Source organism: Planococcus citri, chromosome 1, assembly GCF_950023065.1.
Source record: "Planococcus citri chromosome 1, ihPlaCitr1.1, whole genome shotgun sequence".
Classification (NCBI taxonomy): Eukaryota; Metazoa; Arthropoda; class Insecta; order Hemiptera; family Pseudococcidae; genus Planococcus; species Planococcus citri.
In genome coordinates, this window is record NC_088677.1 from 16914888 (window position 1) to 17059066 (window position 144179).

General features: G+C 35.4%; 7 protein-coding genes and 3 long non-coding RNA genes across 15 annotated transcripts in view; 5 read left to right on the top strand and 5 right to left on the bottom strand.

The window, feature by feature from the left end:
- Positions 1-1669: 1669 nt before the first annotated feature.
- LOC135849253 (uncharacterized) lies at positions 1670-3616 on the top strand. Its single transcript, XR_010559508.1, has 2 exons — positions 1670-3004; positions 3095-3616. It is a non-coding gene; the product is annotated as an uncharacterized LOC135849253 (long non-coding RNA).
- A 5108-nt stretch (positions 3617-8724) lies between these two features.
- On the top strand, positions 8725-29842 carry LOC135849288 (uncharacterized). The gene is made up of 6 exons (XM_065369657.1): positions 8725-8921; positions 15477-16372; positions 28494-28683; positions 29128-29378; positions 29472-29559; positions 29648-29842. Exons 2-6 carry the CDS (start codon positions 15486-15488, stop codon positions 29735-29737), a joined length of 1506 nt encoding a protein of 501 aa, XP_065225729.1. The 5' UTR covers positions 8725-8921; positions 15477-15485; the 3' UTR covers positions 29738-29842.
- A 7750-nt stretch (positions 29843-37592) lies between these two features.
- Positions 37593-38323, top strand: LOC135849305 (UPAR/Ly6 domain-containing protein rtv-like). Its single transcript, XM_065369679.1, has one exon. It carries the CDS (start codon positions 37854-37856, stop codon positions 38319-38321), a length of 468 nt encoding a protein of 155 aa, XP_065225751.1. The 5' UTR covers positions 37593-37853; the 3' UTR covers positions 38322-38323.
- A 225-nt stretch (positions 38324-38548) lies between these two features.
- LOC135849298 (uncharacterized) lies at positions 38549-46279 on the bottom strand. The gene is made up of 7 exons (XM_065369668.1): positions 46141-46279; positions 45817-45998; positions 45647-45723; positions 45392-45551; positions 42990-43223; positions 42596-42906; positions 38549-42491 (listed from the first exon to the last, which is right to left on the bottom strand). The coding sequence occupies exons 1-7, from the start codon at positions 46166-46168 to the stop codon at positions 42014-42016; spliced, it is 1470 nt and encodes a 489-aa protein (XP_065225740.1). The 5' UTR covers positions 46169-46279; the 3' UTR covers positions 38549-42013.
- Positions 46153-58818, bottom strand: LOC135849269 (zinc finger protein 391-like). 3 transcript variants are annotated; one of them, XM_065369646.1, is made up of 11 exons: positions 58688-58818; positions 58525-58602; positions 58360-58431; positions 57969-58286; positions 57789-57880; positions 57421-57561; positions 56336-56476; positions 56171-56230; positions 55656-55885; positions 47154-47318; positions 46153-46294 (listed from the first exon to the last, which is right to left on the bottom strand). In XM_065369646.1, exons 3-11 carry the CDS (start codon positions 58428-58430, stop codon positions 46289-46291), a joined length of 1224 nt encoding a protein of 407 aa, XP_065225718.1. In that variant the 5' UTR covers position 58431; positions 58525-58602; positions 58688-58818; the 3' UTR covers positions 46153-46288. The 3 variants fall into 3 exon arrangements, with proteins under 3 accessions (XP_065225718.1, XP_065225705.1, XP_065225712.1); XM_065369633.1 differs by lacking the exons at positions 46153-46294; positions 47154-47318 and adding an exon at positions 49048-50599; XM_065369640.1 differs by lacking the exons at positions 46153-46294; positions 47154-47318 and adding an exon at positions 49048-50599 and having other exon boundaries at positions 58360-58444.
- A 10-nt stretch (positions 58819-58828) lies between these two features.
- On the top strand, positions 58829-85236 carry LOC135849256 (zinc finger protein 850-like). Of its 2 annotated transcripts, none has more exons than XM_065369612.1 (14): positions 58829-58957; positions 59060-59356; positions 59441-59692; positions 59816-59956; positions 60181-60312; positions 63664-63801; positions 63886-64014; positions 64122-64354; positions 71482-72616; positions 78713-78850; positions 79709-79828; positions 79916-80041; positions 80149-80378; positions 84151-85236. In XM_065369612.1, the coding sequence occupies exons 2-14, from the start codon at positions 59233-59235 to the stop codon at positions 85024-85026; spliced, it is 3774 nt and encodes a 1257-aa protein (XP_065225684.1). In that variant the 5' UTR covers positions 58829-58957; positions 59060-59232; the 3' UTR covers positions 85027-85236. The 2 variants fall into 2 exon arrangements, with proteins under 2 accessions (XP_065225684.1, XP_065225692.1); XM_065369620.1 differs by having other exon boundaries at positions 63889-64014.
- LOC135849310 (uncharacterized) lies at positions 73389-77309 on the bottom strand. The gene is made up of 2 exons (XR_010559518.1): positions 75263-77309; positions 73389-73480 (listed from the first exon to the last, which is right to left on the bottom strand). It is a non-coding gene; the product is annotated as an uncharacterized LOC135849310 (long non-coding RNA).
- A 3889-nt stretch (positions 85237-89125) lies between the features above and the next one.
- Positions 89126-101610, bottom strand: LOC135849316 (uncharacterized). The gene is made up of 12 exons (XM_065369700.1): positions 101057-101610; positions 99579-99717; positions 98600-98742; positions 98164-98490; positions 97966-98057; positions 97220-97415; positions 96766-96976; positions 92273-92440; positions 91990-92147; positions 91256-91488; positions 90483-90771; positions 89126-89318 (listed from the first exon to the last, which is right to left on the bottom strand). The coding sequence occupies exons 1-12, from the start codon at positions 101136-101138 to the stop codon at positions 89191-89193; spliced, it is 2166 nt and encodes a 721-aa protein (XP_065225772.1). The 5' UTR covers positions 101139-101610; the 3' UTR covers positions 89126-89190.
- Positions 101611-105799: 4189 nt separating this feature from the next.
- hlk (hulk) overlaps positions 105800-144179 on the bottom strand; it is a 48269-nt gene continuing 9889 nt past the window's right edge. The window contains exons 2-35 of one of the 3 annotated variants that reach the window (XM_065369717.1): positions 138300-138482; positions 137762-137902; positions 137533-137568; positions 135902-136084; positions 135647-135790; positions 135376-135558; positions 135118-135249; positions 129953-130135; positions 129703-129834; positions 129429-129611; positions 129196-129327; positions 128928-129110; positions 128703-128834; positions 128352-128540; positions 128122-128262; positions 127825-128007; positions 126174-126311; positions 125870-126052; positions 119642-119773; positions 114836-115018; positions 114589-114729; positions 114319-114507; positions 114102-114239; positions 113521-113646; positions 113136-113236; positions 112923-113007; positions 112704-112835; positions 112419-112601; positions 108430-108570; positions 108215-108289; positions 107991-108098; positions 107761-107901; positions 107401-107583; positions 105800-107131 (exon numbers count right to left, since the gene is read on the bottom strand). In XM_065369717.1, coding sequence (XP_065225789.1) covers positions 106965-107131; positions 107401-107583; positions 107761-107901; positions 107991-108098; positions 108215-108289; positions 108430-108570; positions 112419-112601; positions 112704-112835; positions 112923-113007; positions 113136-113236; positions 113521-113646; positions 114102-114239; positions 114319-114507; positions 114589-114729; positions 114836-115018; positions 119642-119773; positions 125870-126052; positions 126174-126311; positions 127825-128007; positions 128122-128262; positions 128352-128540; positions 128703-128834; positions 128928-129110; positions 129196-129327; positions 129429-129611; positions 129703-129834; positions 129953-130135; positions 135118-135249; positions 135376-135558; positions 135647-135790; positions 135902-136084; positions 137533-137568; positions 137762-137902; positions 138300-138482 — 5006 coding nt within the window. In that variant the 3' untranslated portion in view covers positions 105800-106964. The remainder of the gene's footprint in view (positions 107132-107400; positions 107584-107760; positions 107902-107990; positions 108099-108214; positions 108290-108429; positions 108571-112418; positions 112602-112703; positions 112836-112922; positions 113008-113135; positions 113237-113520; positions 113647-114101; positions 114240-114318; positions 114508-114588; positions 114730-114835; positions 115019-119641; positions 119774-125869; positions 126053-126173; positions 126312-127824; positions 128008-128121; positions 128263-128351; positions 128541-128702; positions 128835-128927; positions 129111-129195; positions 129328-129428; positions 129612-129702; positions 129835-129952; positions 130136-135117; positions 135250-135375; positions 135559-135646; positions 135791-135901; positions 136085-137532; positions 137569-137761; positions 137903-138299; positions 138483-144179) is intronic. The other 2 variants (XM_065369726.1, XM_065369735.1) reach the window with 2 other exon arrangements.
- On the top strand, positions 140320-142003 carry LOC135849326 (uncharacterized). Its single transcript, XR_010559520.1, has 3 exons — positions 140320-141377; positions 141522-141665; positions 141754-142003. It is a non-coding gene; the product is annotated as an uncharacterized LOC135849326 (long non-coding RNA).

Consider the following 144179-nt stretch of genomic DNA (forward strand, 5'->3'; position numbering starts at 1 on the left):
CGGTACCTTACAACGATTACATTGGTGAAACGAATCTGTGTATTAATTATTTCGGGAATTCATGAGCCTAAACAGTAAACACCTATGTCGTATAAGCTGAGCTAGCAAGGGGTAAGTAAATAGTTTCTTCTTGATATTGGAAATATTTGCATAAGGATATTTCTAATCTTTCACTCATTAGGGAATTACTCTCATCCTTCCACCATATTGTATTAATTTTGTGCTTGTATACAGTCTAACACTTTGGTAACCAAAACTGTAGAAAAAGTACCTAAAGTACTTAACTTTTAATAACTTTAGTAGGTAACTTGGTTTACTTAAAAAGTGACCAAGTAGGAGCTCTGAGAAAGGTCATAACCTTGTTTCAAGAAATAAAGTTTTTTCAGGTTGGTATGCTCCAGCCATTGTTTTATAATTATATTCTGGCACCTTTGAATTCCCAAAATATTTGATTTTGAGGCACAGCCCCAAAGAGCTATACTGAAAGGCCAGATTGGTGTGTTTATTCTCAAGATTTAGCCTCGATTTCAGCCCCATGAGCCAGTATAAATCCCGCAACTTCTGTAGTTTTTTTTGAGCGAATGTGTTGGCTCCAATTCAGTCTTGAATCTCAGTGTATATACCAAGGTACTTTGTAGAGTTGGAGTAGGGCACAATTGCATCATTAATACTGATTGGCAAGTAAGGGTGAGTATGTACCCAACAAACCACCTAGACACAATCTTGGAAAAAAAATACAGTTGAGTTGGCTCAAATTTTAAGTTGAGTTTAAGTCAATAAATTTCCTTTTCATCATTTTTTTTTCAATGTAAAATCTACCTACCTATTCTCGTACATAATTGGTATAAAATTGATCAGAATTTACCTTCAAGTATATTTCATGTCGAGACATCGTCACATATTTTCTGCCTATAATTATTTCAAGAGTATGAGTGCCTACCATGATTTGATGGGAAAATCCCTGCACTTCGACTCCACCTCAACGCTCCCACTAGGCCACGACTCACAAATTAGAGTGAGATGACCCCTTAGAAATGAAGCCAAATGTTGCAACACTTCTTTTCACCAACATTAAAATTTTTTGTAAAACTACTTATACAGTTTGATGCACACTTTATCGTATATCTGCAAATAATAAATGGATGTCAATGCTGAATAATCAATGTCTATTTTTTTTAAAATCAATTTTTGGTTTACTTTTACTACTTCTGTGCTGTAAATCAACCAAAAAATTTTGAAGCGATTTTCATACCATTTTCATATTTTCTCATCAAAAATGAGTCAAAATCAACTTCAACTTCAATGTGCAGAAAAAATTTTATATTTTTGAGAAAAAAATTGATGAATATAATTTTTCCATTTGGGTAAGTATTTGGATAGGTAGATACTTACATGATAACTCACTGGGCTGAAATAAATGATGAAAAGTTACCAGCAAATTTCATCATAAAAATGTGATACCTATACCTAATTATTTTGAGAGAACTAATAAATAAGTCCATCAAATATTCAAGCGATATCTTGTGAATGCTATAGATAGGTAGGTATTGAAAGATAGATGAATGTAAAATTAAAGATTTCTAGATTACCATAGGTACCTACTTTTTTTGTGATACGTTTTGATTTGATTTGAATTCCATCGGAATCATTTCATATTCCTTCAGTTTTCTACTACATACGTTGTGTATCGCTGTAGCATTAAGCCTTACAAATATTTTTTTGTGCAGGCACCATTTAGTTTTTTTTTAATAGAACGGTTTTCATTTTTTTTTCATTTTTTTTTAGTTTTCAGCTGATGAGGATACTGTACAATGTTTCACATAATAACGTCAATTGTTATCGTTCTGTTAACATCATATTTGCAGACTGTGGAAAACAAAATATGGACACGTCGACCAAATGTTACATATGAGATACCATTCGTCATCCCCACTACAATTCCTGACTATTATGATGATGTGCTGGGTCATATTAATGACAGTCACTATTACGTTGATACCCATGAGGATATTACAAAAAAATATGAAGATGCTAAAACACGTATAGTTGGATGGAAACGTGTGTATGCGAGTTTAAGAATGCATTATCAAAATTTCAGCACCCATCATCAAAATTTAAGTGTCCATCATCAAAATTTAAGCGCCCATTATAAAAATCTAAGCGCACATCATTATAAACATGCTCATAACGCTTACATAAGGATGTTGCGGGATAAGGGATGTTTCGATCTTCTTCGGGATTATATTCCTTCGATAGAACGTGATTTTATTCAACACAAACAAGGCTTTGAATCCGACTTTGAGAAGAGCAACCCAACTTTTACCAATGAATACATCCATTTACATAATAATTTGCACAAAATTTTTATTGTCCACGATGTACTTCGATCGACTGGATTGAAATTTGATAATCGTAGCATCTGTTCATTCAAATATATGTCCGCGAAGGAGTACTATGGTCCATTACCGAAATACATTAAGAACTGGCCAACAGACGACAGGAATAATTTAAATAAATGCGAGCAATGGATTTTCTTCCTGAATGCAGTAAGAAAGGAGCAATCGCCAAGTAAAAGCACTGAAATACTAATCTGGCAGACCATTATTGAGAAATTTGAAAAATTAACGAGAAAACCGTACCCATTACTGGTACAAAATATATTTAATGCATTGTACTGGTCGCACCAGCATCATCATGTTCATCATGCGGTACAATCTGCGAGTGAAGATACAACGGATAAGGAAACGTGCGCTGGCGGCAGAAAAAAATATGAACGATGCGAAAAGATGTATTGTTTGTACTATGGGTTGCTTACTTGGCAGTTCGGGAAAAAAACAACTTTTACACCCACAACATCTCCATTGACAACTCCGATTTTCCAACAATACTTGGAAGGAGGAAAGCCAACCACAACAGTTAATCCTGATGACACGACACCCGATGACATTTCTATTGATTGGTTTGGTTTAGGTACACGAACAAAAAAAAACATCACAAACTAAAAGTTAGTTCTTTTTTAGTGGAAATTAAGGTTATTTTCAATTTCCTTTTATTTATCATTTCTTTTCAAAAATGTTTTTTTTTTTTTTTGCAGATCGCAATCATTACCGAGTACAGCAGTCTCAACATTGAAGTAGGTACCTTGACAGAGGCTCCAGGAGGATTAAAAATCATCAGTAATCAAATCTGGAGGTCAAAAATAGGATGCAATCCAGAGTTCAGCTTTCTAGGCCAATATAGTGAAATTTAAATTCTTCCCTTGTTTTATGCAAAAATTTCAATGTTTGAAAATTCACCAAAAAATTGAGAAATAAATTTCAGATTTTGAAATTTTGACTACATAGAAGTGAATTTTGAGAACACATACGAGTAAGACGTATCCACAACTGCGATGAAAAGTGCGATTATTTCCTCAGGCTATCAAAAATACTTACTTTATCGAGTTCACTGGTTTTGGCAGTGAAGTCGAATCATTATACTAAACGAACTGGAACGTTACCAAAAGAACATAAAACGAATTACGAGTGCTAATTGTAAGTACAATTCAAATAAATAAATATAACACACATTTAAAACAATTGTCATTCTTTGTTCCAATTAAATGAACTAATGTTAATTTCGTGATATTTATTTATTTTTTTCTACCGACACTTGAACTATTTTAACCGCTTTTCCTTTTTCAAATCAACATCTACTAACGAAGAAAATAGAGCATGAGGATGAGGCCTTGCGGAAGATAGACGATTCACCACCTGCATAGAACAGTCGCATTTTTCACTTGCAGCAGACAATGCAGATAATCAAACTAGAGTAGGTTTTCTCGGATAATTATTCTCGAACGTCTGCCAACTTCAAATAGCTTTGTAACAGATGGCAAATATTTCCAAGATGAGACTTTTGCATTGTCAGACCTTATAAGGACTCTAAAATATCTCACTAATATTAGCTAAAATTCCAGACGTTGAAATTAGTTTTGTGATTTTTGACAAAATTTAAAATAATTATTTAGATTTGGGATTTGGGCCAAAAAAAAGTCACCAAATTGACATAAAATTTTAAATTAGGTTTGTACTCTATTCTAGACACCCCAAGTCGATTGGTGATGGTTTCCAGCTGTTCTGGAGGTTTCGACAAATTTTTGAATTTCCCAGTTGAAAAAAAAACACTGTGAGCACTGAGCAGGGTGAAAATTGAATCCAGATTCATTATCTTTGTGGTCTATTTGATCAATTTAGCGACATGTTTTTGAAATCTTTTCGTGCCCGTTCAAATGCCTACATTTTTCTCTAATATAATTTACCAATTTTTGAAAAAAAAAAAAATGAAATCTCTGAATGCTTTAGAATGGTTTGAAACCATCATCAATCAATTTGGGATGTCGAAAATAGAGTACAAGGGTAGTTCTATCAATTTTACACAATTTTGCAGTATGTTTCCTCGCAAAAAAAAAATTGTTCTGAGAATTTTTTTTGGTTGGAATAGTTAATATATACACTTGAGACTTCATTGATAGTGTTGTGCCCAATTCATATCTCTCAGGGGAGGGGGGAGAGCCATTTGAAAATGTGGGACTTTTCTGCAAATTTCGCATCAAAACTGATCTTTTTTGAGAGAACTGATCACCTACAAAATTAAGAAAAGTGTTTCAGTAATTCAAATAATTTTTAAATTGAGAATATACCACGAATTTTAAGGATTTCTAGGTGAAAATTTCTCCGGCTTAGTCAAAAAAGTATAAATTCCATGGCGAAGGAAAAAACGCCATTCCCCATGACGGTGGAAAAACCTTTATTAAATAGGGATAATATAAATGTAAAATTGTTTAAATTCGTGTTTTTTAGTGTAAGTAGTATCAGTACTCACCACATAATAATTTTTCAGCATTTCCCAGTTTTTCTCTGTTTGTGTATGGCGGAGCTGAGAAACCATGACGAAAGAAGCGGCAAAAGATAAATAACCATATTTTCATGGAATCACGTTTACATACTGCATAGCGGTGTTCGGATTCAGTATTTTATCAGTGGACAAGATTTGGTGAACTGCCTAAACAGTTTTTCCATTTTCAAACACCAAAATTTGTAAATAGTGAGCCATTGGGAATGCATTGAAAATTAACCACGCCGAGGGAACAAAAACTCAAAGACAGAGGTTTGAGGTCACTCCACAGCATATAGGTGTCACTGAAGTGAATTGTGTTCATACTATAATTTGCGTGTAGTTTTCAGGAATAAAAAAACGAATGTCAAAATTGCAGAACATCACCACTCTTTGCTAACTAGCTATGTAACTATTTAAAAACGAGATGTGAGACAGCCATGACGATGGAACTTTTGATCATATAAGGGGGTCTGTAGCCCGGGGGAGGGGGGTAAATTCATTGTAGTGCCTGAAAATGTTAGATGGGGACAACTTTTATTGACAAAGCCATTCACCATTAGTTTTCATGTGCATACTGTAAGTGAAATTTTACACGGACGCAAATAGTGTAAAATTGGTAGAACTACCCACAAACCAAATTTCAGCTTTCTAGGTCAATTTGGTAAAATTTCAATTTTTCTTTTCAGCCCAAATTTGAATTTTCAAAAATTCACTGAAAATCGAAAAATGAATTTCAGTGCCTAAAATTTTGGCTGGTGGTGTATTTTAGAGTCCTCTATCGATTACCCGGAGTCTGATTCGAAATTTGCGCTGGATAGAACACTTTCCTTGTACGGAGAACGTATAGGCAATATAGACCACAATCCATACACAAAAAAGTGCTCTAGAAGTTGATTTTTATTTTTTTTTCGGGAACCAAACAAAAGCGTAAAATGAAGGTACTATGTGCCTTATTCAGAAAAGTGCAATTTTGAAATTTTTCTCTTGCACAAATGGGGGGTGGACCCTCAAAAAGGTGATTTTGGGGACATGGTGGTCGGAACCACAAAAACTCGACGGGGTTGTGTTGGGGGACTTCTCCCGATACCAAATATGTGATTTTTTCCGTGACACCGTGCACAACTGCATATTATGGAACTTTGAATGCGATTTTTATGCATTTTTGGCCAATTTCGACGGTAAAACGGCTCTTATGACCAGAGTATGGCCTGGAACCAATGGATTCTTGGACGTGTGTTAAACGGGGACATTTGAAGCCAAACTGCGCAAAAACGGTGAAAAAATACCTGCACAACACGATTTTATGCGCACTTATGGGTTTGTCAGCTACCCCCCACCACCGGAATTCAACAATGCATTATCTATCCGATAATTTCGATGCGACCTATCAAAATGGTATAAAATTTCGCGCTGAACTCTAAAATCGCAGACATTTTTCATTTCCACCCCCACATGATGGCGTTTTGCCCCCCCCCCCAAACTGAATCCAACTATGATATTGAACACATTTTGCACATTTCGCGTTGATGGTGAGGATTTATGTCTACGCAATCAGAATGAATCTTATATTCGTTATTTGGGAATATTTTTGCTTCAAAATTTTTCATTCAATCTCCACCCCCTCCCCTCCCCTTTCAAGGCTATGTTAGAACATACATTTTAAAACTTAGACATGACCAATCGAAATGGTATACAATTTTGAGCTGAGCTCGAAAATTGCCATCATTGTTCATTTGCACCCTCTCGGTGGAGTTTTGCCCCCTCCCACCATAAAGCTAACTATGAAATTGAATACTACAAGATGAAATGAGAAAAAAACATAAAAATAAGAACAATGAGAAAAAATACAAACAAATAAGAAAATTGGAACAAATCAAAAAATGGAACAACAGTGAAAGATACGAAAAATGTAAATAATGAAAAAAAAATGATGTGAAATGAGTGAACACAAAATAAGAAAAAATATTTAAAAATACAAACAAAAAAATGGAACATGAATAAAATTTCCAAAAAAAAAGCGAAAAAACAAAATGAAAAATGAGAAAAAAACACGAACAAATAAGGAAATTGGAACAAAAATGAAAGATGAAAAAAGTATAAATGAAAAGGAATGATATAAAATCAGAAAAAATAGAAAAATAAAAAATGAATACAAATCAAAAAATGGAACAACAGTGAAAGATACAAAAAATATAAATTAAAAAAAATGATGTGAAATGAGTAAAAACAAAAGTAGAAAAATGATTTAAAAAATACAAACAAAAAAATGGAACATAAATAAAAAATTCCAAAAACACAAACGGAAAAAACGAAATGAAATGAGAAAAAAAGAGAAAATTAAGAACGAGAGAAAAATACGAAAAAATAAGAAAATTGGAACAAAAATGAAAGATGAAAAAATAACAGAAACATGCTCAGATAACGAATGTGAGAAAAAACTCCACCGAGGGGGTGCAAATGAAAAATGATTGCAATTTTCGAGCTCATCGCAAAATTGTATACTATTTCGATTGGTCATGTCTAAGTTTTAAAATGTATGTTCTAACATAGCCTTGAAATGAAAAATTTTGAAGCAAAAATATTCCCAAATAACGAATATAAGATTCATTCTGATTGCGTAGACATAAATCCTCACCATCAACGCGAAATGTGCAAAATGTGTTCAATATCATAGTTGGATTCAGTTTGGGGGGCAAAACGCCATCATGCGGGGGTGGAAATGAAAAATGTCTGCGATTTTAGAGTTCAGCGCGAAATTCTATACCATTTTGATAGGTCGCATCGATATTATCGGATAGATAATGCATTGTTGAATTCTGGTGGGGAGGGGGGGGTAGCTGACAAACCCATTAGTGCGCATAAAATCGTGTTGTGCTGGTATTTTTTCACCGTTTTTGCGCAGTTCGGCTTCAAATGTCCCCGCTTAACACACGTCCAAGAAACCGTTGGTTCCAGGCCATACTCTGGTCATAAGAGCCGTTTTATCGTCGAAATTGGCCAAAAATGCATTAAAATCGCATTCAAAGTTCCATAATATGCAGTTGTGCACGGTGTCACGGAAAAAATCACATATTTGGTATCGGGAGAAGTCCCCCAACACAACCCCGTCGAGTTTTTGTGGTTCCGACCATGTCCCCAAAATCACCTTTTTGAGGGTCCACCCCCCATTTGTGCAAGAGAAAAATTTCAAGTCTGATTTGAAAATTTTAGTGCTGGTTAGAACATTTTCCTTGTAAGGAGAACGTAAGTATAAGCAATACTCGTACTTAATATTAAATATTCGATGACGGATGACAGATAGTAGGTATCCTTGAAATTGAACTTCATAAATCCAAACTTTGCTTATCTACAGTTCAATAAACTTCACGCATGTTATAGATTTTATCACATAGAAAACCTAAGACATGTCAAAAGCAATGCGCGTTACTAATTGATTATAAGTAGGTAGGTACCTATCAAATATCTTTCAATCTTCTGCGTATTTTCTTTTAATCCAATACAAAAAATCTAATTATAGTTCACATATTGTTACCTATATTTTCTCATAAATTGAGGTACCTAATTGATACCTAGACCTACTATAAGGTTATTAAAAGAGTCAGATCGAAAAACCAAGTTCATATTTGAACTCAGCATTCCCAAGAACCGAGCAAACTGGGCATTTATTTACGAGTAGATCGTAAACAGTCCTTAAATTCATCAATTCGGTACCTAATACTTTCTTTTTGAAGTAGTTTTCAGCGCACTTCGTTATCACCATAAAACCATATGTAGCAATTACCAAGAAATTTAATGTCAACATGATGTGTTCAAGTGGTGTTGGCAATTCAGTCGAGTATTTTGTAGGTTTCCAAAAAAAAATTACGTAGGTTAGTTATAGGTGTGTTATTATCAACATTAGTAACTCTTTCATGGCTTAAAAACTGACGTGTAGGTATACGAGCAGTTATTGGCAATTTGGTGTTGGTTTCAAGCGTACCTATCTATACAAATCTTTAACATGAAATAAAACTTTAATTTACTCTGATAAAATCAATCAACAGGTAAGAAAACAGTGTTTTGTACATTTTAGTCTCAGAATATTTATTATATTTTTAAATCCAATATTAATGCAAACCATCAACCCTCAGCCTCAATGGCTACCTATATTCTTCTTCGTTTTTGAAACCTGTTTTTAAGTACGATCCCGTTACGAGATTATTTATCTACTGGAATTCCAAGTCTACGTTTAAGTAGGTACCTATCTGCAAATACTTAGATCTACCTGCAAGAATCAAAATCACAGATGATAATAAATGGTTCAAAATAAAGGAAAGTGTATTTTTACAATAGAAACTTTTCCTTGTTAAAAATAAACTGTTGTACTTACTGGAGGTACTCGCATCGCAAGTGTAGCAACAACGTAATTCCAGTGGCTAAATAAATAATTGCGTTGACCTAGAAATAGTTTGCTTAGTAGCGCAGTTATAATTAAATCGAACAATGTGTCTCAAGGTTGAATCGCGAAGCTCTTTTTAAACGAATGGAATTTCAGTCAATTTAACAGACGTAGACTTCCAGAATTCAACTCACATTTTTATAATGATAAAAATTAAAAAGTGAATTATCCAAAATTAAGTTGGAGTATAAATTTAAACTAATGAGGAAAAGTGTAGCGATGATGAGAAGAGTGAGATGATGTTCAAATTTTGGCCACGTTTGCTCGGCTGGTTATTTAAAAATGATCTAATAAGCTGACAAAAAAAGAGTCAGAAGTGATAATCGTCAATCAAAAAAAAAAAAAAATGCCTGTGCACTGTGCTTACAAGGGAACAATTTGAACTAGTACTCTCCAATTTGAATGAAACCAAGGTATGTAGATCAAGAGAGCACGCCTTAAAAACTTCGTAACCAAAATTTCCGGTCCAAAAATTTATTATTGGATTTTTTGCGAATTTTTGAACATTTTTAAAAATTAAAAAAAAAAGTTGTAAGGATGATATTTTATGAAATATAATTTTTTTTGAGCGAATAGTGGAGTGGCAACTGAAAAAAAATGGCATTTGATGAAAAAAGCGTGAATTTTGATATGATGCATTTTAGGGCCAAAATGAAGTTTTTAAGACCGGGAGCCATTCGGGCTCCCCCCTCCTTCGAGGTGGTGGACGCAACAATTTTGAAATAATTCCTATCGATCGAGTTATGGTCAGAAATCAATTATTATGGTGCCCGCTATTTGGTATTGATCAGCACTTTCTATTTTCACCATTGAAGCCATCGTCCCCCCTCTCCCCTTGGCGTGGGGCTCAGCCCCCTAAATTGTGGATCTGGAAGACGTTGAGATTCGGAAATGTAATTTTGTGAAAATATCCTTCAAAAAGTGTACAAATAATTTTGGTTGTTCATTTTTTGGTTTCCTCCCCTCCTCTGCCCCCTGTGGCACCTCAAAACTTGAAAAACGCGCAAAATTGCCGCTTTAAATACGTGGAAATGGCGAGTTAAATGCCAATTCTTCTAGGCACTGATGAGAAACATTTTTTGAAAGCAGTAAATAACGCAAAAAATCATGAATCCCCCTTTTACGCGCCCCCATCAACCCCTAATTGCAAAAACTACCCTACTGGTAAAAATTCCACCAGAATTGAAATATTGAGCCGGTTACGGTTCAATATTGATTGATGTGTTTCTCTAAACGTGTCGGAGTCGTCGCATACCTCCCACTCATTCAAGGGGGCAGACCCCTAAAATGTGGAGGCAATGAAAACTCCACCTATGGAACTGAAATTCGGTAAATGTGTACTTCTCTGGTCATGGAAATATATTTAATGGTCCATTTCATCGATTACATTCCTCCCCCGCTCCCTCCCCTCCCCCTTTATCTACCATTATACAAAATTTCATCAAAAAGTAGCCCCTCCAGCTTTGTAGCGCGCTCCATAGGAAGGTAACAGAAGTCGTTTTACACTCAATGGATAGAGAATTTCATCAGCTCTCCAACGGTATGTTTGTAATCATTGTGTGATGAAAACAAGCAAATCTGTGTCCAATAAAGTGAATGAAGGTTGGGCGCTCGGTTCAGACGAAAGCAATGATAAAGGGGGAGGGGAGGGAGCGGGGGAGGAATGTAATCGATGAAATGGACCATTAAATATATTTCCATGACCAGAGAAGTACACATTTACCGAATTTCAGTTCCATAGGTGGAGTTTTCATTGCCTCCACATTTTAGGGGTCTGCCCCCTTGAATGAGTGGGAGGTATGCGACGACTCCGACACGTTTAGAGAAACACATCAATCAATATTGAACCGTAACCGGCTCAATATTTCAATTCTGGTGGAATTTTTACCAGTAGGGTAGTTTTTGCAATTAGGGGTTGATGGGGGCGCGTAAAAGGGGGATTCATGATTTTTTGCGTTATTTACTGCTTTCAAAAAATGTTTCTCATCAGTGCCTAGAAGAATTGGCATTTAACTCGCCATTTCCACGTATTTAAAGCGGCAATTTTGCGCGTTTTTCAAGTTTTGAGGTGCCACAGGGGGCAGAGGAGGGGAGGAAACCAAAAAATGAACAACCAAAATTATTTGTACACTTTTTGAAGGATATTTTCACAAAATTACATTTCCGAATCTCAACGTCTTCCAGATCCACAATTTAGGGGGCTGAGCCCCACGCCAAGGGGAGAGGGGGGACGATGGCTTCAATGGTGAAAATAGAAAGTGCTGATCAATACCAAATAGCGGGCACCATAATAATTGATTTCTGACCATAACTCGATCGATAGGAATTATTTCAAAATTGTAGGGTCCACCCCCTCGAAGGAGGGGGGAGCCCGAATGGCTCCCGGTCTTAAAAACTTCATTTTGGCCCTAAAATGCATCATACCAAAATTCACGCTTCTTTCATCAAATGCCATTTTCTCCAGTATTTCAGCTGTTTGCCACTCCACTAGAAGTAAACCATGTGTGAATAGTTCCTTCAATCACTTCTGGTAAAATTTGCTTTAAAGACTAATTTTCTTGTTTTTTTTTCATTTTTGGGTAAATACGATATATTTTTTTAAAAAAAGTAGAAACATAAATACCTACCTAAATAAAAATGGCCAATTTTAGGTTCTTAAAAATCAGCCAAAAATTCGTTGAACAGAATTTTACCATTTCTAGTCATTCTGGAACCTCCAGTGCGATTTCCGATTCCTCCAGAGTTTTAAAACTTATCCAGAAAGCATGGAAATTGATAATTTCTGTCGCTGAAAATCGAGTTGTGGCTCATTTTCAACTTGTTTGAAGCGTTTATCCACATTTGAACCGATTTCCAAGCGGACACCTTGTAGAAGCTTTTTGGCCAGCATTCTCCGGTCAAATATTATAAAACTTTTTTGGTAAAAAAAAACACTGACAGCACTGTTCACTTTGCAATTGAACCCCAGGTTAATAAACTTGTTAAATAGGTCCGGAATGAATAACTATTAAAGCTGCTCAAATCACTTTTCATGTACTTTGGGAGAAATTTGAATTTTTTTGAAATAAAGCTGCTCAGTGCTCAAATCACTTTTCGTGTACTTTTGGAGAAATTTGAATTTTTTTTAAAAATCGAAAATCGCATTGTAGGCTCTGGAATGACTCGAGATGGTGAAATTTGGATTTGGGAGGTTGGTCATAATCAAGACAAGGCTATTATTCGTACAGATTTCAAACACTTCCCCATGAACTGACAAGGGAACCTCTTGAGGTATCACACTCCGATTTGAACGGGGCCGCGATTTTTGGAAAGAGCATAGTCTAAAACCCCCAAAACTAAATTTTCAGCGGCCCAAGTTCATTTTTCAATTTTTGGCGAATTTTTGAAAATCCAAAATTGACTGTTTTTGGCGATTTATGTTTTTTAAAAAAAAGTACGTACTTGATCAATAAAAATGGTCAAAATAAGTCCCAAAAGTAATATTAATTACCCAAATTCAAATTTCACCATTTCCAACCATTCTGGAGCCTCCATCGCGATTTTTCAATTTCTCCAGAATTTTGAATTTGCTCCAGAAGGCGTGAGTATGAAGTTGGGCAGCTAAAAATCGAGTTGTATATTACACTCGACCTGTTTAACGAGTTTATCCACATTTGAGCCGATTTTGAGAGTGACACCTCAAAAGTGGCTTTTTGACCAGCTTTTTTCAAAATTAATAAATCCAAAAAATCATGATTTTCCTGTTTATGTGGAAATTTTCAAAATTCACGCGAATCGCTGTATTTTGTCCAAAACTAACCCCCCCAATCCAAATTTCACAGTTTCCAGCCATTCTGGAGCCTCCAGCGCGATTTTTAAATTTCTCCAGAATTTTGAATTTCCTTCAGAAGGCGTAAATACCTACATATGCAGTTGGGCAGCTAAAAATCGAGTTGTGTATTATAACTCGACCTGTTTAACGAGTTTATCTACATTTGAGCCAATTTTGGGAGTGACACCTCAAGAGTGGTTTTTTGACCAGCTTTTTTCAAAATTACTTTTTTTAAAAAATCCAAAAAATCAAAAGTTCGTTTGTAAGGAAATTTTTGAAGTACTTTTTTAAAAAAAAGCATAAATCGCCAAAAACAGTCAATTTTGAATTTTCAAAAATTCGCCAAAAATTGAAAAATGAACTTGGGCAGCTGAATAAGTAAATTTATCAAAAAGGTCGAGAATAAGTCACAGATCCATATTCAGCTACCCAAATTGATTTGATTTCCACACCTTCTAAAAAAACATTAAAAATTCTGGGGAAATGAAAATCGCGCTGGAGGCTCCAGAATGGCTCAAAGTAACGAAATTCGGATTTGGGAGGTTTTGGGAGGTTGGTTTCAGACAAAACACAGTCATTCGTGCAAATTTCAAAAATTTTCCCTATGAATTGTAAATTTTTGATTTTTAAAATTTTTTTCTTAATGGTCAAAAAACTCATACTCGTGATGTCCGCCTGGAAATCGTACCAAATGGAGTTATATTCATTAAATAAGTCGATAATAAGCCTTAACATTATTTTTAGCTGTTCAACTTGATTATCACGCCATCCAGAGAAATTAAATATCGCGCTGGAGCCTCCAGAATGGTCAAGAAATAGTAAAATTTGATCCAGGGAAGCTGAAAAGGGGTTTCATAACTCATTTCCATCTATTTTTTTTTCAGTTCCTATATCAGTATGTATTTTCAAATAAAGTATATCTAAGTTGCTGAAACTGGTCAATTTTGAATTTTCAAAAATTCACCAAAAATCAAAAAATCAATTTGGGCAGCTATAATTTTGAGTATTGGGGTTTCAAGCTCTTTCCAAGAATCGTGGTCTTGATCAAATTACAGATGGTCGTTTTCGAAAGATTACTTTGGGAGATTAACAAAAAAAGTTTTTTAAAAAAAAAAAAAAGCAAAATAGACTTTCTCTTAAAAATAAAGAAATTATTCAGCAATTATTTTGAAAAAAAAAACATTTTTTATTCAGAAAAGTATTCTCCAAAATTTCCAAAAGTTGAACTTCTATCAATTTTGAAGATAAATTTTTGTGTTGAGTACATATTTCTCAAAACAATGGAAAAAATAGTTTTTTGTGAAATTCCCTCTCTTTAGAAATAATTAAAGAAGCTATGAACAATAATTCGTCTATTTTTGAGACATCAGTAGAAATAAATTTTTCCATAACGACTTCAATTTCAGAGATAGAATATTTTGTAAAAGAACCTTTTTTTCTCTTGAATATGTAGTTTTGCCAGAAACCATGGTCAAAAAATGAAATTTTCCAAAATTTTTATACTTTTGACAGTCTTGACCCTTCAATTTTTGGATTGGTCTCGTGTCAGAAAAATCAAATTTGCTTTCCAAGTACAATACACAGACCCGACCAAAGCTTCGTTCAGTGGCAAAAAGAAGTAGAAAAAAACATTGAAAATAATTTGCAAAAATACAGTTTTTTTAATTCCTCTGGTAAGAACCTACAAAAAAAAAGATTTCAAAAATTGAAAAAAATTCCAGTCATTCATTTCTTTGATTTATCGATCTGATTTATACTAATTCCGAAATTTTTCATCAATGAGCACCTATACTACAAGTTGAAAAAATTCAACTTTAATAAATTTGGCGAAAAAAATTCCGCAAAATAAAAACAATGTGTGTAATATGTAAGTATATATTGTATACCTCCTAGAAAAGGTACCTATCCGTAGATTGAGAACAATGCTTTGTGGATAGGGATACTGACCCAGAGTACACGTCATTTCCTCTTTCTTACCTCTTCTACCTGCTATGATGTTCCTAACGGCTCGCTCGATGATGCTCCAGTACATGACGCGAACGAAACCAGTTCTGTGCTGGTGTCTCAGGTCTCTAAACTTCCAACAGTATACCTTGAACCCTATCATAATATAATTTTGACGTGTTCTATTTACCTATGTTTTTATTTTTCGAACGCGTTTCTGATTTGTCTCTATCTCTCTCTCTGAAAAAAAAATAATGTAAATTTTTACTCAACTACTAACGCCTTTAGTGTGACGTGTGACTCACAATGTGACAAAGAAGTGTTAAAATATAGTTTTTTTAAAATTAAATTGTGATATTAGTTTACGTTTTTTTTTTTTTTCATTATAAATTTTTCATATTTTAGAAAAAAAAAATGTACAAATCAACCAAGTTATTCGTCTTGTTTCTATTCGTATCGCCAATTCGGTTCTCGTTCCAACAATCGAATCCTCACTCTGAAAACGAAGTCGATCACGAAGAAGAAAAAAATGTATTCTTGGACGCAGCCCAGGACATGCTCGGCAACCTAATGGAAAAAAATCCGGACATGAGTAAAAACGCAGCAATGGCAGCTCTCAGTGGAATTTTCCAATCAGTAAAGGGCGGTCAAGCAATCGGCGATTTGTTATCAGGTATGAATGCACCCGGAGGCAAAAACATAGCCAGCGATATCCTCGGTGGTATAGCTGGTATGTTGGAGAAAAATCCTCAAGGATTTGATCCAAAAATGCTAGGCCAAGTAGCCCAAGTATTCTCTTCGCTGGCCGAAAGCAAAAACGAAATACCAGGACAGCAAAGCAGCCCTGATTGGGGATCAATTTTAGGCTTAGCTGGTAACCTGATCTCATCTATGTCGAGTGATAAGAATTCAGAAAGTGGTGGATTAGAAGGGTTATTGAACTTGTTACCAATGTTGACCGGTAATGTACCCAGTGGACACGTGCATTTCGCTGATAACGAGCTGGAAGATCAATCCGAGCATGATAAGTATGAAAAAGGATCGTATACGCCACCTTTTATGAATATTTTTTACGAATATTGGGAGCATTTCAAACAATCGGAGTTTGGTGAAGCTGTGTGGAAGAAGAGTGGTCTAGAAGCTATATTCGAGCTGTTTGTTGATAAAGATGGGTATTTCCAAGTAGATAGGATTTTCGAGTCGATGGAGAACGCTTCGTTTAGACGTAAATGGATCAAGAGTCTTTCGAGTTTTGTTGGAGAATGGATAAGGCATTTGTCTGATCCGAGTACTCAAGCTAGGTGAGTTATTTCATCATCTTTGATAAAAAAAAATTAGCCATAATCGTGATAATTTATTTGAGTGTACCTACCTACGAGTAATGTTACAATCTAGGTACTTTTAGCCTTTACCCAAGTTATAATGGCTCAAAATTTATAAATCTCATTTTTTAATAGAATTCCGGTTCATATTCGTCATTTATTTACCTATAAATTATATGACGAAATTTTACCAGGAACTTAAATCATCCATCACTTCGTAAGTGTTCCACAAATTCAAGCTAGACTGATTTCTTATTTAGTAATTCAAATATTTCCATGAATAAATTTTATCGAGCACTCGAATAATATATTAAAAAAATTCAAGTCAATGTTTTCTTCTAAAATTTACCAATTAGGTACCCATTTCAAGAACATTCGTTCCCTAGACTATTTTACGTACTTTAAATGAATTTCTACATATTACGTGTAAGGGCTGCTGTCAATGAGTCCAATAGAATGACTAATTATATTTGCAATACCTAAGAAATCAAGTTAACTCGTCATCGTCCTCATCTTCAGACATCCGCAAAGTTGATCCGGTGAAATAACCACATGATGTTATCATAGGTACCTACTCGTAAAATGTGAACGAAAAAAATATTTCACCGTTACCAAAATCGAGGTCACTGAACGTATGGAAATCCACTCCCACGTTATGTATCAGCAATACACGTTCTATTCTATGACTTGTAATTGAGATTATAAATATTACGATGTCTGATGCCATCTCGGGTTATTTTGATTGAAAAACTGAAATGGAATATCATTTATCAATTATCACTCCGTCAATAAAGGAAACATCTCGAGATATTGTCTTCGAATTTAAATAGGATCGCACAATTTTTATTGGAAAGGGCATGGTTATGGTCTAAAGCCTCCACGTTCAAAATTTCAGCTGCTCGGAAATGTTTTTCGATTTTTGGAAAATTTTTTAAAATTCAAAATTTATCATTTTTGTTGGCAAAATTGGAATCGTAACCGTAACGAACTATGTTCGGTAACTTTTAAGTTTTTATTTTTTATTAAAAATGAATTTCAGTTTCGCGATATATATATTGTTGGTTACGTATAAAATGGTTTTTTGTTCTTTTCGTAAAATCGCGTAAACTGTTGGCTGTTAAATTATCGTTGTTTTTTCGTTGTTTTCGTTAGTTACTAAGTTAGTTCGCGTTAATATTATTCTTGTCGTCGTAAAGTAAAGTCATCGAGCTTTTTGCTCAGTCTCATTTGTCTGGTTTATTGATCGTTAAGGTCAATGACCGTAAATAATAAATATTTATTTATTTTGTTGAAAGTTTGTTTTCGATTTGTCGAATGTTAGGCAAGTTTAATATTGTTGTGAGTCAGATTTATCGATTGAGTATCGATTTATCGTTCAATTTTTGGCAATTTGTGTTCTTAAAAAAAAAAAAAAAAAAAAAAATACATAGGTATTATTTTACGAAGTAAAAATGATGAAAGAAGTCCTGAAGTTGAAATCCCAATTTCAACATTTCCAGTCATTTTGGAGCTAGTAGCAGGATTTTAAATTTCTCCAGAAAGGAGGGAAATAAATTATTTGGGAAACTAAAAATCGAGTTATGACTCAGTATTGATCTGTATTTAAGGTGGATATCTCTCCAAATAAGGGAATAACCTTTCGAAACTCCTGGATTTATATTAAACAAACTACATGGATCGAAAAAGAAGGCCCAAAAACCCCCTAAATCAAAATTTCAGCAGCTTGAGTTCGTTTTTGGATTTTTAGTAAATTTTTGAATGCTCGAAAAATTCAAAACAGCCATTTCAAGTCCGATTTTAAGACTATTTCATGGGTAAACATGCATTTTTTTGAATAAATTGGACCAATAGGCACGAATAATTCCTTCAATTAAATTCTCAGACATCTGCAACTACTTGTTTTGGAGTATTTTGAAGCCTCAATTCATTTTACAATCTTTTCCAGAAATTTCAAATCGTTCTGAATGGACCAAAAAAGTTCAAAAGTAAATTTTTAATCATTATAACAGAAAAAGTGAAGAAATCGTATTTTTAAAGAAAGTGTTTTAGCAAAAATTTTAGTCGAACCTCGGAAAAATTGGGGGGAAAGCTGAATTTCACATTATTTGTTCAGATTGATCTCTAAAACAACCCATCATAAGTTGCACCCCGCAACTTGCCGGCTACCCCCGCAAGAAGTCATTAACCTTTGCCAATACAGGTTTTTCGGTTGTATTGGCGAAATGAAGGGTCCGAGAGGGAAAATGTTCGAACAAAAATTGTTCTACGCTAAATTTCCTATCAGCATGACCAGTTCCGCTTTTCCCGAAATGGCGATTTAACCCTTACTGAGAAGGGGGGGGGGGGTAAAGTTGTCAATTTTATGAAAATTGTTTTAAAAAATGAAAATCGAGACTCGAAAATATTTTGACCATAAATTCTATTTTCGACCTGCTAAATCGATTAGAAACTGTTTCAAACCATTTTCAGCAGTTCTGGAGCCTCCAGCACATTTTTGAAACTTGAAATTTCTACAAAATTTCATCAAAAGCAGCCGGAAAGCTAAAATTTATTCTGTAAACCAATTTCAATACGCTAGGGAGTTGACTGCAACTAGATTTCAAGTCGTGTTCGAGCCTCCAGCGACTTTTTGGAAATTACTGGAGCCTCCAGCAGATATTTCAATGCTCGAAATTTCCATAAAAATTTACCAAACAGAGTTGGAAATCCGAAAGCAGATTTTTAGAAACTTATGTTTTTCAAAAAATTCCACAAAACTTATCCGAATCAACTTTCGGCTTTCCAACTCCATTTGATAAAATTTTGTAGAAATTGCAAGTTTCAAAAATTTACTGGAGGCTCTACTAATTTTCAGAAACTCGCTGAAGGCTACAAAACGACTTGAAATATACTTGCAGTTGACTTCATGGCATTTTAAAATTAGTTTAAAGAATGAACTTTGGCTTAGCAATACACGTTCTATTCTATGACTTGTAATTGAGATTATAAATATTACGATGTCTGATGCCATCTCGGGTTATTTTGATTGAAAAACTGAAATGGAATATCATTTATCAATTATCACTCCGTCAATAAAGGAAACATCTCGAGATATTGTCTTCGAATTTAAATAGGATCGCACAATTTTTATTGGAAAGGGCATGGTTATGGTCTAAAGCCTCCACGTTCAAAATTTCAGCTGCTCGGAAATGTTTTTCGATTTTTGGAAAATTTTTTAAAATTCAAAATTTATCATTTTTGTTGGCAAAATTGGAATCGTAACCGTAACGAACTATGTTCGGTAACTTTTAAGTTTTTATTTTTTATTAAAAATGAATTTCAGTTTCGCGATATATATATTGTTGGTTACGTATAAAATGGTTTTTTGTTCTTTTCGTAAAATCGCGTAAACTGTTGGCTGTTAAATTATCGTTGTTTTTTCGTTGTTTTCGTTAGTTACTAAGTTAGTTCGCGTTAATATTATTCTTGTCGTCGTAAAGTAAAGTCATCGAGCTTTTTGCTCAGTCTCATTTGTCTGGTTTATTGATCGTTAAGGTCAATGACCGTAAATAATAAATATTTATTTATTTTGTTGAAAGTTTGTTTTCGATTTGTCGAATGTTAGGCAAGTTTAATATTGTTGTGAGTCAGATTTATCGATTGAGTATCGATTTATCGTTCATGGTAGCGTGAGCGTAGTTGGTGAAACGCTCTGTAGTTCGACGACGTATTTGGTATCCTGTGTGGATTCGTTCGTCAAAGTATCCGGCTTGTGTAGCTGTTTGTTTTTGGTTCGTGGTGTTCGACGAAGTAAATGTCGACAGTCCTGTCCTATTTGCAGTCAGGAAAATCGGTCAACGTAGACGACGACGACAGTAGTGTAGATAAGCGTAAATCGAGCGCCGAGTTTCGTGGTTTTTCTGAAAAGGAAAAACCTGAACAAAGTATACCGAAGTCGAAAGGTAAAAGTAAAGTAACGTTACAGCACGTATCTGAGTCATCCGGCGATTCGGAAGCTGGTCCAAGTTCAGCAGGTTTTGGTGATTCGACATCCGACGATCCGACGATCCCTGTTGATCCCGTTCCTCCTCCGTCTAATCCGTCATCCGGTCCTCCACCTCCTCCACCTCCTGGTCCATCCGACGACGAGTCCGAAGGTAGTGAAAGTAGCGACGACGAGTCCGACGACGTAGCTGTAGAATCCGATTCGAGTAGTTCGTCTGGTAGTATGTTCGGTGCCGGTGATAATCGTGTAATGGAGTCGATGGTCTTTCGCGGTACGGGCTTCGTGTCCTGGAAAAGAAAAATCAAAGTTATTTTGGCAGCCAAAGGACTTCAGACCGCGATTCTTGAAGTAAATACGTTATCGCCGCGTAAAAAAGCGAAAGCTTTAGAAATTTTAATTAGGCACGTAGCTGAGAACGTTTTCCGGTTGGTCAAGGAGACAGAGGATCCGTACGTATTCTGGACGGAGCTCAACTCCTTGTACCAGGCGGAAAACCAAGCAGCAATTATCGACTGTCGAACTCGTATTTCGAAGATTGTCATCGATATGTACAAAGGTCCGAAAGAGTTCTTGGAGGCATTTTATACGTTAATCAACGATATGGAGAGTTTGGACGTGAAGTTGACTCCATCAGAGATCTATACGTATCTGATCAATGCGTTAGGCAATTCGCCGAAGTATGAATCAGTGCGTATGACTGCTCGAGGACTGGTTCACGTCACAGCTGGAGACCCAAATCCAAAGTTAATTTCATCGTTGCTTTTGAGTTTGGAAGATGCCTCAAAGAACTCCTCGACTTCGAAGAGTTCGACAAGTACCGGTTCAGCGATGGCCGCATCTGATCAATCCGGTAATAAAAATAATCGTAATCGTAATCGTAATAAGTCGCGTAATCGTAGTTCGAACTCGTCCGGTAATTCGTCGAACGGTAACGGTGATCGTAGTAGTAATAATGGCTTCGTACAAGCCAAAGATCGTACCTGCTATAAGTGTCATAAACGGGGCCACATGGCCAAGTCTTGTCGATCCGCCGGAGGGAATTATAGAAACGATACCAACCCTCGGGGAAGTATCGTTTGCTATCGATGCAATCTAACCGGGCATATAGGTCGTAATTGTCCGCAGAACGGTGATTCGTCGCGTAATAACGGTGGTAACGGTTCGTCGAGTGGTACGTCGGGTACGTCTGGTACTGCAGGTTCGTCCGGTTCGTCAGGTCCTCGTCCGTCTATCGCGTTAGGTCTTTTTCCGTCGACATCTGGAAAAAAAGAAAATTTCTCGTTAGATGAAGGTCGTAGTCGTAATATCGTAGATGAATTCGTTAAAAATAGTGTCGGTCATAGTAGTTTCGGTGACAGTGTTGCGATTTCTAATTTCGGAAATTCGCGTAACGTAAATATCGGGTCGAACTATTTTTTAGGTGACTCGACTGCTTTAAATCTCGGTGAAGAAAATGCGTATGTCGAGACAAACGACGACGACGGCGTCGATTTTATCACGTTTGTCGTCGACAGTGGTGTGACTTCGCATTTTCTAAAACATCGAGGAGTCTTACACGATGAGAGGAAAATAAATGAGAGTTTACAATCCGCTCATTGTGAGGTCTCTTTAATTAAAGAAGGAGTAGGCCGATTGAGAGTTCTAGCCGATGACGGAAACGTCTATTGGTTGAACGAGGTATATTACGTACCTAGTCTTTCTTTTAGTCTTCTGTCCGTGTCGAAAATTGTAGCGAATGGTTATCGTTTCTTCTTTGATGAAGATCCTCGTTTGGTCGATCCTGCGGGAAATTTAGTGTCAAAATTAGTACTTAATGATAATGGATTGTATACGATTCAATTTATGATAAATATACCTCCTATGTTGTACTCATGTTCCAATTATTCATCTGCGTTGGTTTCTAGTGATGTTAGCGACTCGAAAAATGTAGGTAATGGTTCGACGACGATAGGTAATACTTCTAGTAGTGTAAACTCGAATGTTTCAAGTGTAGGTATAGGAAATACCAGTACGTGCAGTGACAGTGATGTAAATCTGAAAAATAAAAAGAAAGTAAATAGGTTAAAAGGTGAAGGTGACATCTGGCATCGTAGGTTGGCTCATACGAGCAAAACGGTACTAGATAAGATTCCTGAGTTACGTGGATGTGATTGCCCACCTTTCAATCAGTGTCAAATTTGCTGTAAAGCAAAACAAAAGAAACATACCTACGATTCAAGTAGGTATAGGTATCCAAATCCGCTCGATCTCGTTCATATTGACGTAATGGGTCCTATTACAGAAGGACTAGAAGGCGAGCGATATTTGATTGGCTTCGTAGATGACTGTACGAGATGGGGAGTAACGTTTGGAATGAGAAGTAAAGCCGAAGTAGGTACCTACCTAAAAAAATTTGTAAATATTAGTGAAACGTTATGGAGTACGAAAGTGAAGCGTATCAGGTGCGATAACGCTAGTGAATTTATCGGAGGTACCTTTAAAGAGTTTGTCGACGAAAAAGGCATATCTATGCAGAACAGTGAGCCGTATGAGAAGCAGCATAATGGCACCGTCGAGTGTTTTTTCCGAACCATCCAAGAAAAAATGCGAGCTCTGTTATACGAAGGCGGTTTAACGAATAAATTCTGGCTTTACGCTGCATACACGGCGAACTACGTGTACAATCGTTTACCGCATTCTGCCTTGAACGATCTGTCACCGTACGAGCTGTGGAATCGCCGAAAGCCGGATTTATCGAGAGTGAGATTGTTTGGAAGCGTTGCACGAGTTCTGGTACCGCCTGAAAAGAGAAAGAAAACTGATGAGAAGTCGATCGATATGGTTCTACTTGGTTTTACAGAGACAGGTTATGTATTGTACGATGTTTTACGAAATAAATTTACGAATTCGAGTTGCGTAGAAGTAGACGAAACGCGTAAGATACACGATGTTATTAACGATCATTTGTTAAAAACATCGGTATCAGTGAGTGTAAGCGATGTGAATATCGTACCTACGGTTACACCAGTAAGTAACGTTGATTCAGCTCCTGGTTGCTCCAATTGGATAAACCCAGATGAGCTGACTGAAGCCGAACGTAGCGGTGATAATTTAGTAGATCGTAGTTTAATCGATACATCATCTTCGGATGAACGTAGCGTCGATTTTGCTTGCTTTGCACTCGCTGGGGTCGATGACCTTACGTATGAAGAAGCGTTAAACGGTCCTGAGTCGAAATTTTGGCGTGTAGCGATAGATGAAGAGTTAAAGGCGATGGAGATCAAAGACGTTTGGTATTCAGCATCTGAAAAAAGCGTAAATAAAGAGAATTATTCGAAAGTAGATAGTAAGTGGGTTCTAAAGAAAAAAATCAACTCGAATGGTGGGGTGAAATTTAAGGCTAGATTGGTGTTGCGTGGTTTCAAAGACAACCATTTTTATGAGTTGGATGAAATATACGCTCCAACACCTAATCAACCGATAATACGCTCGATGCTCAATCTAGCTATGGTCAACAAGTGGCAGTTGAGACAGCTAGATGTGAGTACTGCATTTCTCAATGGAGATATAAACCGAGGTATTATGTTCAACCCACCGAAAGGGACTAACGAAGAAAAAGGTGTCGTATATATTCTCAAACGTTCGTTATATGGGTTAAAAACGAGTCCCAAGTCGTGGAACGCAAAATTGAATGAGTATTTACTTTCGCTCGGTTTCGTAAGGAGCAAAGTTGATCCGTGTGTCTACTTCGATGCCAAAAATCCTCTACGTTGTGTGTTTGTCATTTACGTAGACGATTTTCTAATTACAGGTTGCGATGATCGTCTAATTGAGTGGTTGGTCAAGCGATTGAATGAGCGTTTTGGAATCAGAGACCTGGAACAATGCAAGAAGTTCATCGGAATGGAAATTAATCGTAGTAAAGAAAAGTTAGAAATACATCAAAATTCATATATCGAGCAGTTAGTTAATGATTACGGTTTATCTAATTCGAATAGTATCTCAACTCCAATCGAACCGGGCTTGAAGATTACCAATCTCAAGCTCGATAAAAGTTATGAAACCAAAGTGCGTGGTCTCTTAGGAAGTTTAAGTTACATAGCAAGGGGAACACGTCCCGATATCGCTTTTGCTGTAAACTTTCTAAGCAGATACCAGCACTTGGCAAACAAGGAGCTATTCGAATATAGTAAGCGTATTCTCAGGTATTTACGTAGTACGTTGAACGTGAGACTTACCTACGTAATACCTGAAGTCGTTGATAAATACTCTGTTAGAGTATACGTAGATTCGGACTTCGCTGGTGATTGTTTGGACAGAAAATCAACGTCTGGAATTTTTGTATTGCACTATGGCAACGTAATTGACTGGGTAGTCAAGAAACAAAATTGTGTAAGTCTTTCGTCGTGTGAAGCTGAATACGTTGCGTTAAGTACGTCTGGAAAGGAAGTCTTGGCTTGGCGAAATCTGTTTGTCGAATTAGAAGTTCGTATTGACACCGTACCGGTGTATTGCGATTCTAATGCAGCGATTGCCGTTGCGAATACGGTCGAATCGAAACGTACCAGACATATAGATGTCTGTTATCATCATATACGCGATTTAGTCACAAAACAGATCATTTACTTGCAAAAGATATCTTCGGCGGATCAACTTGCCGATATTTTAACCAAAGCCACGACACGTACCGTTTTCGATAGACTCTGTGAGTCATTGTTTAATGCTTAAATTAAGTTTTCGAGTTGTTTTTTATGTAATTTTAATATAATTTAACTGAAATTTTGCTGTAAAAATATTTTGTTTCAAAGTGTTTACTAACACCGGTATTGATAAGAAGCAACAAGTTTTACGTTTATTTAAGTGGTACGCGTGTTAGGGAAAATATTTTTATGGTGGGGTGTTGGCAAAATTGGAATCGTAACCGTAACGAACTATGTTCGGTAACTTTTAAGTTTTTATTTTTTATTAAAAATGAATTTCAGTTTCGCGATATATATATTGTTGGTTACGTATAAAATGGTTTTTTGTTCTTTTCGTAAAATCGCGTAAACTGTTGGCTGTTAAATTATCGTTGTTTTTTCGTTGTTTTCGTTAGTTACTAAGTTAGTTCGCGTTAATATTATTCTTGTCGTCGTAAAGTAAAGTCATCGAGCTTTTTGCTCAGTCTCATTTGTCTGGTTTATTGATCGTTAAGGTCAATGACCGTAAATAATAAATATTTATTTATTTTGTTGAAAGTTTGTTTTCGATTTGTCGAATGTTAGGCAAGTTTAATATTGTTGTGAGTCAGATTTATCGATTGAGTATCGATTTATCGTTCAATTTTTGGCAATTTGTGTTCTTAAAAAAAAAAAAAAAAAAAAAAATACATAGGTATTATTTTACGAAGTAAAAATGATGAAAGAAGTCCTGAAGTTGAAATCCCAATTTCAACATTTCCAGTCATTTTGGAGCTAGTAGCAGGATTTTAAATTTCTCCAGAAAGGAGGGAAATAAATTATTTGGGAAACTAAAAATCGAGTTATGACTCAGTATTGATCTGTATTTAAGGTGGATATCTCTCCAAATAAGGGAATAACCTTTCGAAACTCCTGGATTTATATTAAACAAACTACATGGATCGAAAAAGAAGGCCCAAAAACCCCCTAAATCAAAATTTCAGCAGCTTGAGTTCGATTTGGATTTTTAGTAAATTTTTGAATGCTCGAAAAATTCAAAACAGCCATTTCAAGTCCGATTTTAAGACTATTTCATGGGTAAACATGCATTTTTTTGAATAAATTGGACCAATAGGCACGAATAATTCCTTCAATTAAATTCTCAGACATCTGCAACTACTTGTTTTGGAGTATTTTGAAGCCTCAATTCATTTTACAATCTTTTCCAGAAATTTCAAATCGTTCTGAATGGACCAAAAAAGTTCAAAAGTAAATTTTTAATCATTATAACAGAAAAAGTGAAGAAATCGTATTTTTAAAGAAAGTGTTTTAGCAAAAATTTTAGTCGAACCTCGGAAAAATTGGGGGGAAAGCTGAATTTCACATTATTTGTTCAGATTGATCTCTAAAACAACCCATCATAAGTTGCACCCCGCAACTTGCCGGCTACCCCCGCAAGAAGTCATTAACCTTTGCCAATACAGGTTTTTCGGTTGTATTGGCGAAATGAAGGGTCCGAGAGGGAAAATGTTCGAACAAAAATTGTTCTACGCTAAATTTCCTATCAGCATGACCAGTTCCGCTTTTCCCGAAATGGCGATTTAACCCTTACTGAGAAGGGGGGGGGGGTAAAGTTGTCAATTTTATGAAAATTGTTTTAAAAAATGAAAATCGAGACTCGAAAATATTTTGACCATAAATTCTATTTTCGACCTGCTAAATCGATTAGAAACTGTTTCAAACCATTTTCAGCAGTTCTGGAGCCTCCAGCACATTTTTGAAACTTGAAATTTCTACAAAATTTCATCAAAAGCAGCCGGAAAGCTAAAATTTATTCTGTAAACCAATTTCAATACGCTAGGGAGTTGACTGCAACTAGATTTCAAGTCGTGTTCGAGCCTCCAGCGACTTTTTGGAAATTACTGGAGCCTCCAGCAGATATTTCAATGCTCGAAATTTCCATAAAAATTTACCAAACAGAGTTGGAAATCCGAAAGCAGATTTTTAGAAACTTATGTTTTTCAAAAAATTCCACAAAACTTATCCGAATCAACTTTCGGCTTTCCAACTCCATTTGATAAAATTTTGTAGAAATTGCAAGTTTCAAAAATTTACTGGAGGTTCTACTAATTTTCAGAAACTCGCTGAAGGCTACAAAACGACTTGAAATATACTTGCAGTTGACTTCATGGCATTTTAAAATTAGTTTAAAGAATGAACTTTGGCTTTTCAACTCCATTTGATGAAATTTTGTAGAAATTTCAAGTTTCAAAAATGTGCTAGAGGCTCCAGAACTGTTCAAAACGACTTGAAATCGTTTCCAATCGATTCGGCAGGTCGAAAATAGGGTATATCCCGAATTTCAGCTTTATAGCTCCATTTGGTAAAATTTTTGAACTGGTCTTGCTCATAGGAAATTTGACGTAGAATAATTTTAGCTCAATTGTTTTTTTTCCTCCGACCCTTCATTTCGCCGATATAGCCGAAAAACGTAGATTGACAAAGGTTAATGACCTCTTGCCCCTCTGGAGAAATTTGAAACCTCTGGAGATTGAAAAATCGCTGGAGACTCCAGAATGCTCCAAAACGAATAGTTATTGCTAATAATGCTTGGGAGTCGAATTGAAGGAATCAATCACATTAGTTCATTTTGATTAAAAAATTCGTTTTTCAAGAAAAAAAATTCCCCAAAAATCAAAAAATATACTTCAGAACTTGAAAGTTTTGTTTGAGCTGGTTTAAATATGTGTAGATTTTCTCGTAATGTAAAATAGATTTTTTGAATTTTTAAAATTTTCAAAAATTGCCCGAAGTCCAAGAATAAAATGTATGACGTGAAATTTTGGTCGCGGTGGTTTTAAGATGCTCTTTTTGATGCAGCTTTTGGTCTAGTTCAATCTATGGAGTGTCAGTTCAAAAGGTCTTCTCATACGAGTAAGGCGAAAAAATTTCAAGAAATCAAAAGTTTCTTATTCGGAGGAAAATTTTTGAAATTTTTTAGAAATGATATAAAACCTGCCTAAAACCAACTCCCTGAATCCATGTTTGACCATTATTAGCGATTCTGGAACCTTCGGCGTGTTTTTCGACTGCTTTAGAATTATGAAAATTCCTTCAAGAAAGTGTGGGAAAAAATTTGGGCATAAAGATCGAGTTGTGAAATAGCCTCGACCTACAACTACCATTTCAATTTCACACACATTTGAACTGATTTACAGACAGACACTTCGAGTGATATTTTTTTTACCAGTATAAATTTATTCAGGAAGGAAAAAATTCAAATAGAAAGTTTTCCGTTCTTTGGAAAATTTTTAAAATTTGCATGATTGACTGGATCACGGATGTAGCCTACCCACTCAATTTTCTAGATTTATAATGCCATTTTGATACAATTAGGTAATAATATGTAGTACTAGTGCTAATGGAATGCAATCACAAAATGGAAGTTAAAACATTGCCAATTTTTCCATTTCCTCAGATACATCGGCAACATCAAGTTTCTTGGAAACAGCTTTCTAAGATCTCAAGGGTACTCAGATTCGGTATACTTTGATCCAACCAAACCAACTGATTCAGCAATATCGATAATTGATGCCATAACAAGGAAACAATTTGGTTTGAAAATAGATTCGGGCAAATACATCAGACCGGCTGTGATATATTTGAAGGTAACCATTATTACTTACAGTACATTAGAGTAGATTACAAATAAAAAAAGTGGTAGGATTGCGACCAAATTCAGAGGAGACCTTCAGTGACTCAGAAAAAATGCAATCTACGGAGGTGCCCTTGGAGGGGAGATATGGGTTCTCAAAGAGAAAACATTTTCGTGAAAAAATTGTGTTTTTGTACTCTAGGGGCAACCCAGCTTGTTTCAGGAAAAATGACCCCGTTCCAAAAGACAGTATTATGAGAACTATTTTCCAAAAATTATTCATCTTTGAGGAGTGAGGACCCACACCTCCCCCTCCACAGAGCTAAAAAATTTCTGAGTGATTTTCAACTTGAATGAAAGCCTTCACTGAATTTAAGTTAAACTCCTCCAAACATTTTTTTTACCTATTTCTGAGCAATCACTATTATATTCACTAATGATTAATTATTTTTCTCAGGAAGTATTCAAAATAGGCGAAGGAAAGAATTTACTCAGCATGAGCCAACTGAGCTCCAAAGACATTAGTGATAGACTTGGAGACGTATTAAACGGTGAATTAATAGAACCAGTTCTCAGAGTATGGCGAGCGTATAAATTTTCCATTCTAAATCCTCAATGTGATAAACAACTATTATGCTATTTAAATAAGAAAGATAACAGTTCACCTGCTCAAATAGGCCTCAAGCCAGGAGTAATGAAACTATCTAGGTAAATTATTCATTTTTATTCCTCTATAAAATATCTAGAACTCAAGGAGTGTCATAAATTGTTCATTTTCATAAAATTGTGTTTTTTTTTTAGCTTATCCGCTGCATGGTATTTATCAGGCAGGACAGGAACGCCATTCTGGAAATTATATAATGCTGTGACTGAAGATATCGTATGTGAAGTAAGTGTATTAAAATTTACCATTGTGTTAGGATAAAATCTGGACTGAATTAATACGAGTACTTATAATTTTATACATTTGTCTTTAGGCACATTACCCGGCTGATTGTCATAACTTCTACACAGCAGACCATGCATTTACAACTGAAAGTAATAATCTTCATGGAGAGGAATTGTGAGATTTCTTTATAGGAATCAAAAACCCTTTCAACTTTACCAATTAATTTTAAGCATTTTACTACGTGTGTGTGATTTTATTATTGAAATTGAAGTTTTTAATTTTATTTATTTATTTATTTTTTCAAAAACGTCCATAGGTATAGTCACAAATTTTACATAATCCTTTACACCATTTGACCATTAGAAGATTTTTGTACAAAAAAATAAGTGTCTTGGTACTGTAAGCGTGGGTAACTTGGAACACTGAGATATTCAAACTTGAATTATTTTAAAACCAATCGGTGGAAAAATTTTTTTTTTGGCTCAAAAGTTGGGACCCCTCCTTCTCTTTGATATTTAGTAAATATCCAGTGCCCCAAAAATTTTTTTACCCCCTTTTTTTAAAAAAAATAGGTGTTCCAAGTTTTTTTCAAAAAATAAATACTTGGAACACTCAAAAAAATTGGCCATTTTCCCCCTGTTAGATGGCTTTGGCAAGCACCTGGAACCCTTGAAATTGAAGAAAAACATCAACAAATAATATTCCCCAACACCCCAACTCATACCAACGCTTCGTTCACTCACAATGACAAAAAAACGCGAAAATCTTGTTTTTTTCAATAAAAAAAAAATTATAGAAACACAATTTTTTCAAATTGACATAACTCGCTCAAATATTAAGATAATTTAAAAAATAAAAAACCTATCATGTTGCAAATTAAATTTCCTACAAGATGGTTTTTTCATTTTTCAAATTATCTCAAAATTGAGAATTATAAAAAATATTGGAACAGATAAAAAACTTGGAACAAAACTGATTTTTTTTTTTAAATGGCTGTCACTTTGAAACTATTACAGGTACAGATTTTAATTCAACGCCATTGAGTAGCTCTTAACACATACTGTAATTATTTTGAAAAATTATTTCACTCGCCTTTATCCGAACAGCTGGGTAAAAGAAGTTTCAACACTATTGAATTTTGACGATTTTCAAAGCATGTTTTCTTCATTTTTTAATAAGACCAAGATATAAAAAATAATAAGGTATGATTGCTGCATAAAATCGACGCCAATCATACGAAAAATATGAGACCACGTAGAGCACGCTAGCCAACATACATCCAGTGTGACCACTACTAGACCATAAAAAGTCACAAGTGTTCCAAGTTACACCCCCGTTTCAAGTTACCCACGCTTACAGTACTCAATTATAAGATCTATGGTTGTTTTTCAAAAAAAAAAAAAAAAAAAAAGTAGCTTTGCTTTTGAATTTGAATCTTTTAATTTGAATAATGCTGAGAATTTATAGACATTTTTTCCAAGTTCTTAAAATAAGCCAAGCAAAATACTGCGAAATCAGTTTGAAATTGATGCACATTTTTTTCATATTTTTTATAAAGTAAGGCATAGTATTATGACATCAACAATTGGCTTTCATGCAATTATTTTTTTAAAAGTCAGGTACCTCAGTATAGAAATGTCAGAAATTGATCATTTCTTCCGGAGCTTTTATTTGAAAATTATTCATTCTAGATTTTTTTGGGAAAAATCAATTGAGATTCCTTATCAATGAGATTTAATTTTCAAGTTTAAAGCAAAAAAAAAACATATCCATGACTTGAAACTATCTTTGCAGAGGAGACTTCACCTCCATTCAAAAAAAAAATTCAACTTTGTGGATCTCTATCATCTATGTAGGTGGTGAGCATTGTAGAGGGGGCTGAGAAAACGTTTTTCTGGAAAAAAGAATTATCTAGAAGCATTCTGCACAGAGATGAGAAATTTTCACCTAATTACGAGTACCTACCTATAGACATCAATTTTCATCTTTCTCAATAATCTTCAATTTTGGGGGTCCCATAAAAATGGACCACCATCATTTGGAGGACAAAAGGGTGCATTTCTTGAAAAAGTGGTTATCCAAAAGTACTCTGCTCAGGAATGAAACATTATCAAAAAATTTGTATACGAGGTCTGGCAATTAAGTTCTGGGAAGTGCTTCTGAGAGGTAGAGATCCAACACTGGTGTGCTTGCAAACACATTGTGTGTAGATTAGACCTTCCTTTAATACTTACTGTTATAAGTTTCAAGTCGATCGGGTGAATTTTGTGGGATCTATAGCTGTTTAAAGTGAACAACTTTTGAGGTAACGTCGCAAAACTTTAAGGGGTGACTTGAGGAGGATGCTTGAGTCAGGGAGATCAGATTTTGAGTTGGGGGAGAGGTAAATGTCTTGAAAGGTCAAACATGATGTTGAAAAAAATTAAGGAAATGTTTGAGAAAGACCAGGTGATCAAAACCTCACAAAAAGTAGGCCATGTGATTCTTGTTGCCAAGTGGCTGTGAGGAAATGTCCTCTGAGGTGAGTAAAAAATAATTTTCAAAGGAGATTGACCTCATAAGTCGTTATTGTGGTCTTCCTTCAACTCAAAGCATTGTATTTTTTTACTCAATGCTCCCATTTAGAAACCTGTTTTGTGTCCCTCAGAGGTGAATTTTTCAAAATTTGAGTGGATGTTTTTGAGTCCTCCTCAAAAATGCAATGGGTGTTGATTCTCAGGTAAAAACCAACTGAGAATGAAGTAGAGGTCCCTAGGAATCAAATCTGGGGTGTAGAAATAGTGAGGAGACACTAAGATGTCTTGAGGAGGTGACCATTCCTCCAAGAAGTAATTTGCAACCCTCCTTTTCACGACGTCCTACCAAAAGTTACGTTCGAAAAATACGCACCAAAAAAAAACGGAACAACCTACGGCATTGAAACTTTGAACATTACTAAAGGAAGGTCCAATCTACTGGACAACGTGTTCGCGAACACTCCAGTGTTGCATCTTCTTCCTCTCAGAATGGCTTCCCGGAACTTAGTTGCCAGACCTTATGAATTTTTCATTTTTTTGTTGATTTCTTTCAACTTTGAGGGGCCTTAAAGGTAACCAACATGATTTGGGAGACCGGGAAGGGGGGGAGAAGGTTTTTCTTGAAAAAGTGCTTACTCAGAAAGATTCTGCACATAAATAAACAATTTTCAAAAAATCTCTACAGACATGAATTTATAATATAGGTATATTTTATTTTTCCAAATTTGAGGGGCTCGATGCAAGAGAACCAAAATCATTTGGGGGTCCAACAATGATTTTTTCTTGAAAAGTGGGTTATGTAGAACAATTCCAATGTGGAAATGAGATATTTTCATCAAATTTCCCATAACTTTGATTTATGTAGATATCATTTTTTGTGATTTTTTCAACTTTGAGCCTGGGCTCCTTACTAGGGGGCCAATACGGTTCGAAGATCCGGGGAAATTTTTTTCTTAAAAAGGGGATTATTTAGAAACATTCTGGCGCAGAAATATAAAATTTTCATGAATAGAACTTTTTTTTGATTTTTTCCCCACTTAAGGGGGCTACCGGCACCACTTTTTTTTACAAATAAGGGAAAAATAAAAAATAGGGAATTATTTTCTCACCTGAGGTCATGTTTGGGGGGGGGGTGAGAGCTACAAAATTCCAACTTTTCAAGATAAGGAGCACCCTAGTAGGTCTAGGTACCTTGCGCGTACAATACAATGAACCAAATTTGAGATTTTCATCGCCGACTAAATAATGTAAAGGCAAGCAAAACTACAAGCAGCGAAGTCAAGCTACTTAGAGAATAATTTACCCAGTGTTTCCTGGGACAAGTAACGTACCTATTAATTGAAAAAAATCAGCGTAAAATTACTTCATACCTGTCAACACCTGCTTCAGTAGGCAATGATCAACATAATTTATATAAATTCTTATTGTACCAAATATTCTGAAAAAATCGTAAATTATTATTTAATATCAATTATTTTGAATACCTATAGGTATAATGTACCTTTTGCAATTTCAGTATTTTATAGTACAAATCGTGCAGCTTATGATGACGTGAATAATGTTTACTTACGCACACTTTCCCATGGTAAATTCGAATTGAAATTCTCTTGACAGATTAAACATTTGTATGCTTCATCGTTGTGATGTGCTGATGGTGATCTCGAAGTTAACTTATGGTACATATTGAAAATAACTATACCCGGACAATATATCCACAACATTTACTGTAGAATTCATAAATATATCGATTAAGTATTTCATTATATCGTTGCAAAATTCATGAAATCATTTTTATTACACAACACACTTACGTTTCATTTTCTGACTTTTTTCGATTTTGTTGTACTTTTTTGATCTTTTTCAAATATGGTTTTGTAAAATTTTTCTGACGCCGCTTTTTACTGTTACTCATTGTAAAAATTACAAGATATGCTCACGATTTAGAAACGAAATTCAGAAATTGATTAGTCGCCGAATACAATACCTTTAAACCTTACTAATAAACACCAAACCGTTTCATTCCACTTCTCGCAGATAAAGTCTTGAGCGGTTCAGTGTGGTATATATACGAACACCAATGCATTTTTCGACGGACATATCAGTAGGCACCCGGCACCCCTCTCCTACCCCTCCTTATTGTATAAGTTATTTATAAGAAAAGTTGGAATGCGAATTAACCCCCGGTGTGTCTACTGATATGTCTTTTTGTTTTACAATTTTATAATGTAATGAATAATGATGTTGCTGGTTGTGTAAAAAATGTTTAGGGTTCCTCGAGTCCCGACTCGGGAAACCCAATTATTATAATATTACATTGTGTAGGAAAGACAAATATATATATTTGTACTGAATATTAGTCCCCCTCCCCGTGATAAAAATTTAGAATTATTTTGTTTTTTGTATGACATTATTTGTAAATATTATTATCACTAGTGATTTTAGCTTTAATTCGCAAATTATTTTAATTAATTTAAGCTTTTAGAGTTCCATCAATAGTAGATTCTCGTAACAAAATGTCAGCCGATATCACACTGGTAAGAATATTCAATCTGAGCGTTCATTTCCAATACTCGGTAATATGCTATTCAATATTCAAGTCCAGAACAGGTTTTAAAAAAAAATTTAGACTCAAACACAAAAATTTTTCGGATACTTATTATGTAGTTGAAATTTTAAATTTTAAATTATTTCTCTTGTAACTTTTGAGCTTCCTTTATTTCACGTTGATGAAATAGGTAATATTTTCGAGGATTCATTTTTCAAAAAAACAACAACAACAACAACTTTAGGAAAGGTTGAGGCAAAAAAATTGGAAAAAAAAGTCGTAGCAGTCTGCCGGTACGTAAGAGCCAAATTTTTGTGCCAGAAACAAGGGCTCTTGAACTACTCGCACCCTCGCTTCGCTCCTGTGCTTCACCTGTGTTTAGGGGAACTTCGTCCCCCTTGCACCCCCCTTGGGCTTCGCCCAACAACCCCCTGCGCATGTTTTTTTCATGTCCCGCGCTTCGATTGAACTACTCACACCCTCGCTTCGCTCATGTGCTCCGTCTGTGTTTGGGGGGACTTTGTCCCCCCTACACCCCCCTTGGGCTTTGCCCAATTACCTCCTGCGAATGTCTTTTTTCGTGTTCTGCGCTTCGCTTGAACTACTCACACCCTCGCTTCGCTCATGTGCTTCACCTGTATTGGGGGGACTTTGTCCCCCTCGGGACCCCCCTTGGGCTTCTCCCAACTCTCTCCCCTGTACCACCCTCGCGCTTCGCCCAACTCTCTCCTTCCGCTACTTCCTTCTTATGTTTGCGGGGGGACTCCCCCAACTCTCTTCTTCCTTCTTCCAAAAATATGGTAACAAACCTGTCTTGACCTCTTGACCCTGAAACAGGTCAAATGGGGTTGGAAGGTTGAAACCGGCAAAAGGCACCACGGGTACATCCTCCTATTGTACTGTGAAAATTTGAATTTGGAGGGGCTACAGGCTGTCTGAAAAATTGGAAAACGCGTAAAATAGCAAAAAAATCCACTTTTTTGACCCTGGAGAAAGGTCAAATAGGGTTGGAAGGTTGAAACATGCAAAAGGCACTTCGGATACATCCTCCCATTGTACTGTGAAAATTTGAACCCTCAAGGTCAATTTGGAGGGGCTACAGGCTGTCTGAAAAATTGGAAAATGTGTAAAATAGCAAAAAATCCACTTTTTTGACCTTGGAGAGAGGTCAAATAGGGTTGGAAGGTTAAAACCTGCAATAAGTACTCATGGGGCACCCTCCTATTGTATGCTGAAAATTTGGACCCCCTAGATCAATTTTAGGGGTGAGGGGGTCAAAAATTGGGGTCAAATGTGGTTTTTCCCACCTTAAACAGGGTGGGGATGACCTAGGAAGCTGAAATTTGAATATGTTGATCACAATAGAGGTACTGACCAATGGTATGATTTTGGATCCTTTTCGTCCATTCGGGATGATATTATGACCCTCCAAATAAATGACCTTTCTGTAAAAACGGGGTTGGAAGATTGAAACATGCAAAAGGCACTTTGGGTACACCCTCCCGTTGTACTGTGAGAATTTGGACCCTCTAGGTCAATTTGGAGGGGCTGTAGGCTGTCTGAAAAATTGAAAAACACGTAAAATAGACCAAGAATCCACCTTTTGACCCTGGAGAGAGGTCAAAGTGGGGCACCCTCCCATTGTATTCTGAAAATGTGGACCTTCTAGATCAATTTTAGGGGTGAGGGGGTCAATGAAATTTGGGTATGCTGATCACAGTAGGGGTACTGACCAATGGTATGATTTTGGACCATTTTCAACTATTTGGGTCACATTATGCCTCTCCAAAAAAATTACCTTTCTGTAATTTTCAACTTTGACCCTCCCCACTCCAGAGGTCAACTGTAGCTCCCAAAAGAACCCTATTCCCCAAGTTAGACTTCATTTGAATAATTAGAACAGGTTCCTGGTCATAAAATGTAAAAATTGCCATTGTGCTGAAACTTATAAATATCTATAGTTATAAATATGAATACACGTACCTAGTACCTTGTGGTGCCCGGGTCTTTTATGGTAATTGTGGTGCCCGCGTACATAGAGGACCACATATATATGTATGATTTGGATTTTTCATCATAGTTAGTCATAGTGGTGCCCGATATATAAACTTGGTACTTGTGGTGCCCACCTCAAAAAATTTTTGTTCACCTTAGAGTGCATTTCACTTGATTCTGCATCGTTTTATATAGAAAGACCTTGTGGTGCCCGATTTGGGCACCACAAGCCCAAAACCAGGCACCACAATGACACGTATACTTAAAACGGGCACCACAATGACTAAGTTTAAATCTATAAATATATAAAAACTGACACACCGGGAATAGTCTAGTTTGAGCTCAAAACGTCGAGAACTATCAAAATTTTTGACCCCTGACCTTTGTATTCAAAGTTGGGCCTACCGCAATAGCCATCATTTTTTACAAAAATTTGGCTAAAAATTGTAATAAGTGTTCATAATTATTAATTTAGCATTTGATTCATTTTCAATAATTTGGAAAACCCTTGATAAGTTGAAAAAATGCAGTTTGTGACAAATTTGTGGCTAAAGTAGGTACATTAACACTATTTATAGGTTCAAGAACTGGTTTTCATCCTTTTTTTGGATCAACATTTTTTTTTTTTTGACAGGAGAGGTAGATCTAAGGTAGGTACATGATTTTGCCGAATGAAACCTCTCATCATTTTGGACTTCAAAATTGAAAAATATTTTGAATTCCTTCCTCTGGATCTTATTAAAATTTGGTGCGAATCAATTCAATCAGATTGGCGAATATCAGTGATTCAAAACATTCCTACAACTTCTACAATAGGTACTTATGATAGGTACTCCTACCTTATTATTCAAACTGGATGAAGGCTAAGCATTCATCTTCTGAATGAAAGTAAATAAGGTTAAAAGTAAAAGTTGGCCATATTTCCTGCATAAGTAGGTACTTACTTCTTACGATTATAAGTATTTTAGAAAAAAATGAGATACTCCTGAACAACGCAGGTAAGTAGGTATATTTCACAGAAACGTGATTTGAAAAAAATATTTAAAACTGCACACGATCAGCGATATTTTATACCAATTGACAAACAACCTAAGCATTGAATTTTGGCAACCACTGGATGCATCTCGCAATATCCCTCTCCGATTATAATTATTAACATTCTCCACACTACGTGTACCTATGTTCAGCCACGCGTCGAGACGCGGTGAAACTCTAGAATGAGAAACCAGTTTTAAGAAATGATTCCTCGCACTCTGTTCATTTCGCTGATCGGTTTTTGTATCGTGATCCGAGTAAACGCTTCGATAAAACGATGTTTTTCATGCAGATCTCGCGGCGAATTGGGAAGCTGCAAAGATAAATTCAAATTTTACAATGCTAGTCAATTAGAAACGGAAACCGGAGTCGAAGCTGTACCCTGCGCTTCAGGATGGTGTGGAAAAGTCATCGAAACCAGAGATCACGACTTGAAGGCAGAAGAATACGGAGTTGCTACTCAAAGAATGTGCTTGCAAAGATCACCTTCTGATAATGAAGAAAGATGCGATGATACAATATGGAGTCATAAGAAAGTATTCATGTGTTTTTGTCAAGGCGATCTGTGTAATCATGGTATGGCTATTAGATCATCGTTAAAATTCATTGCCATTTTACCTGTTTTGTACTGGGTTTGTAATCATTTAGCTCAATTACAGTTCCTTTTATGAAATGTGTTTCTTTTTTGTCTAATTGTATTAAAATTTAAGCTGAATATATTCAGGATTTTTTTTTATTTTTTTATTCGAATCAACACGGCTCCTTTAGTTTTGAAGATAGGTACTTTAAATTTGCAGAGGATCTTTTTTATAGAGAATTAAATTTTCTTTCATTTTTTTCAATTATTTCAAAATTAGGTACATTTCACAATCACCCAAACAAAAAAATAAACAATAGGTATAGAAAAAAATGTGCAAATCTATTTTATTTTTCGAGTGATTACAAATTCAGAAATATTACATAGGAAGACAATATACATACAGAGTGGGCCAAAAGTCAGTACCCCGATTTTCACGTTTTAGTTTTTCTTAAAAAAATCAAAAACTAAGCATCCTCGAAAAAAACTAACGGCATCAAGTCGATTCGAAATTTAATTCTCTACAACTTTGTTTCAATGAATTTTTTTTGGACGCTTCCTTTCGCCTCCAGATTGATTTTTGTGACTTGATGATTTTTATGAAAAATTTTTCAGAAGTTCATTTCTAAGAGTTTTAGTTTTTCTTAAAAAAATCAAAAACTAAGCATCCTAGAAAAAAACTAACGACATTATGTCGATTGGAAATTTAATTCTCTACTACTTTGTTTCAATGAATTTTTTTTTGGACGCTTCCTTTCGCCTCCAGATCAATTTTTATGAAGCTCAGTTGGCAAATTTTTCGAAAATTTTAGTTTTTTGTAAAAAAAATCAAAAACTAAGCATCTTAGAAAAAAAATAACGACATTATGTCGATTCGAAATTTAATTCTCTTCAAATTTGTCATCATGAAATTTTTTTCGGACGCTTCCCCTAGTTTTTGATTTTTTTTACGAAAAAAATAAAATTTTCGAAAAATTTGCCAACTGAGCTTCATAAAAATTGATCTGGAGGCGAAGGGAAGCGTCCAAAAAAGATTTCGTGAAAACAATGTTGTAGAGAATTAAATTTCCAATCGACATAATGTCGTTAGTTTTTTTCTAGGATGCTTAGTTCTCAATTTTTTTACAAAAAACTAAAATTTTCGAAAAATTTGCCAACTGAGCTTCATAAAAATTGATCTGGAGGCAAAAGGAAGCGTCCAAAAAAATTTTCAGTAGGACAAAGTTGTAGAGAATTAAATTTCGAATCGACTTGATGTCATTAGTTTTTTTCTAGGATGCTTAGTTTTTGATTTTTTTAAAGAAAAACTAAAACGTGAAAATCGGGGTACTGACTTTTGACCCACTCTGTATTTAAAAATAACAAAAATTTATCAACGTAAAAATTTTCCCTTAGGCCAGTATAAATATAAAAAGATACATATACTTGGAAAATCTCCAATTAAGCTAAAATTTTGCCATCAATTCAACAATTTAAATATTTTGGTAATGATGAACACATTAACCATAGGCCCTTGATAAAATACATTCAAATAAGGCACTTTCTAAATGATTCCAGTTTCATGTAAAATTTCCATTATCTAAAGCAACAATCCATATCTTAAAAAGACATGAAATTAAAATTTCACTATGTTGAAAAAAAATTAAAATAGAAAATAAAATACAATAACTTATATCGTTCATAATAAATGTTTTATAAAAAAAAATTGCCCGCTAAATTTTTTTTGGTAAATATTCGAGTTGATAGACTACTTTTAACTTGATTTCATTTCACAAGAAGTACTAGGAAAGGAACACTTAAAATAAAAATAACACAACCTTGTATTTCAAAAAAAAAAAAAAAAATTATTTAATTTGGAACATTCAAGTTAAACCCAGATCTAAATTTTAAAATCGTGGAACCAAATCAAACTTAATCTTTGAATCGTTATCTTACCTTACCTACTAATCAAATATTTTATGCAGGTATTTTTTCAATATACTGATTCAAAATTTTGAGCAAAACAATCCCCTGCAATTTTATCAACACAAAACATTTCACACGCAGTTTTACGTTGTAATTTGGCTTGTTCAATCGAAATTCACATTTTTTCATGTCGTTTCCGATTAATTTGAGCTACTGAGGCCAAACCTGATGGGTCGAGACTCAATTTGGACGTAATTTTTGTGTTCAACGATCTCCAATTCGTAAAAAAAAAAAAAACATAATTAATACAGTTTATAATAATTATTCTTTAGACCTCATTTTGGGCCTTAAAAGCTATTTCTCAGAGAAGGGCGCACTCTAGCGAAATTTCGACACCGGAAATGGATTCGACGTGCCCAAAACGCTTCAACTAATTTTTCAAAAAAATCCCCTTTCGTATTTACGGCAAACTGATTATGCAATTTTATCAACACGAAGCATTCGCATCCAATTCTACGTTAATTTTTTACTAGTTCGGTCGAAAGTAACATTTTTATGGAGGTTTCCGAATAATTTGAGATCACTGAGTCCAAATCTAGCGTTACTTTCGAGCCCAGTTATTTTTTCATTGAAAGAAAAATGTGATTCTTGATTAAAAAATTACAATATTTTCTAAAAAAAAAACAAGTTTTTCAAGTTTTTAAATTCCTTTTGAAACTTTTTGGCAATTTTTAGAAAGAAATTGAAATTTTTTGGGGAAAAAAATGAGACTTTGAAATTTTTATTAAAAGACAGAGCTTTTTATTTTTTGGCAAAAAAACAATATTGCAGGGCAATTCTTGAAGTTGGACGTTTTTGTAATTTTTTGAAAAAGTGATTTTTTGACAAAAAAGATCTAAATCTTCAACAACGAAAAAATACGAGACCTTTTGTCAATTTTGACTAAAAACGAGATTATTTGGAATTTTTGTCAGAAAACAAGACTTTGACAATTTCAGCAAAACTGAGAGATTTTGGAAATTTCTGGTAAAAAATAAATTTTTGAATATATTTTTGGAAAATCAAAGTTTTTGGAAGAAAACACCAATTAGCAATTTTTGACATAAAATGTGACTTTTTTTGGCAATTTTAATAAAAGACTAGATTTTACGTTGTTTTTGGCAGAAAGAAACACTCCAAAAATTCCATCAAAATGGATGTTTTTTTTTGACAATTTCTGACAAAAAAATTATTTTTTAGACAATTTTTGTCAAAAAACAAGACTTTTACTATTTGGACAACAATATAAAATTTTTTCTAAATTTTTCAGAAAGCAAGGCGTTGACAATTTCAGCAAAAGGTATTTCTTTTTGGAAATTTCTGCCAAAAAAAGAGGACTTTAGCAACTTTTAGCACAAAAGTGAGGCTAATTAAAAATTTCAAGTTTATTGGAAACTTCTGTTCAAAAAGTAAATATTTTTGAGAGTTTTTGACAAAATAAAATTCTGGACGAAAAATTTTCATAAAAAAAGAGGATATTGGAAAATTATTGGCAAAAATGAGACTTTTCTGTTTCTTTTTTTTTTTTTTTTTTTTTTTTTGCAAAAAACCAATTTTTTAGTAATTTTAAATTTTAGTAAAAAAGTGAAGCATATTGGAAATTTTAGTCTCATAGAAAATTTTTGATTACAAAGTAGTGAACGAAAAGCCAAACTGAAAATTTTAGCAAAAAGCGAGGTTTTTTTTGGCAATTTTCAACTAAAAGAGAAACCTTTTCACAATTTTTAGAGAATCTTTCGCAATTCTAGTAAAAGATGACTTTTTCGCAATCTATAACAAAAAAGGCAGACTTTTTAGCACTTTGAATATTTTTGGAAAAAAAAATCTCGAAACAATTTTTCATCACTTTTCGCAAATTTTCTCATAATTAAAATTCTCGAGTTTCGGTAAACCACACCGATCATTTAATCGGAGCCATTTCTCGGCAATTTTACACGTTAAATTACGTCTGTACGAATGCAACGTGCGATCCACTACAGAAGGTAAATGAACACAGCCATCTCCGCCAAATTCGCACACACGATAATGGTGCAAAAGAGCCACTTTCGGAGGCACATTCAGAACATTTTGAAGTGGTAAAAATTGCCATACAAAATGATTACCAACTTCGAAGACGTTTTTAACTTTGGCTATGTATTTTGATCGTTGCGTGTGAGGACTGAGCTTCAGACATCGTCTTGTTTTTCTTATCGATATCAAATGTTTTTCAATTTCGTTAGAGTGGTCTAAACTCGAGTCGTCGTTCCACTGCGTGTAAAAAAATGCATTTTGGAACGAATACGCTGATACTTGATTGGTATTGTAACGGATACTGAGCCATCTGCAAATGGTAACAATTATGAGTTCAATTTTTGAAACGATGCTCGTTGAAAATAGGTATCATTTCATGCTTTTTATGTATTTTCAAAAATATTAGATACTTACTTCAAGAGATCATTCAAAGTCTTATTAAATTGAGGTGTGATTATTTCATCCAAATCGATGAACGCCACGTAAGGGTAAGTATACATATTCCTGTACAAACAATCGTTCAGTGCTGCGAACATGCCTTCGGTTCGGATTTCAACTTGTGATCGAATATCTTGCAAATGCCACGAATGCACAGATACCGTTCCTTCTTTCAAGTAGTGGTGTAAAATGCAATTTGTACTGGACGACAATGACGAATTATAAAATGTAAAATGGCTAACTCCTAATAGGCGATTGAGTTCGATAAATTCGAGCAGTTGAACAGTCTGTGAAAATACAAGGTATTAGCTAAAAGTACATAATATTGCTCATTTGTTGACACAGTGAGTACCTACTTAAAACTACTCACCTTATCGTAGTTATAATGAATAGGTTTCACACAGACGGCAATCTTGTCTTTGTTTTGATCAAGAGTCAAGTCCGGATGATTCTGAACCAGTAAATTATTGCCTGCGTCTTTATTCGTAGAATACTGATTATTATAAGTGGATATTGAAACTGAAGACGGTATATGAGAACTATTTTTTATATTGCATATTATGAAGACGGCGCTGTAGGGTAGATTCCAGTTCTCTCGAATCGCCTTTGAAAAAAACAAACAAATCAACAGTAAATATCATTAGAATACGTCTAAAATCCAACAGACAGAAAGTGCTTCGTTGGCTGGAATTTCTGCAGTCCAAAAAATTCAGCTGCCTTTTTATTTGAGGGCACAAAAATAATTTTATTAATTTGTGAATTTGGTATTGTGAACTGTATCATTTCACTTCTCGCAGATAAAGTCTTGAGCGGTTCAGTGTAGTATATAATATATACGAACACCAATGCATTTCTCGACGGGCATATCAGTAGGCACCCGACACCCCTCTCCTCCCCCATTAATGTATAAGTTATTTATTTATTATTAAGATTAAGAAAAGGTAGCGAGATGGCATTGATGGATATTCCTTGTACTGCCGGTGTGTCTACTGGTATGTCTTTTTACCATTTTATAACGTAATGAAGTTGCTGATTGCGTAATTTTTTTAAATAATATAATATTACATTGTGTAGGAAAGACAAATATAATATAATTACAAGGTGCCCAGAAATATCGAGTACCTCTAAGAAAGTTTTTCATTAAAAATGTAGGTTGGCAACGTGAAATAGATGCATATGATTGGTGGAATGTTATCTCTCCAGTCCAACAACCAATCATGTGCTATCATTATTATCATTCACTGTGACCGCAACCAAAGTATTTTAGTAGAAAACTTTTTTAGGGGTACTCGATATTTCTGGGCACCCTGTAAACTGAATTTCCGGTGATAGAAATTTAGAATTATTTTGTTTTTTGTATTAGTGATTTTAGCTTTAATTCGCGAATTACTTTAATTAATTTAAGCTTTCAGAGTTCCATCAAGAGTAGATTCTCGTAACAAAATGTCAGCCGATATCACACTGGTAAGAATATTCAATCTGAGCGTTCATTTCCAATACCTACTCGGTAATATGCTATTCATTATAATTCATTCCTCAAGTGTTTCGTTGACTGACATTTTTACAGTCCAAAAAACTTGTCTGGCTTTTTGTTGAGAGCACAAAGGTATAATTTTATCAATTTGTAAATTTGGTGTTGTGACATCTAATTAAAAAAAAATATATTTCACATTTATTTATGGAATTGTTTCAAACATTTCATTTTTTTTTCAAATACTCTTTCATGGCTCTTTATTTATACCTATTTTTAAAAATCCAGCTCAAAATAGGTTAAAATGACGACATGTAAGTTCAAAAAAAGATTTTGATAGAATTTTTTGATTTTCTTATGAAATTTTGACCCATTATGTTCAGTCACATGACATTTTCTTCAGAGATTCAGAAAATCATGACCCAATTTCATACTCAAAATTCTTCGAAACAGCTCAAAAAACATTTTTGTTGAAATACCTATTTGATTTTTTGCACCAATTTCAAACATGACACCTTTTCAAAAAATCCAAAAACTCATGACTCAATTTTGGGCTCAGTATTCTCCGAAAATGCTAAAAAAAAAACATTTTCATGAGAATATTTGAATTTTTGATGAAATTTAAACCCAATTTTGCGGATCACATGACACCATTTTTCAAAAATCTCAAAAATCATGGTCCAATTTTCAGCTCTAAATTCTTCAAAAATGCTCAAAAAAGTGTTGATAAATGTTTTTGATTTCTTGCCAGGATTCCAGCATATTTTAACAGGTCTGAGGTCACTTCACACCCTTTTCAAAAACTCCGAAAATCACAATTTCCTGAAATCCTGATCCAATTTTTTAAGAGTTCCAAAAACAGGTTTGTTAAAATATTTTCATTTTCTCGTGAAATTTCAATTCACCTTTGATAAGTTATCTGATATCTTTTTCAGAAATTCTGAAAAACATGACTCAATTTTGTGCTTAAAGTTCTTCAAAAGTACTCAAGAATAATTTTAAAGGGTTAAGTATGATGCAATTTTTTCATAAACCTCAAAAATCACGATCCAGTATTCAAAAAAACATTTTCATTGTTGAAATATTTGAATTTTTTGCGAAATTACGACCTTCTCTTTCGAATTTATTTTTACTCAAAATGGGGAGGGGGGAGGAGACTTTAAAATTCAACTGTGCCTTATTATGCATGCCATTTTTAGTAAAACTCCGGTTCAATTTTGGACCAGAAAAATTTCAGCTAAATTGAAATTTCTAAAGCATTTTTCGTCTGTTGAACTACAAACTAATTTCGTAAATCTCACCGCGACTTTTGCACGTATTCGTTCACCCGGCCTGTCTTTGAAATGAAAAATACAGATGGCTTTATCGTAGAATTTCGTCTTCGTCGCTCCTATCACCTTGATCACCCACTGTTTTCTACTCCTCTTATCCAAAAACGCAGAATACACGTAAAATTTATACCTGTAATGATAGTAAAAAAATCATCGATTAAGGATTTCTTTTTTTTTTTCAGAAAATTAACAAAAGAGGTAATGAAGTAATAGGTGGGCATTTACGTGGTTCCTGTGACTGGTTGCCAGACTGCATCTCGTGGAAGTAATGTATTTGTATTCTTGTACGAATATTCTTCAAACTATAAAGCAGACAGAAAATATAACGACTTATTGAAAATTATTATCAGCGAACGAGATCTGTTTCATTGTCACAATAGATCAACTTAACTCACTTTTTGTGTTCTTTCTGAGCTTATTGTGTAGGTTGGTTTGTGTAAAGCGTGGCTTTTATAGTAAGTTGTCAACGTTACTTCGATAATCAGTAGTATTACAAATGTTATCAGAAACATCAACACGAAAATGAAATTTATATTTCCATTACTCAGAGTGATGGTTCTCATTTCGGCAATGTTACCTGCAAAAAAAAAAATCATTAAAAGATAGGCCAGAATGAAATTTATCAAGTATTTTTATTCCTTATTATTATTACTATTTTTTTTGTTCGATTTCACAAATTTTTAAACAAAAATCAGATAATTTAATCATACGTTACATACCTCGAACTCCACGTAGTCTTTTCAGCATGACAATTGGCCAACATATAACCCCATCTTCGTATCGTCAACTTCATCGATTCCTCTTATAGGTATTTTCGATGATAATTCGTTATGTGGAGCATAATACAGCTCGACACATGATTCATATTTACAACTGAAAATGAATTCATGACTTAACTTTCGTGATAGCGGTGCTTTTGTGCATACCCATGGAGCTTTACGTTTCAGATCAATGAAGTGAAAAGTGTACGCAAAGATCCGCCCTATTTTATGGCGCAGCCGTTTTAAAAGGGGTTGCAAAAACGAAAGATGTACCATATTTGAGTGGATGGAGAAAATTTGTAGAATTAACATTTCGATATGTTTTTGGAGGGAATAGTTCATAATTTTTCAATGTTATTCGTGTACTTATTAATTTTTTTTTGTTTAGGACAGAGATTGTTGGTATCAGATTTTTTTTCAAAAAAAGTAACATTATAACCAAAAAGTAACCAAAAAAGTGACTAAATAATGTTTAATGCAAAAAAAGAGGTAGATAGCCAAAAAAAATTATCCATAAAAAAACATTAAGTAGATACATTTTATTTTAGAAGAAAACCTTAGTCTTTGATTTTTTCATATAATTTTGAAAATCTATCCCAGCATTCTTCGTCTTGGGCAGCTCATGAAAGGGTTAGAGACTTCATTGAACGATTGATCGGCAAAAAAAAAAAAAAAAAAAGTACCTGGGTAATGATAAAAGTGGAAATAACACAACAGAAAAGATAACACGAAGGAAACATGACATGAAAAATTAATAATGCAAAACACCAACTCAAAAATCACGTATTTGGAACAAAAACCATCGAATTTTTATACATTACTGAATAATGTAATACGTAAGATGTCGAAAATGTTGCATTATTTGACTCAGCTTTAGGGCTGCAGAAATTTAGCCCTAGACAAAATTGTTCAACATACTCTCAATGCTTGGTTCGGTTGTATCATTGAGCACTATCAAGAGTACTACTCACACGAGCATTTCTTCGTTTAAGCTGTTGCTGAAGAAGTTTCTTCTCACGGCGTAAATTACTTAAAGTATTCATCAAATCAGTTCCAGTTAAATCTGTTTGAACAGCTACGCTCTTGTGAAATGGCTCTTCTACGAATTCTACGGCAGGAAAAATTGCATCGTTTACCTGAATTAAAAACGAATTTTATTCATTATTAATACATTAAATAATTTGATTACCTACTTCAAGTTTTTTATCTTAAATGATTTGAATTATTTGAATAAACTAGAAAATAGAAAGAGTAAGTAGGTATGCAAACCCATGATAATGTAGGGGTATATGTGAACGCATCGGACAACGCGAGATGCCTTTGTATGTATTACATTCGACTCTACCTAATGGCATTCCAGGTATCTAAAAGCGGTCCTCGGGAGTCCGATGCATTCACAAACCACCCTCTACATACTACAGTGATACATATACGCTTAAAATCGCTCTTTTTAGTATATGTATCATGAAGTAGTACCCTAGTGAAGAATACTGGCCAGTATACCTAAAATGAACCTTTTTTCTTATACAGTTTTCTGTAATGTGACTGGTTGAACAATCTACATTACAAAACAACGTTATCGAAAAAAGGTTACAGGCTAGCTTCTTTTCTATTGGTTAATAGAATTAAGGGTTTCTGTATAAATATAAGCTGTATTCAGCTTAGAAACTAGTCTTGTAAATATTTACAACCAAATAACATCTCTCTTGTTAACTTGGTGTTCCTTTCTTGACTCTCATTCTTTCTCTCTTCGCTCTCACACCCATTCAACTACTCGCAGGCCTCCTGGTATGTGTGTAGTTGTACAGGCGCATTGCTTTTATTCCTTCTCTCTCCGGACTTTGCTTACCTATACCTGGGCCTGCTGGTCCAGGTATAGTTGCTGCTGAGTTCTCCTTTTTCTCAGTTACATACTAAATGGGCCACATGGTATGGACGGATATTTTCCTCACTCTCTTGTGATTTGAATGGGCCCTGTGGTACGGACTTATCACACTCATTCCAATATCTGAATGGGCCTAGTGGTACGTACAGATATTACGCTCTCTCTTTGCAATTCGAACGGGCCTAGTGGTACGGACAAATTGCCTAATCCTAAGTATCCAAACCAGGCCTAAAGGTACAGACGGGTCTCCTTACAACTTAGGGAAATTGTAGGCATTATTTTCAGTGGCTAAGTACGCGATAGGTCACAATGAATTTGTGAACCAACAACGGACGCTCTCCCACATTACAACTTACAACCTCATAGGTCAACCAGGGCCTTGGTAGACCTACCATTACCGAGAATATTAAACTTATTTCAGGTTCAATTAAGAAACACCACGGCTTCGAATGTTTTGGCTGGTGTCTTGTCCAGTCACGTTGGCAGGAAAACATTGTATCACAAACATCGCATCAGTAGGGGAATGAATTCCGTAACACTACCTTTACCTACAGGATGAAAGGTGATATCGCAAATTATACATCGTCTTAATCCACCAGGCACTACTTTTGTGTCACACTGTATAAATGTACCACCTTGTTTGAAACATTGCTTGGAGTTCCGCGTTGACCTTTTTGCGCTTGAGAGATGTTTTCCCTTTTTTGCAGATCCAGTAATCGGACCTTGGCCAGAATTTTCTTGATGTTTTGACCATCCTGCGCGCACCACTGCGTTATAATGACCCTCATACGACTTTTCTGAGGAAGAAATGTTCGAATTTGGAGATCGGCTAAATATCTTCGTCAGAACATGGACAGTTCTGAAGCCTCCGCCTCCAGCAAATTTTGGATGAGCAGTTTTTTAATTAACTCTGATTAGATTTTGATAACTTCATCAATCGATATTTATACATTTTGAAAAAGAAAACAAAACGCCAAACATAAAGTACCATCGTCTATTTTTTCCCATATGTAAGTTGTAACACAAGTCTGGTGTCAATAAGGCATTTATGTGCCAATCACTAAGAATAAACTGAACTTGGGAAATCGGTCAAGTTCTAAGTCAAGTTTTTTTCACATTGAAAAAAAGAACAAAACACATTTGAATCTGAACACAATATTTAGTTAGGTACGCAATTATTGATATTTAAATAGGTACATTTAGATGATATCGTCTCTCCCTTGCAGAAACCTCGTAAGTCCAAATTTTTCAAAAAACACTTTTTTTACTTTCCTCATAGGAAAAAACACGAGGGATCGAATGGAAGAAACCTCGTAAGTCTTAAAAAATTAGCTAACACTCCTACCGGGCAATTCAAAAACATCAAACAAACAAAACCTCGTATGTCCAAATTTTTCAGGATGAAAACCTTGTAAGTCCTCCGACTTACGAGGTTTCTGCCTTGGACTACCATGCACTAACCATGGACATACGAGGTTTTTGATACGAGAAAACCTCTAAAATCTAATTACTTGATGTTGAACTGATGTTGAAGTAATGATATGTTTGAAAATACCATCCAGGTATTGTCCTAAAACATAAAATCAAAAAGTTGGTGGAATCTTTTACAAAATGAACTTTTTAAACAGTTTTTCGTACCTCCTGTAAAATTTTCAAATTTGGACTTACGAGGTTTCTGCACGGGAGCGACGATATGTGATTGGCTAGCACGAACTTATGGCGGAATTTTTTGCCGCAATGCGCACACTCAAAACGAGGGCCCTCCACATGGAAACGTTCGTGCTCGGTCCTCATATAATTATACATGAATTGTTGGTTGCATATGCGGCATTTGAAGGGTTTCTCTTTACTATGCACCCGTTGGTGCTTATTAAAATTAGTTTTTTGAGTAAAACTTTTGCTACACATTTGACAAGAAAACGGTTTCACACTGGAATGTAGTCTCCGGTGTTCATTGAGAGATTGTTTATAGGAAAACGTTTTTCCGCAATCAGCACACTCAAAAGCACGTCTGTCCACATGCACGCGTTCGTGCTCCGATTTATGCGCACTGTACTTGAATCCTTTGTTGCATATGCGGCATTTGAAGGGTTTCTCTTCACTATGCTTCCGTTGGTGCTTGGTGAGATATCCTTTTCGAGCAAAGCTTTTGCTACACGTTGGGCAAGAAAATGGTTTCACACCGGAATGTAGCCTCAGGTGTTCAATGAGATGGAATTTTTGGGATACCTTTTTTCCGCATTCAGCGCACTCAAAACAAGCTCCATCCTCATGCCTGCGTTCGTGCGCCACTTTACTGTCATTGTGCTTGAATCGTGCGTCACAAATGCCGCATTTGAAGCGTTTCTTTTCACTATGTGTCAATCCATGTTTAATGAATTGGCTGTTATAAGTAAACCGTTTGTCACAGATTCCGCAGCAAAACGGCTTCGAATGATCTTGTTGATGTCTTGCCCGATCACGTTCGTTGGAAAACTTTTTATCACAAATATCGCAGCAGTAAGGGAATGAATCCCGCATCTGTACCTTTACCTACAGGAAAAAAAGATCATATTGCAAATGACACCTCGTTTTCTGTTGAATAATTGTGTTGCCAATTAGTTATGCCCCATATATACCAAAAATAATGAAGTATACAGTGTGGCACAAAAGTAGTGCCCGATGCCCAATTTCTGTGGAGAGAGTTCGCGAGATGAATGCAGCGGCGTTGATTAGCGAAAAATGAAGGCTTTCAAAAGCAAATTTGAAAATTTCAGGCTCATTGCTCAAGAATAACCAGTTTGGTCGAAAAATTCAGACTGGTTTTTATTGGTGCAATGTATTCTTTGAAACCGGTTCGTTAATTTGCAACCAGTTATCAAAAAGTACCCAAAAATGGTATGTAGATAGAGAAAAAACCTTGAAACAAAATTGTACAGCATGAAAAATTGAACTATTTTCGCCAGTGATGGAAAACTGAAACTGGTTAAAAACTTGAACTGAAATGGAGAAACTGAAACTAAAACTGAAATTAGAACTGAAATGAGAAAAACTTAGACTGAAAACTGAAAACTTGAACTGAAAAAAATGAAACTGAAACTAAAAACTAAAAACTTGAACTGAAATGTAAAAGTTTTGCCATTCACTGAATTTTGTCGTCAAAATCATCAATCTATTCTCAAAATTCTTATTTTTTTCAAAAATTTTTGCCCTCGCTTCGCTTGGGCCAATTTGAATCTTTTCTTTCCAAAAAAAACATTGATGAAAATGAAATTTAGAAAAAGTTGAAATCAGAAAAACAGAATGGCGAATTATCTCATTAAAATTGATATTGTTCTACTTTTTGAACTACAAATTATCCAATCTTTTGCCCTCGCTTTGCATGGGTCAATTTGATACTCTTCTCAGAAGTCAGAGTTACAATTTCAAGAAACCTATTGAATTTGAAAAATGTTGAGATCAGAAAAACCAAAAAGAAAAACCTATTTTTTTTTCATTAAAATCGATTGATGTCGTTCTACTTTTTAAATCACAAATTTTCCAAAGCTGAAAAACTTTTGCCCTCGCTTCGCTGGGGCCATTCAAGATGCTACTTGGGTCATTCCATGTCAACTCAACCAACGTTTTTGGGTCATGTCCTTGATGTCTTTCGATTTCGCTCAAATTTTTTTTACAATATCTACCCACCCAGTAAGTAAGAAAGCCGCAATCAGTTTGGTCCCAGCCCCCTCAGGGGGCGGATGGAGGGGCTTCTATTATTTTCAATACTTTGATCAAAAATGATTTCACAGTTCGAAAAAACATTGAATTTAGAACTTTTTAAGTATGTTGAAATTTTCAAAAGTTGAAAGTTGAACTTTCAAGTTCAAAATGGCGCTGTAAGTGGGAGCTACCATTTAAAATTTTGAAAAAATTTCCATAGATGTACATTTTGATACTTTTTCGAAATATTTAGGTTTCGAGATGGCACTCGTTGACGGAGGGGGCGCATCCCCACCCCCAATTTTGGGTGAAACGTTCGAAAGAAAATCTGGAGCATGTGATATATCGAATTGTATGTTTTCGGCGACGCTGAACACGATTATGACGTCAGATTTTTGATAGAACCCCATCCACGGCCCCCAGCAACTCCTCAAAGGGGGTGAAAGTTTAAAAATGCGTTTTGTTCGTGTGACACGTGGAATAATATGTTTTTGGTGACTCTGAACACGAATATGACGTCAGATTTTTGATTTGACCCGCCCACGGCCCCCTGCACCTCCCCAAAGCGGGTAACCCAAAAAAAAATGGTAACATTCGTGTGACACATGAAATAGTATGTTTTCGATATCGCTGAACACGAATATAGCCATAGTTTTTTAAATAGACCTCACCTCCAATAGGTAAAAGTCCAAAAAAATTGTTGGGGGCCGTGGATGAGGCCCAATCAAAAATCTGACGTCATATTCGTGTTCAGCGTCACCAAAAACATAATATTATTCCATGTGTCGCATGAACAAAACACTTTTTTTAACTTTTACCGCCTTTGGGGAGGTGCTGGGGGCCGTGGATGGGGTCCTATAAAAAATCTAACGTCATATTCGTGTTCAGCGTCGCCAAAAACATAGAATTCGATATATCACATGCCCCAGATTTTCTTTCGAACGTTTTACCCAAAATTGGGGGTGGGGTGCTCCCCCTCCGTCAACGAGTGCCATCTCGAAACTTAAATTTTTCGAAAAAGTATCAAAATGTACATCTATGGAAATTTTTTCAAAATTTTAAATGGTAGCTCCCACTTACAGCAACATTTTGAAATTTGAACTTTCAAATTCAAAGTTCAACTCTCAACTTTTGAAAATTTCAAAATACTTAAAAAGTTCAAAATTCAATGCCCTTTCGAACTATGAAATCAGTTTTGATCAAAGTATCATAGTTTTGGAGGAATGGGCTGCTGAAGTTGGGTACCTCGAGACAATGTGAAAATAATGGAAGCCCTCCCCCCACCCGCCCCCTGAGGGGGCTGGGGCCAAACTGATTGCGGCTTTCTTACTTACTGGGTGGGTAGATATTGTAAAAAAAATTGAGCGAAATCGAAAGACATGACCCAAAAACGTTGGTTGAGTTGACATGGAATGACCCTAACCACTTTTTCAAGAAAAGCACCCTTTTGTCCTCCAAATGATGGTGGTCCATTTTTATGGGACCTCCAATCGAGAGACATGACTTTCAAAATCGCCTTTTTTTGGTTGAGTTGACATGGAATGACCCACTTGTAAGTAGGTGTACAAAAAATGCAAATTTTTCACTTTTTCTGAACAGAACAGAACTACTGGATTTTCAAAGTTTTTTGATACTATACAGTGCTCACTGCTCAGCATGTTAATTAAAATTTTGATTATTGTGGCAAAAGGACGATGCGATCTTCCTTCCAAGTATAGCATAACTTGTCTTTTCTTCGGCCCCCTCAGGCCCGGATTTTCTCTGCACAGCCCTGCATATTTATTCATAATTTTTGAGTTTGAAATGTTTGAATTTGAAATTTGAAGTTTTTGTTGCCAAGTAGCAAATTAGATTAATGTATGAAAAAATTCATGAAAGAAAATAATTTTTTTTTTTCATTTCCTTTTGAACTTTAAGAAAAATTTTGAAAACTGAAACTGAAATAGAAAACTGAAATGAAAACTTGAACTGAAAAAAGCAAAACTGAAAACTGAAACTAAAAACTTGAACTGAAAAAAGTAAAACTGAAACTTAAAACTGAAAACTTGAACTGAAAAAAATAAAACTGAAACTAAAAACTAAAAACTTGAACTGAAATGAAAAAGTTTTGCCATCACTGATTTTCGCAGATCGGATTTTAAAACCGGTTCATTGATTTGCAAACAGTAACATTGGAAAAATAGAAAAAAGCTTGAAACAAAAGTTGTAGGGCGTGAATAATTACATAATTCTACCTAATCAGATCAGTAAGTATAGATACATTGCGCCAATAAAAACCCGTTTAAATTTTTTGACCGAACCAGTTTATCAACTTGTGGACATCGTGGGCATGGTGGGCCTGGAATCCACAAGGTCGATTTTGAAAGCCCTTATTTTTCGCTACTCAACGCCGCCTCATTCATTTCACTAGCTCTTTCCACTTGAAAATTAAAGCCACCAGGCACTACTTTTGTGTCATACTGTATACAGATGAGTGTGCAAAAATACTGAGTGTACATAAGTACCATACCCCCTTAAAAAGTTTCTTGTTTAATATGTATTTAGGTTGGTCACAGCGAATAACAATAAAGATAGCACATGATTGATTGTTGGATTGGAGTAAAAACATTCCACCAATCGTATGCATTTATTTCATATTGTCCAGTTCAAAAACTTTAGTGGGAGTCCTATTTATGGGAAAACGAAATTTGCGATTTCGGCAAGTTTTTTTTTTGCAATTTTGCATTAAATTGTTCATCAGGATGATCCTCTTCAAAAAAAAGTTATTCCAATGGTTCTGGGGGGAGGGGGGAGGTGCAATTATTCCTACTGTCATATGCCGGACTACTATAGGTATAGGGTTCTACTGACAAGGGAACCTCTTGATGTGTCACACTCCGATTTGAACGGGACCGCGATTTTTGGAAAGAGCATAGTCTAAAACCCCCAAAACCAAATTTTCAGCTGCCCAAGTTCATTTTTCGATTTTTGGCGAATTTTTGAAAATTTAAAATTGACTGGTTTTGGCAATTTATATATTTTTTTAAAGTACATACGTATAATGGTCAAAATAAAGTCCCAAAACTAATATTAATTACTCAAATCCAAATTTTACCATTTCCAGCCATTCTGGAACCTCCAGCGCGATTTATTAATTTCTCCAGAATTTTGAATTTGCTCCAGAAGGCGTGAATATGAAGTTGGGCAGCTAAAAATCGAGTTGTATGTTACACTCGACCTGTTTAACGAGTTTATCTACATTTGAGCCGATTTTGAGAGTGAGACCTCAAAAGTGGCTTTTTGACCAGCTTTTTTCCAAATTAAAAAATCCAAAAAATCAAAAGTTTCCCCGTTTGTGTGGAAATTTTTGAAATTCACGCGAATCGCTGTATTTTGTCCAAAACTAACCCCCCAAATTCAAATTTCACAATTTCCAGCCATTCTGAAGCCTCCAGCGCGATTTATTCATTTCTCCAGAATTTTGAATTTGCTCCAGAAGGCGTGAATATGCAGTTAGGCAGCTAAAAATCGAGTTGGGTATTAACTCGACCTGTTTAACGAGTTTATCTACATTTGAGCCGGATTTCGGGAGTGACACCTCAAGAATGGTTTTTTAACCAACTTTTTTCAAAATTAAAAAATCCCAAAAATCAAAAGATAACCGTTTGTGAACATACGTAATTAACGTAAGCTATCCTTACACTTTTATAACTGGGCTTTGGGCCATTCTTCTTTTTAAAAAAGGGTTGGTAGGAGCTAGGGCGAAAAAAATTATGGAAACGTCCCCTTTTCGAGGATCCATATACTAAAATTTTTTCCGAGCAACTTTCAAACTCAAATACACGTTTTCACTAATTTTAACCGAAATCCTCTTACATTTTTTTTTTCATCATCTATACTAATTTAGTATACTGACATAGGTACTAACCTCGTTTGAAACATTGCCGGAGTGTTGCGTTGATTTTTTTACGCTTGGGAGATGTTTTCCCTTTTTTGCAGAGGGAGTAATCGGACCTTGGCTGGAATTTTCTTGATGTTTTGAGCATCCTGGTCGCACCTCTGCGTTATTACGACTCTCATATGACTTTTCTAAGGAAGGAATGGTCAAATTTGGAGGTTGACTATCTTCGTCAGAGTATTCCGGTTTTGGAAGTGTTACTGAAAAATAAAAATTGGAATTAAAAAGGAGGTAGGTAACTAATGGTAGGTACATCTTCTTTGGAGAAATGAAAAAGTAATTTATTTTTTATAGAATTTTGTTTACCCCTCAATTAGAAAATATTCGTACTATCGTACTCTTATACTCAGCAGTTGAGTAGTCAAATTCAAAAAATAAAAAAGATATGGTACCGAAAAATTAAATTAAAAAAAAAAATCGAATCACGCGATGTACTCTTACTTCACACTCATGTTCAGTATTTGTATCTCTATCTACCTACTAACCTTCTTCCAAATGTTGCTCAAGTGGTTCCTCTGTACTGCAAGGATCGGTATTCGAATTTTCTAGAAAAGACGTAGTCAAAGGGTTAAAAAAAATACATGTAAAAGACAACCAGCGTGTTTCTTCTCATGAGATCATGATAATTCTGAGTAAAATTTCTTACTCACCTTCTTCGGAAAATTGTTCAAGTTTTACCTCTGCATTATGAAGACCATTCGTAGATACAAATATTACTTCTGGAGGATAAATCGTCGAATGTACAGAGTAATTATATTCAGCAACCTTTTCGGCAGGTTCATCGAGCTCAACTAAAAATACAGAAATACTGACATTTATCAACGCAGAATTGTCCATTCTTCTGTTATACATAATACATATACACTACAGGTAGTATGGCATATGACTATAGGAATAATTGCCCCCCCCCCGTCCTCTGGGCAGAGGTGTTCGTCTTTATTATTTTGATCAAGGTTACGGTTTACTCCAATTTTTTTGTTGACATTTCTCGGGGTTTGTTTCGGTTTTTGGTTACAGTTTTGGTTTCACTCATAAAAGTTTGGGTTTCGTTTTCGGTTATGGTTTTTAACGGTTTCACAAATTTAACAAACACAAAATACAATTAATCATTAAGAATCATAAATGACTAAAGAGTGGTTGATCTTACAGTTGAATCTTAGGCTGGTATCCTAAAACCATTGCTTAAAGTTAGGCAATGGCTAAGCAATGAATGATGCTAGCTACTTGGCTAAGCAACCAACAATCCGGTGCTTAGTTGTTGCTTAAGCGATCATTTTCGTTTTAGGATACCAGCTTTAGTAATAAAATATCAGAAATTATTTTACAATGATCAAAATTAAAAATAAACTTGTAGATTTTCCTCGATTTTGAGTCTTGAAAGTCTAAAAAATACCAAAAATATTAATGATCAAACAATGTTATTGAAAAATTGAAAACCCATAACCAAACTAAATGATATCGGTGTTCGGTTTCGCTCTCACTGCATTCGTTATGGTTATGCTCTGTTTTGGTATTGGTCTTATTAACAAAACCAAAGCTATTCAGATTGACAGGACAAAGCTACCTCGAAAGGGCATGCGAAAAATAAAAATTAACACTAGCCAAAATATCACGTGTTGAAGTGCATTTTTCGATTTTTGGTCTTCGAAAATTTTGCATTTCTCACTGCACCTAAAGTACTTTTTTTTTTTGAAACAAAAAGGAATATTTTCCACATACTAACGTAATTACTAACTTTCTTCAGTAAATAGTTCAGGTTTTGTTTCTACTTTATAAGGGTCGTTGCTCGATGTTTTTAGGGAAGGCATACTCGAATTAGTAGTGTAAACATCTTCGACCTTAACCTGGTCATGTTCGGCAGATTGTACGAGCGCATCTGAAAAACAGAGTTCTAAGCTGTTCAATTCTCCACTACGAAAGTACATATTCACTGAACCTTATCCCGATCAGATGAAAACAACTGATTCAAAGAACAACTGAGCTATTGCTCTCCTCTTTTCATTGTTCAACAATTGAAAAAAAAATTGCAAGGATTAGGTTATGTTGAACACTACAAAAGTTGAATAAAATGAAGGAGAACTTCCATAATGCTTAGTTGCTTACCCCTTAAATTGCTAGTTTTTGGAACATAATTTATTCCAAGTACATGATTTTTCTCATCAGTTTCACTTTGAATTTCGTAAAGCTCGCCGTTTCTAAAACAAAATAATAAGGTAAATTTTATCACCAATAGATTAGAAAAACATGTAATAGAGCAATGGTTTTTTAAACAAGTTCGCTTACTTTTTTTGATCAGACGGATAAGCATCATTTTCGATCTTACAGGAGATATTATTTTGGAATTGGTTCGAAGTAACATGATGTATTAAACGTAGTCCCTCAGAAACTTTCTTAGGTTGCAAATGGACAGGATAATCAAAGACCGAAGGTATGGCACTTTTTTTTAAATGGTACTTTCCACATACCACAGGTGGATCATAATCTTCTGGAAGGAAATGTGCACTACACAGCTTCGTGTTCTTTCCTGGCTGCCAATTCTTTCGTTTAATCGCATGGATCCATTTTTGTCGCCGTTCGTTGTCCTTTTCAGCATTCGGAAAGCTGTAGAGTTAGCTTTGATTACAATTTGTAATGTGAGCATTATGAATAAGACATGTATTAAAACTATACTTACGAATGGAAAATAAACTCACGATTCACATCACTGGAATTGGTACAGTTGACTGCACAACAATACTGCACCATTCTAGATATAAAATCTGCACAACAGATTCATCGAGTATAATGCAAAGTTAATAAAGATGAAATATTTCATCGCACTTACTGAAAAGTAACTTACTCTTGAATTAATTAGTCTTGAATTTCAATCAACCAACGTTCATGATTCAAGAAAACGAAGTCGAAGAATGAAACAAACCTGTAACAACCATATTCTTAAAATGAAATACATAATTGTATAATTTGCAAAAAAGAATGTTGGTAGTAGAATTTTTACAACTTACTTTTTATTACTTATACATATGTACTTAATATTATTCGGACATCAATTTTAATGAATTTTAGAGAATAAATATCATTCAATTCTTACTTTCGCGTATACTTTCGCGCCATAATGATAACAACTCGACTTGAGTCTGAGTGTGATAACACAGCTTGTATCACAGACGAACGTCTCTTTTGTTACAGATGGCCGGTTGGGGTGGAATGGAATTTTTACTATCTGAACCGGCAGAATGTGGTTATGTTTCAAATTCAACGTACGAATTTTTTAGGTAAGTAAAAGTATTAAGTAAACAGTAATTTGTGTACCCATGTACAGTGCACATGTAACTATTGATTCGTCATTCTTATCAGCTTCAATTTTTATATTCTAGTTTCCCGATTAATGCTGATATTCGACAGCAATGGGCGAAGTTTTGTGATATCAATTTAGATAAAATAAAACCAAATTTTCGCCTTTGTGATGGACATTTCAAACCCGAAGACTACCAAATCTCGATGCAACGTGAAGTATTGATGCCGACAAGTGTTCCAACGTCCACTAAAAATGAAACTCAACTTCACATCTTCGATTAGTCCGAGCCTTCAATCTGGTACAGATGTGAATAGTTCAAAGGCAACGTCGAACAAAAACACATCGCAAAATGCAATTTGCAGCTCGGACTTTGAAAGTAAAATACATTATTTATTATCATACTTGTTATTCTCCGATAACCGCGATATAATTTGATAATTTAATTTTGATTTTGGTTTAGAAAACTCCGCCGATTCTTCAAATAAACAATTGTGCAGGAATTTTAGAGATATTACGAATAATCACGACAACGTCCTCCCTCCTAAGGCAGCGAAATTGACATCGAAGAAAAACTTGAAACTTGGAAAGTATCAACTATTAAGAAAAAATTTACGATCCGATATCTTCAGATTGAAAGTACGATGTTCCCGTCTCGAAGATACTGTTGCTAACTTTAAAAATGAAATCAAGCAACAGGTTGAAGAGTGCTTCGGTTAGTATCATCGTAGTTCTTATTACATTTATATTTTTCTTTAATATGTCTCGTTATTTTCTGTAAAAAATATATATTCGATTATTTTTACTTTAATTTTCTGTTCCTTTGTTTATTTTTCAGTTACACGAGCAAATAATACTGCCGGAAATGTTGAGAGAGATATTCAAAACTCGACTTCATCGATTAACGCTTCCCCGACCGAAAATTCGAGGCACAATCTTTGTAATACGGATGTACGAACTGATCAACGTTCTGTAAAAGGTCAGTAGATATTTAGTATGTATTAGTTCAGAACAATCATGTATATATGTACTTGTAATAAGTTTTGTTCCAAAAACTAGCAACTTAACTATGGGGCAAGCATTATATGTAGAAGTTTTCCCACATTTTCATATTCAACTTTTGTAGTGTTCAACAATACAAGATTCAGTAAAAATACATTCTTATTTATTCGAGAAATGAACACCTTTGAGCTATGTTTTCAGGTGCGATAGTGAGATCTGCCGAACAAGTTACCGAAGATGGTTACTCTACAGATGAGAGTATGGCTTCCCTAGCAATATCGATCGAAGATCCTCAGAAAATAGAAGTAAAACCAGAACTATTTACCGAAGAAGGTTAGTAATTACGTTAGGTACTTTGTGGAAAATGTGGGTACGTCCTCATAAGGAACATTTTAATGCAAAAAAAAGATGGATGGCCAAGTATTAACAAAATTGCGACCTTTTTCGAATTTTTTGAGCTGGACAAAGATACACATAGGTTAAAAGAGCATGGAAAAAATTATCACCAGCCAAAAATTCCGAGTGCTAAAGTTCATTTTTCGACTTCTGGTGAGTTTTAAAAAATCAGATTTAAGCCAAAGCTGAGAAAAAAAAATTAAAATTTCACCAAATTGACCTACAAAGCTGAAATTTGGCAAATACCCAATTTTCAAAATACCGAATTGATTAGAAACGAGTTCAAACTACTTTGAGCAGTTCTGGAGCCTCCAGCGGATTTTTGAAACTTGAAATTTAGAGCTGGAAATCCTTTTTTCGACCTGCCGAATCGACAAGAAACGGTTTCAAATTGTTTGTAGAAGTTCTGGAGCCTCCAGCGGATTTTTGAAAATCGAAATTTCTATTGAATTTCATCAGGTGGAGTTGTGAAGCTGAAATTTACTCTGTAAACTAATTTCCATCCCCTCTGGAGTCGACTGCTAGTGGATTTCAAGTCGTTTTGGAGCCTCCAGAAAATTTTTAAATCTTGAAATTTCTACAAAATTCCATCAAATGGAGTTGGAAATTCAAAATTAACTCTGCGCAGTACGTGCTAAAGTTAATTCGGACAGATTTTGTGGCATTTTTTGAAAATAGAAGCCGTTTAAAAGCCGCTGGAGGCTCCAGAATGGATTGAAACTACCTGCAATCCATCTCGGAGTTGATGTCAAAAAAAGAGTGAAAACTGAATTTCATCTTTCTACCTCAAACGGAGGCCGAAGGTATATTTTTCACATGTTCAAAGAAGCTTTAAATCGATGCAGAATAATATATTCCAGACTGGAATAGCTGGAAGCTTCAAAACGACTTGAAACAATCTGCAGTCGACTTAGGAGCTTATTGAAATAGTTTGCGGAGTAAATTTCGGCCTTCCAACTTCATTTGATGAAATTTTGAAAATTGAAAAATTTGATGGAGGCTCTAGTAGTTTCCAAAAGGTCGCCGGGGACTCCAAAACGGCGGGAAATCTACCAGAAGCAGACTTCATACCATATTGAAATTAGTCTACAGAATGAATTTCGGCTGTCAATTGCATTTGATGAAAGGCTATATGTGACGTGCTCTACGAGAATCGACCTTAGGTAAAAAAATGTGTTTTGAGAAACATGCATTTAAAGTTTTGAAGTGTGTTTTCGCCTTATTTTCGGGTAGGTATGCAACAGAAACGTCTCCAGTAGTTTCGTCTAGGTCCCCTTTAGCTCTGTGACTGTTCGTGTAAACCAGTCATAACCGCGTGTTCCTATGCTGCCACGCTAGCCGCGTGGCGCAGCTGATGGACTTTCAGGCAGGAGGTACTGAGTTCAAATCCTACCTATGCCAACAATTTTTTTTTTATTTTTTTCAGTCGTTTTTTTTATTTTAATATTTTTTCAAGCAGATTTTTCACTGAAAATGAAATTTATTCTACTTTTTCTTCTTTTAAAAAATTAATGAATTAACGAGTTTTTATGAAGTAGAATACACGAATGGGGCTTGATAAGTGTTTGTATGCAAATTAGGTTATTTTTTACTGCCAAAATCATAAAAAATAAAAAAAATGAATTTTGAGTTGATTTTGGCCCTACCCCTCAACTTTGAGGTCGATTTCCGAGGAAAGTAAAAGAGATAAGAAGTTGCGGTTTGCGCCATTGGAAAGAGCGTCTTTTTTTCTATAAGAATCGCTCATTAACTTGAAAACCCTTTATTTGACCTATAAGGTCGATTCTCGTAGAGCACGTCACATATGTAGAGGTGGATAAGTATGGCGAATTTGCCCACGAGAGCTTCAGGGTTGATATTTACATGGAAGGTGGGTACCCTTGAGCACCTTCCGTCAGGAAAGTTTCAGACCCCCAGACCCCCCTCCCCCCGCTTTTGAGGTACCCTCCTTTTCTGAAATTACAATAACCATTTTTTTCTCAGCCCCATGTGAACCGATTTTTTCAATTTTTTAGTATGTTGTAAACATCTATATTTCTATAAGAGGTAGCTCCACAAAAATGTTCACCCCCCCTCCCCCAATATTTTCCCCTCAGAATGGAGTTTTTTAACATTGTTTACCAGTTTTAGCGATGACCATGATTCGGCACAAAAATGGGAATAGCATTTTTAAGCGTGTTTTTGACCCCTAAAAAACATACCTATATTTTTTTCAAAAAAAAATTTGAGGTGGGCCCTGCCCTGGTCAAAAAATTGAAAAAACTTACAGAGGGGGTAAAAATGGATCCTGGTGTATAAATTATTGTTTTTGGTGAACGAGGTGTCGTTTTCGTACTAATCGAACCCCCCAAACACGAATATGAAGTCCAATTCAATATTACCCTCATCCACACCCCTCCAGTGCCTCTGCCCCACCTCAATTTTTACTATTTTGAAAGTTGAGCTATTTTCATAATATTGGTGTCATTTCCATATGACTCGAACACCCCGATTACGAATATGAAGTCCAATTTTATGCTACCCTCATCCACACCCCTCCAGTGCCTCTGCCTCACACCTCAATTTTACTATTTTGAAAGTTGAGCTATTTTCATAATGTTGGTGTCATTTCCATATGAGTCGAACACCCCGAACACGAATATTACGTCCAATTTAATATTACCCCCTCCACACCCTTTCAGTGCCTCTGCCCCCTCGCCTCAATTTTTACTATTTTAAAAGTTGAGCTATTTTCATAATGTTGGTGTCGTTTCCGTATGAATCGAACACACCGAACACGAATATGACGTCCAATGTAATATTACCCCCTCCACACCCCTCCAGTGCATCTGCCCTCTCACCTCAATTTTTACTATTTTGAAAGTGGAGCTATTTTCATAATGTTGGTGTCATTTCCATATGAGTCGAACACCCCGAACACGAATATGACGTCCAATGTAATATTACCCCCTCCACACCCCTCCAGTGCATCTGCCCTCTCACCTCAATTTTTACTATTTTGAAAGTGGAGCTATTTTCATAATGTTGGTGTCATTTCCATATGACTCGAACACCCTGAACACGAATATGACGTCCAATTTAATATTACCCCCTCCACACCCCTCCAGTGCATCTGCCCCCTCAACTCAATTTTTACTATTTTGAAAGTTGATCATGCTCCAAAAAAGAGAAAAGTTATCCCAGAGGACTGGATGGTGGGGGGAGCAATTATTCCTATTATGTCAAATACCGTACTACATATAAGAGAAGATTTAATAAATGTGGGTACTTCTGGATTTTCATTTTCAGTTATGCTCGAATTCGATGAACCTGCCGAAAGGATTTCCGAAGATCATCACTCTGTAAATTCAACAATTTCTCCCCCAGAAATACCTATCGACTGTCATCATAATGCAGTTGCAAAAGTTGAACAATTTTCCAACGAAGGTGAGTAAAAAAATTTAATTTAGAATTATTATCATCTCAAGAGAAGTAACACACTTTTGGACTTGAACGCGTATTTTTTGTCAGTAGCGAACGCAGAAACTTCCAGAAATGTAATTGAAAATAATCGCTGCCCTTTGACTACGTCTTCTGCAGAAAATTCGAGTAGCAGACGTTGCCGTACAGAGGATCCACCTGCGCAACATTTCGAAGAAGGTGAGTGTAAAATAAAGAGTACATCGCGTGATTTCATTTTTTTTTCAATTTAATTTTTCGGTACCTTTTTTATTTTTGGAATTTAAATTAAAATTTTAATTTTTCAGTAACACCTGCGGAATCGGAAAATTCTGACGAAGATAGTCAATCTCCGAAGTCTACCATTCCTTTCTCAGAAAAGTCGCATGAGAGTCGTAATAAAGCAGAGGCGCGACCAGGATGCTCAAAACATCAAGAAAACTCCAGCCAAGGTCCGATTACTCGCTCTGTAAAAAAGACGAAACATCCCCCAAGCATAAAAAAATCAACGCTGCGAAATTCCGGCAATGTTTCAAACAAGGTTAGTACGTCAATATGCTACATTTTGGTGGATGGTGAAAAAAAAATTGTGAGAGGATTTCGATCGAAATTAGTGAAGACGTGTATTTCAAGTTGAAAGTTGCTCGGAAAAAAATTTAGTTCTATAGGTGCTCCTGGATGAACGATGTGGATCCTCGGGACATTTCGCGATTTTGTTTTGCTCTAGCTCCTACCAACCCTTTTTTTTAAAAGAAAAATGGTCCAGTTACAAAAGTGTAAACATAGCTTAGTTGTGTAGGTATTATTTAAGATTCCGCATAAATCCATAAGCCATTTCCATTGAATATTCTCCGGACCACTTTCAAGGTTCATACTGAGGAATTGGAATAATGGAAATTTACAAATCGATCGTTATTTCGAGTGAATTCAGTGGCCGTGTTTAGCTCGAATACGTAAAAATCGCCAAGTATTCCGTAGGTATGCGGAACCGCCAAATACGTTGCACTTTTTATGCAACTTAAGCAGTTTTTCTGCTTACTCGTTAATCAGTGCGGTCAATCGCGTCCGCAATAATTTGAATCGAACGATAATACCGTTCGAGGTACCGTTATGCTTAGTTTTTAAGCATTGTACAAAATGTAATTTAATGTACAAATATAGTCTGTAAAAAGCAACTGTGTCGTCGAGTCCGTTTAATTTTGAATCTTATCGAATGCATCGTACACCCAAACAATGATGGCGCCTGAACAGGGACTCGTCGAATCGAGAGTGCTTTTTATCGAATTTTGAGATAAATGATCGTCAGATTTTCGCGTATTTTTTCGCCTGAATTTGCGCATTTATCGAGATCGCGTCGTGTACTGATTTATCGAGTTTGTGTCGCGTAATTATCAAGTGCGCGTCGCGTAATTATCGAGATACATTGTGAACGAATTCGTGAATTAATTTATTGACGAAAAATGATCGCGTTTGTGCGTATTTGTCGAGTCGGCGTCGTGTATTTATGAAATGCGCGGTGCGTAATAATCGAACGAACGTTATGTGCGATTTTTCGCAAATTGTGAATCGTGATGGTGTGTGTGAGCTTCCTATACAGCTCAATATATCGTTATTCATTATTGGATTGCTCAGGTGAGCTTTAATACGTATTTTCTACCGAAGGGCTACCATACCCGACTACCATATCGTTTCCCACCATCGTTAAAATGGATGAATGGGAAGGTACTTTCGATTATGATCGAAGTTCACGTTATTATGTTCGATATTTGAACAAGATTATTGACACGATAAAACGGCTACTTGCAAGCCAACCAACGATCGAAAACGTCAACGAAGTGAGGGTCACCTTAGATGAGCTCACAAAAGAATTCGAGAACTATAAAGTGACAATTAATTGAGGTTTTAAATTAGCATCTTATTCGGAAGATGCCAGTAAACCGAAATCAGCAGAAGATATCAAGACTGCTGAAGATAAGATATTTGCCGATTTAGAAAAGGCAAAGTCATGTATTTTACCGTACATTGCAAAAGCGAAAACGTACATCTCTGGGTTCGAGGCTCAGCAGGTGCGTGAATCATTGAATAATTCGTCGATAAACAATACTACCATTTTTTCTGAACCGAACGTTAAATTGCCTAGAATTAATGTACCTAAATTTGATGGTACTCTCGAAAACTTTCTCGAATTTTACGCGTTATTTAAAAACGTGGTTCATGATGAACCGTTCTTGTCAAAAGTTAAAAAACTTTATTATCTGAAAGAAGCGTTGATCGGTGAGGCGGAAGATTTAGTAAAAGATACCCCCCTCACAGATGCAGGTTATGATGAAGCGTGGTGTCTAGTATTATCTACGTACCGTAATACTAAATCTATAACGCGTAAGCATTTCGATCAACTGTTTTCTATAAACCGAATTAAATCGACAACCGAAATACCGCAGCTTCTCAATAACGTTAATCGAGCACTAAAAGGCTTGAGAGCATGCGGAGAAGTTACCGAAAATTGGAGTTCAATTTTGAGTTATATTGTTTCTGAAAAATTGGACGACACAACGTATAACGAATTTGAGAAATCGCTTACCTCAAATACTACATTTCCACGGTGGAGTGTTCTCAAAGCATTTTTAGAAACTCGCGCGTCTATTACTAAACGCAACAGTGATGCGACAAAACCTCCGAAACGTAACGAAAATAATTTGAATGCTTCTGGTAAACGTGCAGTCCTTACTGCAACTGCAAATATCGAACCGAAATCGTCAAAGGATGTTAGTTATCCATCGACGTCGCAACGAAAGCCAACTTGTCCTAGTTGTGACCAATTGCATTTTTTAATCGATTGTACCGTGTTCAAGGAGAAATCTCCAAAGCAACGTTATGAAATAATAAAATCGAAATCGTTGTGTGGTAATTGTTTCCACTCAAATCATAAAACGAGCGAATGCCGCAAAACGCCGAATTGCAAGAAATGTACTATGCGTCATCATACGCTGCTGCATTTCGAAAAATCGAACGAACCGCCCACTAAGGATCCAAAGGATTCTTCTGGGCAGAGCGAAACTCATACTTCGAGGTCTACATGTGGTATGTCTTCATTGCTGTCATTACGTAAACCAATTTCTTTGTTGCCTTCAGCACTAGTAAAGTTTGTTTGTGGTAATAAATTTGGCACAATGCGTGTCTTACTTGATTCTTGTTCCCAATTGAATTTAATTTCGAACGAATTTATTGAACGTAACAATTTGCCTACTAGTAAAATACCTTTTTCGAGTAAAGTAGCTGGTATTGGAGATTGTGAAACCGAATGTAATCGAATTTTAAAATTAACAATCGAATCTCGAGTTGAAGAATTTAAATTTTTAGCTCAATTTACCGTAATCGATAAACGTATTCCTTACTCGATCACTAACTATTTTAATGGAGATTTTTCTTCCAAAGTTAACGAACGTAATTTGAATCTTGCTGATACTGCTTTTTATGATCGTAACGTAAATATTCATACAATTGATGCTATTCTTGGTATTGAATCTTATAATTTGTGTGTTCGTAACAAAACAATTTACATCGAATCTGCATGTCTCCGTGACACCGTTTTTGGTTGGACCATTTCCTCGTCCATCGAGTCAGCTCGTAATACGCGTAATACCGAATCGTACTGTGGCTTAACAATCGATAACATTGATGAACGTCTAGAACGCTTTTGGAAAATCGACGAATATCCAAATGACGTTCCCAAATCTACCGAGCATGAGGAATGCCAAAAACACTTCATGCAAACATATCAACGTGCTGCTGATGGTACCTTCATTGTTCGACTGCCGTTCAAGGAAGATCCTTCGATAATTACTGGTAACTTTGGTATCGCAGCAAAGTACCTCCACCGAATCGAATCCAAATTGGATGCTAAAACGAAGGAAATGTACACTGATTTCCTAACCGAATACGAATCGCTCGGACATATGTCTGTGGTTTCTGACAATGTGTCCAGATACTTCATCCCGCATCATGCAGTACTTCGGCCCTCGAGTACAACAACAAAGCTGCGAGTTGTATTCCACGCATCTTCTAAATCCTATTCTGGGAAATCGCTAAACGATATTCTAATGGCCGGTCCAACCATCCAACCCGAACTTAACGATACGCTTCTATGTTTCCGAATCTTCTGTTTTGTAATTTCTGCTGATATTATGCACATGTATCGCTGCATTCAAATATTGAAAGCTGATCGCAGATTTCAATCGATAATTTGGCGAAATAAATGACTGGAATTGAATACTATAACTTATGGAACCGGTCCTGCTGCCTACCAGGCAACACAATGTCTTGATATTCTCGCTGAAGAAGCGAAAAAGAAACGTCCACGCACTTCCATTGCCATACGTAAAGGCTTTTATATGGATGATTGGCTTTATGGAGCTGACACCATTGAAGAATTGATCGAACTGCAAAAATCTGTGCATGAAACCTTGTTATCTGCTGGTTTCAAGTTACGAAAATATCAATCGAATTCGAAGGAAGTACTTGCTCAAATTGATCCATCTCTAATTGAACAAAATCTAACCGTTCAATTTGGAGACAACAAAGCTCTATCGATACTTGGCTTAGCCTGGTGTCCTTCTACCGACTGTTTTGCGCTGAAAACCGATATTCCAGCACCAACAAAAACTGTTACGAAACGTCTAATGCTGTCATTGATATCAAAGGTATTTGATCCGCTTGGCTTGGCCTCCCCTGTAACGATTCGAGGCAAGCTTTTGTTCAAAGGTTTATGGAAACTTGGACTGGCTTGGGACGATGCTGTGCCTCCCGATGTCGAAAAGCAGTTCAACTCTTACCTGTCTGATCTGAATCATTTATCGAAATTTGTAATTTCACGTTATATTCGAGATTTTAATGCTGATACTGAAACTATTGTTGGTTTTTGCGATGCCTCTGAGCAGGCATACTGTGCTGCTGTCTACTCGTTTAATTTGAAGCGTCTCCAGTTGCTGTGCTCAAAAACAAGAGTTGCTCCAGCGAAAGAGCTCAAAATTCCAGAGCTCGAGCTCCAAGCAGCTGTTCTGCTTGTGCAGTTGATCAACCGTGTTTGTAAAACCTTGAACGTCAATCCGAATCGTAGTAAGCTGTTTACAGATTCAACTATCGTCCTAGCATGGCTATCAAGACCTGCTAGTGATTGGAAAACTTTTGTTCGTAATCGTGTCGCCAAAATAACCGAATCATTTCCAATCAAACATTGGAGCCATGTTCGGTCGGGAGATAATCCTGCGGATCTTGCCACACGTGGGTTATCTACCTCATCCTTAATGCGCTCTACAATTTGGCTGTCCGGTCCTGGGTTCATGCTAGATCCAGATAGCTCATCAAACGAAACCGAAATCGATGATACAATATGCAAACCATATCTTCGAAAACCTAAAATTGCTTCCTTCATCGCTGCAGACCTTGAAACTGATCTGGCAAAGCATGGGAAACTCATCTCATCTTGTGCATCCTACGAAAAGATCCGTTTTATATATGCTGCTGCTATCGCTGTTATCCGTCGCTGGAAGTCCCTAATACGTGATCGAGTCCGTGTTCCAGTGAAAGTCGAAGCCAACGATATAAACCGAGCCCATGAGTGTATCATACGAATTGTCCAGTATGATTCCTTTTCCAACGATATCGAGCGTCTGAAAATCAAACCGAATAAATTATCAAAACGAAGCTGTCTCCGTCGTCATACTCCGTTCCTCGATGAAGATGGTATTTTAAAATCGAAAACTCGTCTTCAGAATGCTCGCAAACCCGACAACGTGAAAACACCGATTATTCTACCGTCTCATCATCCGTTTACAAAGCTGTTCATTCGTCACCTGCATCTGAAATTCTTCCACGCTGGTCGTCCTTGGCTGCTTACTATGCTATCATCAAACTACGTATTCGTTGGTGGTATCAATTGCTCAATCAAATCGATTATTCATTCCTGTAAACAATGCATCGAACGATTCGTGCAGTCCAAACCGCAGCAGATGGCGAATCTACCATATGAACGTGTAACACCTCTGCCACCATTCCAGGTAGTAGGTGTAGATTTCACTGGCGCTTTCCAGCTGAAATGCTCCTATCATCGAACCACGAAATACATGAAAGCATACATGTGTATCTTTGTGTGTTTTTCAACTCGAGCAGTCCATATTGAACTTGTTCCATCGTTATCTACTGAAGATTTCCTCAACGCACTCAAATGCTTTGTAGCTCGCAGAGGTCTTCCATCAACGATATTTTCCGACAATGGTACCAACTTTAAAGGTTGTGAACGTTACTTGAACTTCAACGATACCAAAATTCAGCGCTACGCATTATCCAACACCATATCCTGGAAATTCAATCCCCCGTATACGCCTCATCGTGGTGGTATCTGGGAGTCTGCGGTGAAGAGTGCAAAGCGTTATATTCCAAAGGTTGCCGAAAATCAGAAATTTACCGAAAATGAGTTACGAACGTTATTAACTCAAATCGAGGGGATTCTCAACACTAGGCCATTGGCGTACTCGCACGCTGGTGAACCAGATGAGGAGATACTCACTCCAGGCCATTTCTTGGTTGGCCGTAATCTAAACGTTAACTTACCCGAACCGTCTTCCCCTCCAGCAAATATCAAGCTGTCCGATCGATATGTCGCCAATCAAAATCGAATTAGAGCGTTTTGGAGAATTTGGTCCCAAGACTATCTTAACCAACTACGTTCCCGCACCAAGTGGCAGGACGAACAACCAAACGTAGAAGTAGGAGATTTAGTTTTGCTCCGAAAAATGAATATGGAGCCCTGTCAATGGAATCGCGCAATAATCCAGAAGACGTTTCCCGATGAAAGCGGTTTAGTTCGTACCGTTGAAATTCGAACACCCGATTGTGTCGCAAAGGTCGTGCCGATCCAGCAGATCGTTCCGCTGCCTATAGCTGTATAATTATTTATCGATGTATTCTCTATTTCACTATCGTATATTATGATTTTTGATTTTTTGCACTGGGGTTATTTTTTAAAAAATTTACCTTATTTATATTATAATTACTTTTAGCGTCTCTCTTCCAAATTTGACTCTGTCAGCGGGGGGAGTTTATGTTTAGCTCGAATACGTAAAAATCGCCAAGTATTCCGTAGGTATGCGGAACCGCCAAATACGTTGCACTTTTTATGCAACTTAAGCAGTTTTTCTGCTTACTCGTTAATCAGTGCGGTCAATCGCGTCCGCAATAATTTGAATCGAACGATAATACCGTTCGAGGTACCGTTATGCTTAGTTTTTAAGCATTGTACAAAATGTAATTTAATGTACAAATATAGTCTGTAAAAAGCAACTGTGTCGTCGAGTCCGTTTAATTTTGAATCTTATCGAATGCATCGTACACCCAAACAGGCCGTCATAAAAGGAACGATACGTCTATGCTGAGTGAATATATTTTGGCCTTAACCACCCCTCAGACTAACCCTCAAAACAACACTATTACATACCATTCATTCTCACCTGGATCATAACAAAATGAACTTTTTTTTGGGTGGGTAGAAAATGTTTTTCCCCTCATACTTGATGCTTCATTTTAATATTCATGTAGCACGACTATGTTGGTAACACAATTATTCAAAAGAAAACAACCTGTAATTTGCAATACGATGTTGTTTTCCTGTAGGTAGAGGTACAGATGCAGGATTCATTCCCTTACTGCTGCGATATTTGTGATATAAAGTTTTCCAACGAACGTGATTGGACAAGACACCAGAAACGAGAACACGATGAGAAACGCTTCAAATGCCGCATTTGTAACACAAGATTCAAGTACAATCGCAATAAATGGACACACGAACGAATACATAGGGAAGGAGCTCGTTTCGAATGCGCTATTTGCGGAAAAAAGTTTTCCTCCAAACCATCTCTCAAAGGACATTTGAGACTACATTCCAGTGTGAAACCGTTTTCTTGTCAATTGTGTAGCAAAAGTTTTACTCGAAAAACTAATTTTAATAAGCACCAACGGGTGCATAGTGAAGAGAGACCCTTCAAATGCCGCATATGCAACAAAGGATTCAAGCAAAGTTCGGCTAAATCGGCGCACGAACGCGTGCATGCGGAAGGAGCTTGTTTTGAGTGCGCTGAATGCGGAAAAAAGTTGAGATACAAATACGATCTCATTGCACACCTGAGCCTACATTCCGGTGTGAGACCGTTTTCTTGTCAAACGTGTGGCAAAAGTTTTGTTCTAAAAAAGGTTCTTGTTCGGCACCAACGGACGCATGGGGCAAGACATCAGCAAGAACATGTGATGCCGTTTCACTGCCAAGTCTGTGACAAACAGTTCGCCTATAAAAGCGATTGTATTAGACATGGATTGACACATAGTGAAAAGAAACGCTACAAATGCCGCCTTTGTGACGCACGATTCAAGCACAATCACCATAAATTGAACCACGAACGCAAGCATGGTGGAGCTTGTTCTGCTTGTTTCAAGTGCGCTGATTGTGGAAAAAAGTTATTCCATAAAGAATCTCTAATTAGACACCTGAGAGTACATGCCGGCATAAAACCATTTTCTTGCCAAGCATGTAGCAAAAGTTTTCCTTGTAAAACCAGTCTTACTCAGCACCAACGACGGACGCATAATAAAGAGAAACCCTTCAAATGCCGCATTTGCAACCAACAATTCAGTCACCAAGGAGATAAGGCAAAACACGAATGTTTCCATGTGGAGGGTCCTCGTTTTGAGTGTGCCCATTGCGGCAACAAATTCCACCATAAGAGCACTCTAGCTAATCACTTATCACTTACATGTAAGTAATTAAATTCCAGTGTGTTGTTTTTTTAAATGTGGAAAAAGCTTGACTTGAGTTATAGTCCAGTCAAATAGGGATTTCACCTGGAATAAATTAGGGGAATTTTTTTTGCGCCTAAATGCTCAGGATGGCGTCCTAAATGACATACTAAAACCCACCCTAAATCCACGTGGTGCTTCTCCCCCCAGACCCACACTTGTGCCCCCTAGCACAGTTTTTCGCCATTTTCTCCCACGCATTGCATTTTAGCGAAAAATATGTGGTTAGATAAAAGAACCTACGTCAAATTTTCGATCTAATGATGTATCAACATTCCTTGTATGTTCAAGGGGGGGAGTTGGAACCACAACCATTCAAAAAAGGGGGTTTCCTGAAAAATACATAAAGGCTATAGGTGCCTAAGAGGGGTAAAATAGTCCCTGAAAGCATTTGAGTGGATAGAAGGTGGTTACGATGGAGAAACTTGCGCGTGAAAAATTTCAGATCCACACCGCTCCCCTTTTCGGGGACCCCCCTTTCTGAAATTTCAATGCCACTTTTCTCAGTCCCATTTTAAAACCGATTTTGAACATTTTTCTGGAAGTTATGTATATCCTCGGTAGGTATCCCCACAAAAATTTCTAATTTGACTACATGGACTATTATAACTTGACTGATTTCTTAAATTCAGTCTTGTGCTTAAATTTATATGGGAAAAAATACATAATGGTAAAGGTAAAAAGAACCTTTTAGCGAGAAGTTTGTTAGATTAGGAAGAAATAACTCTTGCTTCTCAGTTTTTACTATTTATTAGTGCAAAGCTTTTCAAACACCAAGTGTTCATCATCAGGCTTAAATCACTATTGAACAAAATAACCAAGTCTACAAGCTTATATACTAGTGTACAAGGGTGTGGTAGTTTAACAGTACAAGGGTGTGGCAGTACAAGGGTGTGGTCATGTGGAAGAGGGTGTGGTTGTAGGTGAGGATGTGGTAGGAGTCATGTCTTCAAGTTTGGTTTTAATAACAGAAAGTAGGATATTTTCTAAGGGTTTTAAGTCATTATTTAGTAAATTTGTTTTGTTTTTCATCATGGCTATTGCTTCCCTAATGTTTAATTGAGATGGTTTATCTATTTTTTGTATGAGGTTCAGGTTTTCAAAGGAAGTAGTGTGGTTGGTGGCAATGAGATGATCTGAGAGAGCAGACTTATTTTCATATTTGTATTTAGCATAATAAAGATGTTCCTTGAACCTCTTTTTGATGTTTCTTTTGGTTTGACCTATATAAATTCCTTGGCAATCTTTACATTTGATTTTGTAGATGCCACTACAGTCTTCAGGTTTGTCTTTGTCTTTAGTGTTACCAAGAAGGTTTTTAATTTTGTTATCATTGGTGAAAATGGGTTGTATGTTGTGTTTTCTGAAGACTGTTTTCATTTTATTTGTGAGAGGGGGATAGTAACTGATCCTAACTCTTTTGACATCATCTTTTTCAGCAATAAAGGTTGTGGCATCTCTGATTAGTTTTTTGTTTTCATGTTTTCTTATAAGTTTTTGGATAGATGTTTTTGTGTAGCCAAGGTTGGAAGCAATAGACATGATGTTTTTTATTTCTTTATTTTGGTTATTTTTATTTAGGGGGAGATTTAAACACCTGTGTATCATGCTGTTGAAAGCAGCAAATTTTTGGTTCCAAGGCTGGAAAGAGTCTGAAGGAATGTAGTTATTGGTGTGGGTGGGTTTTCTATAGATATCAAATTCAAGATGGTCAGAATGTCTAATGATTAACATGTCCAGAAAAGGGAGTTTGTTTTGTTGTTCAAGCTCATAAGTGAATTTGATGGTAGGATAGAGACTATTTAAAGCATTGAGGAATTCCTCAATGTTGAAGTCTTCAGGAATGATACACAGGATGTCATCAACATATCTAAACCATGCTTTGGGAAAGTTTTTATTGTTCTTTTTGAATTTAAGCCTGATGATGAACACTTGGTGTTTGAAAAGCTTTGCACTAATAAATAGTAAAAACTGAGAAGCAAGAGTTATTTCTTCCTAATCTAACAAACTTCTCGCTAAAAGGTTCTTTTTACCTTTGACATTATGGCATTCGAGCCTAATGAACCTAATTCATTATTCAACAGATACCAAAGTCTAAAAACTAAGGTGAAGTTGATACCTCTTGATATTAGTTTTCTTAAACAGTGTAGGGTACACAATGTTTTCCCTAAGTGTGTGGTGTTTAACAGTAAAGTGAAAACTCCTTCCACAAAAAGGGCTCTAGAGAAAGCCAAAACCTATTGGTTAAGCTCTGAGCTTCACAGCCTGTATGCAAAAAGATCCAGCATAGAAGTGGAACTATATGCACTTCACAAAAAACTAAGCCAGACCATACCAAAACTGCAGTGGGATGAAATGGAAAGAAAGATGTTCAGATCAATTGAGGAGAAAAAGAGAAAGAAAAGAAATTCACAAAACAAAAAGTTGAAAAATCTGTTAAAAGAAAAAAGTAACCATAGTGGTGTTAGCAATGTTGTTAGTGTCAGTGGCAGTGACAGTAATGGTGTTAATGAGACTACTGTGTATGTGAAAAACCTAACTGATGTGGTGTTCTCCAAAGAAGAATTGGATCTTCTAAACAAGGGTCTAAAATTCTCTTTACCACCCATGAGGCCTCCTATTGAAGATATTATTTCTGATGTGGATGCTTCATTGTGGAGAGAGACCTCAGAAACAAAAATCAGCATAAAGAAAGAAGTGGTAGACATCATCAAAACCCATAAACCAACAAGAATTCCATTTCATCCCCACAACAACACCATCAAAAGCTTGAGACAGAAAGGTGTCTACTATATGAAAGCAGACAAGGGAAACACCGTAGTGATAATGAAGAAAGATGAATACTTGGAAAAGTGTGAAACCCTTCTTAATGAAGGACCTTATGAGAAGTTAAAAAGTGATCCTGTGGATAAAATGGTGAAAGAAGTGAAAAGTTTGGTGAAAACTACTCCCTTCCTTAATAACACTCCTTTTCCTTCCAATCCTAAAGTTCCTAAAATGTACTGTCTTCCCAAGATCCATAAACCTAACTATCCTATGAGACCAATTGTGGCCAATATCAACTCTCCTTCCTATAACATTGCCAAAAAACTCCTTTGTAACCTCCAAAACCTTCCTTTTCCTGAAACTCTTCAAGTTAAAAATAATTATGAACTTGCAGAAAAACTGCAAGGGATTACTATTAATGACACAGACAGGCTCATATCTTTTGATGTACAAAATCTTTTCCCCAGTGTGCCTATTCCTGAGACTTTAGAAATGATAGAAAACTGGCTAAAAGAACAAAATATCAACAAAAAAGAAATAACCCATTATATGAATACTATAAAATTATGCACTTCCCAAAACATTTTCCAAATAAATGGAACTTACTACAAACAAACAGGAGGCACAGCTATGGGCAACCCCTTATCTCCCTTTTTGGCAAATTTTTTCATGAGCCACCTTGAGACAAAATTCAAAAAGAACAATAAAAACTTTCCCAAAGCATGGTTTAGATATGTTGATGACATCCTGTGTATCATTCCTGAAGACTTCAACATTGAGGAATTCCTCAATGCTTTAAATAGTCTCTATCCTACCATCAAATTCACTTATGAGCTTGAACAACAAAACAAACTCCCTTTTCTGGACATGTTAATCATTAGACATTCTGACCATCTTGAATTTGATATCTATAGAAAACCCACCCACACCAATAACTACATTCCTTCAGACTCTTTCCAGCCTTGGAACCAAAAATTTGCTGCTTTCAACAGCATGATACACAGGTGTTTAAATCTCCCCCTAAATAAAAATAACCAAAATAAAGAAATAAAAAACATCATGTCTATTGCTTCCAACCTTGGCTACACAAAAACATCTATCCAAAAACTTATAAGAAAACATGAAAACAAAAAACTAATCAGAGATGCCACAACCTTTATTGCTGAAAAAGATGATGTCAAAAGAGTTAGGATCAGTTACTATCCCCCTCTCACAAATAAAATGAAAACAGTCTTCAGAAAACACAACATACAACCCATTTTCACCAATGATAACAAAATTAAAAACCTTCTTGGTAACACTAAAGACAAAGACAAACCTGAAGACTGTAGTGGCATCTACAAAATCAAATGTAAAGATTGCCAAGGAATTTATATAGGTCAAACCAAAAGAAACATCAAAAAGAGGTTCAAGGAACATCTTTATTATGCTAAATACAAATATGAAAATAAGTCTGCTCTCTCAGATCATCTCATTGCCACCAACCACACTACTTCCTTTGAAAACCTGAACCTCATACAAAAAATAGATAAACCATCTCAATTAAACATTAGGGAAGCAATAGCCATGATGAAAAACAAAACAAATTTACTAAATAATGACTTAAAACCCTTAGAAAATATCCTACTTTCTGTTATTAAAACCAAACTTGAAGACATGACTCCTACCACATCCTCACCTACAACCACACCCTCTTCCACATGACCACACCCTTGTACTGCCACACCCTTGTACTGTTAAACTACCACACCCTTGTACACTAGTATATAAGCTTGTAGACTTGGTTATTTTGTTCAATAGTGATTTAAGCCTGATGATGAACACTTGGTGTTTGAAAAGCTTTGCACTAATAAATAGTAAAAACTGAGAAGCAAGAGTTATTTCTTCCTAACATAATGGTATTTTAGATTATAATCCACACACGAAAAAGTGCTCTAGAAGTTGATTTTGTATTGTTTTTTTGGTACCAAAAAAATGCGCTGCCAAAATGAAGGTACTACCTTCCCCATTCAGAAAAGTGCAATTTTGAAATTGTTTCCCCGCACAACGAGGGGGTGGACCCTCAAAAAAGTGATTTTGGGGACATGGTCGGGACCGAAAAAACTCGACGGGGTTGTGTTGGGGAACTTCTCCCGATGCCAAATATGTGATTTTTTTCCCGTGAAACCTTGCACAACTGCATTCTATGGCACTTTGAATGCGATTTTTATGCATTTTTGGCCATTTTTGATGGTAAAATGGCTCTTATGTCCAGGATATGGCTGGGGACCGAACGATTCTTAAACGTTTGTTAGACGGGGCTATTTGAAGCCAAACTGCGCAAAAAATCACATATTTGGCATCGGGAGAAGTCTCCCAACACAACCCCGTCGAGTTTTTTTGGTGCCGACCATGTCCCCAAAATCACCTTTTTGAGAGTCCACCCCCTCGTTCTGCGGGGAAAAAATGTCAAAATTGCACTTTTCTGTATGGGGCAGGTAGTACTTTCATTTTGGCAGCGCATTTTTTTTGGTCCCCGAAAAAAAAAAATACAAAATCAACTTCTAGAGCACTTTTTCGTGTGTGGATTATAGTCTATTATATGTTTGGCGTTTGTTTTTTTCTTCATTTTCAAGTCCATCGATTAATGAAGTTATCGAAATCTAATCACAGTTGATTGCACAATCTCTCAATTCGATAGTCGATTGATTTTTTTGAATGTTTGCGATATTCTGGACAAATCAGTTCAGTTTTCGAAAATGACTTTGTGCAAAATGTCAATTTCAGCCAACTTTGCGTGATTTTTAAATTTTGGATTTACAACTCGATTTGATGCGATTTTGTGGAAATTACCAGTCTCAGAAATTTGCCGGAGGCTTCAAATGTGCCGAAAACTGTTTTACATAAATACCATTTCCTATCGATTTGGCAGGTTGAAAATGGAGCATATCCTACCCAGGGATGTTGAACGGTTTTTAACCTTAACCTTAATTCGGGAAATAACCGGAAAAAATGGTAAAAAATCACGTAGGTACCATAAAGTGGGGTAACATTGAAGGATTTTTCAGCATTTCTTATGTTTAAAGGTATGAATGGCGGAGGTAGGGGAAATGTGTGTGGTGCTTTTGATAAAGCTATGTCAGCACTACGTTTTGGCGGTTACAGAAGTTGACTACCTTTTTTTGTAGTTCTTATTACATGTACTTATATTTTTCTTTAAAATATTTCGTTATTTTCAGTAAAAAAAATAATTATAGGTATATTCGCTTATTTCTATTTTAATTTTCTGTTCCTTTTGTTTATTTTTCAGGTACACCAGCAAATATTGCCGGAAATGTTGAGAGAGATATTCAAAACTCGACTTCATCGATTAACGCTTCCTCAGAAAATTCGAGGCACAATCTTTGTAATACGGATTTACGAACGGACCAACGTTCTGTAAAAGGTGGTGAGTAGATATGTATTTAGTAGGTAGTTCAGAACAATCATGTATGTACTTGAAATAAGTTTTGTTCCAAAAACTGGCAACTTATGGGGCAAGCATTATAGAAGTTTTCCAACATTTTCATATTCAACTTACCTAGGTAGGTATATTTTTTTCAAAAAAAAAATTTGAGGTGGGCTGTGGTCAAAAATTGAAAAAACTTACAGAGGGGGTAAAAATGGATCCTGGTGTATAAATTATTGTTTTTGGTGAACGAGGTGTCGTTTCCGTATTAATCGAACCCCCCGAACACGAATATGAAGTCCAATTCAATATTACCCTCATCCACACCCCTCCAGTGCCTCTGCCACACACCTCAATTTTTACTATTTTGAAAGTTGAGCTATTTTCAGAATGTTGGTATCATTTCCATATGACTCGAACACCCCGAACACGAATATGAAGTCCAATTTTATGCTACCCTCATCCACACCCCTCCAGGGCCTCTGTCCCCAACTCAATTTTCACTATATGGATAGTTCAGATATTTTCATAATGTTGGTGTAATTTCCATATGACTCGAACACCCCGAACACGAATATGACGTCCAATTTAATATTACCCCCTCCACACCTCTCCAGTGCCTCTACCCCCTCACCTCAATTTTTACTATTTTGAAAGTGGAGCTATTTTCATGGGTAATGTTGGTGTAATTTCCATATGACTCGAGCACCCCGAACACGAATATAGCTCATTCCCCAAAAAAGAGAAAAGTTATCCCACAGGACTGGAAGGTGGGGGGAGCAATTATTCCTAGTATGTCAAATACCGTACTACATACAAGAGAAGATTTAATAAATGTCAGTACTTCTGGATTTTCAGTTATGCTCGAAAGGATTTCCGAAGATCATCACTCTGTAAATTCAACAATTTCTCCCCCAGAAATATCTATCGACTGTCTTCATAATGCAGTTTCAAAAGTTGAACAATTTTCCAACGAAGGTGAGTAAAAAAATTCAATTTAGAATTATCATCATCTCAAGAGAAGTAACACACTTTTGTACTTGAACGCGTATTTTTTGTCATTAGCGAACGCAGAAACTTCCAGAAATGTAATTGAAAATAACCGCTGCCCTTTGACTACGTCTTCTGCAGAAAATTCGAATAGCAGACTTTGCCGTACAGAGGATCTACCAGCGCAACATTTCGAAGAAGGTGAGTGTAAAATAAGAGTACATCGCGTGATTTCATTTTTTTTTTCAATTTAATTTTTCGGTACCTTTTTTATTTTTGTAATTTAAATTAAAATTTTTATTTTTCAGTAACACCTGCGGAATCGGAAAATTCTGACGAAGATAGTCAATCTCCTAAGTCTACCATTCCTTCCTCAGAAAAGTCGCATGAGAGTCGTAATAAAGCAGAGACGCGACCAGGATGCTCAAAACATCAAGAAAATTCCAGCCAAGGTCCGATTACTCCCTCTGCAAAAAAGGGAAAACATATCCCAAGCGTAAAAAAATCAACGCAACACTCCGGCAATGTTTCAAACGAGGTTAGTACCTATGTCAATATACTACATTAGTGTAGATGATGAAAAAAAAAATGTAAGAGGATTTCGGTCAAAATTAGTGAAGACGTGTATTTGAAGTTGAAAGTTGCTCGGAAAAAATTTTAGTATATGGATCCTCGAAAAGGGGACGTTTCCTTAATTTTTTTCGCCCTAGCTCCTACCAACCTTTTTTTAAAAAGAAGAATGGCCCAAAGCCCAGTCACAAAAGTGTAAAGATAGCTTACGTTAATTACGTATGTTCACAAACGGTTATCTTTTGATTTTTTGGATTTTTTAATTGTGAAAAAACCTGTTTAAAAACCCACTCTTGAGGTGTCACTCCCAAAATCGGCTCAAATGTAGATAAACTCATTAAACAGGTCGAGTATAACACCCAACTCGATTTTTAGCTGACCAACTGCATATTCACGCCTTCTGGAGCAAATTAAAAAATCGCGCTGGAGGCTTTAGAATGGCTGCAAATTATGAAATTTGGATTTGGGGGGTAAGTTTTGGACTAAATAAAGCGATTCACGTGAATTTCAAAAATTTCCACACAAACGGGGAAACTTTTGATTTTTTTGATTTTTTAATTTTGAAAAAAGCTGGTCAAAAAGCCACTTTTGAGGTGTCACTCTCAAAGTCGGCTCAAATGTAGATAAACTCGTTAAACAGGTCGAGTGTAAAATACAAGTCGATTTTTAGCTGCCCAACTTCATATTCACGCCTTCTGGAGCAAATTCAAAATTCTGGAGAAATTGAAAAATCGTGCTGGAGGCTCCAGAATGGCTGGAACTGGTAAAGTTTGGATTTGGGTAATTAATATTAGTTTTGGGACTTATTTTGACCATTATACGTACTGTTACGAATATATTTTACATAAATACCGTTAATGACTTCGATGCGAATTTCTTGCTGAGGTAATGTTGTGTCGAAAGTGTAATGCTGAGCTTGCAGAAACCCATATGAAAAATCGTGTGATCTAACGGTACATCTCTAACGGTACATCTCTAACGGTACATCGAAAATATAGAAGGGAATTTTTGGCGAATTATTGAATTATTATCATTCGAGTAAAATAGTCGAGAAAGAAATGACCAACGTTAGAAATTCACACCTCTGATTTGTTAGAAATCCTTCCATATCTCGTTTTCGAAGTATTATTATAGCTATGGTATTTTCGAAGTGATTTTTTTTTAAAATAGTTGAAACAGATAAATTTTATTATGTTGCACCTGTGGTAAATTTTAATGAATTGATTTGAAAGTTTGTTGTGTTAAATGAGTTCTATTTAAAAGCTGTAAAGATATTTATCTTTAAATGGTGTCAGAAATATTACATTGTATTGGCTGTGTTTTATGAAGAAAATCAATTTGAATTTTGTTGTGTCGTTTTGAATTGATTCGAGAATTTTTGATTGGGTTTTAAATAATCGGATTGAAGGAAGCAGTGTCCTATTCGTCAGAGGTTTAAATATTCAATTACAGTTCAAAGATTTCGTCGGAGGTTTGAATATTCGATTAGAAGTTCCAAGGGGTCCAGACCCCCCTTACAGTACCTATGTACTTTAAAAAAATATATATAAATTGCCAAAACCAGTCAATTACGACTCAACAAAAAAATCTAAAACCCTGGCCTCCCCCTTGGTTATATAAAATTTTTCAATCCTCGTCAGAACGACTCAACGAATAAATCTCAAACCCTGGCCTCCCCCTTGGTTATGTAAAATTTTTCAACCCTCATTAGAACGACTCAGCGAAAAAACCTCATACCTTTGCCTCTCTCTTGGTTATGTAAAATTTCTCAACCCCCATTAGAACAACTCAGTGAAAAAATCTCATACCATTGCCACCCCCTTGGTTATGTAAAATTTTCCGACCGTCATTAGAACAACTCAGCGAATAAATCTCATACCTTTGCCTCCCCCTTGGTTATGTAAAATTTTCCAACCCTCATTAGAATGACTCAACAAAAAAATCTCAAACCCTGGCCTCCCCATTGGTTATGTAAAATTTTTCAATCCTCGTTAGAACGACTCACCGAAAAAATCTCAAACCCTGGCATCCCCCTTGGTTATGTAAAATTTTTCAACGCTCATTAGAACGACTCAAAGAAAAAATCTCAATTCCTGGGCTCCCCCTTGGTTATGTAAAATTTTTCAATCCTCGTTAGAACGACTCAGTGTAAAAATCTCAAACCCTGGCCTCCCCCTTGGTTATGTAAAATTTTCCAACCCTCATTAGAACATCTCAACGAGAAACATTTCAAACCCTGGCCTCCCCCTTGGTTATGTAAAATTTTTCAACCCTCATTAGAACAACTCAGTGAAAAAATCTCATACCATTGCCACCCCCTTGGTTATGTAAAATTTTCCGACCGTCATTAGAACAACTCAGCGAATAAATCTCATACCTTTGCCTCCCCCTTGGTTATGTAAAATTTTCCAACCCTCATTAGAATGACTCAACAAAAAAATCTCAAACCCTGGCCTCCCCATTGGTTATGTAAAATTTTTCAATCCTCGTTAGAACGACTCACCGAAAAAATCTCAAACCCTGGCATCCCCCTTGGTTATGTAAAATTTTTCAACGCTCATTAGAACGACTCAAAGAAAAAATCTCAATTCCTGGCCTCCCCCTTGGTTATGTAAAATTTTTCAATCCTCGTTAGAACGACTCAATGTAAAAATCTCAAACCCTGGCCTCCCCCTTGGTTATGTAAAATTTTCCAACCCTCATTAGAACAACTCTACGAAAAAAATCTCAAACCCTGGCCTCCCCCTTGGTTATGCAGAATTTTTCAACCCTCATTAGAATGACTCAACAAAAAAATCTAAAACCCTGGCCTCCCCTTGGTTATGTAAAAGTTTTCAATCCTCCTTAGAACGACTCAACGAAAAAATCTCAAACCCTGGCCTCCCCCTTGGTTATGTAAAATTTTTAACCCTCATTTGAACGACTCAACAAAAAAATCTAAAACCCTGGGCTCTCCCTTGGGTATGTAAAATTTTTCAATCCTTGTCAGAACGACTCAACGAAAAAATCTCAATCCCTGTCCTCCCCCTTGGTTGTGTAAATTTCTCAACCCCCATTAGAACAACTCAGCGAAAAAATCTCAAACCCTGGGCTCCCCCTTGGTTGTGTAAATTTCTCAACCCCCATTAGAACAACTCAACAAAAAAATCGAAAACCCTGGCCTCCCCCTTGGTTATGTAAAATTTTTCAATCCTCTTCAGAACGACTCAACGAAAAAATCTCAAACCCTGGCCTCCCCCTTGGTTATGTAAAATTTTCCAGCCCTCATTAGAACAACTCAACGAGAAAAATCTCAAACCCTGGCCTCCCCCTTGGTTATGTAAAATTTTTCAATCCTCATTAGAACGACTCAACAAAAAAATCTCAAACCCTGGCCTCACCTCTTGGTTATGTGGAATTTTTCAATCCTTGTTAGAACGACTCACTGAGAAAATCTCAAACCCTGGCCTCCCCCTTGGTTAGGTAAAAAACCAGTTTGAATTTTTCGACCAAACTGGTTTTTCTTGAGCAATGAGCCTGAAATTTTCAAATTGGCTTTTGAAAGTCCTCATTTTTCGCTAATCAACGCCGCTGCATTCATCTCGCGAACTCTCTCCACAGATATTAGGCATTGGGCACTACTTTTGTGCCACACTGTATACTTCATTATTTTTGGTATATATGGTGCATAACTAATTGGCAACACAATTATTCAACAGAAAACGGCGTGTCATTTGCAATATGATCTTTTTTTCCTGTAGGTAAAGGTACAGATGCAGGATTCATTCCCTTACTGCTGTGATATTTGTGATATAAAGTTTTCTAACGAACGTGATTGGGCAAGACATCAACAAGATCATTCTAAGCCGTTTTGCTGTGGAATCTGTGACAAACGGTTTACTTGTAACAGCAAATTGATTAAACATGGATTGAAACATAGTGAAGAGAGACGCTTCAAATGCGGCATTTGTGACGCACGATTCAAGTACAATATCAGTAAAGTGGAGCACGAACGCAGGCATGAGGATGGAGCTGGTTTTGAGTGTGCTGAATGCGGAAAAAAGGTATCCAAAAAATTTTATCTCATTGAACACCTGAGGCTACATTCCGGTATGAAACCATTTTCTTGCCAAACGTGTGGCAAAAGTTTTGCTCAAAAAAGATATCTCACCATGCACCAACGGACGCATAGTGAAGAGAAACCCTTCAAATGCCGCATATGCAACCAAGGATTCAAGCACAGTACGCAGAAATTGAGGCACGAACGCATGCATGTGGACAGACCTGCTTTTGAGTGCGGTGATTGCGGAAAAAAGTTTTCCTATAAACAATCTCTCATTGAACACCAGAGACTACATTCCAATGTGAAAATGTTTTCTTGTCAAATGTGTAGCAAAAGTTTTACTCGAAAAACTAAGCTTAATTTGCACCAACGGGTGCACAGTGAAGAGAGACCCTTCAAATGCCGCATATGCAACCAACAATTCAAGCATAATCATGGTAGGGCTAGTCACGAACGTTTCCATGTGGAGGGCCCTCGTTTTGAGTGTGCCCATTGCGGCAACAAATTCCGCTATAAGAGCGTGCTAGCCAGTCACATATCATCTAAATGTACCTACTTAAATACTTACCAATAATTGAGTACCTAACTAAATATTGTGTTCAAATTCAAATGTGTTTTGTCCTTGTTTTGTTCTTTTTTTCAATGTGAAAAAAACTTTACTTGGAACTTGACCGATTTCCCAAGTTTAGTTTATTCTTAGTGATTGGCACGTAAATGCCTTATTGTCACCAGACTTGTGTTACAACTTACATATGGGAAAAAATACACGATGGTACCTACTTTATGTTTATCGTTTTTTTTATTTTTCAAAATGTATAAACATCGATTAATGAAGTTTTCAAAATTTAATCAGAGTTAATTAAAAAACCGCTCATCCAAAATCTGCTGCAGGCTCCAGAACTGCCCAAGTTCTGACGAAGATTTTATGGCCGATCTCCAAATTCGACCATTTCTTCTTCAGAAAAGTCATATGAGGTGCGAGCAGCATGCTCAAAACATCAAGAAAATTCTGACCAAGGTCCGATTACTGGATCTGCAAAAAAGGGAATACATCTCTCAAGCGCAAAAAGGTCAACGCGGAACTCCAGCAATGTTTCAAACAAGGTTGGTACATTTATACAGTATGACACAAAAGTAGTGCTTGGTGGATTTTATTTCTTAGTGGAAAGCGCTAGCGAAATGAATGAAGCGGCTTTGAGTAGAGAAAAATAAGGGCTTTCAAAAGCGACCTAGAAAATTTCAGGCCCGTGCACAGGGTGTCCACAAATTGAGCAACCGGTATGGTCATAAAATTCAAACTGGTTCTTACTACCGCGATGTATTCTACACACTAAGGCGACAAAAACGTGATATGAATTTTTTGAAACCAATTTATTAATTTGCAACCAGTTTACAAAAAATACCCAACAATTGTAGTTGGAGAAAAAAGCTGGAAACAAAGGTTGTAGAGCGTGAAAAATTGAACTTTTTTCGCTGATCGAATTTTAAAACCAGTCCATTTCTGAATACTTGCTGGAGGGAGGCTCCAGATCCAGAATACTTGAGAATGGTAAAATAAAATTCAATTAACCACTTTGAGTACATCCTCCCAATGTACTGTGAAAATTTGGACCCTCTTGGTCAATTTGGAAGGGCTGTAGGCAGGGTTGGGCATCTACGCATAGAATAGTCTATTCTACGTTTTGGTGTAGATGTAGAATGGGTAAAATGAGTAAAATAGGTGTAAAATGCGTAGAATGCAACAATAACTACTCCATTCTTGTTTGTTATACTCTAAAAATAAGGATCATGATGCTTTGAGTGATTATTTTCCATTATGCTTCTCTTTTTTACTCATTGTTTCATTTTTTTGAAACCATTATGGCCATAAAATCCAGTGATGGTAAAACTTTTGCATTTCAGTTTTCTCTTTTTAATTTCAGTTTCAGTTCTACGTAGTTTCACTTTTTTCCTCATCAAATTTGTAATATTTTGGAAATTTATTGAAAAAAATTCACTACCAAAAATCATTTTTTTTCAGTTTCAGTTTTCTGTCATTGATCAGATCCAATGGAATAGTTCAAGTTTTTACATTTTTTCAATTTACTGTTTTGTTTTTTTCACCTGATTATTCAAGTTTTTCACGCATTTTCAAATTTTCCAACATAAAATGATGGAAAAAAGTTAAACTTGAAAAAAATGTCACCTGCCCACTTATTTTTGCATTTTACCAGGGCCGACTCTATTCAACAGGCTGGTATGTAACGTTTGGCAACTACGCTGTTTTTGCAAAAATCACACCAAATCCAAAAATTTTTGAACTAATAGAAAGCATTTCTTATTCCCTACAAAAAAGGTTTACAACACCTTTTCTGTAAAAATGATATTTTTCGACTTAGTGCGATGAACATCAATATTACATCTTATGCAGAAATCAAAAAGTCAGCCCACAATGCCGAAAATCAACATTTTTTCCAAAAATGATACCAAAGCTCAAAAATTATTGCATGAATAGAACGCTTTTTTAATTTTCTGTAGAAAAGATCTACTACAATTTTTATGTGAAAACGATATTTTCTGAGTAATTGCGATTTATATTAACGTATCATCTTATGGAAAAATCAAAAAGTCAGCCCACAGCACGTGTTGCCAAATTTCAGTATACCGGCCTGTTAACTAGAGTCAGCCCTGATTTTACACATTCTACGCATTCTACCTGGATTTCAGGCTATTCTACACGTGCTATTCTATGCGTAGAATGTCCATCCATGTATTCTACATGGTGTATTCTACGGCACAACCCTGGCTGTAGCCTCTCCTAAAGGTTGAAAAACATGTAAAATAGCCAAAAAAATCCACTTTTTTTTGACCTTGGAGAGGGATTGTAGAGACAGATTGTGATGCATTTTCGGTCTCGTAAGCGAGAGAAATTCGTTCTGCCTCTAGCCAACATTAAAAATAGTTTCGTAATACGACACCTAGCGGATTAGTTCACTCTACACATCGTAACGAGAGAACATACGCTAGAGAAACCAGTCATTTGGCGACTCCCGATGATAAAACATCGGATATCAATGTTCCGGAGATGGTATAGGCTTACCTATACCATGCTATTTGCGTAAATCTAATGGACTAAATTAGTAGCACAAGTCCAGTCATATACGAAATATGAACTGGTGAAGCTTGCGATCAAGTGATCTATTTCGAAATATGATCTGTGTCCCAGTTACGTTGATAGAGTCGTTCAGATGCACTCGGGTCCAGGAGTTATTACGTAAAACATCCGAGGATCCTTATTGTAAATCTCATCTTAATGAGTAACATATATGGACCTTCCCACATCCGTGTACTGTTCCCTATTCCCTGTGGTGATGTGCTTTGCACTTCCTTAGGCATGAATATGCCATCTCTCCTTTTCGTAATACTGTACAGGCCAGTATAAATAATATAGCTTGAGTAAGTTGTTATTATGTACTTGAATAAACAATACATGGAATGACAACTGAAGATGTGTTATTATTTTGTAAGATAAATAATCTTAAGGTAAATGTCTGTGTGGTATTCGTAATTACACTCAGTGTCCGAAAAATAGGTAACGAGGCGGTAAGTTGCCAGGTACCTATGAAGCTCTCAGAAGCTAGGTACTGCTAGACCTCAAGTAGGTAGCTAGCATATGTGAGACCTATACATGGAGATGTGCTTGTAACAGCATCATCGTAATGTGCAGAATATATCTCCACAGGATCAAATTACGGTTAGAAGGTTGAAACCTGCAAAAGGCACTTCTGATACATCCTCCCAATGTACTGTGAAAATTTGGACCCTCTAGGTCAATCAATTTGGGGGAGGCTGTAGGCTTTCCTAAAGATCGAAAAACATGTAAAATAGCCAAAAAATCCACTTTTTTGATCCTGGAGAGGGGTCAAATTGGGATGGTAGGTTGACACATGCAAAATACACTCAAGTGGCACCAGCCCATTGTACCTATACTGGACATTGGGGCTCCTTAGGTCAATTTTAAGATTGGGATGGGGTCAAAAATAGCGTCAAAATCATGTTTTTTCCACCTTAAATAGGGTGGGAATGACCTAGGAAGCTGAAATTTGGATATGTTGTTCACAATGGCGGTACTCACCAATGGTATGAATTTGGACCAGATTCATCAATTTTGGGTCAAATTATGCTTCTCCAAAAACATGACCTTTCTGTAATTTCCAACGTTGACCCTTCCAACTGCAGGGGTCAATTCTAGCTTCCAAGAGACCCCCATTCCCCAAGTTTGATTTTATTTGATCAATTAGAACAGGCTCCAGGTCATAAAATGTAAAAATTACCATCGCGCTGAAACTTATAAGTAAGTAAATAAAAATGTCTGGCCTACGGCAAATAGCCCCATTTTTCACAAAAATTTGGCTAATAAAAAAATAAAATCATCCATAAATCAATAAAAATGAATAAATTGTCAATTTTGTTTAGATTTTTCAAAAATACACCGAAAATCCAAAAAACGAACCCAGAGTTTGAATTTAGCTGATAATGGACTACCTACCTAATGGTATTTTTGCAAGAAATCCAAACCCCATTCAATTCAAATTTTAATAGGAGCCCATAACAATTTCAAGTTTCAACTTTGCCAACTCAATTGAATGAAGTGTTTATGAACTTCGAATAAAAACGAAATAAAACAGCAAAGAGAACGAGTAAAGGCGATTTATTGCTTAATTCGAGATTATAGCACAAGTTTCGTCGTAGCTTGTATTTATGTTTTGTTGTCGTTTGAAGTTCGATGACGCCAAAAGCAGTGAATGGACAGCGCTACAATTATTATCAGCCCAAAAACCATCAGAAGGGAAACGGTCATTAGCCAAGATAGACAACGTTCTGCCTCTGCACGATGACAATGGCGATGCCAGCAGCGTTCAAAAACATAATTAAAAATGCATATTAGTTAGTTATAGATAAAAGTAAATAAGTACCTACCTACGTGTACAAATGCAGTAAGTACTTAAGTACACATAAGAGAATACTTAATGCTTCGTAAATATATGTACAAGTAAGTATGTTTTGCTCGTTGACAAGCTAGCTAGCTCTTACCTACATCCTTGCCCTATATGTTTATATAGGTACCTTTAGATAAAATTTAACCATAATTTTAAATGCCTTTCATCATTTTTTTTTTTTTTTTAATTCAAAAAAAGTTATAAAATCAAGAATTGAATTATGGTTTTGAAGATTTTTGAACGAGCTAATTTTGGGAATAAAATTCGTCAAAATTGATAAAAAATACTTCTGTCGAAATATTCGAAGTTTTTGTGAAATTTTAGCCAATGTTAATGGGTCACATGACATTTTTTCAAAAACCCCAAAAAATCGTGACTTATTTTCGAACTTTGAATTTTTCACAGGTGCTCAAAACAGTTTTACCGAAAGTTTTGGATTTTAATGGAAATTGTAACCCATTTTGATAAGTCACAATAAGATACCTTTTCCAAGAACCGACAAATTGTGATAAAATTCTGGCTTCAATATTCTTCAAAACTGTTTAAAAAATGTTTCGAAAGAAATTTCTGGATTTCTGACAAAATTTCAACGCATTTAGATAATTTACATGACGCTTGGTCCAAAAATACCGAAAATTACGACCCAATTTTGAACTCAGATTTCTTCAAAATTACTCAAAAAATATTTTTATGTCCAAAAATTTGAATTTCTTGAGAAATTTCAACCCATTTTATGAATTTTTTTTAAATACCAAAAATCATAAATTCATGACACATTTTGAAGTTTAGAATTCTGCAAAAGTCCTCAAAAAAGTTTTGACAAAAATGTTTGATTTTGTGTCGAGATTTCAATTTATTTTGATAATTCCCAAGAGCACTTTTTCCAAGAACCAGAAAACTTTGATCAAATTATGGGTCCAAACTCTTGAAAAGTGCACGAAAATTAAGTTGATGGAAACTTTTGATTTTCTGTCGAATTTTGATCCGAGATTATTGAGTATTGTGTAGTGTAAGTATCGAGCTAAAAAAATAATCGACAATTTTATCGTACGTATTAGAGATATTGGATCGAAAGGTTCTCGTTGTGCTTCATTTTGATTGGTGATCAGTGGTTCCTCGCCCGAGATTTGTTGGCCAGTTACATTACGGGGGTCAGTGGCTTCGGTGGCGCTTTCCCGATTCGAATCGAACTCCGACGATGACGACCGCTCATTTTCCAAGGATGATCTTACAATGATGGCTAATCTCAGAGGAACGTTTTGCGTTGCGTTATCCAATGATCGTCGTTTCCTCCTTTTTCTTTTTCGGCCCCAGGAATTCAAGCCGTTACCGCAGTCTGTCTGCAAAAGATGGGGAAAAGTTGGTTAAGTAGCTAGAATACGAGAATTTTTTAATCATAATAGTTTAATTGTAATTTCCCTCTAGATCTGACTTAAAAATTCTGCTTTTTTCCTACACTTTGAAAGAAAAAAAAATACTTACCAGATGAAATTTGGTTCAGATAATATGGTTGAGATAGTTCAAAAAATTTTCAATTTACACTTATCACCTTATTCATAAAATAGATAAGTATCTACTCGCGGTGAATTTTTCTTTGGCAGCCAATTATTTATGAAAATAAAAATATTAAGGCCACGAAATGAAAACTCAAATTATTTACGGTTGCTCGAAAGTACGAAATTTTGATTTCTTTGGGCTCAAAACAGTTGTTTTTGAAGTCTATTGAAAGGATAATGAGCAGGATTGAGACAATATTTCTACAAACGTAATTACGAGTAATAACGAGTGGTATAGTACATTATGAAAAATTTTAGGATCGCTTACAGGTTGACAAACGGTGTCACAAATAGTAATGATGATGCTGAATCGCAGAACAGGCGACGAAGGGAAGCGGAAAGCTTTGAATAAGGCGTATAAAACTTGCGGTCCTCGGGGTGTGAGCGCTGGAAAGGTTCCAGGATCGGGTGGACAGCCTCGCCAATCCAATAATAAATACGATTCGCTGCCGCCATCGCCAGAACTCGCGATCAGATGGCCGGCGCGTAAAATGGATGTATCTGAATTGAAAACAAACGAGTAGATTCATTATGAATATCTATACCTATATTAAAATGGATCACAAAAAAAAATCGGAGGATTTTGATCAAAATAATTCAATTTAAACCTTTTTTTTGAATTGAAATCTACTCAGAAAAACTTTGGGTCTTCAAAAAGAAGAGACATTTTCGCAAAAATCAAGGTTTTTTCGCTCCACTCCTTCCCAACTTGTTTAGACAAAAACGGCCCATTCCCAAAAATAGAATCCAAGACCCCTAAAAACTCGAAATTTAGCAGATAAGTTTTTGGCTATTTTTATCGATGTTTCAAAAATAAGTTCTCAAGTTCATTTTTGGACCTTTCAGAGCAATTTGAAATTTCTGGAGAACATCTCCCTTCCAAGGACACCTCCACAGCTAAAATTTTTTCGATCGCAACTTCCAACTCGAAATGAAAATCTGCACTGAATTTGGTCAAAATCCTCCAACATTCAAATCTGCATGCAGATATATGTATCTTACTTAATGGCGGATGTATATCGATTCTCAGTTCTAATTCTTCTCCCAGCATTGTTTCTCCAGCTTCTGTGCCACCTTTGGACAAGTCCAAAATACGTAGACGAGCGATTGGCGAAATGCTACTTATTTCAGAATCTTCGTGAGTGATTGCCGTTTGTACTCTGCAATACGAAATGAAAAATACCGATACATATGTACATAGATTAGGCTATGATAATTTCGATAGGTACGTAAAACGACATTGGTCGATGAGTTTGAGTAAAAATGAGAGAAATAATGCACTTACGGTGGTTCGGCTACGCCAAAACTAGCGTCCAAGGTGATTTTATTGAATAGTGGTCTCGGTAATCGGTTGGTGCCATCTTCGGCAATGCAAGTCACTTTCACCACTCTATCGCCCAGCGTTTGAATGATAGGATGTCTTTGGATAGCGACAACTGCATTAGCAAGTTTTCTGCACAAAAAACAAACAACAAAATCAAAATAAAGTCAATTTTTCGACTTGGTTTACCGCTTAGACTTCCTATTAAAACAATAATACGTAGATTGAAATTTGGATAGCAACATACGCCACATTTTGGGGCCACAGTTGAGAAAAAATTCAAAATTTAGGATCAGCGACTCAATAAACCTATTTATGTTGACATCCATAGGCCCAATTATTTGAAATTTTGAAATTTTATTTTCCATGTTGGATCTAATTTGGAGTCAGGATTGAAAAAAAAAATACGAAAATCAGAATTAAGGACTAAAAAAATCACAGTTTCGAAATCTGTGTCATGATCATCCGAGATTGTGAACTTTGACCTCCAATTTTGGGCATAATTTGGGATCAGAATTTGAAAACCCAAAATTCAGATTCAGCGATTCCAAAAACCTATATTTTGACATCAATTTCTTAATTATCTAAAACTTTGCAATTTACCCTCAATTTGTAGCTCAATTGGAGGCCAGAGTTGAGAAACAATTCAAAATTTGACATCAAAGACTCAAAAAACCTGCAGTTTTACACTCATATTAACATGATTATTGATTATCGTACAATTTGAAATCTGCAACCTCCCACTTTGGGCCCAATTTTTGAGTCGGGTCAGAATTAAAGAACAATTTAAAATTCAAAATCAACGATTCAAAAAACCTATTTTTGGCATCCTTTCCGAACTATTCAAAATCTTTAAATTTATTCCCCCATTCATCTGGACCCAAGAGGTCAGAATTGAAAAAAAAATCGAAAATCAGAATCAACAATTTACAAAATCTATATTTTGACATCTACATTCTAATTATCCAAAACTTTGAAATTCACATCCCCATTTTGGGCCCAATACCTGAATTTTGAGATCCAATATCGTGATTTCCAAGATTTTAAAAAATTTAATCTCTTTTTAGGCTCAATTTCACATAATTTAATAGTGTCAGAATCGAAAAACAATTTGATTTTTTGACCCAATTTTGGGATTAGGGATTCAGGGCTGAAAAAAGTTCAGAATTCAGAGTCATCAATTCACAAAACCTATATTTTGACACATCTATAGTTATGTATTATCTCAATTATCCAAAACTTCGAAATTCAAACCCTCATTTTGAGTCCGATTTGGGGCTTATGTTGAAAAACAATTATAAATTTTGTATCAGAGATTCAAAAAACCTAAATTCTGACATCAATTTTATCGTGATTTCCAAAATTTTGAAATTTAGTCTCTTACGTTGGGCTCAAATTTCACAATTATTTATTTATTTATTTATTTATTTATTTAAACAATTTAGGTCTCTCCAACAGCCAGAAGCCAATTACAGGAGAGACCGATTATAACTATGGGACAATAAAAACTAAATATCACTTTATAAACTGAAAAGAAAAAGAAACAAAAAATACAAAAAAAAAAATACAAAAGATAATGAGGTAAAGTGAGAAACTATCAGAAACAAAAGAAAAATATGATACTAACAACAAAAAATAAGTAAGACCATTAATAAGTGGTGGTTCATAAAGAGAAGAAAAATGAAAAAAAAAAATCAAAGAGAGAGAGAAAAAAAAAACATAGAACAAAACAAAAAAAAAAGAAGAAAAATGAAACCAACCAAAAAAATGAAACAAAATAAAAAACAGAAAATAAAGTATAATAATAACAATAATGATAACAATGTAATAACAACGTGACCCACAAGTAACACCCAATGCGCCCATGCCCCCACTGGCCTACTCCCGTGCCACCCTCACCAAACGCCTGAAGGCTGACCTACCCATACTAAAAATGTCAGCATCTGCACATCTACAGAGAAAAGCATCTGAGATGCCCATGATGTTATTCATAGGAGACACCTTCATCCTAGATGTATGGTAATTGCTTAAGGAGAATGTTTTTTTTTGTCTAGAATGGATTTTGGGGGCCCAGAAATTAATTTTTCCCAAAAGGTTACTTTCATTTATATTACCATGGATAACATCATATAGGAACAACAGTGCTATTATTTCTCTCCTTTTTTCTAATGAGTTGATTTCAAATCCTTCCAACAGTTCCTTTTGAGTTAGGTCATGAGGATAATATTCGAAGGTCTTCAAATATAGGTATTTTAGAAACCGGGTTTGAATTTTTTCAAGTTCTTTTATGAATTTTTTGGTATGAGGAAACCAGACTAGTATTCCAAACTCAAGGATTGATCTTATGTATGAGAAATATAAAATCCTAAACGTGTTTATCCTCTTGAAATGAACAGAATTTCTGACCACAAAATATGCCATTCGTCTTGCCTTGACTAACACAGTATTGACATGACACTTGAAGGTAAGCCCCACATCTAGAATCACACCCAGGTCCCTAACTGTTGTTAAGCGAGAAAGTTCTTCCCCATTGGCAGTATATGTGCAACCTATAACATTTTTTTTTCGAGTAAAAGTAATTGTAGAACATTTAGAAACATTCAGGGGAAGTTTGTTTTCAATGCTCCATTCAACAAACCTATCCAAATCTGTCTGAAGTTCTTGGCTATCTTTTACAGTTTGAATTTTCTTATATATTTTTGCATCATCAGCAAAGAGCAGGCTCTCTGAATTTTTTAGCACAGATGGGAGGTCGTTTACAAATAATAGAAAGAATAGGGGGCCCAAGTTAGAACCCTGAGGGACACCAGATGGACAGGGGTATATACTAGATATTCTGTTTTTGTAAGACACATACTGCACCCTCCCATTCAGATAAGACCAGAATAAACTACACAAGTTGTGAGAGAAACCAAGTTTTCCAAGTTTTAGTATTAGAATTCTATGGTTGACACTATCAAATGCTTTTTTAAAATCAGTATATATTGCATCCACTGAATTAAAAAACCCTTTGATTTTTTGACCCAATTTTGGGATTAGAGATTCAGGGTTGGAAAAAATTCAAAATTTAGAATCAGCGATTCAAAAAACCCATAATATTTTGACATCCATACTCACTACTCAGGTACCTATCTTGATTTCCAAAATTTTAAAATTTAATTCACCACCTTGGGCTCGATTTTACAATTATTTAGTGTCAGGATTGAAAAACAATTCTATTTTTTTGACCCAACTTGGGGCCAAGGACTCGGGGTTGAAAAAAATTTCGAAATTCACAATCAGCGATTTAAAAAATCTGTATTTTTGATATAAATAGACCGTATTTTCATATTCTAATCTTCCAAAATATTGAAAAATCTCTCCCCCTTTAGAGGCTTTGGATCAAATTTGGGTTCGGTGCTGAAAATAGGAAATTCTGAATCATTGTTTCAAAACACTCATATTTTTTGACACTAATATTATAATTATTCTTCATTTCGAAATTTACCCCTCCCCCATTGGGGCTCCATTTGGGGCTAGCCCTGAAAAAAAATGAGAAAATCTGAATCAGCTGCAAAAAATTGGTTTTTTCAAGTCTCGACTTTGATTTTTGTCGCGCCAGAATCATTTTAAACTCATTATGTAAAGTGACGTACACGACTACACGTGTTAATAAAATTGCATAACCAGTTTGCCGTAAATACACAAACCCATTTCGTTCGATAATTTTTCATTAATCTAAATTTGTTCAGCAAATACATCGTAATTTTATTCCCGTCTTCATCGTCCAAAAAATTGATTGATGGAGTAAGGGGTGGGGGAGGGGGTACGGGGAGAGGAGCTTCGTAATCTCCAACACATTATTTGCGATTTTTTACAAAGCTGCTTGAATCCGAAAATTATTCATATTTCGAGAATGGTTGAAATGCAGTGGCGTAGTCAAGTCCACGTGTGGTGGAGGGGAGGAGGTAAAGAGGGCTCCCTCCCTTGCGAGCGAAAATTAAAAATTTTAAAAAATGCAAAAATGAACGTTTCTTTGTTTCTTGGACCAATTCTTTCGAAACGTTTCACTGTCGATTCGTTCGAGCAGTAATAATTTTGCCTTCATTTTCATAAAATCATCACGTATTACGAAAGGTTTGCAGAAAATTACCTCTAATTTTGATTTTTCATGCGTAAAAATCTGGGTTTGCCCCCTCCTCGAAAAAATTCTGGCTATGCCCCTGTTTGCATACCTTCAAAGACAATGAGGCGGTGCGTACCCTTCTGCACAAAGTTACATCGACGAAGACTTCTTTCTATGTAAATCAAGTTTTCAATAAATTAAATTTTCCAAGTGAGATCTCCACAACCTCCACGCTGCTCTCGTTCTCATCAAATATATCCAAAAACAAGAAATTGAAAAATGAAGTATCAAGCAGACTAATTGTTCGATCAAGATGCTTCGTGTACGAATATTGGCCCTTTAGCTTACCTACCTATTGCCATTGCCAACGGAATAGGCGACAAACACGCCGCATTTATCCGGCACTCTGGGATCGGATGGTATGGGCAGTACCAAGGTGGTTACATCTTGACTATTACCGGTCACGCCGCATTCATCCGAATGGCCGATTGAGAATATACGTCCAGTGAAATCTTTGTAATTCAATGTAATCGACATACTGTTGGCGGAGCATTCAATCTTGACTGCGGAAGCAATGATCACATGAAATGAAAACGACAGCTTTTAGCATCATTTTGATAGACCAATCGCATCCAACTATAGTACAAGTACCTCCTACCTATAGCCACCAGATACATACACAAGTTGGTATAGCTAGCTAGGTGGTAGGTGGATAGGTAGGTAGTAGATACCTATATAGAGCTGGGTAAAAATACTAAGCATAAATACTATAGATAGACACGTGTACTCGGTCAAAATTTACTCACGATCTATACAAGTTAATTTTTCAACGTACGTCGAACATGACGAAGGGACTAGAGGACCAGCGGTTAGAGTATCGTCGCTGTGTAAATAACAAATCTTCTTTTCATTGTTGACCAAATTTGGATTAGACAACGGCGAAGCTTTGTAGGTGAAGCCTCGGCAAGCGAAGTATTCTTCTTTTTCACATCGTTCTCGACACTATAACCAAAAAGGTAGGTATGTAAATGTGTAGGTGCCTTTGCAATACTACATATGAAGAGTGATATTCCAAAACTCGCTTTGTCCATTTTTATCAAAGTTGGGTTTTCAGTGATACCTGGTAGATGAAGTATTAACTCACATTCCTACATCATCAACCTACCAAAATGAGGTGTTAAACTCACCTAAATAGCCAATTCATTAAAAATTAAAAAAAAAATAATGTTCCAAAACGAGCTTTGTCCATTTTTATTGAAATTTTTTTCAGCAGTATTTAGTGGATGAAATGTATACCTACACTCCTACATCATAAATCCACCCGAATAAAGTGCTAAACTCGCCTAAAAAGCCAATTTACCTGTTTAAAGGGAAACTGTTTTTCCCCTCTCCTGAAAAGTTGTGAAAATGGACAAAGCGAGTTTTGGAATATCACTCTTCATATGTATTTATACGTAGATATCAAAAATCATCAAAAAATTGTTTTTCAAAACTCAAATTACTTCTTAGGCGTAAAAGTGCAATGAATATTCATTGAGAACGTGCTTCTCACCTGGTTTGGATCGATGTCGAATATTTGCAAATCGATTTCAATCAACGAATAATTGAGAATAGGCTCGTGCCAACAAGTAGGAAGACTGGAATCTATTTGAAACAAACAAAATGAGGAATTTAGTTACTTATGTACCTGCAAACCTATTAAGAAAGGTAAGGTTCTATTCTATGCATGTAATGTATTTGTAATTCGTACCAGGAGAAGATGCAGAAGAAACTGTAGTGCCAACGCACAGATTCTCTATGTAATCGATGCCATCTTGAAGACTGGGTGCGAAAGCTTCAGGTCTAGATCGACGATTTTCTGAGCTCAGCGTGCAAGTTTTGGACCAATGTTGGTACTGAGCTGAATAGCAAGGTGTATTGCGAGTTGCATAACGAAATTGTTTGGCTCCGGTCAAACATAGCTGAGCGCATTGCAATCGGTCAGCCACATTCGGTATTACTTGCTGTTGGTATCCGATCAGTTCGGAATTTGGGGAGAACTCGATTGGCCAGGCTTTTTTTGCGCATTCGGCTGGAACTAAAACATACTTGCGTTAGTATGTGCTTATTTACATTTGTTCTGAGTACCGGTATCCCTCAGTACTCATATTTTGATTGATTTGATCTTGTTTGGGTCATCGTATTACCTTGAAGGCAAATTTTGATGAAATAGCTACTACTTCTTGCTGGTAGCAGATCGGTGAACGTGGACTCAGATTGGGGCACTCGAAAACAAGACGCTCGCATGTAATCTACTATGAATCCGATGCAGTCATCTGAAGATTGGCATCTGTACTCGGCATGATGAGATAACAAAAAATATTACAAACATACCGAAAAATAGCACATTTTTTATGTGGTTATTTTTTAAAGAATTTCATCAATCCTTTTTGTCTATTTTAATTTTTGAACCAGTTCAGTAATAATTTACTTTTCAATACACAACCTGTTCCAAATAGGTACCTACTCGTAAAATCTTAAAAATTTAATTTTCGGCTAAAATTTTCCGGAAAAGTTTCTCATCAAAATGCATCCGGACTTGAAAAGTAGGAAAAAAATTATTTGGAAGTTGACATTTTGAAAATAAATAAGTTTTTAAACGTCAATTCCGAGCTCAAAAATTTTTCTTCGTTTTATTCCAACTTCACAGGCACCGATTTTATCACTTTTTGAGAAAATATAAATTTAAAGTAAGTTTTGTATTTATATTTATTTTTTAGAAGAATTGGAGGAACTTACAAAATCAATTCAACAGCAACAATTTTTTTTACAACTTCGCAACCCCCCTCCCCCCAAATCGAGGATCATAGAAACGAGAGTAATGAAAAATCCAACCGGACGTTGATAAAATTGCATACCTACCCTGTTCGCCGTAAATACGACGACACGTTCTGAGACGCATCGCATTCAGTTGGCTGATGAACCCCGAATAATATTTGAGATAATCGAAGATGCCGAATAAATCAACCTTTTTTTTTGAACACCTTATTCCCTTCCCTTCCTCATTTCTCAAACAAAAATATTGAAAAATTAACGTTTCAGTCAAAAATTTCATGTTTAATCTCCGAGTATTAACTTATGCAATGCATAAGAGTATTATGGTACAGATATCAGATATACGATTACCTGTTATAACATTCGGCTGTAATGGCAGTTCCAGGAACAGTTGCGTACAATAAAATTGGTTCGTTGATGGTTTTCGGTACCATCGATGGTATTTTTGCAAAAGTCGATGGAACCGAGTTCGGGCAAAATTCACCTGCAACTGATCGTAAAAGCTGTGACATTAGAGGCATGCAGATGGAACCAGTGCGTCAATTTTTGACGTTCGATATGTAATTTACAATCCAACTACATAGCAGTTGAAGTGAATTTAGAAATTGAATTTGGTTGGAATTTTTACAGCCCAAAAAAATCCAGTTGATATTAAAAAAATATGGGTCTGAAACATAAGTACTGAATGTTTTTTGAGCGTTTTTGATAAACTTTGAGCACAAAATTGCGTAATCATTTTTGGAATATTTCAAACAGTGTCAATCGACTTATCAAAATGGGTTAAAATTTTACGAAAAGTTCGAGTATATTTGTTAAAAATTCTGAGCCCAGAATTCTTTAAGAAGCGTTTGTCAAAAAAAGTTCGGATAGAAATTTTTGATTTATTGGCAAAATTTCAACGCATTTTGATTTCACTATTAAAACGAAAGAAGAGAAAACAAATTCTGCCAGTTGACATTATAGGTAGGTCTTCTTATAGCATATTAAGACGCATAAAAAATTTTCGTTTTCAATTTCTAGAAGCATCAAACATGAAATTTTTCATTTTATAAAAGAGAACTAAATTTTCTCGAGCGTAAGGGTAGTGAGGAAGAAAGCTTACCAAAATTCGTATTTTAATGGGTGAAAACATGTGAAGAGTTTTGATTTTTTTTTTAGTTTTAAAATTTCAGAATTTTATTTTGAATGATGATTTTCTTAGAAACTCCAAGTTTGAAAAAAAAGCAAACAGATTCGAATGAACTGAGGACGAAAATTGTCAAAAATTCGTATTTTGATAGGTGAACTACCTAGGTACCTAGCTTTTTTTAAAATGAAAGCTTTAAAAAATATGTAATTCAAGTTCAAAAAAAGTCGATAAAAAAACATCTTTATTACCTAAATCTAAAATTTTTTAATAATGACTAACTTTGTCAAAATTTGCCAACTTTGTCAAAATTTGACATTTTGGGCGGGAGGGGGGTAGCTCACTTTCCCCTCCATTTTGGTCCCTGGATATGGAGGTCTATTTTTTAAAACTGACAAAAATCATCCTTAAAAAGCAGGCGTCCCATTGCGAGCAACTAGCCAGCTGAAGTAAATGAGTAGGTAGATATAATTCTCAAAAAAGTGGCTAAAAAAATATTGTTTTTTCAAAATTTTTGAGTTGAAATTGTAAATTTAAACATGCCCCTGACCCCATTTTTGATATTGGTCTCAATTCATTTCCACCAGGGAGGGAGAAGGGAGTTCAAAAATTTTAGGACCATCGAGGTAAAAATTTCCATCGTTGTCGTGGTGCATTTTTTTTTACAAATACTTATACTTAGGTAACATGAACTCACACTTACCCAAGAGCACATTGGAGATTGAGATGAGTAGCAAATAGTAAACAAAAACGTAACTTTTCCAATCAAATATGGTCGTATGCATAACGCGACGCACAAATTGCACTCGAAACGTGCTGCACACTGGCTCGATTCGCGATATACACAGAACACACTGTTTAGTACTTGCGGACGCGAACCGCTGCGGTAGTGGTGGCTGTTTCGTACCGAAAAACAAGAATGAAAATCATTCGAAAAGCCAATACGGAAATCACGTGAAGCACCAAAAACCAGCTAACAAGCTGGTCAAATTCTACATTATCGGCGATTTTTTGTCGATTTTCTCACGAATACGTCGGTCATAGATACGCTATTGAAGCGCATTGGGCAAACAGTTTTTGTTTTAAAATAATAATAATAATAAAACAATAAACAACAAAAAAAAGGACAAACTCCGAAAACGAACGATCAATGTGTAGATATAAATCTACGTGAAAAATAAATTGGCTGCGAATGATAGCAAATGAGAGCGATAAGCGACAACCATAAATATCAGCGAAATGCGGCGGGCACACGACCAGTATGAGCTCAGCTGCTCAGTCACCAAAAAACTGTGGACAGCGGCGGCACAGAAACGCTCCTAATAGGAGAACCTCATAGGTACCTGCCTCTACCCCTACACTCATACACATAAGCATTACCTATTGTACGACACATATGAACTAGGTAATTAAAAGCACTCAGTAGGAGGAAGTAGGTCTAGAGGAACCTAACATGTACGTACCTATACCTACCTAAAAATACATACGGAATGGTTTTTGGTGGGCAAGCAACACCGGCTATAAAAATTGGACAGCCAATATGCGTATTGGTGGCTAACTGTGGTGACGGAATTCAACATACAGGTACCCGCTTCTTAGCTCTTTGCTTTCGCTTTCGATTGGTGAACACTTTCACTGAGTACTGAGCATCGATGGACGAACAACGACGCAACTCGACCGCAAATAAATGTACCATTTATTCACTTTTCAGTTATATTTGCACCTAAATATCTCGCATTATGTATTTAGCCTTGGACTTACGACGCAATGTACACGAATAGGTACCTATCTAACACACTACCCGCACCAAATCGTCAACTGCAACACCACGAACAGTTGGGTGTACTTACTTGATACTTAATTACTTGGGCTACGTATTTATGTAATTATTAATCATCGTGTCATACGTTACTCAACGTTAAAGGTTGAAATGGGGAGTGCATCACAATTCGCGAAGTTTCCATTCCACCAAAAATCTTGCATTTTTTGCTGGTATCAAATTAATATTTTTAAGAAGTACTTGATTTTTCTCTTAATTGCTGCGAGAAAACGGTCCTCATTTTTTGGCCAAAATTGCCGAAAAAGTTTCTTTTCATCATCATTTTTTTTCTTTTTGCCAAAATTGTCAGTAAAGTCGTCATAATTTCATTCATTCAATCATGTTTTTACCAAATTGGCCAAACAATTCCCATTTTTCCAAGATTACCAGAAAAGACTTGTTTTTTCCAAAATTGTCTCTGAAGTCTATTTTTTGCCTGTTTTTGCCGAAATTGCCTCGAAAATTTTTCGTTTGGCAAAATTGTCAGAAAAATCGCCTTCTTTTAAGCGAAAATTGCATCTAAAGCGAATAATGTTTTCAGGGGCGTGACAAAGGGATGTGTCGTGGAGGGGAAGGGGGTGGACTGAAATTTCCCCAACTTCTTAATAAAATAACCCCCCCTCTCCCCACTAGATTTTTCCAACTAATTAGCCAGATGTGGTTCGAACTATTTAAAAAAAAAGAAGATGGAAACAAAAATGTCGAATAATAAATTTATTTGCATTTTTTCGTATGTATATTGCATTATGTGTTTGGAATTCCTCAAGCTGATTTTTTCATTCTAGGTAATTCTTTCCCCACTTTTCCCGAATTTCTCAGCTCATCCAGTTTTCCTAAAAATCCTTAACTTTTTCCCAACGCTTTTTTTTTGTCTGGGAGGGAGGGTGTCGAGACATCCCCTTTCACCTCCCCCCTCACCCCCTCCGTTTGGAACGTCTCTAAATAGTTTTAGACAAATTGTCGAATAAACCATGTTTTCTGCCAGAATTTTCAAAAAATTCCTATGTTTTTGTCAAGCTTATCAAAAAAGTTTTGATTTTTACGATAGTCAAAGCATCCAAAAAGGCTTAATTTTTGCTTCAGCTTCGAAGAGAATGTGTTTTTTTGCCAAAATTATGCCAAAATTGTCAAAAACTTTTGCTTTTTTTTTGTAAGTAAACATTCACAGAATTTTAATTGTTACATTATTATTGTCAAAGAATTAAGTCTCAATTTTCACAATAATTGTCAAAACGTTTTGCCTACCTACTTATTGCCAAAAGCTAAAATATTCATAAGTCCTTTTTTTTAGTCAAAATTTCTTTAAATAAGTATAATTTTTTTCACCAAATTGTCAAAAAAAATTTTGTTTTGCCAAAATTGCAAAAAGAAATTCAGTTTTTTTTGTTGCCAAAAATAGTCCATCTAGAAGTTTTACGATCAATTTTTTCCATTTTTTCGATCTAACTTTGCAATCGTAGCTATGTTTTTCTCAAAGCATTGTCAAGTTTGTCTATCACCCTACTCGAAAACAATCCAAATTTGACCTTTTTGGAGCCTCTAGCAAGTTTTCAAATTCCCTGGAAAGACGAAAAAATCTTGTCAGAATGGTAAGAAAGTTAAGGATTTTAAAAAGTATATTTTTGGTCCTTACAAATTGATTTGAAATATCAAAAAAGTACTGAAAATTTCTGGAAGCTCCTGTAATATCATTTAAACCACCATTTTTTGTTTGGGAGGGCAATGAAAAACTGATTGAATTGGAGAAATTATTCACATTGGTTCTCTTTGCTAAAATAAATTCATATTTTATGATCATGAATAGGTAGGTAAGCTTAAAAATTGCCTATAAAAAAGCTTTTTTGTGGCTCAAAAATTCGCCAATAATTCAAAAATAAATACTAAAATTTTGGTTAGGTGGGTTTTAGGAGTAGGGCACGCTCTTTCGATCTAACTTGATTTCGTTCAAATCCGATGAAAGTGCCTAGTTGCCTACCTAGTCAAGTTTGGCTCAACCAAACTGCGAGAACCTCGAAAGTGTTAATTACGTTGCTATGCAGCTTATGTGTATACTCAAGTACAATACAAGCGTAAGTATTATGAGTAGATATTATGTAAGTCAAGACCAGCATCTCACATTAGATAGAGTACTCGTAATCACATCATATTTTGTATGAGGAGCGCGTAAGGATACTCTCGACCATCGTCATCGTCATCTATTCTTTGAGCTACCTATGCAATTAGTCGTGTTTGTTTGAGGCAAGTAATTTATGCGAGTACATACTCGCATTCGTATTCGCAGGTACCCCTTGCCTCTGCATCCATGCGGTCATGGTAGGTACCTGTCGCACTGCAATCAGAACTTTGAACGCACAAGAACGGACACTAAGTAGCATAAGGCTATTGTAAGTCCAAGTACTTAGGTAGTAGGTACCTACGTATATTACAATGTTTTAGCGTGCATGGTCTTTAACGAGCCAAGCTATCTTCATCATCTGCGAAAGCTATACCTACATAGAAGTTGTGAACAACTGTTTATTTTCGCGTTTTAAAACAGGGCCTACCTGAAATCATGGTGATTGAAATCTGTAACCATAAAATCAAAAAAAACTTATGTGTTGAGGCCATGTGAAAAAATTTCGGATTCAGCGATAAAAATGCTACAAATTGCCTCCATTTAAACCCATCAATCATCTCAGCAGCATGTTCTTGAAGATTTTGTAGAATAAAACTCAGATTGGTGGAATGTTCATGTGTTCACATTTTTTAAGAATTTGTAATCTGCGACAAGACCTCCAAAAAGAGCGAAATTGTAAGAATATCATCAACAATGATGGCCCTGATTTCATATACGAGTATGCATATTGCGTACTCCAGTGTATGTATAGACCTAAACATACTAATGTATACGTAATTAGCCCAACTTGTACGAATACACCACCATACCTATAGGTACCTGTAGATGTAGATACGTTGTAAAAGCTACACCTTATCCTCATCTACTATTCAGCCCACCGGATGAATGGATATACGAGTATGGATGAATATAGCGACGACAGACGTCGACAAATACGTAAATACGCGTACACAAACAATACATCGTATTTGGTATTTATTTTCTTTAAACAAATCAGCATTGTGAGTTTAATTGCAACCTATTATCATGGTGTCTGCAGAGCGACGCGACGCAACAGGGGAAGTTCGTTGTCAAAATTTTTACTTTTGTCATTATTTACATATTTTCTTTTCTTTCTTTTTTTTCCTATTTATTTTTCGCGTTCGTTGAATCGATGCGGTCGACTATTTTGAAACTTTCAGTTTTACAATAGTATTTTATGTAAGTACTTAGTATTATTGTATATTCGCAGGTCGGATCTTCAACAACTCATAATAGGGCATACAGTATACAGTGCAAATTAATTAATTGATATAATCGTATGAAAAAAAAATTCAATTACATAGACATGCTTTACACCTCCATCAGAACCAAAATTTCAGCTGCTCGAATTAAATTTTAGATTTTTTTCAAAATTTAAAAATTCAAAATTGACTATTTTCAGCAATTTATGTTTTTTTTTTAAATTTAATTTATTTTTTATTTTAAATTATTTCTGAAATCGCAACGAAAATGAAGAAAGTATACGTTAATTTGATACAAAACATTTTATTCATTTTTCAATTAATTTATGTTCACTTCGACAAAAATGAAATGGACATTTAAAATCGATAGATACACATGAAAAAAACAAATAAACAAAAATGAAACACATGGTAAATTATAGATACAAATTTAGAATTAACGAAGATTATCTACCTAAAATGAAATGCCACGACGAAAAAAAAACGTTGGATGTGCAGGTTGCTGGTTTGTCAAATAGAAGGGGCGAATGGAAGTTTGATTTAAATTCATTGAACAAATGTTTTAAAAAAGTGATTCCTCCCTCAAATTGTCAAAATAATTTTTTAAAAAATAATTACCTATATATTTAATTTTTATGTTGGTGATTTCTGGAACCTCTATAAATATCTACGTTCAGTTAACTCTTCCGCTCATCCGACACTTTGCATACAGGGTGTTCAATAGAATGGGTCGTCTTGACTTTTTCTCTCAGAAAAGTGGAGGTGGATCAGATTATTATAAGTTGTAGGAGGGCCTCAAAACACCACCGGAATCATTTTGGATTCCTGACTTGATCCATCACTTTTCTACCAGGTTTAAAATTTATGTTGAAAATCCAAACAAATTTTGATTTTTTCACTTAGAAGTAAGAACACCGTTTTTGAATTTTTTTTTCACTTTTTTAGGTCATTCAACTGAACTTTTGAGTCGGTCCAAAATCGTAATATTTTTGTACGTTAGGCAAAATTCTTGGAAAGATGAAAAAAAAAATCAAAAACTGTTTACTCACCTGCCTCTAAATGGATGATAATTATGATCAATTATCGCTGAGTAACTTTTTAAAAAATTTTCAATGTAAATTTTAAAATTTGAAATAAGTCAAGATTTCAAAATATTTTCTGCAGTCCTTTAAATCTTCCCTCCAATTTTTCTCAAAAAAAAAAAAAAAAAAAAAAAAAAAGTCAAAGAAAACCCACCATAGAGCTGAAAGCTTATGAGAATTTTTATACAGCAATGAATGATGAAAGTTGATGACTGATATTAAGTTATGAGACAATATCCTTGCAGCATAAAAATTCTCGACATGATCTTCAACATTATTGAATAGCCTGTATATTACAAACTCAAATTCCTACGAACCTTAAATAATTAGATAACTTGCTAATAAGTAAAATAACAGAGAAATTTGGCATATTACGATGTCTTTGGGTGATTAGGGAATCCATATAGAAGGAATATGGTGTAACTGACAAATGCCAGAGTAAGGGCTATCAAACCGTACATGAATACGTTCAATTCTGGCTGCCGGTATCGGTTTTTTCTTAACCAGTCTAATACTTCATCTTCTGATTCACATTCTCCTGCGAATATAAAATAGAAATAGATTCATTAATATTAGGTATCTTCAGAAAAAAAAATACTTGTACGAGTATTACGAGTATAACCTATAAGAAATGAGAATCTCAAATTTATTGATTTCCCAACTTTTGAGCCCCCTGTTGAGAATTAAAATTGGTCTCGAATCAAACTGAGAAAGACTCAGGGTGATGTTAACACTCTAAGTGCACCTTTTCAGGGTAGTTTCAGAAAGTTTACTCCATATCTACTAATAATAAAATTTTATTCGTACCTCTGTAAATGCTAGGAAATCTATTTCTAAAGTAAACTATGGCTGGCAGTTTTGTTACACCCCATTTTCGGGCGTACCGTGGATCACCCATTTTTACAAAAGTTATATCCATATCATCAGTTTCACCGTCTATTCTTTCCAAACGATCCAACACTTTCATACTGATCGGTGAATTCTTTTCATCTGAAACACACAGTCATGGTTGTTTGTTAAGAATGTAGTTGTCCATACCTACTGCTATACATTATTCGAAAAAGATCGTCTGAGACTGGGAATCAATCAATGACGAATTACACGAGGGTATTTGGTAGGTACTAGGTACATATTAGGAAAGCGGATGTGTGAATTTTTATAGCTTACAAAAATAAACAGCCAAAAATTCATTTTCATCCAGGAGTTTTGACAACATCTTTCTATTCACTTCTTCAATTTCATTTTTGATTTCAAAAACATCTTGTGACGTTAACCAGGTTAGAATTTTTTCCGCATCCAACAAATCGCCTATAAAAAAAAATTGAGATGTATTACGGAGATCGATTTTCAATTACACATTTACAATTAATGGAAAAGTGGGTAGGTATTTCGCTTACCATCGTATAGTAATGGGATACGCTTTCTGAAATATACTAAAGAAGGCATGTTTACGATTCCATATTTTTGAGCCGCTTCGGAATCTGATATTTTTACCATATCGATACCTAGGATAAATTATAGGTACAATTAATAATGACGAATCAAAATCCTCCAACATTTTTCATGTTGCAATCCACCCCAATATGCTACAGCCTAGGCTGTAGCAGAAAGTAGTAAGTACCAAATAAGTCAGCTTCGCCGTCTATAATTTCCAGCTCTTCCAAAATATCGTCGCAGTCTTCACAGTCTTTGTCATCTAAAATATTGAAAAATGTTGAATGATTATTACGTAGATGCTCGATTAAATTTGGTAGGTATCTAAGTAGATTTTTAGAAAAAGGATGGGTTGGTACATCACACTAAGTTATGCACAAAAAAATGAGATTAGGTACTTACAAAAAAATACAGCCAGAAATAGCGACTCATCCAGTAATCTTTCCAGCATACGACTGTTCACTTCTTCGATTTCATCTGCTAATTCGCGATTATCATCGTCAATAAGCCATTCCAAAACTGATTCTTCGTTTTGTAGATCTCCTGTGATAGTGCAGAATATTGTTTGTATTTAAGTAAACATGTGAATGATTGTAAGTAATACATATTATGGAAGGGAATGAGACTCCTACACTGCAAACCCTCTCTAATGGAGATGTTAAAATAGCTTGCTCAGATGAGTAAAACTTTTAGAGCAGTGTATAGAGCACTGGAAGGGCTATAAGTAAGAAACAATACACTAGTCAAAAAATGTATGGAATTGGGTTCCATACTTATGTATCAGTTGAAACAAAGATAAACCCTACCAGGTGATCATAAGGGAACTGCACCCTTCCAGTTCATCTCAAGATATCAAATCAGAATTGATTAAAATTGGTTACCTATGATGCCATTAATGTCACCAATATGATTAGGTACTAAAAAAACAGAGGTGAAAAAAGATGAATCTGTGAATCTGGAGAAATTCTGAGTAAAACATCATACATGGTGACAATTTTACTCTTATAGGTATGTGTATTTTCATCCCAAAAGAATAACAAAACCCATATATGAAATAGGGTTCTTGTTGCAAACAAAAGTGAATGTAGAACTCCTGAAAAAAGATGAAGCTATACCTCAATGTGAAATCTCCCATGCAACAATGACCATGCTAATTTAAATGTAAATGTCAGGCTTGTAGGACCACTCGGGTTTTGTGGTTGCTCCAAAATCAAGGTTTTTGGAGCTTTCAAATGGTCTAGACTGGTCATTCTTGGAGCTTTCAAACAGTCTGGTCTGGTCATTCTGTTAAAATTTTTTTGTATTTGTAGGTCGTCCGGTCTGGTCCTGACTGGAAGTTGTTATCCTGGTCATGGGTCAGCCCAGGTCCAAAAAACAGTCTTCATTTTTTCAGAAAGAAAAAAACTTCCAACACATTCGTCGTTGTGGTCATGGTTCCATATCCTTTACAGGACATTGGAAATCACATTTTATTGGTACCCTAACAGGGTGAGATGAATGCCTGTACCACAGCGATTATACTGGGGATTCGACGTTTCTTTAAGCTTTCACATAGTAGTTTACCGTTTCTTTATATGCTATTTACAAAGTAGCTCATACATTGCTAGCTGGGTTCTTACAACCCTGAGTTCAGTAATTACTGCTACCTATAGGTGCTCAAACCAGTTATAGCTTTTTGATACTGGCAACAATAGATTGCGTGCATTTCTGTTTCCTCTGCTGTTCTGGTGCTCAGAGCTTAATGTGTAATAGGAGGTCTGGCAATTAAGTTCCAGGAAGTGCTTCTGAGAGGTAGAGATACAACACTGGTGTGCTTGCAAACACATTGTTGTGTAGATTAGACCTTCCTTTAATACTGTTATTTATAAGTTTCAAGTCGATCGGGTGAATTTTGCAGGATCTACCTATAGCTGTTTAAAGTGAACAACTTTTAAGGTCGCCTCGCAAAACTTTAAGGGGTGACTTGAGGAGGATGCTTGAGTCAGGGAGATCAGATTTTGAGTTGGGGAGAGGAATGAGGTAAATGTCTTGAAAGGTCAAATGCGATGTTAAAAAAAATTATGGAAATATTTGAATAAGATAAGGTGATCAAAACCTCACAAAAAGTAGGCCATGAGATTCTTGTTGCCAAGTGGATGTGAGGAAATGTCCTTTGAGGTGAGTAAAAAAAAATTTCAAAGGAGATTAACCTCATAAGTCGTTATTGTGGTCTTCCTTCAACTCAAAGCATCGTATTTTTACTCAATGCTCCCATTTAGAAACCTGTTTTGTGTCCCTCAGAGGTGAATTTTTCAAAATTTGAGTGGATGTTTTTGAGTCCTCCTCAAAAATGCAATGGGTGTTGATTCTCAGGTAAAAACCAACTGAGAATGAAGTACATAGAGGTCCCTAGGAATCAATTCTGGGGTGTAGAAATGATGAGGAGACACTAAGATGTCTTGAGGAGGTGACCATTCCTCTAAGAAATAATTTGCAACCCTCCTTTTCACGACGTCGAACCAAAAGTTACATTCGAAAAATACGCACAAAAAAAATGGAACAACCTACGGCATTGAAACTTTGAACATTATTAAAGGAAGGTCCAATCTACTGGACAACGTGTTCGCAAACACTCCAGTGTTGCATTTTCTACCTCTCAGAATGGCTTCCCAGAACTTAGTTGCCAGACCTCGTAGATGTTAAATGCACTACAATGGATACATTACATGTTAACGCTTGCATCTCTAGCGGGATTCAAACCCATGACTTCTTGTTCAGAAAGCTGTGACTCATCCCACTATGTCACAGAGCACCTCCAACAAGAATGTGAGTTTTAATTTAAGAATATTAAAACTTCAAAAGAAATTGAATCATAATGAAAATTCTATCAAAATACACATCTAAACTGGCATTAAAAATTTGAAAAATGGGATGTAACTGATTGGTCTGAATTTTTAGAAAGTTCTTTGGTCTAGGTCTGTTCCTGGTATTTTTTCTGAAGCGGGTCATCTGTCCATTTAATATTGAAGTGAATTTGTTTCAGAGGAGTCTGGTCTGGTCCAGTCTGGTCCACTTGGTCTTGTGGGCATTTTTGAGCCCAGTCTCCATCATCAGTGGGGTTTTTTGGTCCAGTCCTACAAGCCTGGAAATGTTGACCCATCCACATCCATCACATTTTGGATTTGGATCCTTCATCTCTATGCAAATTTTGACCCTGTTTCAAGCCAATTGTTGATGTTATTGTCAACTTATGTTGATCGGCATTTATGTTGACTATTGGCTCGACTCAAGAGTTGAAATTTACATCAACATGTCAGACATGTGGAATCAAAATAAGACAGATGTGGATAGATTGACATTTGACATTGGCATCAAAATTTTTGTTGATCTCCTGCTACATAAAGTTATATGTGGCCCTTTTTGACAAAATCAACCATTTTTACTAAATTGTTATTTTTTTTTTCAAAAATCTGATCTGTGAACCCTCAAAATTCATTTTAAATACCATTATTTTGGAAACTTTTTTTTGTTGAAACAGTCGATTCTGTCAGAGCGGGTCACATATTATAACTAGAAATTTTCTCAATGGTAGCCATTGCTTGAGCTGAATGTAGCATTTATGGAGAGACACTTCCAAGAGGTGGAGAAGGAAAGTCTGTACAAATTAGAAGTTGAACAATCAACAATGGTCCACATCAACATTTTTACATCAACCGTGTTTTTTCACATTCCATCATAATGATGAAAAAATGATCAATTAGTTATTTAGTAGGAATTGACATTTACATCAGAATTAGCACGTTCATTGTTGTAGGTAGGGGCATGATGAAAAAAAAAACATAGTTGATGTAGGTAAATGTCAACATCGACCATTGTTGTACAGGCGGTTAGCAAGTTGGACATACCTACCAAAACATATAACCTTCTATGCTAGAAAACCTAGATTGTCAAGTGTGGAGCAGACCATGAAACAAAGCAATATAGGAGGAAGAAGAAGGGAGACCCAGCCAGGTGTGCTAACTTGATGGTGAGCATAGGTACAGCCAACTAAACCATGTCAAGTACAGGACCACTCAAAGCCAGGACCAAAAAACTACTGAAAAACCAGCTGAACTAGCCATAACTGTTGAAAGAAACCTTCCAAAGAATAACACTAAGAAATCTAATGAATAGGTAAGTGGATCTATTAGAATAGCAGCCAATATTTGAGAACTTTTTAAAAAAATGATAGAATAATTTCTCAAGTTGAAAACGCACAAAACAAGCTCAAAGCAAAGAAGCTCTCTGCACATGCCAGGTAATTGGCTTGCCCTAAATAAACATATACAGTGTATTACTCATTCAAGGTGTCCTTAAGAATGTAATAAACCTTGTTAAATTAAAAAAACCTATGCTACAGGTCAAATGCTTACCTTCAAATAAAAGAGGATTGCCATTTCGAAAATAGACTAAAGCGGGAAAGGTTTTGATGGAGTAACGTTTGGCTAACTGAGGATCTTGAATTTTGACGAGATGGATTCCAAATACGTCACATTCGTCATCGATACTTTCTAATCCTTCCAGAATTTGATCGCAAATGTGGCACGTTTCCTTATCTAAATAAATAGTTATCGATTTAGTTTTTCAACATTTTAGAATAGGTACCATAAGCAGCTGAAAACATTGATTAGGTATGATAAATGAAGTCACTGTCTTACAGAAATACACAGCCAAGTATTGCGTGTCCTCAACCATCGCTTCTAGCATTGCTCTGGTGATCAGTTCTATTCGATCTTCCGTCCTCTGTGTGATCAACCACTGAAGTACCTCTTCTTCTTCCGTTAAATCGCCTGCAAAATCAACTCGATATTATTGTAGAAGTATGTAACTTACACCTGTACTCGTACCCGTACAATACATTTTTATTTTCTTCTCACCTTCAAACATGTTCGGGATTTGATTTTCAAAATACACCAACGAAGGTAGCTCTGATACTCCGAAATTTTCTGCCAATGAAAAATCCTTGAAACAAAATGAACATTCGTGTAAATGTAGGCAGGTAAAAATCAAACAATTAAGAACATATGAGTTTTGGACAAATTCGTAATTGGGTACAACTTGAATGTAAATTATTCAGCTGCAGTTCGTACTTGTGTTTTAACGAAAGTGATTCCGTGACGGTCGCAGTCGTCATCAATGTTCTCCAACTCTTCTAAAATTTGACTACATTGATCACATTCGTTCATTTGATCTGTAAATAGTGAACGATTAATTTTAAAATTTGCTCTGCCTGTTTGAGTGATGGGTTACATGTAGGTAGGTCTAGGTAAGGAAAAAAGTCATACAAAATCACATGCGAAGTAAATCAAACTCTGATATTGACTAATTTTAAGGGGAACAGGCCACAGGGTGATTATATAGGCCATGCAATAGAGCAAAAGTAAAGCCAAAAGGTATGGGTTGAATACACCAAGGTAATCAAGAGATCAAAGGGTGATTTAGGTGACAGCAAAACACCCATATTACTCCAAGTACCAGCAATCTCATTATCAATAGCGTTGTCAGCATTTTCTGCGACGCTTTCTTCTCGGCGTTCTCGAATTTTTTTCTGCTTTTTTTGGCCTTTTTTCGACATACATTCTTCACATTTGGTACCATTCCCTAATCAATAGTAAAGGTACGTGTAATTTAATGTAAGTATTGATCTGTGTTACCAGTGTCTCCTTAAATTGAAAATCGATGCATATAGGTAATAATTAAGTAGAAATTCTAATCCAAAATTCTGTCATTTGGATAGTTTCCAACCTTGAAATTTCAACAGTCTCACAAGCAAAAAGTGCTTTAGAAATTGAATTTGGCAGACTTTTTAGCAATCCAGAAAATTCAGCTTGAATCCATCGCTAATTAATCAACTTGAACCGTTGAAAATACAGTACGTATAAAGCAGATTTCAAACTTTTATGTTATTCTGGTCTAATTCCCCCTCCCCCCATGAATGGTCTAATCTAGAATTTCAGTTCTACGCTTGTGTTTTTCTCTATAAAGTAATTAAATGCTAATTGCTACTAACGTAAGTACATATTTTGATAGGTACCTATTTGTACCATTGTACTAACAGAAAAAGACTGCCAATGATTCCGAAGTATGAATGGCGTGTAGTAATTTCTCCCCCTCCAGTTCTTCGATTACATCTCCTGAAGGATCCTTTTGCGTCATTAACCAGTTTAATATTTCCTCTTCATCGTACAAGTCTCCTGTGAAAGAAATTATATAGATAGTTGGGTTCTTCGTATCATCGATATTAGGTATCTATTTACATTTTTTTTTACTTACCAGCGTAAATTACAGGTTCTTTCGAACCCAGTTTGAAAAAAACAACTGCTGGAAGAGCAAAAACACCCATTTCTTTGGAAAATTGTTTATCGTTTATTTTCACAAAATCTATTCCAAAGTCGTCGGCTTCATCGTCGATGTGTTCCAATTCGGCTAATACTCTATTGCATTGTTTGCAGTCGTCACTATCTGCGTCAAATGAAATAAGCAGTATGTAGGCACAATTTCCTACAACTCAAAGCTTAGACTATTAAGAAGTTATTAACTTACAAAAGAAAACCGCCACGTAATCGGAAGTTTGCCTAATTTTCTCAAACATTTTTCTATTGACTTTTTCGATGTGATCGGTCATTTCCATATTTGAAGGATCCGTTAACCAGTCTAATAATTCCTCATCGTCTTCGATGTCTCCTACGAACGTGATCGTAACTACCTTTAGTCCAGTTCTGAGCCTGGTACAGCTTCATGGTCTCGTGTTGTTGGTGTAAACTAGGTAATTATGGAAATGTTGACTTACCGTCGTAATTGATGAATTTGCCTTTCCGAAAATACGTAATTCCGGGCAAGTTACGAAACCCAAATTTTTTCGCCATCAACTTATCGGTACATTTCACTATTTTGATCCCATATTCTAAAGCCTCGTCGTCGATTAATTCGATATGGCGGATGACTCGAGCCATGGCCGCATCGTCTTCTGTATCTGCGTAATAATTTTTGCCACATGTATGCACTAATACAGTATGTCTTGTACGAGTACCAATCGACAAGTTGGAATCAACATTTGGTCAGAGTTGGCGGTCGTAGAGTACCTTTACTAGGTATTTTTATTGCTTATAAGAATTCTCGAAAGGATGACATGGGCCATTTATTGAAATTTTTAGCCAATGAATGTGCATAAGTACCCAGTTTGCCGTGATTTTGGGGGGAATGGTTTCACAACATAGATGTTAATAGATTTGCATACCCAGTTCGCCGTTATAATTATTTCACATCAAATATATCTTATCATCTCAGAGTTAATAGATTTGCATAACTAACTCGCCGTACCATTTTTATGACTCTGGCCTATTACATGATCTGATTGTGAGTATAAACTTGAACCAAAAGTAAAGTCAAATCCTCAAATTTCGTTTAAATTTTGTAACAAGCTCCTTCAATATTCTAGTAAAATGCAATTTTCATCTTAATCTTCTATTTAGGAGATTTTCCACCAATGGCCCTTGCAAGGGAAGTAGGTACAACATTTTTTGAACCGGACACAAAGGGATTGGAAGAGGACCCAAAATATACCTTCAGCCAAAATTTCAGGTGCTGAAATTCATTTTTCAATTTTTGGTAAATTTTTAAAAATTCAAATTTGGGCCAAAATTTTAAAAAAATCAAAATTTTAGCAAATTGACCTAGAAAGCTGAAATCTGAGATACACCCTATTTTTGACCTCCCGAGTCGATTGGTGACGGTTTCAACCCGTTTTGGAGTCTTCCGAAGATTTTCGTTTTCTCCAGTTTTCAAAAAAAAACCGCTGCAAATAGGGTGGAAATGAAATTTAGCACCGGACTATAAATTGGATTCACCATCTTTATCAACATATTTTTTTTCTGATTCAAATCCAAAATTTTCTTCAACAATTAGGTATTCTTGAAAAACATTATTGTTTACAAACACGCAAACAAAAAAAGCTGAAATTTGTTTCGTAGGTACCCCATTTTTGACCTACTGAGTGGATTGGTGACGGTTTCAAACTCTTCAGAACCTCCAGTAGATTTTCAAATTAAACAGTTGTTCGAGAAAAAAAAACGCTGTAAAATGATTTTGTCAAACTGTACGCATTGCATTTTTTCACAATTTACCAAATTTTTTCTCAATAAACTGGGTGGAGATGAAATAAACGAATACCTGGCAGTACTATTTAACCAGTGCCTAGTAGAAGAAGGAAAAATCTCAGATGTATGGAATGATACTGAAGTGGTTTTGATTCATAAAAAAGGAGACAAAGCTGGTATAAAAAACTATTGTCCAATAAGCCTACTTTCCAATATGTACAAACTACAGTAAAAGCTCCTTATAACGCTTCTGGTTATAACACTGATTTCTTTATAACGCTGATTTCCTCTGGTCCCTAGACAACCCCATTTTAACCAATGTAAAATTAATCGCCATATAACGCTCATGAGTGATTATAAATTGTGTTTTGATGCTCTAAAATTCAGGAAAAATCACATTTTTTAAAGAATTTTGACAACAAAAAACCACTTTTTTGCAACAAAAAAGCAAAATTTTCTGAAAATTTTGGCCGCAACAAGAGTTTTTTTTTCAAGTTTTTGCAGTTTTGATTTAGAAAAAAAGTTTAGAAACTTTTTTGGCAAAATTTTGTCAAAAAATTTTTTTTGTAACCCTCAACAGTTGGAATTATGTTCTATTTTGGCCAAAAAAAGTAAGATTTTTTGACATCAAAACTTTAATAATTCCTTTTCAGATTTTTTTAGTTTTAAATAAGAACATAATAAGTATGTACAGCTCGTTGTTCAAAATCCAAATAAAATTGAAGTTTGAACTTCCTTTTATTACACTTTTTTTGTTTTGAAACGAGAGTTTGGGATATAACACCCATCAGCATTAAAATGAGATGTATTGCTTATAGCAGGTTTCGGCTTATAATGCTCTTTTTTCAGTCCCTTGAAAAACGTTATAACAAGCTTTTACTGTATTCACAAGGATAATTTACTTAGCACAAGGCTGACAGAAAAGCTTGACAAAGCCTAACCAGATGAACAAGCAGGATTCCATAAGGGAAGAAGCATAATTAACCATATTTACGTTATGCACCAGCTCATTGAAATATCCAACAAATTTAGAATGCCCCTATGTTAAGCATTCATTGATTTTGAAAAAGCATTTGACTCTTTGAAAATGGTGTCTATGATGACAGCTCTTGAAAATATTGGGATTGGTCCTGCTTACTAGTGGTCTGCGCGGGTCGGGCAAGCCCGAGGGCTTACCCCACCCAACCCAAAAGCCTGAAACAAGCCCGACAGGCCCGAGCCCGACCTGACGATAATTTTTCAACACTTCCGATAAATTTTGTTGCAACGTTGGCGTGATGCGACGATATGGTTTTCCCAACAATAGGCATTGTTGTGACGTGAACATGGTGCTACACTTCTTTATTTTCAAGTACTCACAGCACTTGCGTTGAGTACCAGTTACATACTGAAACCAGAACCCAAGAAAGCCCAACAAGCCCGGCCTGGCCCGATCCGACCCAACCCAACCCGACTTTTATCGGGCTTGGCCCGTGGGCTTTCGGACAGGCCCGTGCAGACCACTACTGTTTACCTACATGTGATCAAGTATATTTACAGAAATGCCATAGCTTCTATTATAGTCAATGAAGAAACAGCAAAAATAAGGCTCAAAAAGGGAATAAGACAGGGAGATGCCCTTTCACCTAATTGTTCACAGCCACACTCTATAACAGCATCAGAGATATGTTACAGGGAGAGGGAGGACTGGAGATCTCTGGAGAAAAATTGACCCATTTACTGTATGCTGATGATGTACTGATAGCACAAGATATTGATGAACTTCAGGGAATGCTGGACAAGGTGAGGGATGCATATCTAAAAGTAGGACTGAAAATCAATAAAGGGAAAACCAAAACTACGTGCAATGGGTTTGTAACTGACAAAAAAACGTGCCCAGATGGAGGGTGATGAAATTGAGATGGTTGACAGATTTATGTACCTGGGCTAAGATATGACAATGAATAACGATTTCAACAGAGAAATATCCAGGAGAATAAAGGCATCATGGGCAACATACCCGAGGCTGCGAGGATTAATCAGAGAGAAGCCGATACCGATATTTCTGAGAAGGTGGGTAGCCAATCAATGCATCATCCCAGTGGCCTCATATGCTAGTGAGACTTGGACACTGGCAAAGAAGCTGGAAGATAGAATTATCAAGATGCAGAGGTGAATGGAGCAATCAATGCTGGGGATAACGCTGAGGGACAAATGGACAGTGGAGAAAATTTGGGAGACCACAGGAATGACAGACATTATGGAGACAGTGAAGCGGTGTAAGTGGCGCTGGTCTGGTCATAATGCCAGAAGTGGGGATCAGCAATGGGTGGAGACCAGATAGAAAGTGGGCACTGGGGAGACCAAAACGGAGATGGGAAGATGAGATACAGACATGTGATGGAGAATGGTGAAGTACAGCCCAAGATCGGAGCTCATGGAAAGAAGTTAGGAAGGCCTTCATCCAGCAGTGGATTGAGAAAAAGGGCTGAAAAGAAAGAAAGAAAGTACCTACGCGGTATGCGAAAATTTTGGATTTGAACCAGCATCAAATATTTTGATATTACGTGCCTAAATCGATTAAAAGGGTCACAAAAATGGTAAATCTGATTTTAAAGATACAGAATTCAATTATCGCCCTATTTTTACAGTTTTTTTTTTTTTTTAACTGGAGAAACCGAAAATCCGCTAGAGGTTTCAGAACGGTTCGAAACCGTCAACAATCAACTCAGGAGGTTAAAAATAGGATATAAACCAAATTTCAGCTTTCTAGGTCAATTTGCTAAAATTTGGATTTTTTCTAATTTTGGCCCAAATTTCAAATTTTAAAACTTCGCAAAAAATCAAAAAATAAATTTCAGCTCTGGAAATTTTGGCTAGTCATACATTTCAATGTCTTCTTTCGATTCCTTTCTGTCCGGTTCAAAAGTTTTTGTGCCAGTTGAAATATTTCCCTTACAAGGGTTACTCGTGGAAAATTTTTGAAATTGACAAATCGCATCAATTATGCCAAAATATTGAAAATCATAATTTATGAAACTGCGAAAATATTATGAATGGCAGTGATGGCAAACTTTTGGTAATTATCAACTTCAAAAAAATCAAAAAAATTGTAGGTATGCTCAAGTTTTTGGGTATTTTTCTCAATTTTTTAAAATTCTAAATGATGACCAAAAAATTGGAACCACTGCGTTTTAAAATATTTCCCCAGTTTCAGGAATGATATGAGGCACTTTGAGGGCTAAAAATTTTTATGGATAGGCAAATTTCAACTCAAGATAAATGTCTTTTCTGAATTTGGTCACCTAATGTACGTATGTTTACACGATGAGAACTCCAAACTCTCAACTCTCCCATGTTAAAAGTTATCTTTTCTCGCAAACCATCCAATTTTTACATTTTTTGTTTGTTGTAATAGTGTTCTTAATTATTTAATTAGGTGTAACGACCTTCCATAGGTACACTGTATATATGTAGTGAGGAGATGTATGTATCTTTAGTAGTATGCGGATGTTACTTACACCAAACCACAGCCAAAAATTCTTTTGTATCGATATATTCGAAGAGGCCATCTCGGTCGATATCTTCGATGCTTTCGTCAGTTTTTTGCCTCATCATCCAGTCCAGCACTTCGCTTTCGTCCAATAAATTTCCTAACAGGTTAGATATCGGTTAACATCGAATCAATCGTGTTTAGATTTAGATAGGTAGTACTAACTCTAAAAGCTACTCGTACTACTATTTGTGTAGGTGTACTCTTACGCATTCGTATATTGGGTATTGGGCATTCTAATGCTAGGTATAGGCAATAGGCAATAGGCAGACATATTATTGCATTGGCGTCACGTCGGTTCAAAAATAAATGAGAAATTAAAAATTTGCCTCGTTTATTATCGTACACGTATTTATAAGTATATTTATAGACGATAGGTAGGTATAGGTAACAATTTTTACACAAAATATTATCACAAATTTGAAAAGTCAACCATACCGCAGGTTGTCATAATGTTCATACTTGCTAGTGTTGTATTAATCGAGTAATTAGACTATCTTATCTATTCTATGTTTATACGTACTACCTACACCTAGTCATAATACTTACAAAAGATGAACATTTCTACTCTATTGTACCTATCTAGTTATACTAATATTTCTCAGGTGGCAACTCGACGTTGCTTTCTCTGCATTTCATATTATAATGTACCTACATTAAAACGTTCCTTAATTAAGTAGGTATAATATTAGATGCGAACACGATATGTGAGAAATGACTAGATTTATCAAGGCAATATTATAGACATCACTATTGCTTCTATCATTATTAATGAGTAATGTACGTTGATATATGCTTGAATTGATTAGTATGATTTTTAAGAAGGAAAAAAAACAAAAAAAAAAACAAAAAAAACAAAAATGAATTAAAAAAGTAATGTAAGATAATTGAGACTTAATAATTTACAGTAACAATGAGAAAAATGAAACAACAAAAATAAACAATGGATTATCTACAAGAGTATAATAAATACCTTATGAAAATAGCTTATCGTAATACACATTTGTACAGTCGAGCGATAATTTAATAAATTAATCGATTACGTATTTATGTCTACCTGAATAATTTGGGAGGCTGGAAATGGCAGTTAGAACTCGGATGTCTCTGTACAAATTTGTTTGGTGGAGTTCGATAGACTAATCGATTCAGGTACACTGCCGACGAAAAAAATTTCCTGAAACGCGTAATCAAAATTATTGGCTAAATCGTTCGTTTGATTTAAGATCTAATCAATGACTAAGGAGTACAGGAGGAGAAAGGTTCGTGGTAATTTTACTTACATCTTTGAATTAGTCCGACGAATGATTTAGCCACCTTTTTACGTAATGTTTCAAGAATTTTTTCGCCGAATACGTCCGAATCAAGTAGTCATTCTGAAATGTGTAGGTAAAGGTGTAAGACTTCGATAGATAGGTACAAAAAAAATCCCTTTATTAGACCTCCTCATATAGTTTACAGTCCAATTGGAAAAAAAGTGCTCTAATAAAAATCTACATTTTTGCAGCTCAATTTGGAGCTCAAACTATTTTTAAAAAATGATGGTTTTCATGTCCCCCCTCCTCTCCCTCCTTGTGCAACTGCGAACACTTGTGCCCATTGGACTGCAGATCACCTATTCGGAGAATCTTGCATGCATTTTATTTTTTGTAATTCGATGTTTTTGTACGTATCTACCTAAGTGGATCAAAGTATCAAAGTACCTATCGAAAACATGATTTTATAGACACCCAGTTTATTTCATTTTGACATCTTTAAAAAAAGAAAAAAAACGTTTGGAATTTTTTTTAGCGATTAAATTTAAATGTAAATAAATATTGATAAATTGAGCATCGAGTTACCACCACCAAATATATTTTTCATTTCCATTACCGAGTACGCCTCCTTTTTTCGCTTTTGTCGGTTTATCTTGTTTTTCTACAAAGGCCGATTTACTAGCTTTGGCGTAATCATTTTCCGGCTTATTTTTGCTTTTGCTGTCCGCGCCGATCGCCATTTTATCCCTTTTCGAATTCGTGTATCTTCCGTTTTGTTCGTTGTTATTATTATTAGTGTATTTCTTTTCGCTAGAGCGACAACATTGGTAAGGCTCAAACGAAGGAGAGGCATGTTCTTTTCCACTCAAACCAATGTAGAAACAGCTATCGCCTGCGGCAAAATTCAAAAAATATCACACAGTAATCAAACACATCTTCCATTTTGTTTTAGTCGAGCTCGGTTAAAAAATAAAAACGAAACGCGAAAAAAACGGGGGTTTTCGCGAAAAAAAAAGCAAAAATCGCTGCGTTGGTAAACGTACGGGAAGCTTTCTTGTTAGAAAATTAATAATTGATCGAGTTGTTGAGGAAGGCTACCGGTAGTAGGTATTATGATCGTCATGCAAAAAACAAAAAACAAAAAAACACGGAAACGGAAAATGAAAAAAATTGCAAAAAATCCTGCAAAATTAGTTTTTATCAAAAAAGAAAAAAAAAGGAAGATGAAGAAAAAACACATTTCATCGACCATAAACGTTTGCTGGCAAAAAATGCTTAATCCGGCATGCTGTAAATAATGCGGAAGGTGACGTGAAGCTAGGAGGTGACGTGAGTGGAAAAGATCATGTTACAATGCTGTAAGTTATAGCCTATGATTTTAGTTTTTGGTTATTCCGTATCAGATCAATCACGTCTTGGTTGCTGAGGTCCTTCGATTTTGCTCAATTGGGACGTTAGAGCGAGTCAAATCAAAAAAATTAGCTGATATTTGCATTCAGCACTTTTTTACATTTTGGATGACCAAAATTTTGGTGCTCTTCGACCCCCTTTCCCCATGATTTCGTAAATCCTTCAAAGAAAACTTCAGAGTTGTAAATAAGTATCATGAAAATGTATGCTTTTTGGATTTTTTTCTTCAAATTTTTAAATTATACTCGTAGCTCCAAAATTTGAAAACTGAGCTTTCAAAAAAAAGCTCAACATCGACTTTTGAAATTTTGTAAAATATTATTAAATCTACCCTTAATCACCTTTAAAACCCCCTGATCAGATCTCCTCCAATATGCAACAATTATTAAACACCAAATATTTTGATATCATTATGAAAAATTTCATCTCCTGAAAGCCCCCCCTTCACCTGCTCCTACAGAGAAACAAAGGTGGATAGTTTTCCTTCTTTGTCGTGAGAAATTGCCTACAAGAAAAAGTGAGCAAAATCAGGGCATCTTGACTCAAAACATGACTGATTTCTGATTTGAAATGGAATTTATCCTTATAATAAGTAAGATACATCGTATTATTCCATTAATCGTATTCCATACTGCTTTAGCCATCTTATTCTTACGATTAGATCTATCATAATACACATTAGCATTCAGCTCATAGTCGAAAAATTAGTTGCCACATTATCATACGAGTACTTGGTAAATAAATCCGCGTTAAACATTAACGATAAGTAAAAAAGCTCCAATTAAGTATGTGGCTACTGGGTGTACACAATACATTAGGTATGTACATTTTATGGTTATACGCTTTGAAATTCTATCGTATTTTTACCTGACGATGGTTGCGGTTGTAATTGTTTTTGAATGTTTTTACTTCCACTTATATCTTTTTTATTAGTTGATTTTTTATCTAAAATTTAGCACAAGGAGAAAATTGAATTTGTAAGACTTTGTTCTCTCGCTCTAATGAGCTATAATATTAATACTCGTACGAGTAAGTACTAAGTACACTTTTGTTTTGCTTACTTTTTTGATTAATTAGCCATTCCAACACTTTATCTTCTTTTTTAAGATTTCCTAAAAAATTGCAATATTCATACAATAGTCCAATAAGTTTTGTATCGTGAAATTGTGACATTTATAATAGGTAAGTAATGATGGACCACAAAATATCCGTACAGTATGCTGGCAGCTGGCAGCATCAAATTACTATAGGTAAGTATTATCGAATAGGTATACTGATTCGTTCAAGACTGGGTACAAAATCTATATTCCTTTTTAGGAATGTTCACGACGGTTTCTAAGTAGCCCAAAAAGATGCTCGAATATCATTTTGTTATGCGCATGCTCAGCACTTGTTAAATTTTTTTACTTTGGTAGGAGATGAGAGTGAGACATGAGATCAAAACCAAATGATACCTACTTAAATATCAATCACATGGGACTAGGGTGGTCCTTATTTTTGAAGTTGGGATTTTTTCGGCTCCCACCCCCTAAAGTGGTGACCTCGGGTGAGAAAATAATTCCCTATTTTTTATTTTTTCCATTTTCGAAAAATTCGGGCTGCGGTGGGCCCCTCAATTTTCAAAAATTTGAAAAAAACCCAATTCAAAGAAAAATTTTCGAAATTTCAAAATTTCGAGTTCCATCATCTCTAGAAGGTCCTTTTTGAGTAAAAAAGCCTCTCATGGCGATTTTAACCCCCTCCCATGAAAACCAAGCTGACCCCACCAGATAGCTGAAAATTTGTATTTTAGCTTTTCTGGTGGGGTCAGCATGGTTTTCATGGGAGGGGGTTAAAATCGTCATGAGAGTCTATTTTGCTCAAAAGGAACCTTTTAGAGACGATGGAACTCAAAATTTTGAACTTTTAAAAATTTTTCTTTGAATTGTTTTTTTTCAAATTTTTGAAAATTGAGGGGCCCACCGCAACCCGAATTTTTTGAAAATGGAAAAAATAAAAAATAGGGAATTATTTTCTCACCAAAGGACACCACTTTGTGGGGTTGGAAGGAGGAAAAACCAAAAACAACCAATTTTAGGACATCTCACATAATATACGAATTTCAGCTATTCTGGGGGGTCAGCTTGGATTTCATGGGGGTGGGTTAAAATCACCATGAGAGGCTTTTTTACTCAAGAAGGACCTTCTAGAGATAATAGAACTCGAAATTTTGAAATTTCAAAAATTTTTCTTTGAATTGGGTTTTTTTCAAATTTTTGAAAATTGAGGGGCCCACCGCAGCCTGAATTTTTCGAAAATGGAAAAAATAAAAAATAGGGAATTATTTTCTCACCCAAGGTCACCACTTTAGGGGGTGGGAGCGGAAAAAATCGCACATTTTTTTTGCCATGTAGTTAAGGACCACCCTACATGGGACAGTATGTCAATCCATCAATTTCATTTTACCTTTTTACTACTGAAAGATACTTGCACTTTCAATTTGTTCAAAAGAAATGTACCTACTTATTAAGTTAATCAAAAGAAATTTGATGCTGCAAATATTACTCAGAATAAAGAATACCCTTCATATTTTTTGGAAATCCCAAGCTGTGGTGCTCGAACATTTTTTTGAGCTACTTAAGGACGCTCGTAAATTTTCCCAGCCTTGAACCATTGTCAAGCATCTTGAAAATTGATCTAAATTACAATATATGTAACTACGAACACGAATACATAATTTTGTGTCTTAAAAAAATAAAGGACTGCGAATACCATTTTCATCTACATTATTATGTAACATACACATAGCTATGAGTCGATTACACAAAATAGGCATTTTTCTCACGTTCAATTAATTCACGTGTGAGAGACATTTTTCAGTGTTTATAATCTCCTGATCCTTATTCTTTACCTATTTAATCTGCATATCTAGGATAATTCTTGACAAATTTTCAAGCGATAAGTAGGACGAAATAAAAATAAAGTAGGTATCTACCAACTAATTTTGAAATTTTTAAGGTAAGCCAAACAATATCATATGCCAATTGCCTACTTACAATACGTAGTATTCATATTTTGAAGTCGAAGCGCGTAGAGATACCCATACAAATATGTAGTACAATACCTACCTACTCTACTTCAAGTAGGTAGGCAGGTAGGTATACCAATACGAGAGGCCATTTATAGCGTCGAGTTGGTTGCATCTATGAAGTTGAATCAAAATTGAACGAATGGCTGAGCGTACTACTACCTACCATCCGTTCTTAAGTACAAGAAGTAAGTTAAACAATTGATGTTAGTGTCATCATTGTAGCATATATCCCTAATTGAATTTTTGGGTAACGTGACATTAGAATTGATATCAAAATGCTGCTTATTTTTATTTTTTTAATTTTGAGCTCAATGTAATAACGGGTCAAGTCATTCGTTCTTTTTTGAGACAATTTCGATGTTACGTCAACGCTTACAAATACGAAACAGAATAATATCCATAAATAATTTTTAAGTATGTAGGCGTTAGAGGTGTTTATTGTAGTATGCAATGATGAACTTACCATCGTACATGATGGGAACACCGGTTTCATAATACACTAGAGCTGGAAAGCTGAATATGCCCAATTCAGAAGCGAGTTTAGAATCTTTGGATTTTACAAACTGAATACCGTGTTTATCTGTGTCGTCGTCGATGGTTTCTAAATCGTTCAATATCGATTCGCAAGTATCGCATTTATCGCTATCTGAAACAGCAGCACGAGTGAAGCGAAGCGAAATCGAAATATCGAATATTCATAAGTCACAAATATGAGCGTTCATATGTATAAATGAATCTTGCGTTTAGAAGGATCAAATTAGACTTACAGAAAAACACAGCCAAGTGCTCCACATCATTGATCAAAACTTGTAACGTTTTTCTGTCCACACTTTCAATGACATCAGGCGTCGATACGTACAAATCCAGCACCCAGGCTAATATAGCTTCCTCGTGCATTAGATCACCTGTTTGTGGGGAAAATACTCGATGTAAAGTTGTTGTTGTTGTTGTTGTTTTTATAGGTATAATTAGTTTATATGTTCAAGTTATTAAAAACTAAGAATCAGACTCCAATTTTACTGTTGTATTATTCAAATCAAAAATCACCTTGCGACTTATCAAAATAAGTTGAAATTTTAAAATAAATTCAAACATATGCAAGAAAATGTTTTTTTTTTGAGGATTTTGAGCCCAATTGTGTCATAAATCTTGATATTTTGTAAGAAGTGTCTTGACCTATCAAAATAGGTTAACAATTCACAAAAAATTCGAATATTCTGACTGAAATGATTTTTGAACATTTCTGAGGAATTTTTAGCTCAAATTTGAATAATAGATAAATTTCGGGATGTGTTATGTCGGGGTCTATCATTATGGGTTAAAATTTTGGCAAAAAATACAAAATTTCCATCAAAATTTTGCAAGAAATTCAAATTTTTGTTTCCACGTGCCCAAAATTAAGGAAGCCATGAGTTAAAATTTCAGCAGAAAATAAAAACTTCCCCTTAGGTACATTTTTTTGAACAGTTTCAATGAACTATTTCAAGAATTTTGATAATCTTGACTATTTTTGGGCTCAACATTTTTTAGAATTGTTAAAAAGTTTTGTTGAAAACTTTTTTTTTTTGACTGAAATCGTAACGCATTTTAATATTAAGTCATCAGCGGAACCTTTCTCAAAACCTCGAAAATTGTCACCAATTTCAGTCTCTAAATTCTTCAAAACTGCTCGAAAAAAATTTTGATAAAAAATTCTGATTTTCTGCCAAAATCTTAAAAAATTCTGAAATTCAAAACTCAATTTCGGATCTAAAATTCTTTAAAAAATATTTGGAAAACATTTTCTTAGAAGTATTTTGAATGTTTCTTAAAATTTTAAAGTAAGTAGGTATATATTCTGATTTTCTGATGAAATGTTGCCCAATTTTTTTTTTTTTTGATAAGTCAAATGATACGTTTTTCAAAAATTCCAAAAATCATTGCTCAATTTGGGGCTCAACATTCTTCAAAAATGCTCAAAAAACATTTTCGTTTGAAATGAGTCGAATTTCTCGTGAAATTTTAACCCATGTCTTAAGGTGACTTTTGAATAATTCTACAACAAACTGTTCATTTTTACTGAAAATGGGGGAGGGGGTAACTTTTGTGCGCCATTTTTAGCAAACTTTGATGATGCCTTCATTTCATTTTTACCCCATTTATAGCATTTTATTAAAAACTGAAGAATTCAAAAATCTGCTGGAGGCTCCAGAACTTTTCGAATTTATTACCTAGGATAAAAACCAAGTTTTAGCTTTTCACTTGAACTGTATCAAGTTGGATTTTTTCAAGAAAGATGGACCAAATTTGAATTTTAAAAAATTTATCAAAAATCAAAAAATCAATTTTAGCATTTTGAAAGTTTTGCTGGAGGAGTATTTTGGCATCCTGTTTCGGTTCCCCTTATTGTCTTATCGTAGAGCACAACATTATGCTTACCGTTATAAATTTTGCGGAATCGGTTTCTATAATAGACAACAGCTGGTAATTCAGCTAAATCGTATTCTTTATCTATACCATCGTCGGACGTTTTGACAAAACTTATGCCTTTTTCTTCGCATTCGTCGTCTATATTTTCCAATTCGGCTAAAATTTTTTGACTTTTCTTGTCGCCTTCTTTATCTGCTCGTTGAAAAAAAAAAAGTTGGGTTATTATAATACATATAGGTACCTAATAAAAAGTTCCTTCACTTGTAATGAGAAGAAAATCAAAGAAAATAATCTTATCTCGCTTACAGAAAAATACCACGACATGCTCGGTCTCGTTTAAAATCTTATCCAACATTTTGCCATTTACTTCTTCGATTTTGCCTGGAATTTCCAAAGTGCTGTCTTCGTTCAGCCACGATAAAACTTCATCTTCGTCTTCGAGGTCGCCTGAAAATTATCATCATTCAGAATATGATTGACCTCGACCTCTAGATACGTATTCCAAGAAGGTACTATAGGTATACGACTATACGTACCACTATAATGCAAAGGTTCCTTGTTGCGGAAGAATACTAAAGCTGGAAAACTTTTGATACTGTACTCTTTGGCAATATTTTGGTCTTCAGTGGTCACAAAAACGATTCCACTTTCGTCCAATTCATCGTCGATGTTTTCAAAACCATCTAAAATTTTGTCGCATTTTTCGCCTTCTTCGCATCTTCCACCTATGAGTGAGAAGGGTAAAGTAAGGTGATCTCAATTTATTGATTCCAATTTCCATCGTTCGTAAAAGTGAATTGGATAAGCCATTCATCACATCGAACGAACGAATCAACTTAAAACTTAACGACTATTTTGAGTGAGGGGGGGGGGTAAGGCACACTTACTGAAATAAACCAAAACATATTCGTGCTCCTCCACTAATCCTTTCAAGATTTCGTCAGTAACTTCTTCGATCGTTGCAGTAGATTTTTGCTCCATTAACCAACTGAGTACTTCTTCTTCGTTGATTAAATCACCTAGTTTGACAAATGAAAATAAAATAAAAATTGATTTTGGTGAAAAAACGAGGCGCCATCCCATAAGTAGTTGCTTAATAGGTAGGTACCCACCTTCGTACAAAGCAGGTATTCTGTTTTCAAAGTATACCAATGTGGGTAGGTGATCGATTCCGTATTCTTTGGCTTCTTCGTCATTATCTATCCTAACTATAACGATACCTTCTTTGTCCAATTCGTCGTCGATGTTTTCCAGTTCGTTTAAAATTCGTATATCTTGTTTATCATCTTTATCGTCTGCAAAATATTTAATGTGAGAAATAGGTAATTACTTACCTAACTTGAAGGTCTTTCATTCGTAATTTATTCTTTTTGTACTTACAGAATAACACAGCCAAGTAAGGTACAGTCTCGACAAGCTTATCAACCATTTTATTGGTCACTTCAGGTATTTCACTGTGCCTTTTCTGATGGATAAGCCAACTGAGTAATTCTTCCTCTTTTAGTAAATCTCCTACAACACACCGCGATGCAAACACACATTAAGACCACCGATTCCAGAATCGAGCGATCGTCTAAAAAGCCCGCTTACATTATGATGAGAAAGATGGATACCTTCGTAAACGTGCGGAATTCTTTTTTCAAAAAATATCAGTTGGGGTAATGACGTCACTCCGTATTCTTGAGCTTCTTTTTGATCGTCGATTTTCACAAAAGCTATGTCATTCTGATCGCATTCGTCGTCGATGTTTTCCAACTCGGTGAGAACTTTTTGACTTTTTTTTTGGTTTTTGTCATCTGTGGTAAGTATGATTAGATTTAAGCACGAGAAGGCAGAAATAACAAGCATAGAAGTACCTATCTATGTACATACATATTTGTTACTTACAGAATAAAGCAGCCACGTGAGGCATCCTCTCAATTAAAATATCCAACATTTCGTCGGTTACGTCTTCGATTTCGTCGCTTTGTAGTTGATGTTCGATCCAAGCCAAAACTTTTTCTTCTTCTTCCAGATTTCCTGTATAAGAGAATTTCACAAGTAGGTAAGTATGTAAGTAGGTAGGAAAAAAATGAGGGCACGAGTTTGATTTTTGTGACAACGTCGTCGATTGTACTTATTTGTAAGATGTGTTTACCTTTGTACATGAGAGGAATTCCTTTTTCGAAGTACACAAGTGCGGGTAATTTTTCAATTCCGTATTCTTTAGCTTCGTCCGAATTATCAATTTTTACAAAAGTTACTCCAAGTTTGTCGCATTCGTCGTCTATGTTCTCCAATTCGTTTAGAACTCGTAAAGACTTTCTGTCGTTGTCGTCATCTAAAAAAATCAATTTTTTGATCAACTGGCCACCCTAAACATGGGAACCCTCTGAAGTCACTCCAATTTGAACCAAACCAAGCTACATTGAAAAAACATGTCCCTCTTGACCAAAATTTCAGGAACCAAAGTTCATTTTTGAATTTTTGGCGAATTTTAAAGCCAAAAAATTTGAAAAACCTGTTTTAAAGGCGAGTTAGACTCTTTTATGAAGCATACATTTTTTAAATCAAAGTGAGCCAATGTGAATAATTCTTTTAATTCAACTTATCACATCGACGACTACTAGTTTTGAGCTATTCCGGAGCCTCCAGCATAGATTTTAAAAATACCATCCAGAAATTTCAAATCGCTCTGGAAAGGGGAAAAAAGAAGATCGTAAAATTCCAGGACTGAGAGTTCGAAAGTAAATTATTTTTGACCATGCAATATTTTTTCGTAAATTTCAAAAAAAAAAAAAAAAAATGCAAGGATGTCAAATTTTTAAAGAAGGCAGGTAGGTAGGGTTAGATTAGGGTGGATTGTGAAAAAATATGTTGGATGATTTCAACCAAATTTGGTGGACACTTTTTCAAGTTGATAATTAAGTACTCAGAAAAAATCATAGTTCTCGAGGTACATATGTATGTACTTCCAAAAGAGAAATATGAGTCCTTAAAGAGGGGATATTTTCTAAAAAAAATCGTAATTTTTTCGCTCTAGTCCACTCTGTTTTGGGAAAAATGACTCAGTTGTAAAATACTGCACAGCAAGATCCAGACGTCGAAATAGGCCATTTCCATTATAGTCCGGCATATGACAATAGGAGTAATTGCACCCCCCCGCCGATCCTCCGGGACAACTTTTTTCTTGAAGGGGACATCCTAAGGAACATTTTAAAGCAAAGTTGCCAAAAAAAAAGTTGGCCTTACTTACAAAATGGCGGCCATTTTGATTGACAATTCAGCCGAAATCGCAGATTTTGCGTTTTAACATAGGACTTGCACGAACTTTTTTCAAACTTTACAAAGGTAGATCGAAAGATCATGCAAAAATTCATCACCTGTCAAAATTTCAAGTGCTAAAGTGCGTTTTTCGATTTTTGGTGAATTTTTGAAAATCGAATTTAGGCCAAAAATGAGAGAAAAAATCAAAATCTTACCAAATTGACCAAAAAAGCTGAAATTTGGGATATACCCTATTTTCGACATGCCAAATCGATTGGAAACGGTTTCAACCCGTTTTGAGCAGTTCTGGAGCCTCCAGCAGATTTTTGAAACTCGAAATTCCCACAAAATTCCATCAAATTGGAGTTGTAAAGCTAAAATTTATTCTAAAAACTAATTTCAATACGCTACGAAGTACTGCAGGAGGATTTCAAGTCGTTTTGCAGCCTCCAGCGACTTTTTGAAAATTCCTGAAACCTCCAGCAGATTTTTGAAACTTGAAATTTTCACAAAATTTCATCAAAATGGAGATGGAAAGCTGACATTTACTCTACAATCCAATTTTAACACCCTCTGAAGACGACTTCAGGTGGGTTCAAGTCATTTTAGAGCCTCCAACGACTTTCTTGAAAATTACTGGAGCCTCCAGTAGATTTTTGAAACTAGAAATTTCCCCAAAATTTTATCAAACCAAGATGGAGAGTCGAAATTCATTCTGCAAACTAATTTCAATACGCTACGAAGTTGACTGTTGGTGGATTTCAAGTCGTTTTGGAGCCTCCAGCAACTTTTTGAAAGGTTGTATTATTTTTTTTTGGAAAATTGAAATTCCCTAAAAGTAGCTGGAAGCTTCAAAACTATTTGAAACCACCATGTAGTCTGCGAAGTAAATTTCAGCTTGCCAACTCCATTTGGTAAATTAATGTTGGAAAAATTTAAAGTTTCAAAAATCTACTGGAGGCTCCAGTAATTTTCAAAAAAGTCGCTGGAGGCCCTAAAATGACTTGAACCCACCTGAAGTCGTCTTCAGAGGGTGTTAAAATTGGAGTGTAGAGTAAATGTCAGCTTTCCATCTCCATTTTGATGAAATTTTAAGTTTCAAAAATCTGCTGGAGGTTTCAGGAATTTTCAAAAAGTCGCTGGAGGCTTCAAAACGACTTGAAATCCTCCTGCAGTACTTCGTAGCGTATTGAAATTAGTTTTTAGAATAAATTTTAGCTTTACAACTCCAATTTGATGAAATTTTGTGGGAATTTCGAGTTTCAAAAATCTGCTGGAGGCTCCAGAACTGCTCAAAACGGATTGAAACCGTTTCCAATCGATTTGGCATGTCGAAAATAGGGTATATCCCAAATTTCAGCTTTTTTGGTCAATTTGGTAAGATTTTGATTTTTTCTCTCATTTTTGGCCTAAATTCGATTTTCAAAAATTCACCAGAAATCGAAAAACGCACTTTAGCACTTGAAATGTTGACAGGTGATGAATTTTTGCATGATCTTTCGATCTACCTTTGTAAAGTTTGAAAAAGTTCGTGCAAGTCCTATGTTAAAACGCAAAATCTGTGATTTCGGCTGACCTGTCAATCAAAATGGCCACCATTTTGTAAGTAAGGCCAACTTTTTTTTGGCAACTTTGCTTTAAAATGTTCTTTAGGATGTCCCCTTCAAGAAAAAAGTTGTCCCGGAGGATCGGCGGTGGGGTGCAATTACTCCTATTGTCATATGCCGGACTATTAAAATCCAAGATCTTTTTTAGTGTTCTACTGAATGGTTAAACATTTTCAAATCACACATTTTTAGGTAAATTTGTGTTCGGAGAATTTTTTCTTCTCAACTATTTCCTATCAATTATGCAAAAATTTCAGAAGATTTGAATTTTCTGAAGCTGGGAAAATATTTTGGGACACAGAGGTGCTAATTTTTCGATCGTTACTGCGAATTTCATTTTCAAAATACCTAAAACAGTTGATCAGTTTTCGGTTATTTTCTGCAGGGATGAAAAGCCTTAAAATGAAACTTCAACTTTTGGCTTTTAGCTTGAAATTTCAAAATTGAAACTTTTGGCTTTAGCTTTCAGCTATCTCGACTTTTAAAGCTTGCTTTAGCCAAACTTTCAGCTTCCAATGGCTTTCCCTTATATTTTCAATTCAACAGTTTTCAGCTATATTTCATTAAGCTTTTAGCTTTAAACTTTTGGCTTTAAGCTTTTGACTTTAAACTTTTAGCTGACACGCTATCAATTTACAAAAAAAGGGAATTAAAAATTAGATTAGGTACATTGATTTCATAATTAATGATAGTGGAGAATATTCATTGCTAGAATTATTTTCGTTGTTTTTTTCATTTCACTAAATCGCATTAAAATAAAATTGAATGACATTTTTTTCATTTTTTCGTTTTTTCTGAATTATTTAGAGAATTCAATTTTGCAAAAAAGCCTTTGAAAAAAGCCAAAAGAATGAAACTTTTGGCTAGCTTTTGGCTAGGAAAAAATGAAACTTGCAAACTTTTAGCTTTTGGCTAAGTGCGAAAATCTGCTCGACTTTCAGCTTTCGGCTTTAAGCTTTCGGCTAGCTTTTCATCTCTGATTTTCTGTAATTTTTTTGTTGAAAAAATTTACATTAATGGCCGAAAAATTGGCAACACTGTATTCTAAAATTTAATTTTTGTCTTTCCAGCGCGATTCAAAATTTCCTAGAGAAATTTGAAAATGGCAGAGCGCTTCAAAAAGGTGAGAATTTTATTGTTTTTGAGTCAAGTGATCGTGAAAATGCATCAGATGACATCTTGCCGAAAAAACAGATCCTCGCAAGTACTATAACACCTTCTTTGAAAATTAAATTATGTTATTTTGTCCAGAATTTGGAAAATTGTCCAAAAATTTACCTTTGAACTCATCTTTCTGGAATTAGTCAACATGGTCAATTGGTCAAGTTCATTTTCGACCCTTCCAGAGAGATTGGAAATTTCTATAGAAAATTAAAAAATATCTGGAGACTCCTGCATGATTCAAAACTAGCAATTGTTGATGTCTGGGAGTGGAATTGAAGGAAATTAGGTATTCACATTGTTCAAATTGCTCAAAAACATATTTTATATATTTCATGAAAAAGTTTGAAAAGTGCTTAGAACAGTTCTTTTTTGAATTTTACATTTTTGGGTAAATTCTTTTTTGGAAAATTATTTCTTCTCAGAAAATATTTTGAAACACACAGTACCTAGTGCTAATTTTTTGGTCATCATTGCAAATTTCAAAAAACCTAATAGGTACAATAAAATTAATCACTTTTGAGCTTTTTTATGTTTTTTTTTTTAATTCGTAGCTTTTAATGATCAAAAAATTGGCAGCACTGTATTCCAAAATTTAATTTTCATCCTTTTAGAGCGATTTGAAATTTATAGAGAAATTTGAAAACTGGCAGAGGGCTCCAAAAAGGTGAAAATTCTATTGTTTTCGAGTCAGGCGATCGTGTAGATGCATCACATGACATCTTGCCGAAAACCAGATCATTACAGGGATATATAGGTACCTATGTACTTTCTTCAAAAATTCAATTCTGTCAACTATTTTTTCTGGAATTTGGAAAATTGCCCAAAAATTCACCTTTGAACTCATCTTTCTGGAATTTTGCAGTAACCACCTAAAATGGTCAAGATGGTCAAGTTCATTTACTACCCTTCCAGGGAAATTGACAAATTTCTGGATAAAATGAAAAAATATTTAGAAGTTCCTGCATGCTCCAAAACTAGCAATTGTTGATGTCTGGGAGTTAAATTGAAGGAATTATTCGCATTGTTGAAATTGCTCAAAAACATTTACCTATACATTTCATGAAAAGGATGCTGAAAATTCTTTAAAACAGGTTTTTTAAATTTAAAAAAAAATCGTCAAAAATCCAAAAATAAATTTCAGCACCTTAAATTTTGGTTTTTGTGGTCTCAGGGCTTGTCCTATCGATCTAGCTTGGTTTTATTTTATGTAGGTATTTGGAGAGTGTGAGTTCAAAAGTTCCCTTGCAATCTCATAACGAGCAAACGAATTTTTTTATGCACTTACAAAACAGCACAGCCAGGGTTTTACCGTCCTTTATCAGCCTGTCGAGCATTTCGTCGGTGATATCTTCGATTTCGTCTTTCTCTAATTGGCTGACTAACCATTCCAGTATTTCTTCTTCGTTTTCCAAATTACCTATCGACGATTACGAATGATTTTATTACAAAATACTTGGGTAGACAATTCTCTACTAATTCAGTCAATCACAGAGGAAATTATCGAGTTGACTTATTTAGCTACACTACAAAAAACTATACCTACCATCGTATAAATTTGGTATTTTCTTCTCAAAGTAAACAATGGCAGGTACAGTATCAATTCCAAATTCTTGGGCTACCTTGGTGTCGTCTATTTTTACAAACTGGATTCCATGTCTGTCGCAGTCGTCGTCAATTTTCTCCAATTCACCGAGTACAATTTGAGATTCTTCTTCGTCGTTGTCGTCTAAAAACCAAAAAAAAACAACAACAACATCATCTTCTGTTATAGTGCAGTAAAATGTAGGAATGTGAACAATAGATAAACTATTTACAGAAAAGAACGACTAAGTAATCCACCGATGATATAAGAGTTTCCAGTGTTTTGGCGGTTACTTCTTCGATAACATCGTCTTCATCTCCAGTTGATTTATTTTGTACCAACCATTCTAACACATCTTCCTCTTTAGTCAACTCATCTGCAAGCACACGAATAAACCATAATATAGTGGGTTTAATTTGATTCTAGCGGAGAGAAGCAAGTAGAAAGTAGCCGATTACAAATCGTTCAACTATGGTATGAAACTTACTTTCGTACACGATTGGAATTTGATGTCGATAATACACCAGTTTTGGAAGCTCGCCCAAATTGTATTCTTCGGCTAACGCGTCATCCGCTATTTTAACGAAACCTATGCCTAGTTGATCCGCTTCGTCGTCAATGTTTTCCAATTCTTGTAGTACTTTGGCGCATTTCCGGCAATTTTGTTTATCTGATTATGAATGAAACAGACCAAGAGAAGCACGCGCACACCCGCACATACATCAGCGTTATTAGTCGTTTTCAAATTATTTCATTTTGTTTTAGTAGTGGTAAGGAAAAATTTAGTAAGTGGTAGCCTAATGGTATAGTAGGTAAGAGTTCCATAGTTTGGAAATTGATTGAGGAAGAAGTGACGAAACTGGGATTTGAAGCTGACATTACTATACAGATTCGTTACACTGAACAACTCCGAGTTCAGAAAATATTATTAAAACGAAAAGATATCAATTAAACAAATTAGGTAGGTACCATAGATTTGAAAAAATGAAGTTGGAAAATATTGAAAAATAATCACAAATTCCCATTGATAATCGTGATATCACAATATTGGAAAATGTAAACATCGGAGAACAATATTAATGTCCTAAAGACTGATCATTTGAGGCATTCTGCAGAAGAACAAAATTACTCAAGAAAATCTGAGAAAAAAATTGATGACAAAATTTCAAATTTGTACAGTTCAACCAGACATTCTAATAATGCAATCCAATAATCTTCAGCACTCTGCTGCCCATTTTAGCTACCTATACCTACACCTACATTTTTACTAACTTGTTGATGGTGGCTTTTTGAAACTTCTGTGTTTTGTAACGAAGAGCTAGTTTGTCATTCATTTAAAAAGGTAGATAGCTTATTGGTAGAATAAAACCAAATATTAAGGCAAAAAATTGAAATAACGCTTGTTAAAAGCGTAAACCAAATTTATTATCAAAGTTCTACCAAAGAATAAGGAACAAAAATCAAAATATTATGCGAGAAAATGGGAAAATAAAAATTAAAAAAACAATCAGGCAAATTAGGTAATTAAAGAAAAATAGCCAGTCAGGTTGTAGAAAGATTATTATGTACAGGCAGGCAGACCTTTTCGAGCAGTTACCACAAATTTGAATTAGTGCCAAAAAACCGAGTGCTTCCAGGATTTTCTAATTTTCAATTTGGTTTTTTTTCTTTTTTTTGGCAAACACTTTTTGTGATTCTGAATCAAGCGTTTGAAAAGTAGGTACCTACTTCATGAACTGTGAAATCACAAACTTCAGAATTAGGTAGGTACTCGCTGTTTCTTGGCACAACTTCAAAAGTGCGATACTTACAATAAGTACTTACATAGATGACCCATTGTGTAAAATAAAATTAATACAATAGATAAACTTACACGCGTAAACGTAAGGTAGCAAAGTAAAAATCGTTACAAGAATATTAAAGTTTGTAAATTGGAGAAAAATTGACAAATTGATCAGAAATTTATGTAGGTAGATAGGTAAAAATCAAACAGAAAAAAAAACAAAAAAAAAGGTAGGTATTAGAAGAGGATATCAAACGGTTTTGAGTTTTGTGGGTTATTAGGGGATGCGGGGGGAAAACTGCATCATGAAAAATGATACAGTTTTACTTACTTACTGGGAGACTTCGTAGCACAGCTATCTTGCTCCGGACCTAGAGATACATGTAATAAGTATGATAATTTTGAAATCTGTTACTCGAAAATGCAATTTTCAACAGTAGGTAATTTGGGATGCACATGAAGCTATATTTTTTGTTTAGAATAGTTGATTTGTTTTTGCAACTCTTGAGATGAAATTTATATTCGATTATTGCTAATCTACTAGGTATGGTAAATGGTACTTACAGAATAGAACGGCCACAAAATCCGTATCGTCGATGATTTTTTGTAAAATTTTCGAGTTCACTTCTTCGATTCGATCTGGTAAATCCAAAGCTTCCAAGCTCGTTAAGAAATTCAACACACTTTCTTCGTCCATTAAATCTCCTATAAGCAAATTTTGTAATTTGAGTAAGTATGCCTGCTTAATAATTAAAATGTTTCTATTTATTCAATATGAAGTACACCTATATCTTATTAAAGTTCATGAGTAGGTAAATAAAGTGCTCGATGAAAGGTGAGCAATGCAATAATTTACTTATTCGAGGCTAAAAAACGAAATAATAATTTTCAGTTTTATAGAAAAACACCTCAATCCCTTATAAACCAACTTCATAGCGTGATACAGTCAATGTCATACGTTTTTTTGCAAGTGGGAATCTAAACATTAGGTACATAAATATATTGCTCACATTTCGTTCGACACCTTGTAAATTAGGTAGGTAGAGGTACGTATCTTAGGTAAATGTATATCCTATAATGGTGTTAATTACTTAATGAGAACCTTCGTAAATGATTGGTTCCTTCTCTCGGAAGTAGGTGAGTGCTGGGAAATTCTTGATGCCATAATGTTTAGCCAGTCTTTTATCGTTTATTTTCACAAAATCTACCCCAAAACTGTCCGTGTCGTCGTCTATATTTTCTAATTCTTCTAAAACTTTATCACAGGTATGACAGCTTCGTGTATCTGTGAGCAAAAAATACGTAACATTTGTAGTAGGTACGGTGCATACGAGTACATATTGTATACAAAATAATACAACTGAACATTCAAGGAAATTTCTGCTCCAAAACTTCATTTTAAAAAATATATATTTTCCAAATCAATAGATTGTTGGTGTTTTTTTTTGTTTTTAATCAAATGAATCGATTCGTTCGCGAACGAGTCACTTATACAAATCAATTCGTTCGCGAATGAATCACTAAAAATTATTCAATTCGTTCGTGATGATTCACCAAAAAATTTTCAAATCGTTCATGAACGATTCATGAATCGATTCGTTCGCGAACGAATTACTTATACGAATCAATTCGTTCGTGAATGATTAATAAAAAATTATACAATTTGCTTCGATTCGTTCGCGAACGAGTCACCGGACGTTGTTATAATTTATAAATGCTGAATTTTTCAGCAAAGGCAAATTTCACTATTTCCAGCCGTTCTGGAGCCTCCATTGCGATTTTTAAATTTCTCCAGAATTTTAAATTTTCTCCAGAAGGCGTGAATATGAAGTTGGGCAGCCGAAAATCGAGTTGGGTGTTATACTCGACCTGTTTAACGAGTTTATCCACATTTGAGCCAATTTTTGGAGTGACACCTCAAGAGTAGTTTTTTGACCAGCTTTTTTCAAAATTAAGAAATCCAAAAAATCAAAATAATCTACTCAAATGTGGATAAACTCGTTAAACAAGTCGAGTTTAATACATAACTCGATTTTTAGCGGCCCAAAACTTCATATTCACGCCTTCTGGAGAAAATATAAAATTCTGGAGAAATTGAAAAATTGCACTGGAGGCTCCAGAATGGCTGGAAATAGTGAAATTTGGATGGGGGGGGGGGGGGGTTATAGTGATGGACAAAATACAGCGATTCTCGCAAATTTCAAAAATTTCAACGCAAACAGGAAAATTTTGATTTTTTGGATTTTTAATTTTGAAAAAAGCGGGTCAAAAAACCACTCTTGAGGTGTCACTCTCAAAATCGGCTCAAATGTGGATACACTCGTTTAACAGGTCGAGTATAATACACAACTCGATTTTTAGCTGCCCAACTTCATATTCACTCTTTCTGGAGCAAATGATGCACCTCGTTTTTACTGTAAATTTCTTCATTCGAATCAGTGCAGTGCACATAGGAACGATATTTTCCAACAAATACGTTGTTATATGTATTTGCAACAAGTAGGTATTGTACACTGAACGTAATGAACGAAATGAATGGTCATTACGCATACATAAAAAAAATCACCATAGAGCATTGTCATATGGCGCAATGCGGGATAGTTTACCCTAGCGCCTGTGCCACAGTAGGACAACTTGGCCGGCACTACTATAGACGCATACGATTTCTCATGTAAAAAATGCAATTTTTTCGATTGTACGCGAGTTCGGGTGAACTTTCATGTAGTCTCAAATTAAAGGCAATAAAATTCTGTATCGATTGATCTTAAATTTTCATCATTTCGCGTAAAAATAACGATTTTATGAATACTTCTATTTTACTGATTTTCGAATAGTACGTACGTCATCTTTAAACTATAAACTACTCGAAATTTTCAATGAGCACATATGTGTTTTGAATGATTAAAATGTTCAGAATTTTATCCTCTTTAAAATGAGTTTTTCCCGAAAGCTCTACCTTTTACCGTTAAAAAGTTCTCGAAGCTTTAAGTTGCAAAAACCAGCTGCAGGCAGTAATCATTGAACTTTGAACTAAAATTAATCGAAATATTCAGTGAACACATAGGTATTTTAATGCAGAAAATTGTTTGTAATTTTATTTTCTTTAAAATGGGGGTTTCCCGAAAGCTCTGCCTTTTACCGTTCAAAAGTTCTTGAAGATCAAAGTTGCCAAAAGTTGTCACTGATCAATACCAAAGTGAACTGATAGGTATTATAGGTACTTACTCAGTGATGATACAATTTGACCACTTTCGGCAACTTTGATCTTCCAGAGTTTTTGAATGGTAAAAGATAGAGCTTTTGGTACAAATAAGTAGGATAAAATTACGAACGTTATTTGTTGTATTAATAAATACCTATGTGTTCGCTGAAAATTTCGGTTAATTTCAGTTCAAAGTTCAATACTTATACTGCTCGCAGCTGGTTTTCGCCTTGTTTTTGCAACTTCAAGCTTCGAGAACTTATGAACGGTAAAAGGCAGAGCTTTCGGGAAACCCCCATTTTAAAGAAAATAAAATTACAAACAATTTTCTGCATTAAAATACCTATGTGTTCACTGAATATTTCGATTAATTTTAGTTCAAAGTTCAATGATTACTGCCTGCAGCTGGTTTTTGCAACTTAAAGCTTCGAGAACTTTTTAACGGTAAAAGGTAGAGCTTTCGGGAAAAACTCATTTTAAAGAGGATAAAATTCTGAACATTTTAATCATTCAAAACACATATGTGCTCATTGAAAATTTCGAGTAGTTTATAGTTTAAAGATGACGTACGTACTATTCGAAAATCAGTAAAATAGAAGTATTCATAAAATCGTTATTTTTACGCGAAATGATGAAAATTTAAGATCAATCGATACAGAATTTTATTGCCTTTAATTTGAGACTACATGAAAGTTCACCCGAACTCGCGTACAATCGAAAAAATTGCATTTTTTACATGAGAAATCGTATGCGTCTATAGTAGTGCCGGCCAAGTTGTCATCCCTTGGCACAGGCGCTAGGGTATGCAGCAATTTTGTAAATGCTCTTGACGTTAGCTCAGTTCATTATTTCATAATCCATGTCAGTTCGTTTGTTCGTTCACTTCAGTACCAAGTACCATTTCAGTACAGTTTTCTATTCCTTTGGTTCCATTCTCAATATTATTTAGAAATGCTCGCATTAATAGAGAAGAATAAGGTAAGTTGCATTTTAAAATACTTTTAGTAATAATCTAAGATATTGATCATGAAACTTGCTATAGTCATCACTAGGTAATATGGTACCTGAAAGTTGAAACGAAATTTCATCATATAATACAACTAATTGTAACACTTCTTACAGGATTTAAGAAGAAGGGTCGAAGCTGAAAAACAGCGAGCAGAAGCTGAAAAACAGCGAGCAGAAAAAGCTGAAGCTGAGAAGAAACGACTGGAAGAAACATTGCGGTCCAAAGAAGCAGAATTAGATAAACTTAAATCGACTCCTGTAAGTTATACCTATTTCAAATTTTATTCTCCAGCTGTATGTGAAAGCGTCATTTTTAGGTATAATTTGTACACGTTTGTTGTTTCAGTCATGGTTTGGCAGGCTCTTCTAAGAAGAAAATCCAAGAAGATGGTGTTTGCTTTCCAAGATGATGTCTTATGGTACTTCATGAATCAGTTGTTTTTATTTAAAATCTTTCTTGTAAGATGTTCTTTTCTGTTGAGATAATGCCTTGTAGGGTACTTAATAAATCAACTGTTTATATTTAAAATTTGCTAGTGTAAACTGATTTCGTCTTCATATTTCCTGTAAATGATTTTTGTTTTTGGTTCAAAAGTGTTCATTTGTTCAGAGCATTATATCGTTCTGTTGGGTAACGTTCAGAAAATTTGTAATTTGAAAATTTTATTGTTTATATCATTTCGTTCATGGTGTTTTGTTCTGTTCGCAACCACTGAAAAATGAATTGAATGCAGGGATGGAAGAGCCGGGAGCAAGCTGGAGCCAGAGTCTGAAAGAGCCGGATTTTTTGAGGAGTTAGAGCCAGAGCCAAGAGCCAAATGAATGAAAGTGCAGAAAAACATCAAGAGCTCTCTTGCAAAAGAGCTCCTTATTTTACTCAAGAGAGCCATCATCATAAGAAGTCTTTAACCTGGAAAGAGCCAGAGCCGAGTGAGAGCCCACAAAATTTTTCTGGCTCTTTGGCTCCCTAAAAGTAGAAAAAAAAGTAAAAAAATGCGCACAATTTTATTAAAAAATCAACTTTCCACTCACATTTGTGAAGAAAATGAAGAATTTCTACGTTTGTTTTCTCATTGAGTACATCGAGAAATAAAATGAAAATAAATGCAGTATATTTTCATTTTTTTCATTGTTTTTCACGAATTTTAAGCTCTAATTTAAAGAGCCAAGAGCCAGAGCTGGAGCTGGAGTGGGAGCCAAGAAATTGGAAGAGGGAGCTGAGAGTCAAAGAGCGGAGTCGGGAAGAATTGAGGAGCGAGCAAGGAGCCAAAGAGCACATGTAGAGAAAAAGAGCCAAGAGCGAGCCAGAGCTAAAACTTGTGGAGAGCTGAGCCAGAGCCAAGAGCGGGAGCCCTGAAATCAAGGCTCTTCCATCCCTGATTGAATGAATTAATTCGTTCGCGAACGAGTCACTTATACGAATCAATTCGTTCGCGAATGATCCACCAAAAATTATTCAATTCTTTCGCGAATGATCCACTAAAAATTTATTGAATGAATCAATTCGTTCGCGAACGAATCACTCATACAAATCAATTCGTTCGCGAATGATTTCTCAACAATTATTCAATTCGGTTGCGATGATTCACGAAAAATAAATTAATCGATTCGTTCGCGAACGAATCACTTCTACAAATCAATTCGTTTGCGAATGATCCAGATCCACTAAAAATTATTCAATTCGTTCACGTGAATTATCAATTATTCACTAAAAAAGTAAAAATTTATTGAATGTCGTTCGCGAACGAATCACTTATACGAATCAAGTCGTTCGTGAATGATTCCTCAAAAGTTATTCAATTCGTTCGCGAATGATTCACTAAAAATTGATTAAATGAATCAACTCGTTCGCGAATGGTCTAGGTACCAAAAATAATTTAATTCGTTCGTGAATAATTCACTAAAAATTAATTGAATGAATCAGTAAGCCGTAGGTTCCCAAAGTGAGACCATTTTCGAAAAAAATGTGTTTCATGCCTTTTTTGGCCTTTGCGTAGTACATAAAATTACCATTTTTATAGCACTCTACCAAAAGCTTGAAAGTTGAAAGATTCAAGATTGGCAGATCGTGAGAATTACCTACAATTTCTTATCAACTTTATAATATTTTTCCATCATTAAAACTATACCAACCTTTCACAAGAAACTAACGCTGGATTCGTGTTCAGCAGGTCAAAACTTCAAAAGTTCAAAACACCTGATAACCAGTTAACCACACTTACCATGATCATTTCGGTCAAAAATCTTCAAAATTCACATTTTGTTTCATTTATTACCTAATTGTTAGCCAAGTGATCCCCAAGTAACGTCTATGTATAGGGCCCTTAGTTCTATGTATTTTGTTTTGTTCTGCATGTGTTCTCACTTTTGCGGTGATTTTTTCTTCACTTGCATGATGAATTCTCATAATACATACATAGCTTATTTTTACCTTGAAAATTAAGCCTTTTACTGCCTTTGAAAGTCAAAGCAAAACTTGGTATCATAAAAATTAAGTCTAAAACATGATAACATACTCATGTCATAACCTACCTAAACTTAGAAAACGAAAGTATCTCTTTGGTCGGATGATGATCGCCCCTCTCTTCCCCTGACCCACATTAAATCAACTTCAAAAGCTTCCACTGCAACTCTCGTACCTAGATATTTACGTAATACCTACCTGCATGATAAAAGTTTGCCTAGCTTTTAGCTCACTTAGTTATTATAAAAACTAAAACCCCCCTGTTATTCCTACAGGTGCCGAAACTAATCACGTAGTCTCAATCATGA

Excerpts from the sequence above, each read along its gene's own strand:
- LOC135849269 (XM_065369633.1), bottom strand. The coding sequence starts at position 58,430 with ATGGTGCAGTATTGTTGTGCAGTCAACTGTACCAATTCCAGTGATGTG. Across the intron at positions 56,231-56,335 it reads TGAACAATTTTCCGAAGAAG|AAAATTCGAATACCGATCCT; the intron begins GTGAGTAAGAAA and ends CGTCTTTTCTAG. Across the intron at positions 55,886-56,170 it reads TGAGCAACATTTGGAAGAAG|TAACACTTCCAAAACCGGAA; the intron begins GTTAGTAGGTAG and ends TTTATTTTTCAG.
- LOC135849316 (XM_065369700.1), bottom strand. The coding sequence starts at position 101,138 with ATGCATACGACCATATTTGATTGGAAAAGTTACGTTTTTGTTTACTAT. Across the intron at positions 98,743-99,578 it reads ACAGCCGAATGTTATAACAG|ATGCCAATCTTCAGATGACT; the intron begins GTAATCGTATAT and ends TGCCGAGTACAG. Across the intron at positions 98,491-98,599 it reads CATCAAAATTTGCCTTCAAG|TTCCAGCCGAATGCGCAAAA; the intron begins GTAATACGATGA and ends AGTATGTTTTAG.
- LOC135849298 (XM_065369668.1), bottom strand. The coding sequence starts at position 46,168 with ATGCTGAAAAGACTACGTGGAGTTCGAG. Across the intron at positions 45,552-45,646 it reads CAACCAGTCACAGGAACCAC|GTATAAATTTTACGTGTATT; the intron begins GTAAATGCCCAC and ends CTATCATTACAG. Across the intron at positions 43,224-45,391 it reads GAATACGTGCAAAAGTCGCG|GCGATTCGAGAGAACTGGAA; the intron begins GTGAGATTTACG and ends TTTTTTTCAAAG.
- LOC135849305 (XM_065369679.1), top strand. The coding sequence starts at position 37,854 with ATGATTCCTCGCACTCTGTTCATTTCGCTGATCGGTTTTTGTATCGTG.
- LOC135849288 (XM_065369657.1), top strand. The coding sequence starts at position 15,486 with ATGTACAAATCAACCAAGTTATTCGTCTTGTTTCTATTCGTATCGCCA. Across the intron at positions 29,379-29,471 it reads GGAGTAATGAAACTATCTAG|CTTATCCGCTGCATGGTATT; the intron begins GTAAATTATTCA and ends TTTTTTTTTTAG. Across the intron at positions 29,560-29,647 it reads CTGAAGATATCGTATGTGAA|GCACATTACCCGGCTGATTG; the intron begins GTAAGTGTATTA and ends ATTTGTCTTTAG.
- LOC135849256 (XM_065369612.1), top strand. The coding sequence starts at position 59,233 with ATGAAACTCAACTTCACATCTTCGATTAGTCCGAGCCTTCAATCTGGT. Across the intron at positions 78,851-79,708 it reads CCAACGTTCTGTAAAAGGTG|TTATGCTCGAAAGGATTTCC; the intron begins GTGAGTAGATAT and ends CTGGATTTTCAG. Across the intron at positions 80,042-80,148 it reads AGCGCAACATTTCGAAGAAG|TAACACCTGCGGAATCGGAA; the intron begins GTGAGTGTAAAA and ends TTTATTTTTCAG.